We start from the raw sequence: 144,179 nt of genomic DNA, 5'->3' as shown, positions 1-144,179 counted from the left end.
CATACAGTGAGATCATAAGGTATTCTCTTTTTCTGTCTGCCTTATGTAACTCAGCATAATGCCCTTAAGGTCCATCCATGTTGTTGCAAATAATGAGATTTCACTCTTTTTTTCCGGGCTGAAAAGCCTGGAATCCTAAACACTAGGCCACCAGGGAATTCCCTGTAGGTCATTTCTATATCTTGGCTATTGTAAATAACGCTGCAATGAACATAGGGGTGCATATATCTTTTCAAATGAGTGTTTTCATTTTCTTTGGGTGAATACCCAGAAGTGGTATTGCTATCAATATAGTAGTTCTATTTTTAGTTTTTTTAATTAACTTCCAATATTTTCCATAATGGCTGCACCAATTTACATTCCTACCAGCAGTGCACAAGGGTTCCCTTTTCTCCACATTCTCACCAACACTTGTAATTTCTTGTCTTTTTGATAACAGCCATTCTAACAGGTGTGAGGTGACATCTCATTGTGATTTTGATTTGCATTTTCCTGATGCTTAGGGATGTTGAGCATCTTTTCATGTACCTGTTGGCCATCTGTATGTCTTTTGGGGGGAAAAGATGCCCATTTTTTAATCAAATTGTTTGTTTTTTGCAATTAGGTTGCATGAGTTCTTTATATATGTTGATTATTAACCCTTTATCTAATGTATGATTTGCAAATGTTTTCTCCCATTCCGTACGTTGCCTTTTCTTTTGTTGATGGTTTCCGCTGACGTGCAGAATTTTTTTTAGTTTGATGCAGTCCCGCTTATTTTTGTTTTTGTTGCCTTTGCTTTTGGTGTGAAATCCAAAAAGTCATCACTGAAACCAATGTCAAGGAGCTTACCACTTATGGGTTTTTTTTGTTTGTTTTTTAACATCTTTATTGGAGTATAATTGCTTTACAATGGTGTGTTAATTTCTGCTTTATAACAAAGTGAATCAGTTATACATATACATATGTTCCCATACCTCTTCCCTCTTGCATCTCCCTCCCTCCCACCCTCCCTATCCCACCCCTCTAGGTGGTCACAAAGCACTGAGCTGATCTCCCTGTGCCATGCAGCTGCTTCCCACTAGCTATCTATTTTACATTTGGTAGTGTATATATGTCCATGCCAACCACTTATGTTTTATTCTAGGAATTTTATGATTTAAGGTTTCATGTCCAAGTCTTTAATCCGTTTTGAGTTTATTTTTGTGTATGGTATAAGACAGTGGTCCAGTTTCATTCTTTTGCATGTTGCTGTCCAATTTTTCTAACACCATTTATTGAAGAGACTATCCTTTCCCCATAGTATTTTCTTGGCTCCTTTCTTGTAAACTAACTGACCATATATGCGTGGGTATATTTCTGGGTTCCCTATTCTGTTCCATTGATCTGTGTGTCTGATTTTTTGTTGTGTTTTTTTTTTGCCAATACCATGTAATATAGCTTGAAATCAGGAAGCATGATGACTCCAGCTTTGCTCTTTCTCAAGACTGTTTTGGCTATTTGGGGTCTTTGTGGCTCCGTACAACTTTTAGGATTACTTTTTCTATTTCTGTGAAAAACACCTTTGTAAGTTTGATAGAGATTGCATTGAATCTGTAGATTGCTTTGGGTAGTATGGACATTTTAACAATATTTATTTTTCCAATCCATAAGAATGGAATATGTTTCCATTGATGTGTATCTCCTTCAATTTCTTTCACCAATGTCATAGTGTTCAGTGAACAGATCTTTCACCTCCTTGGTTAAATTTATTCCTGGATATCTTATTCTTTTTGATGCAGTTGTAAATTGGATTGTGTTCTGAATTTCTCTGACAGTTTATTATTAGCATATAGAAACCCAACAGACTTTTGCATGTTGGCCTTTTATCCTGAAAATTTACTCAATTTGTTTATTAGTTCTAACAGTTTTTTTGGTGGAATCTTTTGAGTTTTTATATATAATATCATGTCATATGCAAATAATAACAGTTTTATTTCTTCCTTTTGAATTTGGATTCCTTTTATTTCTTTTTCTTGCCTGACTGCTCTGGCTAGGGCTTCTAATACAATATTGAATAAAAGTGGTGAGAGTGGGCATCCTTGTCTTGTTCCTTAGAGGGAAAAGTTTCAGGTTTTCACCATTGAGTATGATGTTAGCTGTGGGCTTGTCATATACAGCCTTTATTATGTTGGGGTACCTTCCCTCTATACTCACTTTGTTGAGAGTTTTTATCATAAATGGATGTTGAATTTTGTCAAAAGCTTTTTCTGCATCTATAGAGATGATAATATGATTTCTATCTTTCATTTTGTTAAAGTGGTGTATCACATCGACTGATTTGCAGATGTTGAACCATCCTTGCATCCCTGGGATAAGTCCCACTTAATGGTGGTATATGATCCTTTTAATGTATTGTTGAATTCAGTTCGCAAATTTTGTGTTGAAGATTTTTTTTTTTTTTTTTTTTTTTTTTGTGTGTGTGTGCTATGCGGGCCTCTCCCGTTGCGGAGCACAGGCTCCAGACGGGCAGGCTCAGCGGCCACTGCTCACGGGCCCAGCCGCTCCACGGCATATGGGATCTTCCCAGACCGGGGCACGAACCCATGTCCCCTGCATCAGCAGGCGGACTCCCAACCACTGCGCCACCAGGGAAGCCCTGTGTTGAAGATTTTTGAAGCTATGTTCATCAGGACATTAGACTGTAGTAGTCTTTTCTTATGGCAGCTTTGTCTGTTCTTGGTATCAGGGTGATGCTGCCCTCATAAAATTGGTTTTGAAGCATTCCCTCCTCTTTTATATTTTATATATTTTGAATGTTTGGTAGAATTAACCAGCGAAACCATCTGGTTCTGGACTTTTGTTTGATGAGACATTTTGACTACTGATTCAATCTCCTTACTAGTCATCAGTCTATTCTGATTTTCTACTTCTTCACGATTCGGTCATAGTAGGTTGTATGTTTTTAGAAATGTATCCATTTCTTCTACGTTGTCAAGTTTGTTGGTGTGTGATTGTTCACAGTATTCTCTTATGATTGCTTATATTTCTGTAGTATCTCGTGTAACATTTCCTCTTTCATTTCTGATTTTATGCGTGTTCTCTTTTTTTCTTGATGAGTCTAGCTGAAGGTTTGCTAATTTTACCTTTTCAAAGAATCAGCTCTTAGTTTTATTAATCTTTTCTACTGTCTTTTTAGCCTGTTTCATTTATTTTTGCTCTGATCTTTGTTATTTCCTTCCCACAGTAAAAGATATTATAAAGTTAACAGATCACTTGCAACTACAGTGCCTTATAACATGTTTCTATCCTTCCTTCCTCAGCAAGCATGTGGGATTACCAGAATTAGCATTTTAATAGTTTCAGATCCAAGAACTAGGCTGTCAATCTCTACATCACATCATTGACACAATCATTCATCTTCCTCTTTCGTTGAGAGCTGCTGACTTGTCAGTGTCTTCTCTGGGCATCTCCATCTAATCCACTTGCCTTAAAAACCCACACCCCTGTCAGATAATCTAGGATATAATATTACCCTACAACCTAAGCCCTGAATAAATGCCATTGTAAATTGTGCCCTTAACAGACTGTGATTGCTAAGATTTTTTATCACATTCTTCAAAATGACTTCCAAAGAATCATTTTATGAAATGAGTTTAACATTATCTATGAAGTTCTTATTGTGTTTCTGGAAACTGTGTACTTGTTCTAATTGTCCATTCTGTCAGGTGAACTCAGTTTGGTTAGTTTGTGCAAAAGCAGAAGCTTTGCAGGTTTCCTGCTCACTGTGCATCTCTGTGACTATGACTCCACAGGGACACCTTGATAACAGTCAACCAGCTCACACTCTTAGAGGCTTTGCACCTTCCAGAGCCTTCTCTCATAACCTACCTCATAGAATTTTCATAACACCCCCATGTGGCAGGCAGCATTGGCAATATTTCCCTCATTTTGCTGATACTGACCCTGAGCCTCAGAGAGTGACTTGTCCAATGCATCATGGCCATGAATAAGCAGGATCTTGACTCAAACCCCAACCCAAAGTTTTAAATTCCCAGTCTGGTGCCCTTTCTACTCTATAATAATGTTCCTCATAAAGTTTCTATAAACCACCACTAAATCAGTTGTACAGAAAACTCTCATTCTCTACTATATGCTTCCATGTAAATTAACCTGGATAGTAACACATGCAGGTTTCATCATTTTGAGATTTTTGTCCTGGGCAATTAACATTACAGTACTTCCCTTAGGAAATATAACAGTCCAGCACTGACATTTTTGTGGACCATGAAGGCTGCAACATCCAAAGCTCTGTGATGAGCATTTTCTTGGCTCAAAGATCCTCCCCTCCAGAACCCAGTCTTGGTGAAACAATAGGATGCACTTAAATATCCTATTCCAGAAGGTGGAAAGTCTAGGGAAAAAGTACAGGGTTTCTGGGAACTTCACCCTGGGAGTGTCAGAAAAGGCATATTAGATCCAACCATCCCACTCCTGGGCCTATACCCAGACAAAACCATAATTCAAAAAGATACATGCACCCCTATGTTCACAGCAGCAGTATTTACAATAGCCAAGACATGAAACAACCTAAATGTCCATCAACAGATGAATGGATAAAGAAGATGTGGTACATATATACAATGGAATATTACTCAGCCATAAAAAGAGAATGAAATAATTCCATTTGCAGTAACATGGAATATTAAGTGAAGTTAGTAATACTAAGTGACGTAAGTCAGAAAGAGAAAAACAAATACCATATGATATCACTTATATGTGGAATCTAAAATATGACACAAATCAACATGTCTACAAAAAAAAACAGACTCACAGATATAGAGAACAGACTTGTGGTTGCCAAGGGGGAGGGGAGTGGAGGAGGGAAGGATTGGGAGTTTGGGATTAGCAGATGCAAACTATTATATACAGGATGGATAAACAACAAGGTCCTACTGTATAGCACAGGGAAAACTATATTCAATATCCTGTGATAAACCATAATGGAAAAAAACATGAAAAAGACTATGAAAAAGAATATATATGTATAATTGAGTCACTTTGCTGTACAGCAGAAATTAATACAACGTTGTAAATCAACTATACTTCAACAAAATTAAAAGAATAAAAGAAAAAAAGGCATATTAGCTTCCTGGGCTGCCATAACAAATTACCACAAACTTGGGGACTGAAATTTACTCTCTCACAGTTCTGGAGGCCAAAAGGCTAACATTGGTATCAGCAGGGCTGTGCTCCCCTCTGAAGGCTCTAGAGGAGTATCCTTCCTTGCCTGTTCCAATTCCTGGTGGCTCCTGGCATTCCTTGGTTTGTGGCAGCATCACTCCAATCTCTGCCTCTATCTTCATGGCCTTTTCCCCTATGTGATTTCCTTTCAAAACCCTGAACTAATAACATCTGCAGAGACCCTATTTAATTACATCTGCCAAGACCCTACTAAGATTTTGACACCATCAATAGAGAGGAAAGCTACCCTAAGAGGATCCAGGAGCAAAGATATGGAAGAAGGCAAGTCCTGGACACCTAGGAGGAGAGGAGGACCCAAGGGGAGCTGTAACAAAGTTGAAAGGATGATGTGTCAGTCTGCTCAGGCTGCTGTAATAAACTGCCATGAACTAGTGGTTTAAACAACAGACATTTGGGACTTCCCTGGTGGTGCAGTGGTTAAGAATCCACCTTCCAATGCAGGGGACACGGGATCAATCCCTGGTCAGGGAACTAGATCCCACATGCATGCCACAACTAAGAGTTCGCATGCCACAACTAAGGAGGCTGTGAGTCACAACTAAGGAGCACATGTGTCACAACTAAGGAGCCTGTGAGCCACAACTAAGGAGCCTGCCTGCCGCAACTAAGACCTGGCACAACCAAAATAAATAATAAAACAAAAAAAACTTTTAAATTGTAAAAAAAAAAAAAAAACAAAAAAACAGACATTTGTTTTCTCATAGTTCTGAAGATTAGCTGTCATCAGGGTTGGTTTCTGGTGAGATTTCTCTTCCTGGTTTATAGACCACCACCCCCTCACTGTGTATCAGATGTGGCCTATCTTCTGTGTGTACACAGAGAGAGAGCTCTCCGGTGTCTCTTCCTCTTCTTATAAGGACATGAGTCCTATTGGATTAGGGCTCCACCCCCTATGACTTCATTTAACCTTAATTACCTCCCTAAAGGCCCTATCTCCAAAAACAGATGCATTGAGGGCTAGGGCTTTAATATATGAATTTGGGAGAACACGATTCAGTCCACAACAGATGATCTGAGGCCAAATCAAGATGAGTCAAGACTACCAACTAGCCCAAGGAGTTTGACCTCCATTCTGTCAATGGTGATGGTGGAAAGATGCTGGAAATCTTGAAAGTGGTTATGGAAATGTTTTCAAGAGAGGCACCATCCTTTTCATTTTCCTGGTCTATAAAATAAGAGCTATTTTCTAGGAGCCTTTCCAGACTAACAGACCATGATTACTGACTACATTTTAGAAGATTAATCTCTTAGAATTTGTTGCTCTCTCTAATATATAGCCTATGAAGCAATTATGTCACCAAAAGATAGATAATTTTTAAAGGCACTGTTTTTTGTTCTAAAAAGGTTAATGATGGAGTAGCTTCCACCAAAAGCACCAAGATCCTGCTGGTTCTTAGAGAGTGATGTCAAACAGACATTAAGACAGAATAAGATGTACTTGGGAGATTAAAAAAAAAAAAAAAAGACCAATAACTCTGGCATGGTTAGCTTGCACCACAAGAATATTTGTGAACATTTTTCCAAGGCCTTACTCTTATCCAGTTTCCAAAAGAAATCCTGGTCTTTTTAAACTCTCTGGTCGGTAAAATGTGAACTGATAAGGAGTACTGAATCCCAGAAGGCCAGAGCTGGCAGGATGCTTCTGAAATTACTCATTTCTGACTTTCACATCACAGATGAGAAAGCTGAAGGCCAGAGATGTACAGTGAGGGGCCTGGGATCCCACAGGTACTTATTAGAAAAGCTTGCTTGACACAGACAAGAAAGAAGTTTCAGAGGTCTGACTGGTCCAAAATTGGAACTGCTCCAAAACTGAACCAACGTCATGTAGTATTCAATATGTCCCAGTCACCAATTGAAGTCACTGTTTCTCAGACATTAGTGTATACAGAAAGACCTGGGGAGCTTGTGAGAATACAGATTCAGATTCGGCAGGTCTGGGCTGGGGCCTAGGAGTCTGCATTACTGACCAGCCCCCCCACCCCACCCCAGGGCTTGCTAATCATGCTGGTCTGAAGAAGACACGGGGCAGCAAGGTTCCAAGTGCTTTATAACCATGAACTCTCATTCTCCAGAACAATCCTGTTACCGTGACAGATCCAGGTACTGTACAGGCACTGTTACTATTGCCGTCTGACAGAGGAGGAAACTAAGGCTGAGTTCAGTGAATCGCCTAATGTCACACAGCTGGGAGGGGCCGGAGGCAGGATTCCACCCAGAGAGCCAAACTCGAACCAGTGCTCTTAACTGTTACCTTACCCGTTGGTTCTTAAAAGCAATCCAAGATCATCTCCATGCTTACATATGTCAGCTTTCAGGGCTGAGTCATCAGGACTGTATTTTAAATATGTAGCCATCCGAATAACATTCGTAAAAAAACAGAAGAGAAAAAAGTGGGGAAGTGCTCATGACATAACGTTAAGTAAAAACATCAGAATACAAACTACATCAGACCAGGCCAGGCCCTCTGGCCACCTGGCTCCATCACTCAAGTTGATACAAGCCAACTCATTACGGCACGAGCAGAAGAGGCGCTCCCTTCTCTTTTTCCTCCCTCTCCCAGAAACCATCCCCAGGGAGACTTCACTCCTGCCCCAGCCCGTACAACAAACACTTCAGAAAGTGGGGTCTTGAGGGAAAAAAAAGGCTTGAGAGAGAACAAGTCATAGTACCTGGGAGAAAGCCAGCCCGTGGCTCCCAGCATCCACAACTTTCTTTTATTCATTCACCACGTATCTACTGAGAACTTGTGCCACGTACCATACTAGATGTTAGGACATACAATTGACAAAAGTCCCTGCTCTCGTGAAGATTACCTTCTAGTTGGAGAAGCTAACAGTGAAAAATAATAAGCGTAATAAATAAGCATGTTATACAGTATGTTAATAGAGGATAAGTGTTATGGAAAAAGATAGAAAAGGGGGATGAGGAGTGCTGGGGGGTTGCAGACTGCAGTGGCCCTTAGGGTCATCAGGAAGGTGACATTGGAGAAAGGGCTTGAAATGAAGGAGTTAAGTACACACATGTCTGGGGAAGGACGTTCCAGGCAGATGGAACACAGGTGCAAAGGCCCTAAAATGGAAACAGATCACATCTGGAATAGTCAAGGAAAAGCAGAGGCCATTGTACCTGCAGTGAATGATTTATTAGGAGAGGAAGCCAGAGAGGCAATGGGTAGGGAAAAGGGCAGATCTAGGAGAGCCCTACAGGCCTTGAGAAGGACTGTGGCCTTTACTCTGAGAGAAATAGGGGGTCGCTCAGGGTTTGGAGCAGAGAAGTGACATCACCTGACTGGTGTATTGAAAAACCTAACAGGCTCTCTGAGCGGATTAAGGAGAACGTGGACAGAAGCCTGGAGATCAGTTACAAGGCAAGTGCAATCACCCACGCAAGGGGCTCTGGTGGGTCAGACTAAAAGGGGTAACAATGAGGTGGTGAGACGTGTAATAAGATCTGGATCTCATGATTTCTCGAAGGCTTAGATGTAGAATGTGAGGGAAAGAGAGGAGTCAGGGATGTTTCCCGCACTTGGAAGAATGAAGTTGTCCTTCATTGATATGCAACAGACTACAAGGGACGTTGACTTGAAGGACAGATCTAGGGTTCGGGTCTAGACACATGACGATGGAAGTGTAGAGACACAGAAGAGATGGTTGGCTGCATGAGTCTGGAATTCAGGGATGTGGGCCAGAGATGGCCGCGTGGTCGTGAGCCTGTAAAGCCAGGAGACCAGACGAGGTTCCCAAGGGAGGGAGTCAAGTCGAGAAGAACAAGCACTGTAGGGTTTGAGCCCTGGCCACGTCCACAGAGAGAGAACGAAGCAGCAAGTGTCTGGGAAGGAGTCGTCAGTGGAAAACCGGGGAGGTATGAGGTCTTGGAAGTCAAGAGAAGAAAGTGTTTGCTAGAAGAGAGAGTCATCAAGGGTGTCAACTCTGCTGAGAGGCCAATTTAGACAAAGGCGGAGAGCTGAGCTTTAGACTTAGCAAAGTGGAGGCCATGGCGACCTTCACGGGCAGTTTCAGGGGAGTGAGAAGAATTTTTTTTTTATCTACAGAAAGAATAGGAAAACCTCAATGATAAAAAGAGGAAAGGGGCTCAAGTGCCTGGCACTAAGCCTTTAGGGAGGGAAGAAGACGTGACACTGCCTTTGGCATTTAAGGGACAGACTTGTACGTAAGCCAAGCAGAGCTCTTCTGTGTGTGTGGAAGCCTTTATGTTCTCATGACTCAACAGATTATGCTACTAGCTTACTGACTCTTTGTTCTCTCTTCAACTCTGTTCTGAATACAGCTTAATCTTTTAAATGGAAGAAAAAATAATAAAAGGTCACCTACCAGCTATTAAGCCATCACACATATGAAACCTGGACTTAGTTCATGACATAAAAGGGAGCCTTACAACATTCTTCTTCAACTTCAAGTTCATTGTTCCAGCAATGGATTTTTGCTTTTGATATGTGGCCACACCTTTGGAGCAACAATACTGGGAAATGCACACTGTTCTTTCTCGGTATTTGGTCCAAAGGGGCCAGAGTTCTACATTCAAGGCCAAGCTTGCTCTTCCTATCACACACACTCCGTCTCCCATAAAATCATCTATCACCAGTATTCCTGCCAAGTCACCCATTTAGAACTGTGTCTTTCTTTTTCATACAAAGCCATGTGTGGAATGCAGAAGAGATGATATACTTAAACCCATCAGAATAATTTCTTTTCTATTTTAAAAATGGAAGTTCACCTCAAAAAATCCTGAATAGTACCAGCTCATTAGCAACTACCAATTGCTTATTTTTCCAGTTGAACCAGAAGATGATATATTTTTCTAGGAAAGTACCTAAGAGATTATATTTATACTGCTTTGTCCTCTTCTTTGTTTCGACTTGATGGAAAGAACTATCAACTTCGATGACTAAAAAATTAGAAAACTTTCAGTAAAACCCCATTATTTCAGACACAATTGCTTTGAAAATAATGGTAATTAAACCTTGATTGAAGGTTACTTTTGTAGCATGTTTGAAAGGGAGCACTGAAAAGAAAATTAATAACATAAACTGTGCAGGAAAGATATCTAACCCATTTATAATATGTTTCAAATATTATCTATTTGTTAAAGGAGACCTTTTACTCTGAGGGAAATAGGGAGTCGCTCAGGGTTTGGAGCAGAGAATTGACATCACCTGACTGGTGTACTGAAAAACCTAACAGGCTCTCTGAGCTGATTAAGGAGAACGTGGACAGAAGCCTGGAGATCAGTTACAAGGCAAGTGCAATCACTGTACTTTTAGTACAGAAAGGCAGTATATATGTTTACACATGATGGATGCGTGTCCATGAGTTCACGATGTCATTCTCACCATTTTTCTAAACTTAAGAGGTTTTATTGTAACTACTGATCTACACACACACACACACACACTCACACTCACCTACAGTCATGCAAGTATATACAAACAACTTACCAACCCACACACTTTATCTGCCAATGCCCACACCCACCAGCAAGTAGGTTTCCCAGATTAAAAAAATAAATAAAATCATTGATCTTTTTTTTTTGGTCCACAATAACAGCTCCCTCTACCACTGAGTCTTAAATGGACTACTACCCAAACTGCTTTTTCACAATTATATAATTGCAATTTTAGCAGTGTAAAATTAAAAGAAAACAAATGTTATTTCTTGGCTGACTAAGAAGTCTATAACCATAAAAGAGATCTGCCTCTTCCCCATGCCTGTAGATTTCCTCACAGGGCAGAAATGATCCGAATCCATGTTTAATACATCCAATACACCAAGATTCATTTACTAGACCTGAAATAAATAATATACTTTCTTAAAATATTATTTTTAGATGGGCTGTATACGTATCCTGCAGAAGATGAAAACTGAAGGCGGTCCCTCACAAGACGTTAAGTCTGAGAGGCGTGTATTAGGAATCTTCCCAGCCCAAGACCAGCAGATGATGAAATCTGACAGATTGGCTGGCATCATCTCCCCCATTCTGGGTGCTTGTCTCATGCAATCTGCTCCCACGGGGCTGAGCCACTGCCTTGTTCTAAAAACACCAACCACACACACCACCTCCGATCCTGGAAACTGAAGAGCTCTCCACTGCAGTAAACATTTGTTCTCTGAAGTTTTCTTCACTAAACTTTCAGGATTCATACCGACCGCATGTGAAGAATGTACCAAACACACAACATTCAGAAAATCTCCTCCACTGCTCTCCACAGTAGTTCAAAAATGTCTGTTCAACAAACATCTTCAGGGCACCTGCTATGATACCAGGCCCTGCGGCAGTTATTGAAGATGTGAAGCTGCATCAGAGATGAGTTCTCTCTTGGGACTTCCCTGGCGGTCCAGTGGTTAAGACTACGTGCTTCCACTGCAGGGGGCATGGGTCCGATCCCTGGTCAGGAAACTAAGATCCCGCATGCTGCACGCCAACCCGCCCCCCAAAAAAAAGAGAGAGAGAGACTGATTCTCTCAAAGGAGATGGATATGGATGTGAAAAACCACGTCGCAAATGTGATACCAACAGTACAATAGGAGACAAGAAGGCTACATGATTCGGTTTGAGAGAAACCACCCTAGAGAGGTTATATTTGAGCCGGGTCCATAAGGCCGAGAAGGAGGTCACTGAGCGGGGAGGGCAGAACAAGTGTTCCCGACAGCAAAGCCCTGAGACTGATCTGGGAAACTGAAGACCTTGAGTGACGAGTGACAAGGGAAAGAGCACGGAGGAGGTGGGGCTGGAGTGACGGGCTGGGCAGGATGGGATCTGAATGCTATGCTTCTATTTCATACTCAAACAATAAGGAACCGTGAATGCCTTTTAGTCAAGAGAGAACGATCAAATCAAGTTACATAAAGATAATCATGGCAGTCTGGAGGATGGCTTGAAGCAGGGTGAGGCAATCAGGACTTGAAGGGGAACTGGGGCCAGGCAAAGGGAGTGGAGGCGGCAAGAGCTATTCCCGAGATGAGATGCACGGGACTCAGGGACCTCTGGGTGTCAGAGGCGAAAGAGAGGGAGGAATGCAGGCTGAATCCAGTGATTGCAATGATAGCGACAGAGGAGACAGACTTTCATGACCCGCTCACGGGAGGCCAGGAGGAGGAGAGCAAGCTTGGGGGAAGACGTCTGCTCAGCACTGTGTCCAGTGGCCGCCTGAGAGCTGGAGGTGGGGGAGGGATGAACAGGTGGTCAAGGTCAAGCCACTCTAAGGCCAGGAGTCACTGATGCGGCAGAGAGAGGCAGCCAGGATGAAAACAGGCAACAGAGACAGGAAGGAAACGGTGGCCCAAGAGCAAATGGATGTGACAGAATGACCCGGATGTCGACATGTTACGGCAACTTGTACGGAACAGCATGATCTGACTGGAGAGAATGGCCTTTGGGGCAGATGTTCACAGCTGGCTACATCAGGAGCCGTTCCCAAAATTCTTCTTCCCAAAGCCAGGTACCCATCCCCCTGGTGTTGCTTTTAGTTAGAGATGGCGATGCAATGATACAGGAAGTCTGCTGAGCGCCTATGGGAAGACACACTTCTCTGATCAAAGAAACAGACGTAGCTGGTGCAGCCCCTTCTATCTGCCTTGAACGAGGACATGATGCCTAGAGGTTCTGGGAGCCAGCTTGTCACCCAGGAGATGGCACAAAGACAAAACATTAATGATGGGGAGGTGAAAAGATACAACACTGTCCAGCCCTGGACTACAGGAAACTTTTCAGCAAGAACCAAAGACAAGCAGTATTATGAAAGGAAAATCTGGCTACAAATGAGTCCAAGAGGAGGGAAATGTATTCTAAGGGAAGGTCAAGGATAGAAATTGTGTCCTGCTGTTTCCCCAGCACAATGCTTGGCATGTGGTAGGCTCACAGCACACATCTGCTGAATCTACTGCTGGGAGAGAAAGCAACCTGAGCCACTCTCTTGGCCTGAGCACTTTTTACAGGTCCTGGCAGAGGCAGTCCTGAAGGCCTTACATTTTGGGAGCTCTGCATCCTAATCCTGTGAAGAACAGAGTCTCATCCTCAGAGGCCCACAGCTCTACAACCACCCAGGGACTCTCTAGGGGACACGAGTCATCTTGTAGGGGGATGTTTACTCCTCCTGACTCAGAGAAAAGCCATGGATCCGCTGGAATCTTTCATCGTCTGATTCTTCAAGACTGTAAAGACAGGAATCTCAGAACGCCTAACTTCGGCCAGGTTTCATCTGGGATGACCAACTCCAATGGCAAGGAGGTGGGTATTGGACAAGACAGAACTAGCCAGCTTCACGGCTCCAGGGGAAGCAACCTTGCCAGGTGGTGCAGCTTCAGCAAGCTTTCTGGGTGGAGAAAGATGGCCTAGCGGCTGGAGAAGGGCCACAGCTGGAGGAAGCTTACCATCTGAAGAGTGCTCACAGACTGTCCCACAAAACCTCACAGCCTCCTAAATCTTACTGCAGCTTCATCTCCTCCTGATACCCCCTCCCTACGCCACCCCTTCCCGTACTTCCACCTCCCTGCACAAATTCAGTAAGGAAAATAAGTCTTATCATACCTTATGTGGTCTTTTCACAAATAGTCTTTTTACAAAAACCCCTCAAAAATATATATAGACACACATATATATACATACATACATATACCAGAATCACACAGAGAAGGAAATAAAATTAAACAGTCATCGATCAGTGAAGGCCTCTACAACACGTAGGCACTGCTGTATTTCCAATATTGAGACGAATTTTCTATCATTTAAATAATAATCTAAGTGTTCCATTAAGGAAGAATGACGTTTTCAAATGTTAGTTTTGTACATATAATTCCGAGAGAGCCTTACCATATTATTGAAGAAGCTAATCTAATTTTCTACAGACCAAGTATAAACTCCAGCTAAAGCTACGTTTAGGGACTTTTCCGGTGGCGCAGTGGTTAAGAATCCGCCTGTCAATGCAGGGGCCACGGGTTTGAGCCCTGGTCCGGGAAGATCCTACGTGCCGCGGAGCAGCTAAGCCCTGGCACAACTACCAAGCCTGCGCTCTAGAGCCCGTGAGCCACAACTACTGAAGCCCGCACGCCTAGAGCCCGTGCTCCACAACAAGAGAAGACACCAGAGTGAGAAGCCCGCCCACTGCAACGAAGAGTAGCCCCCGCTCGCCAAAACTAGAGAAAGCCTGCGCACAGCAACGAAGACCCAACGCAGCCAAGAAAATGTAAATGAAAAAAAAAAGCGATAAAACACTCTTTCAAAAAAAAGGAAGAAAAACTGCATTTAACACTGTGTAAGTGGCCTCATGCACGTGACCTAGTGGAGAGGAAGCCCTAACAAGAGACAGCACCACCTATGGATCACACACTAAAAGTACAGTCTTACTGTCCATTTTAGCGTATTTAGGCTGACGGGCTGTATGGCCTTGGGAGGAGTAATTTATTTCAGCTGAACTGACCTTTAACATTTTTGCAGATTTCATTGAAGCAAAATGGGGATAAAAAATTCTAAAACGCTGGCAAGGTATTCTGCCTCATTTCATTCTTCTAACGTTATTTCTCACATCTTATAAGAAATCGTGTTAATTTGTATTCACTCCTGGCTCATTAATACATATTTATTGGGCACCTACATGTGCCAGACCATGTGTCTGGCGACAGGATTACAGTGATAAACAAGACAGACCGGGACCCTTGTCCTTTTAAGATTACAATACTTCTAGAATCTGACCACTTCTCATCACCTCCACCAGGAGCAGCTTGGTCAAAGCCGTTTGGATTACTGCAAGAGCCTCTTCACTGGTCACCCAGTTTTCACTCTTCTGCACCCACAATCTCTTCTCAACAGAGTACAGAGGGAGCCCTTTAACCTAAGTCAGATGACGACCCTGCTCTGCTCTAAACACCCAAAGCTTCCATCTGATCCGGAGTAAAATCCAAAGTCCTCACTGTGTGAGATCTCGCCTCCCCTCTCCACTTCTACCCCTTCCAAACCCCCATCGACCCTGCCAGCCACACTGTTCTCCTACTCTCCCTCAAACTTGAGAGGCCCCAGGGCCTTTGCACTTGCTAGACCCTCTGCCTGAATGCTCACCCCTCAGATACCTGCATGACTCACTCCCTTACTCCCTCCAGGCCTTTACTCAAATAGCCCCTCTAGACCACCTCTCATAAAGTCGCAAGACGCCACCCCTCCACGTTGGCACCCCTCCATGGTACTTGTCACTATCTGACACACTATCTGCAGGTAATTTGCCTGTTTGTTAGCTGTTGTCTTCCCAGTTAGATTTCAAACCCCATGAGGGCAAGGATTTTGTTCTGTTTACTGCAGAATCTCGAGCTTAAAACAGTGTATGTCCTGTATGTGTCGAATTAAGTCTCACACACTCTCCCTGTGTATCTCTCTCCCTCTCCAGGACACTGGCTCCTAAGGACAGGGGAGAAATCAGATGTGGAGCCCTCACACTGAGCCCCTGGTCCAGGACAAGGAAGGGCTTTCCTACGTATGTTTGGAGCAGAGCTGGAATCGTAGGTGTACGACCTGCAGTCACACCGGGCTCCGGGCTCCTCAGAGGGGCCTTGTGCTTGGTTTAATCCTCTATAGTCAACGACTTGAAGTTCTTAATAGTTTTTGAACAAGTGGACCTACATTTTCATCTTACACTGGATCCCACAAATTACGTAGCTGGTCCAGTTTTGAGGATTTCAGGTAAGAGATGTCTCAGTAAAATAGCCCACTGAAAAAATATTGCAAGGAACAGTTCTCACAATGCATGACCCTTTGGGCAGTTCATGGACGCCAGCTTTTCTGTCACTACTAATTCAAGGATGGGAGCTTGGTCCCTGAGGCATATGGGATTTTCGCTCTCTTCAGACTAGGACACCAAAACCCTTTGGTGGGTCATGGGATGGTTCCCAGCAGATCTCTCCTCTGCACCTTTCTCTCCCCCAGGTCTCCCTCCCTCTAGGCCACAAGCTGGAATTCCCCCACACCGGGGTCAAGGTCAGCGAATGGCAAGAGAGAGGCCATAGCACGTTCACATGGATAAAACGGTAAAATTAACTACTGCAGAGCTTAAATTTAAAAGAGACAGAAAAGCTCCACTCCAGTGGGGAAAAGAGATGGTTTGTGGCGTTTGCTTAGATGTTGATGGGAGGGAAGAAAGGGTACTGAGCCCAGGGAAGAGTGAACGCTTAGGGGTATGATGTGGTGCAAAGCAGGGGGCAGTGCGAAAAGGTAGGGAAGGCACGTAAAACATCTCTGAAGACTCAGCAACTGCTCTGTCTCAGCTCAGGGAACCAACAAATGGCTCCTTGTGCTGTCCTGGTGTTGGCAAGACCAGTGGCCAGAGCAGCCGATGTTCCAGCTGACCCCTGCTGGCTCTCGAAGAAAATGTCTGTGCGCAGGGCTGGCAAGGCCTCGAAGGGTTTTTCCAGAGTGATGGATGCCCACACAACAAGCCAGATGCCTGGGAGTGGGGGAGGTGATAAGATAAGGCTAAGGAACACTTTCAAACCTAGTTCTCTTAACAGGATAATTACTTGGTGATCCATGTAGAAACAGAAAGGGGAAGAGAGCAGCTCATGTTTTTAGAGAGGGGCTAGAATGGTATCATAGCGTCCTCTCTTTGAGACCCTTAAGTACGGACTGGAAGGCTGCAGTCCGCAACACAGAACAGAAAAACATCAAACTTTTAAGATGCTTACTTTGTTTCTCAGTCTCCTTCTCTCCTACGTCCCTGACTGAAGGCAGTCATGAGAAGTTGCCAGACAAAAAGGCACGTCTTACATTCAAAGTAGTTGCCAGCAACACAACACTGTAAATCAACTATACGCCAATAAAAATTAATTTATAAAAAAGTAGTTACCAGTAACTCCTCTAGTCAGCCCTCAGCAACATTAAACATAAGGTGAAAATTAGATCTCATTTTCATTAGATCCAAAGAAATATATCTGGACAGAATTTTGCAGAGAACTGTTTAAACCTTTTTAGGATGGAACAAGAAAATGTATATAACCTTATTTATGAAACAGGAATTAATTTTCAGTTCCTTTCTTAAGTTTTCTAAAAAGCCCTGCTTCATTTATGCCTAAAAAACATACTTTTATAAATACACATTGGTATTGCCTCACTACTAAACTTGAGGAAATAAAGGCATAAAGATTTATGTTTCTAGGTAAGACCTGTTTTTAAACATATTAGGTAGACTAATAAGTCTACAGCTGCCAAAAAAATCAATCCTCCCATCAGTAGTATAAATATATACCAGAAACTTCGTAATGTTTCCTTGTGAATTTCCCTCCTTCATGAGCTCAACTCAGCTGGTCCCACCCCATTGTTCTGCAATGTTCACCTAACGATCCAATCAACCAACCAATCAACCTGCCCTTATCAGGTGTTTACCAAGTACTCAACAAAGGTACCTTCAAGCTCGTTGTCTTCAAATTTATACCACAGGAGAACACAATTAAGTCCTAAGCAATATGGTACAACAACTTCGGGAATTCAAGGGAGGAAAAAAGCCTGACTTAGATGGGAGTTTAGTGGACGAAGACAGACTTGAATTTGCTCTTGAAGGATCAAGACGGTTCAGAGCAGCAGGGGGAAAATAATAAAGAGAAATTAGTGGTCAGGGGAGAATCTTTCAGAGAAAGACCCATACAGACAAGAAGAAACAGGAGAGAGATGTCTGAGTCCAATTATTACTTTGAATATTAAACAATGTTTACATCTAGGTGAGGATAAACTATGCCTTTCCTCCGGTAAGAAATAGAAAGGCAGCATTTTGGGACTTCCCTGGCGGTCCAGTGGTTAAGACTCTGTGGTTCCACTGCAGGGGGCCTGGGTTCGATCCCTGGTCAGGGAACTAAGATCCTGCAAGTGGCTCAGCATGGCCAACATAATAATAATAATAATAATAAATAAATAAATAAATAAAATAAAGGCAGCATCTAAAAAAGCAAAGGAGGTTCTTGACAGGGGAGGCTTCTAGCAATGTTTGGAGACATCTTTTGTTGGTCAGGAAGTCTCACTTTTCACACCCCTGTGACATAGAAAGTAAGCAGGTCAGAAGCAAAAACCCTAGCATGAAATGGCATCGTGATCGAGGCGACTTACCTCAGGCTCCTCGGGATAAGTAGGTTGTGATAAAGTACAATCTCACTTCTAATGACAGTGGTTCTCAAACTTTAGGGAACGTAAGACACACCTGAGTACCTGTCAAAATGGGGCCCGCAAGCCCCATCCCCCAAGATGTTGATTCAGCAGCTCTGTGGTTTACTAATTGGCATTTAAACACCCCCTCCCCCTGCCAGGTGATTCTGATACAGGTGTATCTGCACTGCCCTGTGAACTGTCTCCTAAGCCACCGGTTAACTGAGCAAACCCATCAGCTTCCAATTTATTTTCATGGGCCATCAAGAGCTTTTGCCATCCAACTTTGGAAGAACGTCTGAGATGCTTCCATTTCTGTCATCATTTTCTTTCGCCTAGAGGCATTCAAGGTTCACATCAAGAAGGGAGAATTCGAGAGATGCTACCATGAGCTGAATGCTTGTATCCCCCCAACATTCATACGTTGAACGTGATAGTATTTGGAAGTGAGGTCTTTGAGGGGTAATCAGGCTTAGATGAGGTCATGAGGGTGGGACCCGCATGATGGGGTTACCTGCCTTGTAAGAAGAGGAAGAGAGTCCAGAGCTCCTTCTCTCACTCTCTGCCTTGTGAGGACACAGCAAGAAGACAGCTCCCACCAGGAACTGAATCTGCCAGAACCTTGATCTTGGACTTCTAGCCTCCAGAACTATGAGAAGTAAATGGCTGTTATTTAAGCCACAAGTCTAGGTATTTTGTTAGAGCAACCCAAGCCGAATAAGACAGATGCCACGTTTCAAAACTGAGGAGTGAGATGGATCTGCTATGAAACATGGCCTAAAAACATGCTCCCCTACCTCTTTCCTCTCCCCAGCACAATCTATGTCAGAGGAAACAGACTAGCTTGAGCAAACAGGTTTCAGTTAAAATATGAATCATCTTGGACCTCAGCCTAATTCATAACTGGAACTAAATCTGACCATTTTTGTTAAGCTTTGGGTATAAACACAAAAGGCAGAAACCTTTGACTTTCTAGATGGAAGCGTAGATCGTAACAGCTGCGGCAGTTCTGGTGATTAATTGGAACCAGTGGTGATGGATTTGGGCTGGTGAGGCCTCCACGTAGAAGGCAACGAGCAAAGGATGCCTGAACCGATTCATGTATTCAACAAAGGCTTTCTGAGTGCTTACCATGTGCCAGAGTCCCAGCCGTGGACAAAACTGGCCATGTTCCGCCTACATTCTGGTAGCCAAAGATGGAAGATACTTTCAAGTGGTAATAAGAGCTAGAAAAGACACTGAGAACTGGGAAAGAGAGGGTGATTGGGGGGTAGGGAGTGGCTTCTTTAGAGAGGATGGTCAGGGAAAGTGTCTCTGCAAGACTGACATTTAAGCTGAGACCTAAATGTCAAGGAGAAGCCGGGCATGTAAAGATCCAGGGAAAGAACAGTAGATGCAAATCCCTGAGACTGAAAGGAGGTTGGCGTGTTTGAGGAACAGGAGAAAGGCCACTGGGGCTGGCCCAAGTGAACAAGATGGAGGAGAAGCTGGAAAAGTAGACAGGATCCTGACGGGGCAGAGGTATCATCACTACTGCTGCAGAGGCAGAGAACCATTCCACAGTTAGCACTCCTGGGGGAAAATCTTTGGTTTTGTGGGTGATTGCCAGGCTCTGCCTTACACACTGACACAACGAATAACTTGGGTCTGTCAGGTTGATGATTTCAAGCTTGGGAAGCCCTTCTCTCCCTCATCCCCTTCTCCTCCTGTTCAAGATGCCTGAAATTGTATCGAAAAGGCAGATTCAATACTCCGGCTCTGTAGCCAGACAACCCAGGTTTTAGTTTCACCTCTGCCACTTTTTAGCTGAGCCTAAACAACCTGAGCCTTGTTCTTCACATCTGTAAAATGGGGGTAACATGAACACATTACAACATATGTAAGTCATTTACTAGAGCAGCTGACACAGAACAGTAAGTGCATACAAATGCTATTCTTATCCAGGAAGTTTCTTTTCATTTCTCTAAGACATTGATGCAAGTTCAACAGAAAATCTCTCTGAAATAGTCATACTATAAGTTGTTATTAGTCATTTGTACTTTAGTGTGAATGAGTCTGCAATTCTTTCTCCAAAGCTCCACAAAGTTGGGTGAAAGAGAGAGAATATGAATGAGAGAAATTCTAGATTTCAGAGTAACCAAAGGAAAGGAAAAACGAGAGGGGTGAGGAAGACTATAGCCTCTGAAATCTTCACAGTAGTTAAATTCATTAAAACCTATTAATAAAGGAAAAGAATCAAGCCTTTCCTTTCCTTTCCCATACAAAGTGCATTTCAGGGTAACCAAATGACAGAAGCTTCTCTTTATGAAAAGTATTCCAGCTAAGCCATAAGAAACGATGATAGAATTAAAATATTACCATTTAGCAACCTCTAACAAGCTAAATTGGGTCAAGGTAATAACCATGAAGGTCCACTCACATCACAAACAGAAGCGAGCATTCTGTGTCTCCAGATATAAGCGTACACACCACCACTTATGAGGCATTTCTACTCTAAACTCAAGCCTAAACCTTTAGCTCTAACTATCGGTTTTATGTAACTACACATAACAGAGGAACATATTAAAAATCAAGGGGAAGCAACTGGCAAAATCCAGGCTATGAAAAACCCTCTTGGATAAATTACTCAGTTTCTTCAACAAGTAAATTGCGGGGAAAAATAACATGAGGGGAAACCTGTAGATAAAAAAAGATTTAAGAGGAACCTCAACATATGGACTTATCAAAAGATCCCGAGTCAAACACACCAACCATGAAATTAAAAGCTGATGATAAAATCAGTGAAACCTGACTGGATATTTGACAACATTAAGGAATTGCTGCTACATTTTTCAGTGTAATAATGGTATTGTGGTTATTTTTTAAAGAGTCTTTAGCTTGTGACAAAGCGAGAGAGTGGCATGGACATATATACACTACCAAACGTAAAATAGATGGCTAGTGGGAAACAGCCGCATAGCACAGGGAGATCAGCTCGGCGCTTTGGGACCACCTAGATGGGTGGGATAGGGAGGGTGGGAGGGAGGGAGACGCCAGAGGGAAGAGATATGGGAACATATGTATATGTATAACTGATTCACTTTGTTATAAAGCAGAAACTAACACACCATTGTAAAGCAATTATACTCCAATAAAGATGTAAAAAAAAAAAGTCCTTAGCTTTTAGAAATACATACTGAAATATTTATATATATTTAAATATATCTACATTTATAAATATATATTTTCATGTGAAATATATATAATATCTGAGATTTGCTTCAAATTAATCCAGGAGGGGGGTTGTTTTTTAATAACACAAAAATAACAAAAACTAAAATAAAATCAGAAATATCTAAAAATAACTTTACAATTTTCCTTAAGGTTCCCGTTCCCTACACACATTTTACTGGTAACCAAGGACTCTGCGAGTTAGAGGCATTTAAAAGCTTTTGACATGTGGCACGATAATAATAATAACGACCACTAACATTTCTTGATAACCTATACAATTTGACTAGACCCAGTCCAGGAACATACTCAGCCAGAAAACTGATGCCATCGCCCTGAAAACAAACAAACAAACAAACGACAGAAAGAAGAGTCACTCACCATGAGTTGCATTTCTGTCTCCCCCAGCTCACTGTGAGCTGCTGAAACCAGGGAACCACGTTTTATTCATCTTCCTCTTGCCGGGTCCACTTACCAAGCCTGGCCCGTGCAGCGTCACTAAATGAGGAGGAAAGGAAAACGTGGAAACACAGAGTAAGAGAGGGATTCTGACACCTAAAGCTGGGAGAAAGAAGCTGAGGCCAGTCTGCTTGGACTTGCCCCAGGGAACAGCGAAGGGACAAGACTCTACTCAATCTACCTGAAGAAAACCACAGACCAAAACCGGACGAAAGTCAGTAACCAGAGGACGTGGTTTGTGACTTTAAACTGGTTCGGTCTCTCTCCTGCTCCGTTGAGTCCGGCATCCCCAGGTGAGACTGGGAACTAAAGGGCCTGGAGGGGAAAGAAACCTCCACCCACAGGGGGCAGCAAAGAGCTAATGTCTTAAGAGAAGCGGAAACCGCATCAGCAAGGTAGGGCGTCAGCACTTCCTGCTGGGAACTTCCAGCTTTGGCATCAGTGCCTACCTCTCTCACTGGGCAAGAAAAAGGAGCTTTTTTGGAGGAATGGTGGGAAGCAGGAAATCGGTAGCAGTGTGGGAGGGATAAACATTGCTGTGACAAAGTGAGAGCAGATCAGGTAGAGTATCGCGTAGAAAGTTTTTCATATAAACATCCTGAAAACTGACCCTTAGCGAAACCTCAGTTGCAAATCGTTCTGCAGGTTCCCTCTCAGCGCATGCGCATGACCATGTAACAGCATTTCAAAGCCTAATGCCCAGCACCACAGTGACTCAGCAAAATCATCTGAAAGCACTTTTAAGTGTCAGTTTATTACTGAAGGTCTCCTCCCTGGATTCCTTGATGCTTTCACCAACCAAGGCCATAAGCAAAAAAAAAAAAACTTCGGATGCGACACTGAGGCCTTGGTAATAAACCGTGTTGATTTGATCAGGTTAAACACGGAGCCACTTAGGCACAGACCTCGCAACTTGCTTCAGAGTCCTGGCGCCCGAGGTCGACCCAGAGCCGGCGCCCCGCCCCGCCCCCTCGCCCACTCGGGAAGAGCCTGTTTTTACACAGACCCCGGGGAGTTTGCGCAGTTCCGCTGTCATCTGGAGAAATGCACTTTCCCCCTCATTTCAGTTGCACAGCCTCCATCCCTTCTCCCTTCTCATTGCAAATGGCGTTGGCGTGGACTTGAAGGATTTCGCCCTCCTTGATTTTTCTTTCTCGTTGGCCCTACTGCATATCCCACACCTGGATGTAGGGAAGGATCGTCTCCTCCTCCTGACCTGTAACACACAGTTTCCAGGCTCTGTCCTAAGAATCCGCTGCCAGCTCTAAAATAACTCTCCCATGACCCTCTCCCAGAGTTGTTAGACAATCTTCATGGAAGACCAAAGGATATTGGTTTCAGGCAGACAACAAATCACAAAGGGCGTTACCTGAAGGTGGGCAGATGAGAGAACAAGAAACAGAAAAAGCTCCGGGGGAAGAGGGAAACCTCACAACTTCTGATTAGGATTCATAGTAGTATCTCTCTTCTCATCTAATTTTTCTAGTTTCGGGAAATAAGGCAGGAGGAATGTCATGAGCAGAGAGGGTGATGCCCGGCCTTTGGAAGGTCTGGGCAAGTGCCTGGTAGCCAAGGGAGGATGTGTACTTCCTGCATTTTCCAGAAGGGAGAATCTGCTGCCCCAGGGGTCCTGCTGAGACAGGAAGGAAGGGGGCAGGGCACAAGCATTAAACAAATGACGCAGCTGTTGAGGATACAACAAAACCTAGTTAGAACCAACTCGGCCCAAGATGGCAGAAGATTCGACTTCCTGTAGACCTTGAGCCTCATTATACGCGCATTGTAATATATTAGCATATGCTAAGTTACACGCCCACCAGCGCCAAAACAGTTCCGAGGCCAAAAAGTGGGTGATGGTCCAATTCCTGGAAACCCTTGCCCCTTCCCTCAAATTGTCGGAATAATCCTCCCACTCGTTAGCCTATGAAATTACCCCGCCCGTGAACACTAACCGCCCCCATACCCCAGGCCAGTGTATCTCTCTAAATAAATTCGCTTCCACTTCATTACGGCTCTTGAATTCTTTCCTGCACAAAGCCAAGGCCCCTCACCTGGCGACCCATCACGGGAGCTCACGCGAGACCTGAGGCATGACGGTTCTCTTGCTTGCACTCCTGCGGCATCTGCCAGACGCCTCAGGAGCCTGAGAAGTCACCCATTCCGAGCCCCAGTGGCCCAGCGCAAGGGCCTAGAAACCAGACACCACCCGACTTGGAATCCCAACTCCAGCCCTTGGATGAGCTCCCACATTTCTGAGTCTTAATATTCTAATTTGCAAAATGAGAATCATATCCTGGGAAAGCTTGAACAATAGCATGGGGTGATTACTGTGAGAATTAAATAAGATGAAGTGTGGAACGCCCCTAGTACTGTGGCTGGATGCTCTCAGAATTAAGTAGTTTTCTTTCTCCCTGCCTTACTGCCGTCCTATTATTTCAATCTTTCCTTTCCCAGTTATTCATTTGGCCTCACTCAGGGAAATCCTCAAATTCCACTGAAAGCTATGGGCTGACATTGCAGGATGCTTTGTTTCCTGAACAGTGCAGATGAACATGGTACTCAATTTTACTTCTTTCTGGATTCATGTCTAGCTCTAGAATATGAGACACCCAATAACATATGCCCACTCTATTTATTATAATTCTTTTACCAAGAGAAAAAGAATTTTATTATGCTTAAAATTTCAAATATATACATAGAATGCTATAAAATACCCCTGTGAACCCATCTCTAGCTTTAATGGTTATCAACAATTTAGCATTCTTGTTTCACCAGTAACCCTTCCACTTGTGTTGCTGTTACTGTTTTTCTAGACATCTTATTATACCACCATTAATACTTTAAGATATGTCATTAACAGATAAGGACATTTTCTATCATAACCACAATATCATTATCACAACCAATAAAATTAATAATAGATCCTAACTATCATTTGATACCCAGTCGATATTCCCCCATTGTCTCAAAAATGTCTTCTTATGGTTGTTTCTTGGAATCAGGAATCCCCTGCCTTTGGTTAATGTTCCTTAAGTCTTTTTTTTTTTTTTTTTTGCGGTACGCGGGCCTCTCACTGTTGTGGCCTCTCCCGTTGCAGAGCACGGGCTCCAGACGCGCAGGCCCAGCGGCCATGGCTCACGGGCCCAGACGCTCCGCGGCATGTGGGATCTTCCCGGACCGGGGCACGAACCCGCGTCCCCTGCATCGGCAGGCGCACTCTCAACCACTGCACCACCAGGGAAGCCCCCTTAAGTCTTTTTTAATCTGTAACATGTCTTGCAGCAGCCATGGAGGTGCACTACCCAGATCCCCTCAAGGAGAACCTGCAGCCCAGCTGCAGAGCATGAGGTTGATTCCAAAAGCCTCTTCACCCATGGTAAACACCTTCCCCAAGTAGCCCACAGTCAAGGCAGGGTAGAAAGGCCCAACTTCCTGGCCTGACACAGGACAGACAACATTTGCTCCAGAGAGACCCATTGGATTGACCAAGGCTTTGCTAGGCCTGCTACGTGGGCCCTCTCTCTCTGCCCCCTGTGTCCCAGCCCCTTCCTTTACAGGTGTCGACCCTTATTAATCACCTTGCACTCAAACTGTGTCCCAGTACCTGCTTCTAGAGAATGCAGTTTGCATAGCTCTTTTCCTTTTCCATATCACTGACTAGTTGGAAGAAACTAGGACTGACCTTATATTTAAAAATACTGTTCACTAGACTTACTGTGGTGATCATTTTGCAACATATACAAATATTGAAACAGTATGTTGTACACCTGAAACTAATGTTATATGTCAATTACATAAATCAATAAAATACTCTTTTCAGCATCCCCACATTCATTTTTCAAGAGTTGAAATAAGCCAAAGATTCTCATTTTCACTAAAAGAAATTTCTGATCAACTAAAATCAAAAGAAATCAAAGATAAATACAATATACCTTAACACTTCCACTCCATTTTCTTAAAAAGCTAACCTATTTCATATACATGTCTACTGAACTGCTGATGTTACCAAAATAATCCACAAAGAAGAAAAGGCCAAGATTTCTATTAAAAACTATTGTCATGTGTAAATTATATGTTCATCGATCTCTTTCTTATCCCTAATAGAGCAAGAGCCAACTTGAGCAACCAGATTGTAGGGAAACTGCAGGAATTAGAATTCAAAACCTGTCCTAGGGACTTCCCTGGCAGTCCTGCGGTTAAGACTCGGCACTTCCACTGCAGGGTTCATATGAGTGAAAACTGGCTGACCTAAAGCAGCCTCAACTCCATCTCTCCCTGGATAAATGAGCAAGCCACCTTCCTTCCAGAATCTCATTTGACTCACCTGTAAATTGGAAACAATTACACTTCCAACTTCACAGGACTGTTGTGAGGGCTGAATGGGGTAAGGAATGAGACAGTGTCTTTTATGCTGTTACATGCCCGCAGCTGTAAATCCTTGCCTGCACACGCACACATACAGGCACAGACGCACATACGTTGCTAATCTGCTGACTCACCTTGTTGTTGGGAACAGCAGCTGGACCTGCAAATACTCCACCTTCCCGTTCCCACCTTCAGGGTCTCTGACGCCTGAGCCAGGTGTGCGTGTTGAGGTCCTTGACAGATATCCTGGGCTTCCAAGGGAGGCCCACACCATTGAGGTGAGCGGCAACAAGAACTAACGTGGGTTCAGTTCTCACTCATGCTTGTGGGGCCCACCCTTCCCTCACTCTCCCCATCTTTCCATCCATCTTCAATTCCTGACCACCTGCCCCATGGACTGCAAGCTCCTACATCAGACAGACAAGTGACAACAGCCTTACAGAGACCGTGTAATCAGCTCCCATGATTGCATAAGGCCAAGTCTCTTTGTCTACGTCTGCCACTGGTTCTTCTCCTCCGGCTGGATCGGGTCTGATGCACAGTTACCTCCAAACTCATGCTCACTCCCCACCTTCCTCAGAAGAGCCACTGAGAGAATGGCCTCACTCCCTTTCAGCTTCTCCCAGGACCTCCCTATATCTTTAAGCTGACAGCAACTTTGTCAAAAGCCATAACACTGCTTAGATTTTTCAATCCTACCTCAAGAAACAAGAAAAAACTGAAACAAACAACCTAACCTCACACCTAAAGTTACTAGAGGAAGAAGAACAAACAAAACCCAAAGTCAGTAGAAGGAAAGAAATCATGAAGATCAGAGCAGAAATAAATGAAATAGAAATGAGAAAAACAATAGCAAAGATCAATAAAACTAAAAGCTGGTTCCTTGAGAAGATAAACAAAATTGATAAACGTTTAGCCAGACTCATCAAGAAAAAAAGCGAGAGGACTCAAATCTATAAAATTAGAAATGAAAAAGAAGTTACAACTGACACCACAGAAATACAAAGGATCATGAGAGATTACTACAAGCAACTCTATGCCAATAAAATGGACAACCTGGAAGAAATGGACAAATTCTTAGAAAGGTACAACCTTCCAAGACTGAACCAGGAAGAAATAGAAAATATGAACAGACCCATCACAAGTAATGAAATTGAAACTGTGATTAAAAATCTTCCAACAAACAAAAGTCCAAGACCAGATGGCTTCACAGGTGAATTCTATCACAGGTTTAAAAGACAAATCTCTCCACGTAGAGGGCCACCATTTCAGAAGGTAATTTGTCAGTATATACCAAAACCTTTTCAAAATGAGCATATCTGCCACCACAGCCTGCTCCACTTTTAAGATTTATTTGAAAGACATAATCTTGGATGTACACAAAGGATCATCATGTCAGTTTAATTTATAATGGCAAAATATTGGGAAAATATCAATCAGAGGACTGATTGAACTATATTTTAACCATATGGTGGATTATAACGTATCCATTAAAAATAGTCAAAAAAAATTGCAAGAAGCAGGCTTTTCACAGAAGAGGAAACATATATGGCCTATAAAAATATGAAAAAATGCTCATTTCATTAGGATTTATGGAAAAGCAAACCAGGATTTCAATCAGATGCAATTTTATACCTATGAGTTTAGCAGAATTTAGAAGTTTGACAAAATCACCTATTAGAGATATTGTGGATCAATGGCTGGTAAGGTGTAAACTGGTACAATCAATTCAGAAAATTGTTTGGCATTATCCTGCCAAGCTGAACACTCACATACCTTCCAACCCAGTAATTGCATTCCCGGCTGTACATCCCAGAGAAATGCTTGCACTTGGCACTTGTGTACCAGAGACGTATACAAGATCAGAGCAGTGTCTGCAATAGCAAAAAAACTGGCAACAACCCAACCGGTCACCAACAGAAAAATAGATCAATAAATTGTATATCCACACGATACAACATGATAGATATAGCAGAGAAAATGAACCACTGCTACACATAATATAGATAAATATTAGAAACACAAGGCTGAGGAGGGAAAGGCAAGTGACAGAAAACTATGTATCATTTATACAGTGCACCAAACAAGCAAAGGTGAGCAACAGGGTTCTTAAACAGACATACATGACAGCTAAGACCATATTTTACTTTCAAAGGTGGGCCTGGGCATTTGCGGCAACATGGATGCAGCTAGAGATTATCATACTAAGCGAAGTAACTCAGAAAGAGAAAGACAAATACCATATGATATCACTTATATGTGGAATCTAAAATATGACACCAATCAACCTATCTGTGAAACACAGTCTCACAGACCTGGAGAACAGACTTGTGGTTGCCAAGGCAGAGGGGGTGGGGGTGGGGATGGAGTAGCAGGTTGAGGTTAGCAGATGCAAACTATTATATATAGAATGGATAAACAACAAGACCCTACTGTATAGCACAGGGAACTAGATTCAATACCCTGTGATAAACCATAATGGAAAATATAAAAAAGAATGTCTATATGTGTATAACTGAGTCACTTTGCTGTACAGCAGAGATAGGCACAACACTGTTAATCAACTATACTTCAATAAAAAATAAATAACAGTAAAAAAAAAAAAGTGGGCCTGGTTATGAGAGGTAGGGGATTAGGATAGAGAAACATTGATATAAGTGTCTGGTAATATCCTAGTTCTTGGATTGGGTGGTGGGTACACAGTATTCATTGTATTGTTATGCTTAAGAACTAACATCAAATTACATGTAATCTTCTGTATATATCAATTTTTTAAAAATAATGACATTCTGGAGTCAGGTGCGTTCAGTTTTGAGAGTGACCAGAGGAGGATTGGTTGGAGTGTCACAACAGAAGGGTTAACTCTGTGGGCAGTATAAAATACTGAAAGAAGGAGGACTATTTAGGACGATTTTCCAATTCTACAGAAAAATCTTTATCTGTTTGTTCTAACCCTGTTTCTGCATATTTCGTAAGCTTTGCTTCTCAAAAAAAAAAAATGCTTGCAAGTCAATCGATGCCATGTAAATTACTTCCTGCCAAGCCTCCTGTGAGTAATACTTCTGAGCAGCTGGACAGCATCATAGCACGGTGGTAACAAGCCCATGTTCCCAAGTCCAACTGCCTCGCTCCAAAGACCACCCTGCCACTTAACCTGAGGTAAGCCACTTAGTCTCTCAGTCTCATTTTGTCATCTTTAAAATGAGCATGATAATAAGAGTTCCACCACATTTCACTGATGTGAGAATAGTTTGCGTAGTAAAATGCTTGACACTTTATTGCGTAGTAAAATGCTTGACACTTTATTGCGTAGTAAAATGCTTGACACATATTCAGTAACAAAATTTTCATTTCTGGCAATATGGTACACTAGTACCCAGAACAACACTCCTGCCAAAAACAAGCTCAAAAACAATATACAATATTGTATATAAAATATTTTTTACTTTTAAAAATGCATCCATAAACTGGCAAGAAAATAAAAACAACTTGTATCCTGATTTTGGTCTCTAGTACCATTTCCCATGAAGAGAAATGAGGACTCCTTAGAGAAAGAATTGATTCAGAGGGAGGACGGGAAGGATACAAAGGGAGCCTGTGACATTTTTGTAGTTCCTGAAACCAGGGAAACTTGCAAAGATTAATGGGATCATAACAAAAAGACACAGGAGTGGAACTTCCCTGGTGGCACAGTGGTTAAGAATCCGCCTGCCAATGCAGGGGACACAGGTTCGAGCCCTGGTCCAGGAAGATCCCACATGCTGCGGAGCAACTAAACCCACGTGCCGCAACTACTGAAGCCCGTGCGCCTACAGCCCGTGGTCTGCAACAAGAGAAGCCAGCACAGTGAGAAGCACACGCACCACAATGAAGAGTAGCTGCTGCTCACCACAGCTAGAGAAAGCCCATGTGCAGCAACGAAGACCCAACACAGCCAAAAGTAAATAAATAAAATAAAAAATAATAAAAAGCCAATTCTTTTTTTAAAAATAAAGACACAGGAGTAAGTTGAAGAGGATCTTAAGGGCTTATAAGCATCAAAAAAATGATTATAGTTGAATGACACACATTGACTATATTAAAACCAAAAATTCCATTGTATTGAAAAAAATAAAGCTGCGGGGGAGGAGGAACTCATTTGTCGCTCTCTAAAGAAGCTGTTAAACCAAATTCTTACTGAGAAAATTGGTAAAGGGAAGAAATTAAGCATTTACCTTGGCTTTCTAGTATAAAATGTATTTTAGGAGAGCCAAATGGCTCTATTTTACAGAAGAATGCCAGCTAGTAAATATAGAAGGAATAACAGGATTAATTAAAAATTTTCATTTCACAGCCCCTAATGAAATTATTGATTTGTTTTTCAATAAATGAATGAATTGACTGTTGACTGATAGATGTTAAAAGCATTAGGAGAATGGTTGATAAGGAAATGGACATACATATGATGCTAAAGGAACACCACATAGACTCTTCTTGGTCACAAGCAAGGAATGTCAATGCTCCCTGCTGATCAGGTTGCTGTCCCCCCAACAGCCAAATCCCTGATGATATGGATACACAGTTCACAACAACACTTATGACACATGCGAGCCAAAAAATGTCCACTTCATACCTTTAGTCTGAGATAAATCCCAGTCCAAAACCTAAAATTATAAGACTTCTAGAAGAAAACAGTGGAGAATATTTTCGTGACCTTGGGAAAGACAAAAGCCACAAACTATTTTTTTAAATAATAAATTTAATTTAATAAATTTTATTTTAATTTATTTATTATTTATTTTAATTTAATAAATTTAATAATTTTTTATTTTTATTTATTTATTTATTATTTATTTTAATTTGATAGATTTAATTTAATAAATTTTAAAATAATAAATTTAAAATAATAAACTTTATGCTCTTCAGAGGAGATCATTAAAAGAAAGAAAAGAGAAATCACATAGCAAAAATATTCACAGTATACTTCGGTGACAAAGAACTTGTATCCAGAATATCTAAAGAATTCTTAAAAATCAGTAACAAGAAAATAAACCACCCAATTTTTAAACAGGCAAAAGATTTGAACAGACTGTGCATTAAAGAAGATATATGAATGACCAAGGAGCACATGAAAAGATGCTCAACATCATTGCAAATTAAAACCATAATGAGAGGGCTTCCCTGGTGACGCAGTGGTTGAGAGTCCACCTGCCGATGCAAGGGACACGGGTTCGTGCCCCGGTCCGGGAAGATCCCACATGCCGCAGAGCGGCTGGGCCCGTGAGCCATGGCCGCTGAGCCTGCGCGTCCGGAGCCTGTGCTCCGCAACGGGAGAGGCCACAACAGTGAGAGGCCCGCGTACCGCAAAAAAAAAAAAAAAAAAAACCACAATGAGAAACCACTGCACACCCAGTAATGGCTAAAACCAAAGCCTGGCAATATCAAGTGTTAAAGAGAGGATGTGAAGTAACTGGACTTCTTACACACTGCTGGTGAGAATGTAAGGCACAACTAATTCAGAAAACATTTTGACAGTTTTTTCTTTTTTTAAGTTAAACGTATACTAATCATATGACCCAGTAACTCTACTCCTGGACATTTACTCAAGAGAAATGATTTGTTCACATAAAGACATGTACATGAATATTCATAGCAACTTTATGCATAATGGCATAAGCCTAAAACAATGCAAGCGTCTGTCAAAAGGTAAATGGTATAGGGGAGGAAACACACTTTTCCTCTATCTTCTTAGATTCGGTGGCTGGGACATGCAAATGAAACTAACAAACAACAGATTAGCAGGAGGGAAAAAAAAACAGTTTATTTATGTGTGTAATGCATATACATGCAGGAGAATTCAGTGATGACTAACTCAAAGGGGTGGTTAGAATTTGAGGTTTATATATACCACTCTTAAGAAAGAGTGATAAATTGTGAAGAAATGGCAAGACATAGGAAAGGGGCTTTGGGCTTCTAGGGGAGGTAAATTATGAGAAGGTAAACATACAGGAAACTAACAGAAAAGTTATTTTAGTAATATTTATTGTGAAGACCCATCTTGATGTCAACTTTCTGTCTCCAGTAATAAGGGGTTGTTTTTCCCTTCCTGATATGGGAGAGAGCAGGGAAGACACCTTCACAAAGGGAAATTTATGCCCTGCTTTTAGGCAGATAGAAGGGCAGAAAACTCTTTCCACATCTGCTGTTTCTCAATTGCCTTCAGATCAAAATAATCCTTATGCCAAAGTGGCATATTCTGAAGCGGCATAATCTGATCCCCTTCAATGAATAAAAAATTGTAGTACAGGCATGCCTCAGAGATATCATGGATTCAGTTCCAGACCACCACAACAAAACAAGTCACACAAATTCTTTGGTTTCCTAGCTTATATAAAAGTTATGTTTACACTATAGTAGAAGTAGTCTAGTAAATATTCAATAGCATTATGTCTAAAAAAGAAATGTACATCTTAATTTAAAAATGATTTATTGCTAAAAAGTGCTAACCATCCTCTGAGTCTTTAGCAAGTCATAATCTTTTGGTGGGGGAAGTGTCTGGCCTCAACGTTGACAGCTACTGACTGATCAGAATGGTGGTTGCTAAAGGTTGGCAGGGTAGCGGGGGCAATCTCTTAAAATAAGACAACAATGAAGTTTGCCACATCTTGACATCTCACAGATTGACTATTCCTTTCACTAACAACTTTTCTGTAGCATGCAATGCTGTTTGATAAGCATTTAACCCACAGTAGAACTTCTTTAAAAATTGCACTCAATTCTCTTAAACCCTGCCACTGCTTTATCAACTAAGTTTATGTCATATTCTAAACCGTTTGTTTTCATTTCAACAATTGTCACAGCGTCTTTACCAGGAGTAGATTCCATATCAAGAAACCATTTTCTTTCTCATCCACACGAAGCAACTCCTCATCTGTTAAACTTTTATCATGAGGTGGCAGCAACTCAGTCACATCTTCAGACTCCATCTCTAATTCTAGTTCTCTTGCTATTTCTATGATAGCTGCAATTACTTCCTCTGCTGAAGTCTTGAGCCCCTCAAAGTCATCCATGAAGGTGAGAACCAGTTCCTTCCAAACTCCTGTTGGTGTTGATATTTTGGCCTCCTCCCATGAATCACGAATATTCTTAATGGTATCTAAAATGGCAAATTCTTTCCAGAAGGTTTTCAATTTACTTTGCCCAGATCCACCAGAGGAGTCACTATGTACAGCAGCTGTAGATTTACAAAATGGATTTCTTAAATAAGAGTTGAAAGTCAAAAGTACTCCTTGATTCATGGGCTGCAGAATGGATGTTGTGTTAGCAGGCATGAAAACAACATGAACCTTGTACACTTCTATTAGAGCTCTTGGGTGACCAGGTACGTTGTCAATGAGCAGTAATATTTTAAAAGGAATCTTCTTTTCTGAGCTTAAAATATTCAAGTAAACCATGTTGTAAACAGGTGTGCTGTCATCCAGGCTTTGTTATTCCATTTATAGAGAGGCAGAGTAGATTGAGCATAATTCTTAAGGATTATGGATTTTCATAATGATAATGAGCATTGGTTTCACCTTAAAGTCACCAGCTGCGTTAGTCCCTAACAAGAGAGTCAGCCTGTCCTTTTAAGCTTTGAAGGCAGGCACTGACTTCTCCTCTCCAGCTATGAAAGTCCCACGTGACATCTTCTTCCAATATAAGGCTGTTTCATCTACACTGAATATCTGTTGTTTAATTTAGCCACCTTCATTAGTTATCTTAGCTAGATCTTCTGGATAACTTGCTGCTTCACCGTGCACTTTTAGGTCATGGAGATGGCTTCCTTCCTTAAACTTCATGAACCAACTTCTGCTAGTTTCAAACCTCTTCTGAAGCCTGCTCTCTTCTCTCAGCCTTCATAGAAATGAAGAGAGTTAGGGTCTTGCTCTGGATTAGGCTTTGGCTTAGGGGAATGTTGTAGCTGACTTGGCCTTCTTTCCAGACCACTAAGACTTTCTCCATATCAGCAATAATGCTGTTTCACTTTCCTATCATTCGTGTGTTCACCGGAGTAGCGCTTTTAATTTCCTTCAAGAACTTTCCCTTTGCATTCACAACTTGACTGTTTGGTGCAAGAAACATAGCTTTGGGCCTATCTTCGTTTGCAATATGCCTTCCTCACTAAAGCTTAATCACTTCTAGCTTTTGATTTAAAGTGAGAGACGTGCAACGATTCCTTTCACTTGAACACTTAGAGGCCACTGTAGGGTTATTAATTGGCCTCATTTCAATTTTGCTGTGTCACAAAGAATAGGGAGGCCTGAGGAGAGGGAGAGAGATGAGGGAACAGCTGGTCAGTGGAGCAGTCAGAACACATACAACATTTATCAGTTAAGTTCACTGTCTTATATCGCACAGTTCATGGCATTCCAAGCAATTCAAGGGTAACATCAAAGACCACTGATCACAGATCACCATAACAAATATAAATCATAATAAAAAAGATAGAAATACTGCAAGAATTACCAAAATGTGTCACAGAGACACAAAGTGAGCAAATGCTGTTGGGAAAATAGACTTGCCCTATGCAGGGTTGCTACAAAGCTTCAATTTGTGAAAAATGCAATATCTGCAAAGTGCAATAAAGTGAAGTACAATAGAACGAGGTATGCCTGTATATCTTTACGATGGAATACTACTCATCAAAAAAAGAAACAAACTCTTGATACACTCAACATGGATGACTCTTAAAAGAATTATACTGAGTAAAAGAGCACAGTCTACATAATTCCATTTATATGAGATCTAGAAAAGGAAAATCTCATTTATAATGACAGAAAACAGACCACTGGATTGCCAGACCCAAGGCTGCAGAACACTGACCAGAAGGAAAACAAGGAAACTTCTGGGGGGTAATGGAAATATTTTATATCTTGATTGCAGTATTGGTTGCACAAATATATATATTTAATTAAAACTCCTCAGACTATATACTTAAAATGGGTGTATTTTATGTAAATTATTTTTCAATAAAGTTGGTTTAAAAATATTGAAAATATTAGCAAACTGAATCCAGCGCTGCAAAAAACAAAAACTCATTGAAAACAAAACAAAAAGACTCTCATGGCCAAGTTAGTTGTAATATGTGAATAAAAATCAGTTTAGCATTAGTTGAACAATTAATATCATTTACCATATGAACAAATTAAAAGAGAAAAATATATGATTATCTAGAGATTGGTCATTTGGTAAAATTCAACAATCATTCATAATTTCTTTTTCTTTTTGGCCACGCTGCACAGCTTCCGGGATCTTGGTTTCCCCACCAGGGATCAAACCCAGGCTCCGGCAGTGAAAGCGCTGAGTCCTAACCACTGGGATGCCAAGGAATTCCCAACAATCATTCATAATTTTTTTAAGTTTGGTGCTCTAGGACAAAAGGGAATCCACAAAAGCCAGCAGGAAGTTTTTAGTTAGTATTAGCTATAAATATACATATAGGTGCTACCATTTTATAGCTAATGTGATTTGCTCTACAATTCAAGAAGCATTGTTCAACTTACCAAATTCCAGATCTGGGATGCAAGGAGATATAATTTATAGATCCTGACTTCAGGGATACAAAAAATCTGGTGATAAAGTTTTAAACATAGTCATTGAAGAAACATCCTCATTTGGAGTGAGATTTAAACCTATTCATTTGATTTTTTTAATTGAAGTAATATTGACTTACAATATTATATGTTTAATTGTACAACATAGTGATTTGATATTTTTATACATTAAAAATGACACCACGATAAGTCTAGTTACCATCTGTCACCACACAGTTATTATATTATTGACTATATTCCCTGTGCTGCACAATTACATCCCCATGACTTATTAAACATATTCATTTTAAATGCAAAGCAATATATGATTAATACCAAATGGGTGATATCTTTAATTCATTGACACATATTTATTGAGTGCAAGGCACAAGATTGGATCTGAGATACAACAATGAACGAGAGAGTTAGGAGACTTTTTTTTTAATGAAATCATGTCTAGGGATTTAATTTGTCATACATGAGAGGTCAAATTGTCTCCTTAATTATTTTTTATTTTCTACATTTTATGTTTATCATTCAAGAATTGTATTATTGAATAGGGTTTCCCCAATGCACAGTGTCATGAAAAATTCAGCAGTTCATTAAGGGCTGGGCAAAATTTCTGATTTAGGGTATAAAATACATTATTAATAAAGACACATAAAATTGTTTTCTCAGAAAAATATTGGGAAGGGGGAAACAAAGTTGATTTTGCAACAAAATGGGGGGAGACGGGCTAAACATGAGTCAGCCTCTCATGCCAGAGCACAACCTAAAACAAGTTAAAGGAAATTTTCAGCTGCCGTGCATTGTGAATAATCACATTGTTAATCACTCAGCGTCTCTGTGCTTTGAGTCTCTTCTCTGTTGATTCACTTTGTTACAAAGCAGAAACTAACACACCATTGTAACGCAATTATACTCCAATAAAGATGTTTAAAAAAAAAAGTTAAAAAGTAAATAAATAAAATAAAATCTAAATTAAAAAAAAGAAGAACACTGGGCCCCAAGCATTTTGCATTCATCTTTCCTTCTGACTTCTGCCCTGAAGCGCTTGGGGGAAACTGCTCTCTGTAAGGTCACCAGCGACACCCTAGCTAGCCCGTGGCCTCTTTTCAGCTTAACCTCTGGCTGATTTCATAGCTGGCACCCGTTTTGTTACCCCTCACCTCACTTAGGGATACTTATCTTCCCAGGTCTCCCTCTGCTTCTTCAAATACCCGTCTCAGGCTCCTCTCTCCCAGAGGAGATCTCAGGGACCCCATGGCTGCAGCCACATTAGACAATGATAGCTCCCCCCTGCCCCCCCGCAAACCCCACCTTTCTCCTGCTTCTGCTCCAGGAAATGCCACCTGAGCATGCCCAGAACTGAAGGTACTGTCCCTCTCTCACCAAACGCCTTCCTCAGCCTGTGCCTCGCCATTGTTAATATCATAGCTCGGGACTTCCCTCGTGGCGCAGTGGTTAGGAATCCGCCTGCCAATGCAGGGGACACGGGTTTGAGCCCTGGTCCGGGAAGATCCCACATGCCGCGGAGCAACTAAGTCCGCGCGCCACAACTACCGAGCCCGCATGCCACAACTACTGAAGCCCACATGCCAGAGCCCGTGCTCCGAACAAGAGAAGTCACCGCGATAAGAAGCCATGTACCGCAAGGAAGAGTGGCCCCCGGCTCGCTGTAACCAGAGAAAGCCTGCACGCAGCAACGAAGACCCAACGCAGCCAAAAATAAATAAATAAATAAATAAATAAATTTGTTAAAAAAAGTCATCATCGCTCACCTGCGTGCCAAGGCACCGGCCTCAGAATCCACCCAGTGCTTCCACCTCCCTCACCACCACTAGATCCAAATGGTCTCAAATTCTGCCAAGTCTGCCCCTGAGCATCAGCTAAGTCTGGGCACTCTTCACCTTCCACTGTTTCCATTAAGTCTCCAACCTCCTACCCAGACTGTTACCTAGACAGCTTGCCTAAACTGTAGCTGCTGGCCCACCCGCCCCCAGTTTCTCACCTTCACCCCATTCTGCCTCCAGGGGGATCTTTTAACACAATAATCTGTTCATGTTACTTCCCTGCTTTCCTTGAATCTCTCGATGCTTCTCCAATGGTAACAGGTTAAAGTATGAATTCCATAGTATAAGATATGAGGCTTTGGGACTTCCCTGGTGGTCCAGTGGTGGGGCTCCATGCTCCCAATGCAGGGGGCCCAGGTTAGATCCCTGCTTGGGGAACTAGATCCCACATGCATGCCACAACGAAGATCCCACGTGCCGCAGGTAAGACCCGGCGCAGCCAAAATAAATTAATTAATTTTTGAAAAAAGGTATGAGGCTTAAAAAACCCTGGATTCTACCTATTTTTCAGCTTTGCTTCATGCTTCTTTTCTCCACACTGCACCCGCACACGAAATACAAATGCACATCCACTTTCCCCATGCCCACATTATGCCAAGGCCATACTGAACTCTGTGATACTTCCCATAGTCACCTTTCTCTTTCATGCCTCAAGCGCCCTTCCCTCACATCCAGGTTTGCCAGATTTACCAAATAAAAACATAGGCGGCCCGGATAGATTTGAATTGTCCTATATGTCTAAGTATACCACGTTAACAATTTCACCTTTGTACTCACAAATAAAATTCAGGGCTGGCATTCAACTCCAAGAGCATCTCTCCATCACCAGAGCACAGAATGTGGCCTCTTGCTTTAAACGTCACAGAAATGCATGTCAAAGAAATGCAGAAATGCACTCTCAGCTATGAAGATTGTTTTAATAGCTACTGTTATTCAATGCTTCATAAGTGGTTCATATGGCCTTGTTTATCATCTCAATTCTCCTATAAGACAGGTAATGTTATCCACCTCACACCGGTCAGAATGGCCATCATTAAAAAGCCTACAGGGATGTCCCTGGTGGCACAGTGGTTAAGAATCCACCTGCCAATGCAGGGGACACAGGTTCAAGCCCTGATCAGGGAAGATCCCATGTGCCGCAGAGCAGCTAGGCCCGTGCTCCACAACTGCTGAAGCCCGCACGCCTAGAGCCCATGCTCCGCAACAAGAGAGGCCACCGCAATGAGAAGCCCGCACACCACAACAAAGAGTGGCCCTGGCTCGCCACAACTAGAGAAAGCCCACATGCAGGAACAAAGACCCAACGCAGCCAAAAATAAATAGATAAATTTAAAAAAAAAGTCTACAAATAACAAACGCTAGAGAGGGTGTGGAGAAAAGACAACCCTCCTACACTGTTTGTGGGAATATAAGTTGGTGCAGCCACTATGGACAATAGTATGGAGGTTACTCAGAAAACTAAAAATAGAACTACCGTATGATCAGTCAATTCCACTCCTGGGCATATACCCGGACAAAACTATAACTCAAAAAGATACATGCACCTCTATGTTCATAGCAGCACTGTTGACAATAGCCAAAACATGGAAACAACCTAAATGTCCACTGACAGATGAATGGATAAAGAAGATGTGGTACATATATACAATGGAATATTACTCAGCCATAAAAAAGAATGAAATAATGCCATCTGCAGCAACATGAATGCAAATAGAGATTGTCATTCTAAGTGAAGCAAGTCAGAAAGAGAAAGACAAATACCATGTGATATCACTTATATGTGGAATCTAAAATATGACATAAATGAACCTACTTACAAAACAGAAACAGACTCACAGACGTAGAGAACAGACTTGTGGTTGCCAAGGGGGAGGGGGGTGGGGGAGGGATGGATTGGGAGTTTGGGGCTAACTACTACATATAGAATGGATAAACAACAAGGTCCTACTGTATAGCACAGGGAACTATACCCAATCTCCTGGGATAAACCATAATGGAAAAGAATAAAAAAAAATGTATGTATGTGTATAACTGAGTCACTTTGCCATACAGCAGAGATGGGCACAACATTGTAAATCAACTATACTTCAATTTTTTAAAAACAGAGAAGAAAAAAATTAGGTAATGTTATTAAATTTCATTTTTATAGACAAGGAAACTAAGGCACAGAGAAGTTACAGAATTTGGCCAAGGTAATATAATAAGTGGGGGAGCACCAGAATTTGAAGCTAAATAGTCTCACAGCAGAGCCCACATGATTAAGCTTTGCGTTTTGACAGCTACTTCTGTCTGCATAGTACTTTGCAATTCTCTTTTCTTTCCCTCATGTGATGTCTTAGAAAAAGATAATATGACCAAGACTCATGTACCACCATCCACAAGAAATACAACACAAATAAAGCTGAAACCCCCAGTAGCATTCCCTTCACCTAGTAAACACCATGTTTAGTTGGTCCCAATCCTTCCAATTTGTGTATATGTGGCATACAAGGTATAATATTATTCCATATTTTAACATATTATCACATGGTATGTATTCATCAACAATTTGCATTTTCCCCTCCTATTGTATTTTTGAGACTTATCTATGTTGATACATGTAGTCTTATTTATTCATTTTCACTGCTGTATAACTCTTCATTGAATGACTATGTCACAGCTTATTCCTTCATTCCCTTGTTAATGGATATTGTTGACAATTCTGGATTTTTTCTCTTGTTTTGGCTTTCATTTTATGTTTTATTTATTTATTTATTTTTGTTTGGTTGGTTCTGTTTGCTTTGTTTTTTATTGGCTAGAAGCAAAAGCTACTTGTTATAGATGGCTCCTCAGGCAAGAATTTCTCTTCAGTAAGAACTTAAGAAAGGGATTTCTCTTAAGAGTGAGTATGTGCATTATTATATTGGAAGTCTAGCTAACAGAGCGAAACAAGAAAAAGAAAAGGCACAAGAGTTAGAAAGGAAGAAACTAAACTGCCAGTATTTACAGTCAATCTAGTTGACTATGGAGAAAATCCAAAATGTAATAAGAGAGTTCAACAAAAGTGGCTAGATATTAACTCAGTGTTTTCAAGTCTGTTATATTCTTATACTATAGACAAAAATAATTAGAAATATAAATTTTAAAAATAATTTGGAATAAATTTTACAAAAGATGTGTAGGGCCTTTAGTGAAGAAAATCATAAAAAATTATATGATGCATTATAGACCCAAATAAAGAGATATACTATATTCATGAATGGAAAGACTCAGTAATATAAGGATGTTAGTTTCCCTCAAAGTAATGTGTACATTCATTGCAATTCCAATCATAATCCCAACAGATCTCGGAGAAAATATTTGCAATGCATTTATCCGACAAAGAATGTGTATCTGGAATATATAAAGGATCATATAAGATGGACATAGTGTTGTAGGTAAATTATACTTTAAAATCAAATAAACAAGGAAAAAGAGATCAGATTTGTGGTTATCAGAGGTGAGGGGACAGGAAGAGAGGGAATTGAATGAAGGCAATCAAAAGGTACAAACTTCCAGGTATAAGGTAAATAAGTGCTAGGGATGTAATGTACAACATGATAAATATAACACTGCTGTATATTATATATGAAAGTTGTTAAGAGAGTAGAGTTCTCATCACAAGCAAAGAAATATTTGTATCTATTTGAAATGATGGATGTTCACTAAACTTCTTGTGGTCATCATTTCATGATGTATGTGAGTCAAATCATTATGCTGAACGTATTATAAAGTGCTATATGTCAATTATATCTCAATAAAATTGGGGGAAATTTTAATTAAAAAAAGAATCACAAAAGACAAAGTAAAAAAAAAAACAAATAAAACCGTAAGAATATAGGCAATATATTTGGTGGTTTAAAAATATGTCCACACTTCTCTGGTGGCACAGTGGTTAAGAATCTGCCTGCCAATGCAGGGGACACGGGTTCGAGCCCTGGTCCGGGAACATCCCACATGCCGTGGAGCAACTAAGCCCAAGCGCCACAACTACTGAGCCTGCGCTCTAGAACCCACGAGCCACAACTACTGAAGCCCACATGCCACAACTACTGAAGCCCACGTGCCTAGAGCCCGTGCTCCACAACAAGAGAAGCCACCTCAGTGAGAAGCCCGCACACTGCAAGGAAGAGTAACTCCCACTCTCTGCAACAAGAGAGAGCCCGTGCGCAGCAATGAAGACCCAAAGCAGCCAAAAAAAAAAAAGTCCACAAATTCTGTCCATACTCCCTTCAAAAGATAGAGCTAATTTCCTTCTCTTTGAGTGTGAGTTGAGTTTGGTAACTCACTTCCAACAAATAGAATAAGATGGGAATGATGGGAAGCGTGTGTGTGATTTCTATGACTATGTGTGACTTTTACGTCCTAAAAGGCATCATGACTTTCTCTTTGCTCTTTCTTGGATTACTTGATCTGGAAGATGCTAACCACCATGTTATGAGGACACTCAAGCAGCCCTAGGGAATGGTCCTTGTGGCAAGGAATGGAGGTCTCCATCCAATAGCCATATGGATGACCCATCTTGGAAGCAAATTCTCCAGCCCCAGTCAAATCTTCAGACGACCAAAGTCCCAGCTGACTTCCTGACTGCAACTTCATGAGAGATCCTGACAGAACAACCTAGCTAAGCCACTCCCAGATTTCTGACACTCAGAGATTATGAGTTAATAAATGCTTCCTGTTTTAAGCTGCTGTGTCTAGGAATTATCTATTATTATGCAATAATAGATAACTAGTAATTATGCAATAATAGATAACTAGTACATGAAGTTATACAGTAATAGCATAGTGACTACAAACCCAAATGCCAAGTCTGACTGTCTAGATTCCAATTCTGGCTTCACCATTAACTAACTATGTGACTATGGGAAGTGACTAGCCATGTAACGACCTCAGTTTACTCATCTGTAAAGTGGAGATAGTAACAGCATTCCACATAGGACCACTGTGAGGATTAAGTGAGTTGATACAGTAAAGCACTTAGAAGAATATCTGGCACACAGGAAGCATTCGGGAAGTGTTAGCTGCTGGTATCAATTTACAAAAGAGTAAATCTGAACGTAAATTGGATGATCAACCTCACCAGAAATTAGTGAAACAAAATAAAACCACAATGAGACTTATTTGTTCCCCATAAAATCAGCAAAAAGCATAAACCCTTAGCTTGAGTGATGCTAAAATGGGCATCCTCACTGCATGATAATTTACCAACATGTCTGTCTCTGATATGAGACATTTTTTGCAAACATGTTATACTTCAATTCAAAAATTTAAATAAATAACACAATACACACAAAAAGCCAATCCTCACCCTCACTCTACCCTTACCCCCAGAAAATGCTCTGTTAATATCAAATATCGGCAAAGATGTGGAACACAAAACTCTCATACCTTGCTGGTGAGAGTATAAATTGGTACAGCTATTTTAGAGAGCAATTTGGCAATACTAGAAAAGTTGAAAATTCACAAGTAAGGTTTTACCTGAGTAATAGGACACAGACTTTCACTATCCATTTTTTTGTACCTTCTTTAAACTTTCGTTCCTGTTAAGATGTCGAAGTGGGGGAGAAGGGAAGCATTCAACCCAGTCATAAAATTCTGTGACCCTGGACCCATTTATATTCTTAAGAAGTCTAACGTAACAGAGAGAAATGATCACTCTGCTTCCAGCCTCAGGGACAGCATGTAAAACATGCCTGGCATGCTGAGCACTCTGTTATGTGCCTCTGAAAAGGAGAATTCCTAGATAAACAGTAATCAGGGTTTTTTTTTAAAAAAGCAGAAGGACTCAAAACCTGAAAAGGAATTAAGAATGAGTTGTATTAGGAGTAGGAAAGAGAGTGGGAGAGGGGATTGTCTTACAAGTAATCCAGTACTTAAAAAAAATTTTTTTATTGTGGTAAAACATATATAATACAAAATTTGCCATTCTAACCATTTTTTAAGTATACAGTTCAGTGGCATTAAGTATACTCGCAATGCTGTGCAACCGTCACTACTATTTCCAAAATTTTTCATCACTCCAAACAGAAACTCTAAAACAATAACCATTAAATAATAACTCTTCCTCCTTACTCCCCTCTAGTAACCTCTGTTCTACTTTCTGTTTCTATGAATTTAATTACTCTAAGTACCTCATATAAGTAGAATCATACAATATTTGTCTTTCTAGGTCCAGCTTATTTCATTTAGCACTTTATTTCTAAGGTTCATCCATGTGTTCAAAGGCACACTCAGAACTTCATCCCTCTTTATGGGTGAATAATATTTCATTGTATGTGTATACCACATTTTGTTTATCCACTAATCTATTGATGGACACTTGAGTTGTTTCCACCTTTTGGCTATCATGAATAATGCTGCAGTTGACATTGGTGTACAAGTATCCGTTTGAGTCACCTGAAGTAAAGTTGGCTGTAAGTTCCAACATCCACCCCTAAGTTCGCAAAGTAAAGACAGATGTGAGCCTGGAAGGTGCTCAAGGGATTCGGATTTATTCATTCAGTTTGGTCTTTTTTTTGTTTTAAAGAAGATGCTGGGGGTAGGAGTTTTAGTAATTTATTTATTTATTTTTGCTGTGTTGGGTCTTCGTTTCTGTGCGAGGGCTTTCTCTAGTTGTGGCAAGCGGGGGCCACTCTTCATCGCGGTGCGCAGGCCTCTCACTGTCGTGGCCTCTCTTGTTGCGGAGCACAGGCTCCAGACGCGCAGGCTCAGTAGTTGTGGCTCACTGGCCTAGTTGCTCCGCGGCATATGGGATCCTCCCAGACCAGGGCTTGAACCCGTGTCCCCTGCATTGGCAGGCAGATTCTCAACCACTGCGCCACCAGGGAAGCCCCAGTTTGGTCAGTCTTGCAACAACTATTTGGAGCACCTCAGTGCAAGAAACAGTGATTCAAAAGTGGGAAGAAAAAACAAACAAACAAAAAGAAACACTGTTTCCTCCTCTCAAAGAGCTTACTCCCTAGGTGTTCAACAGCAAAGATGGTTTAACAGTGAAAAGTGTTGTGATATAACAACCAAATTGAGGGTCAGGATGTCCAGGGGTAGTGAATTTTAAGCCAAGACCTGAAGGCTGAGAAAAGACAAAGAGTAGCAAAGAGGAGGTAAAAATGTTTCAGACAATAGGAATAGGAATTGTCCAAGTAGAACAATAGACAATAGGAATACCATGTATGAACCAGAAGGTAGAGAGAGCTGGTTCTTCAGAAGACCATTCAAAGGCTCATTATGACTAAACACTTAGAACGAAGAGTAGTGGTGGAAGAGATTACAGGAACAGCAAATGTCAGATCAAAATTAATGGCTTAGGTGAACGGAAAAGCATTGCAGGGCTTGAAGGTAGGAGCACGAGAATCTGATTCATAATGTGGAGATGACTCTGAGAGCTTAGCACCAGGGGAAGATGTGGCTGCACACCTGTGGCAAGCAGGTCACAGTGATTTCATTCCCCTTTGTCAGGACTGGCCTGCAGTGGATGTGTGACCAAGTTCTGCCAAGGAGACATAAGGCCAAGTTTCATGAGGAGCTTCTGAGAAGTATTTCCTTCCTCTTGTGGGAGGCGGGGTGGGGACAAAGATATGTTCCTGCCGGAATTCCATCATGAAGAACATTGGAAAAGCCCAAATCAAGGGACATTATGGGAACAACTGACCTATATCCAGGGATCATCTGGGAACAAGCATGAAGATGAAAACTAACATGCTGAGGAAGGTGGAATGGAATGATGGAAATCATCTGGGCTCCTGACAACTGTGTTTTGCTTCTAATTAACCAATCCTGGATCTAACTTCAACCAGAACTTATGTGGTTTATGGTTAAGCCAGTCCCAAGCTTTTTTTATTTCATACCACATATTAAAAAGTGATGTTCATATGATACACTTGGGTAAGCAGATGAAGATGCTCATGGCTAGAGGTAACTGTCTCCAGGGGCTCCCGGCCACCTCAGGCTCTCACCTGGTTGCCCCAAGGACTAAGTGGGTCAATATCTCAGAGCACCTGGAACACACCTGCTGCACACTATGGTGCTAGGCACACTGGTTGGCGAACACTGGCTTAAGCCACTGTTAGTTGGGCTTTCGTTCCTTGCAGCTCAAAGCATCCTACTATCTAATGACTAATTCCAAGCATTATCCACTTAGCCACCCAACATAAAAACCCAGGAGTCATCCTGCACTCATTCCTGTCCTTCATCCCCACTTCCCTTATGTTTGTCCTGATGCCTCCTTGAAATCTCCATGTTCTGCCCCTCACTTCATCCCCGCTGCTGTGGCCTTCATTTGGGTTACCACAGTAGACTCAACCACCCGACCTCTAATCTCAATGGTCTTTCATCCATTCTAACATGGCCAATGACTGCTCTAAAATACAGGTTACCACTCTCCTTTAAATCATTGCTGGAGTTCATCAATCCCAGTCTTATGTCATGATCATTTGTGATGAGGGCAACAGATAATTTGTTAAGCTAAGAGGGGGAATATTAAAGTATGCTGCTGATTTGCTATTTAACATAAATTAGAATATAACCAAATTTGTCCCAATGATGGTATTTGTTTTACATTCTGAGTGTTAGGAGTTACTGGAAGAGCACTGAGAATTTCTGAAGCAACTATTTATCCTCCCATCTGGGGAGGATAAATGGAAGCGGGCATGGAGGGGAGATGAAGAGAATGATTTTAACCTTGAAAAAAGGAGCATTTCCTGTGGGATAGGAGTGAAAAAGAAAAAGGATGGATAAATATCCAAAGACTTGAAAGAATTGGAAACATCTAAACTTAGGAAGTCTTAATCTTTTCAGGAAAATAGAAGACATCTTTATTTGGGTCAAGAGAAGGTGTACTGGATATCTTGCCTGACCTTCAACCTTCTCTACCCTACTCTGAGCCTGGGAGGCTGAACTGTATGAGCTCTGTCAACGACACCCTTGCCTCCACATCAGGACGTGATCAGCCAATGGGAGACCTTGACAGGAGATGAAGGGATGGAGTAGACTGATGTTGGTTGTATTTCCCCCAGCTCCCTCCCTGCCAGTTACCATGAGTTGGCCATGTACCTGCACCTGAGGCCACAAATGTTCCCAGGCTGCTTCTCCATGTAACTGCCCTCCCAATGTTCTGATAACCATTCCCCCCTGTTGTACCTTCAGGACTAAGGTGGTAATAGCTCCCCTGCTGTCGCTACCTCTTGAGATACTGCACAATCCCCCACTGGTTTTCTTAAATCTTGCACATATCTTTATAAAAATCCTCTTATTAAACTCTCAAATTTGCTTTGAGAGTATTATCTGTTTTTGCTGGGACCCCAGTGATTTCAAATCACAGAATGGGATTTGGGTCGGGCTGGAGGAGAACAGAAAGTTTTGAAATAGTCATAATGAAGAATTTTATTGGCATCTACTAAGCAAACCTATGAGTGCATGACACATACGCACCCATGCTCCCCCATCTTTCGGGATGGAAAATATTTAAGAAACTAGTGATTTTTTGGACTGAAATTACCAATTACCCATAAAATTAATTTTTATAATTATTAATCAATATTATTATTCATGTAATCTTATTATATTAATGGCCACCAAATGATCAATCCTTTTCACTGTGCATCTACTGAAGTTAGCTGTGATGACACACTTGACTTCTCTGGTTTTGTTTCTTCATCTGTAAGTAGATAATCTCTAAGTTCCTTTAAGACTTCAGAATTCTGTGATGATACAATGACAATATTGAACCCAGGAATAAACAAAAACAGGAGAGAGAGAGGAAAAAGAAGTAGAGGTGGCAAGCAGAAGCCAAGAGCATATTCCTCTTGTACATCCATGAATGTGCTGACAGCCTCAACCATGAAGAGTTTCTCTTCTCTAAATGTGACAGCACGTGACATGCATCACTCCATCACATGATTTATGCTACTCTCTCATCTCTGAACGTAGTATAGATATCAGTTTACCCTTGCCTCTACGCCTCACCATCCAGCCACAAGCTCGTCAAAAGTTAGGACTATTGGGCTTCCCTGGTGGCGCAGTGGTTGGGAGTCCGCCTGCCGATGCGGGTGGCGCAGTGGTTGGGAGTCCGCCTGCCGATGCGGGGGACGTGGGTTCGTGCCCTGGTCCGGGAAGATCCCACATGCCGCGGAGCAGCTGGGCCCGTGAGCCATGGCCGCTGAGCCTGCGCGTCTGGAGCCTGTGCTCTGCAACGGGAGAGGCCACAACAGTGAGAGGCCCGCGTACCGAAAAAAAAAAAATAAACAAGAGGAAGAAGGAAGCTACAATGTATTTTATGTCCTAACTTCAGAAATCACACACTCTCATTTCTACCATCTTGTTGGTTAGAAGTGAGTAATCAGATCCAGCCCACACTCAACGGAGAGGAGTTAATCTCCACCTCTTGAAGCACAGAGTATCAAAGAATTTGTGGGCATATTTTTAAACACTGTATAGAGCCTCCCCAATTATTGATTCTATATGGGTGTCTATCTATTGACTAGGCTTTCTTTCAATTCTGTAGAATTAAAAGTTAAGATGTAATGAGGCATACGTTCTTGTCTGCAGCAATGCAAACGAATTTTGCCAATAGAGGTAAAATTGATTTCCATCCTATAAAAAGGATGAGCCCCAAATATTTCACTTTATTGCCCTATAGAATATTAGCCAGATTTGGATCCAGTAGTAAATTCATTTCAGCATTCCTCATTACCTATGCATGTCGGTTCTTCAAATTCCCTTTAAACTGGTTACAACATCTTACTTGTTCTCCCATTAATGAATGAGCTGAATAAAACCTCTGACATATTTATTTTACATTTGCATAAAATCCATGTCTCTTAACCTTTTGAAAATTATACTTTAGTATTATGATTCATGTATCTATACTGCTCTTCCTGTCAAAATTAGGTGTGGTGGGGCAGAGACTGGAACACTCTCAACACAGCGTTACACAGAACAATGTAAAATGAGGACATTACCCTGGCCAAGAGGTTACAAAAGTCCAAGTTCCTCTATTCCTAATCTTAATATCATGTGTAGCACCTATCCAGAGCCGTGCAAACTATCAGAGCTCATCAGATATTTGGGATGGTAGAAGTGGTGAGAAAGAAAATACAAGGAACTTCCCTGCTGGTCCAGTGGGTAAGACTCTGCGTTCCTAATGCAGGAGGCCCAGGTTCGATGCCTGGTTGGGGAACTAGATCCCACATGCATGCTGCAACTAAGAAGCCCTCATGCCGCAACCAAGAAGCCCTCATGACGCAACTAAATATCCCGTATGCCGCAACTAAACATGCCACAAGGAAGATCCCATGTGCCACAACTAAGACCCAGTGCAACCTAAATAAGTTAATTAATTTTAAAAAAAAGAAAATAAAATACGATACCCATTTCAGGGTCTCAAGTTCTGAGAGGAAAAATAACTTACCAACACTGTTGTTTTGTCTATAATTTATTTTCAAATGCTTCAGCATAAATGGGGTAAAGTACGAGTATTCATTTTCACTATACCCAAGAAGCAATGGATTGTCTTATTAGGCATATGAACTCAGGGTGGTAAGCTAACATGGCAGCAAAAGGATACGCTCTAATATAGAGACTATCAGAGCTTCTGCAATCGTTTTCTCTGATCAATTACAGAATGTGACTTACTAGCAAAGTGGGGTTATAAATGGTTTTTCAGTGGTGAAACTAGTGGTTCAAGAACTAGTTCACAGGCTTTTCCATCCATGTGTGACCAGGGCATAGAAATCCAGCAAGCCCTGGTATACATACCCTTAGAAATGGTGCATGATTCCTGAATGAATAGTCCCAAATTTAGCCACCAATTAAGAAGATTTTTGGTCATCTGACTTCAGTTAGCCAACGAGCTGGATCCTGTCCCTAGACGTTTGTCGCATTTACTGCAAGATGCTGTTGGAAGACCTAAAAGAACAGGGGCACAGAGCACAGAATGTATAAATGACTCTTTTGGGCCCACTTTTTTTTTTTTTTTTTTTTGCTGTACGCGGGCCTCTCAGTGTTGTGGCCTCTCCCGTTGCAGAGCACAGGCTCTGGACACGCAGGCTCAGCCGCTCCGTGGCATGTGGGATCTTCCCGGACCGGGTCACGAACCCATGTCCCCTGCATCGGCAGGCAGACTCTCAACCACTGCACCACCAGGGAAGCCCCGGGTCCACTTATTAATAAATATCTCTGTGTGACTGAAATTGGTCTAAAACTTGCTATCATTATAAACTGACAGAAAAGCTGAAAGGAGACATAGACCCATTACTATCAGTGATTTTTGGAAGCTACTGCTATTTATCCAAAAGAATCTACTTGACTTAGGTGAATTCACATCTGGTAAGTGGCAAAAACTAATCCAAATCATATTCGTCTGACATCAAAGTCTATGCTTGTTCCTCGACATTACACTGCCTCTCGGAATTATTGCTTTTAGCTGGTTTTATTATTGCTATTAACTTTTACTAGCTATTATTTGTGAACATTTCTGGATAACCAGATTTTCATTTTGTACAAGCTCAATATATGAAAATCTGGGGTTTTCCAAAAAAAAAATGGTATAGTGAGAATTTAAGATTTTTCATTTTGCAAAAGGTCTAACAAGTTGATTCCTTTCAAAAGGAAGCTTTTTGGGTTCATTTAAAATGTGATTTAACTTATGAAAAATTAATATAAAGAGAATATGAGCGAAGATAAAGAAGTGAGGGCAGGATGTTCAAGGAAGAATGAGTAATCCAATTTGGCCGGAATGGAATGTATATGCTGGGAAGTGCTAGAGATAAGCCTGCAAAGGTAATTTTATTATGATTACTTATATATAATATTCACATGTAACTGTGTCTTATTAGGCTACATCTGCTCAGTCTCAGAAGTATCTAATCAAAAACACAGACACAGATCCAATTAAGAATGTATCGATGGGCTTCCCTGGTGGCGCAGTGGTTGAGAGTCCGCCTGCTGGTGCAGGGGACACGGGTTCGTGCCCCAGTCCGGGAGGGTCCCGCATGCCGCGGAGCGGCTGGGCCCGTGGGCCATGGCTGCTGAGCCTGCGCGTCCGGAGCCTGTGCTCTGCAGCGGGAGAGGCCGCAGCAGTGAGAGGCCCGGGTACCACACACACACAAAAAAAGAATGTATCGATGAGTAATGTAGAATTTTTAAAAATGTTTTATTGCTATAACTTAGATATTATAAAAGGCACGTATCTTAATTGTACAGATCAAAGATTTTAAAATATGTTTACCTCATTTTCTTCTCTCCTCTACCACTACCCCTATTAAGGATGTGGCCAAAGAGGCAGGTAGCCCAGGCGTTGTCAGCGGCTGTCTTGTAATGCTAGCCTTAAGAGGAAGACATGACAACAGAAGCTGGAAAAAGAGGAATCTGGGTCCTTGGTGACATCACTGAGCCACTAGATCAGACCAACCCTGAAGCTTACCCTACTATTTGCATAGGTCAATAAACCTACTTTATTATTTAAGCCAGTTTGAATTGGGTTTTGTGTTACTTAGAACTGAACACATCCTGGTACAGAAAGGCAAGGGCATTCATCCTAGATAATAGGAGCAGTGAGAGCAAAGGTAGAGAGGAATGAAACAGCTCGACCCTTAGAGGAACTGCAGGCAGGTCAGCATCTGAGCATGAAACAGGAGGAGGAAGGTGTAAACAATGAAATTTGCCCAACATCAAGCCATCAGCCACTACAGTCTCCCACAGCTGCGTGTCCTGAGGGAAATTCAGGCCAGAGAACAGGACGCTGGCCCTAGATAGTTAAGATGCATATCAAAGGAATAATTTCAAGGAGCCCAACTCTTACATCTTCCCATACATGGAAAAGCACTAAAATCATTAACTTGAGGGCTTCCCTGGTGGCGCAGTGGTTGAGAGTCTGCCTGCCGATGCAGGGGACACTGACTCTACCCAACAGGTAGTAGGGAAGATGGAATTTTTTGCACAAAGCAATAACTTGCTTCAATTTTTTTATTTTAGATAGGTCACTAGAGGATTAGAAATGGTTGAGACTAGGGACTTCCCAGATGAGACTAGGGACTTCCCTGGTGTGTCCAGTGGGTAAGACTCCACGTTCCTTATGCCAGGGGCCCAGGTTCAATCCCTGGTCAGGGAACTAGAGCCCGCACGCATGCTGCAACTAAGAAGTCCGCGTGCTGCAACAAAGATCCTGCGTGCCACAACTAAGAGCCGGTGCAGCCAAAATAAAATTTTTTTTAAATCTTCATTTAAAAAAAGAAATGGATGAGACTAAAGGCTGAGAAATGGATTAGGCCAGGAAAGAAATTGTGAAAACCTAAACAAAGTCAGTGAGAGTAGGTTAGGGGACAAATATAAGTGAGATTTCAGAAGTTGAATCCACATAGCTAGGTCACCAGTTGGATGTAAGGAGTGAGGGGGAGGGAGGAATCAGGGCTGATGCCCATCTTTCTAGCTTGAGCTACTGGCAGTCAGTGAAAGCATTCACTGAAATGGGGAACAGAGACTAATGAGTTCCATTTTTGGCATATTGAGTTTCAGGGGCTGTGGGATGTGCACATGTGGTTTGGCAGGTACAGCAACGTCTGTCTCACATGGTACTTTTAAACTTTTAAAATCAATTGCCAACATTCTGTGATTAAATTTTTTGCATAAAAATTCAAATTTATACTTTCTCCTGAAATATCAGAAGATCTGAATAATTTGGGCCGGGATTCTCATATGATGATGTCGGGGAGGAAGAAATTTTCCTCTACTCTTCTAGGTTTTTCTGGCTGGTCTGAGAGTTACATTGACATGAAACAGATTAACAAGAGAAAAATCACACAAAAGTTTAACAACATGTATACATGTGAGAGACCCAGGAAAACTGAGTACCTCACCAAAATGGCTGAAACCTCACTTTAAATACTGTTTTCAGCTAAAGACAAAAGAGGATGTTGGGGATAGTGGTTTGGGAACTTGAAGGGGAGAAAGGCAACTGACATGGAGATGAAAAAGCAAATGCTTGGTAAACAAATGTTTTCCGGAATATGCAGGGACAGTGGGACACAGAGAGGAATTTTAACAAACAGACTTTGCTAGATTCCTCCCCGTCTACACACCTAGGTCATCTGTATAGTTATCTATGGTGATGGTTCCCTTCCTGGAACAGGTCCTCTATCCACATTTTTCAGGCAGTTAGGGGGAAGGTCAAAGTTTCTTCTTGAGTTCTTTGGAATTTGATTGTTTTCAGCCTGGAACAATCTGCATATCAAAGAGACATTTTGGGGTGGCAAATTTTGTTCCCCTACAGTAAATTTTTTTTTAATACAGCAGGTTCTTATTAGTTATCTATTTTATACCTATTAGCGTATACATATCAATCCCAATCTCCCAGTTCATCCCAGCACCACCCCCTCACTCACCCCCTTGGTGTCCATACGTTTGTTCTCTACATCTCCCTACAGTAAATTTACAATGTCCTCAAGTGCTTCTATTCGCCATAATCACACCCCTCCCCGTTATCTTACACGCAGCAGGCTCTATCTGGTCTGATCTGGGATCTGAATTTGCAACCCCTCTTATTGATGCAATTGATGTCAGAGAAGTAAGTATCCTATGAATGAAGTTCCCATCATTCCCAGGTGCCTCACTTTCTAGGTGCGTTTCTAGTAGCATCTGGAGCCCCTGCTACGACCAACCACTCTTTCCTTCTGTAGCTGGGCTTGAAGCTTCAACTATGTCCCCAAAGGGGTTCCTGGTTTCCAGGTGCCACTGCCTGTAAGTTCTGAGCATTTGCCCCTTCCTTTGTCTTTTTCGCCCTTGTCCCTTCCAATACCAGAGGGGTAGGCCTCCATCAGACCAGGAAAGGAAGGGTCAGAAATCCATCAGCCTAGTCAGGGCAAACTGGGCTAAATTGGAGGAAGCTAGTTACCGCCTTCCAGATACATCTGCCTATGCAGGGCTGCCACCAGTGCTTTTATAAAATTGTAATAGAGGCAGTTATGTCACAAGTCTACTTTCTTTTCTTAGCCCCTCTTATCTGCCCCCCCACACACACACTCACATGTACATGTTCACGTGGGATCCTCCAACTGGTCAAAATTGTCCTTCTACCCAAATCTCCTTCCCTGCTCTGAAATAATCTTCTCTCCCCAACTATATTACCAAGTCATTTTCTTTTTCTTTTTCTGCACATTCAGCCTCTCTAAACAGCTGTATGAGTAAATTTTACTCAGACAGTAGTTGAACTTGAAAAACTCAGGCATTTGAATTGAGAAGTGAGTAAAATTGAACCCTGCTGAAGATTTTGGCATTAAGAGGGAGAAGCTTCCTAAACTACATGACGAGCGGGAAATATGTGTGCACTGGGGCATCTATAGCCAAATGCGTTTCTGAGCAGTCACTGAAGAATTTTTTAAGAGGTCACTCTCAGTGGGGCTCAGGAGCAAAACTGCTGAGTTCCCGACTGCTGGAGTTGTGCTGGGTATCTGCACACAGAAGCTTGGCACGCATGCACGTACTTTATGTCTGAAAGCATGCTGTTCTCATTAGCAGTAATGTCCATGCCTGCTCATGAACACTAAGGAAATAGAAGCCCTTTACTTCCTTTCCCTGGAATTATTGCTTCCTCTCTTGGCTTTCAGAATTATAATTGAATCTTATACAGGAAAATGTGTCTTCCGCACACTGGCCACATTCATGCTTATATTTAGAACAGCCCCTCTCCTTTTCTCTATTACCCATAATATCTTATAGATCTTGTGTATTTTTTCTTTTTTGGCCGCACCACGTGGCCTGCGGGATCTCAGTTCCCCAGCCAGGGATTGAACCCGGGCCCCAGCAGTGAAAACGCCCAAGTCCCAACCACTGGACTGCCAGGGAATTCCCAGGTCTTGTGTATTTTTAAAAGGACATTGCTAACAGAACTGGTGGTGGTGATTATGTTTTGGAGATGGTGATGGTGCTGTGATTTAGCGTCATTAGCAACAATATTTAAAAAAATGTTAAAATAACGATAATAAAACCTAAATCCCACCACCATCACATATTTCCATTTTTTTCCTATAGCTTCATTCAGTGTGTCCATATTAAAGTCTTTCATATTTTTTATACTCTTATTATCTTTTTTTTTTTTTTGGATAGAAAATTCTTACTTTACTTCATCAACAAAGAAGGTGAGGGGACTTCCCTGGTGGCACAGTGGTTAAGAATCAGCCTGCCAATGCAGGGGACACAGGTTCGAGCCCTGGTCCTGGAAGATCCCACATGCCGCGTAGCTACTAAGCCCGTGTGCCACAACTACTGAGCCTGCGCTCTAGAGCCCGTGAGGCACAACTACTGAGCCCGTGTGCCACAACTACTGAGCCCGTGTGCCACAACTACTGAAGCCTGCACGCGTAGAGCCGGTGCTCCAAAACAAGAGAAGCCGCCGCAGTGAGACATCCACGCACCGCAACGAAGAGTAGCCCCCGCTCACCGCAACTAGAGAAAGCCCACACGCAGCAACTAAGACCCAACACAGCCAAAAATAAATAAATAAATTTATAAAAAAAGAAAAAAAACAAAGAACGTGAGGATGAAACCAAACACGTGGAACTTTGTGAATTTTCAATGTGACAGTATTCGTATCTATTTTACTAAGAAACAGGAAATCCATGTGCGTGATGTAACCACTGGAACACGTGTCCACAGGCAGCATCTCATATTTTTTGTGCTTTGTCACCACCACACTGGTGGGCGTACCTTTACTTCTTCACCGGAATGGAAATCAGGTTACCAGAAAGCTCTTAGGAGAAGCTTAAATTCTGTCTTGTTTAACAGAGGTGACTTGGAGACTCTCCAGGCTTGGTTTATTTATATGGAGATATGGAAGGGTCTAGAAAGTAGCATTCTCAACTTTGAAGGGACAAGGAGTCTGTTCCACTCTGCTGACATGAACTCCCGCCTCCCCCTAAGTGGTGAGATCACCCAGAGAGCTGGGAGAATCAGCGTCAGGCAAAAAGCCTGCTGACCACCGGAAGAGCCGACCTCCCCATTCCAGCTCCAAGCCGGCCTTCTCCTCTGTTTATTTTTGCGCTGCAGCGGCTGGTGGCTGTGGCCTGGAACTGACACAGCATCATGGCGGCCGCCCGCATACGGACTGCCGGAGACATGCAGACGCGAAGGCAGTCAGCACAGAGCTAGGGGTTTCAGCTCTTTCTTGTACTTGTCTTTTGTCTGTCTCCTTTGGTAATCACTGCTGCTGTGACCTGAATAGGTCCTCATGCCAAGTGCGAACTCGACCAGTGGCTGGATCTGCAGCCCTTTCGCGCTTCTCTCGTTTTCAAGGACAGTTTCCCTCTGGTGCTCTAATCCCACCCTTTCCAATCCCTGTGTGTCTATACTCCTATTGTCTCTTAAAAAAGGAAAATATCTGGTAGTCGGTGGTGTGCTTGGGTAATTGTGGGCGAGCTGGCCATCCTTCCCACCGTGCCTTAATCAGACTTATTCAGTTATCAATACAACATTAATCTTTACTGACTGCTGAAACTCATGGATATGACCTTAAAGAGCAATTTAAAACACCATCTCCAATGGGTGTGTTTTCTTCCACACCATCAGGAAATTAATTCTCAGAGGACACTTACCAGGTGTCCCACCGATTTAACTCAATTCTGACACTATCTACCTGGAGATAGCCTCAGATGCCACAGGTTAGTAGCCAAGTCCCACCAGACTCACCCGCTTCAGATGCCAGTCGTACGTCCAGCTTGTTATCTGTGCTTCTGATCAACTGGCTGTAAATTGGAAATTCCCACAAGCTCCACCTCAGGTTTGACTGATTTGCTAGAATGGCCCACGGAACTCAGGAAACCAGTCTACTTACTAGATTAACAGCTTTTAACAAAGGATATTAAAGGATACGAAGGAACAGCCAGATGAAGAGATACGTAGGGTGAGGTCCCCAGTGCAAGAGCGTCTGTCCCCGTGGAGTGTAAGGCCCGGAATGTAGCTACATTCACCAACCTGGAAGGTCTCTGAACACCTTCCTTCGGCGTTTTTATGGCGGCTACTTTATGCAGGCGTGATTGAGTAAATCATTGGCCATTGGCCAACCTCCAGCCCCTCTCCCCTCTCCCATCCCTGGAGGTCAGGGGGTGGGACTGAAATTTCCAACCCTCCAATCACATTCCCCTGGCAACAAGCCCCTAACCTTAGATCCTTTCCAAAAGTCACCTCATTAACATAAACTCAGGTGTGGTTGAAAGGGGTTTGTTATGCGTATCTATCAAGGCACCTTAATTGCTCTTAACACTTAGGAAATGCCAAGGATTTTAGGAGCTCTGTGCCAGAAAGGAGAGGAAGACCAAATACAGATTTCTTATTATAAATCACAACATCACGCCAACCTTCCAGGTTCTAAACAGGGAATGTAACCTTTGACTCTTTGCTTCTCAACTCTTGTGGAAAGCTCAGGTTTAAGAAAGAGCGTTCAGGTAGAATTGCACGAAAGCCCTAATCCAAGCATTATTATATTTTACTCCTCATTAAGCAGGTGCCTGAGTATGCTGCCTAACTTTGACTAAAATCTACTGTGTTAAGCTCTTAGTGTACTTCAAAGGATGTTGTTAGAATTGGTCATATCAAATCTCAAAACAAGAAGTATTAATGGAAATATGTGAAAAATGTGTGTAATCTCAAAATTCAAAGAAAGTTAAACAGTGAGGTGACTATTTTTGCTTTTCAGATTAGCAAAAAAAAAAAATTTTTTTTTTAATAGAGAATGAATTAAGGCAAGCACAAGTGGTTTGGTCTGGCTGGAGTGTCAAGTGTGACACCAGAAATAACAAGAGGTAGTCAGAGACCCAATCTCTTCATTCATGCATGCATTCAACAAATATTTATTAAGGTCGTACTCTGTGTCGGGCATGGGGATAGATGATGAGGACACAATGGTCAGCAAAAATAGATATGGTCCCTGCTCTTGTAGAGATTACAGTCTGGTGGGATAGATGGACATCAATCAAGTAATTACACTAATTAATGTAGTGTATACATTAACCCTGACTAATTAATGCAGTCAGGGTTGGGTGTTATGCCACAGGGACCACTAGGTGTCCCCATATCCATTCACTCCATCTATAGGAACAGATCTCCAGGTTCACTGCCAGGCATATGGCAACCAAAATAAAGGCTACTTTTCCCAGCTTCCCTTACAGCTAGGTGTGGCCACGTGACCAACTTCTGATCAGTAAGAGGTGAGTAAAAGTAATCATTGGAACTCCTGAGTCATACACTTAAAAGGAGTGATTGTGCCCTCCCTTCCCTCCTTCTCCCTTCCACCGGCTGGAATGCGAGATGGTGGTGAATCATCTTAGACCAGGCTGGTAAGCAACAATCTAGAGATGTCAACGCAACAAGGCAGAAGGATCCTGGGCTCCCGACAGAACAGAGCCTCCAGACAAGTGCTCAGCTCCTTAGGCACACGGTGTATTTTGAGCAAAAAATAAACTTCTATCACATTAATGTCACCAGAGTCTCTGTTGCACCAGCAGATCCATGACCTATCTAATACATATTCTAAAAGGAAGAGAGTTCTCCGAGGAGACACAGTAAAGGGTCATGACCTATGCTTATTTGAAGAGTTGAGGTGAGAGCTTAGATTGATGGATGGGTGGACTTAACCAGCTGGGGGGTGGGGTGGGTAGGAGTGGCCTGGGGGAGCCTTGTTTAAAAAACTGGAAGAAGACCGCTGTAGCTGTAGAGCATAGAGGAAAAATGTATAAGAATGATGGTGGGAGCTGGCACTGGGTTTGGAGGGCTTGAAAGCTGTATCAGAGATGTCAATCTTTAGTCTGAGAACAGTGGGAAACCATTAAAACGTTCTAAGCAGGAGAATAAGATGATCAGATTTGTGTTTCAAACACCCTGCTCTAGCTGGGATCAATGTTAAGCTCATGTCTGGATAATATTGCAGTAGTTGAGGGAATTCCCTGGCGGTCCAGTGGTTAGGACTCTGCACTTTCACTGCCATGGCCTGAGTTCAATCCCTGGTCAGGGAACTAAGATCCCCTCAAGCGGTGCGGGGCAGCCAAAAAAAGAAACAAAAAAAATGCAGTGGTTGAGAGAGAAATTATGGTGCCTTTTCCTAGTGTTGCAACCCCTGTGAGCCCAGGGCACTGGCACAAGACTGTTCATGGCAGCGTTGTTGTTTGTAGTAGACAACATGAACAAGCTACAACTGCCTGCAGTAACAGTGAAAGAGTCTCACAAGCATCCTGCTGATCCAAAAAAGAAACATGACAGAGGTCAAAGGACACGTGCAGTATAATTTCATTCATATGGTTCAAAAGCAAGCACAACTAGTCTACATCAGCTCTAAGGTGCCACTAATTGTAAAACACACCATTATTTTATATTATTGTATTTATATTTTATACTTCTTCTTCTAGGAAAGAAAAAACGTGCTGCCAATGAAACCTTGACAAGCCATCATCAGAAGCATGTCTCCACTGCAGATATGCTCCAATATAAAAAAAGAGAACTTCTTGGATTCACTAAAGTGAGATATATCGTCTAGTGATTCATCATACATAGGTGGTACAACTAAAAAGAAAAGCAAAACCGTTATCACAGAAATCAGGATAGTGGCTACTTCTTGGAGAGAGGGCTGGTTTTGTAACCAAGGAAGGGCACACAGGAGTGGAGAGGGTTCTGGAGAGCAACAGTGTTGTTGAGTAGTTTATGATCATTCCTTAAACTGTGTACAGAGTTTGTACATTTCTTTTTGCATGCCTGCTGTATCTCACAAGCAAGCAAGCAAGAAAAAGACCTAGAAGAGTGGTTTGAAAGATGGAGAAGTAGAACTAAACGGAGAGACGTGATAGGTGGGAAGGGGTGAGGACAAAGAATCTGAGGCTGCAGAGTGACGGAAAGGTAAGAGGGGACAAGCCTAGAAGCAGGAAGACCAGTTAAGCAGAGAGAGAGATCTAAGCCTGGCCTGGGTAGCAGCCTGAGAATAGAAGCAAGAGAGCAAATGGGAAACATGCCTGAGATTTAAAATAACCTGGACTTGGATCTGACTCGATACTTTGGTTGATTGAATTATCTTGATTATCATCCTCATAGCCATCATTTGTGGAGAGATTGCTGCACCTCAGGCACTGGCACCTTACATGCATTGGCTGGTAATCCTCACCATCACCTGAGCTGGTAAATGTTATTATCAGCCGTATTTTAGAGTGGAAAATGGACGCATAAATCACACAGTTCGCGGTGAGCCAGGATGCAAAGCCAGGCCTGACCAGTACACCCGGCATTTATTTACCAGTTGCCTGTCACTGGACTCAGGTAGCAGAATAGCTTTTCTCTTGTGTCTTGTGCACAAAGATTGTGTTACTGGGCACCATGCTTTACCCAACTTTCAAAATGAGGCAACCTGATCCACTGAGATCTTCTTCCATCCTTCAGTCACTCCGTGCTGAGTCTTTCTACTGTTTCCAGTGGAGAAAGACTCCTGGGTCGGCCTCTGGGCTCACCCATAAGTCATGGGGCCAGAAGCACAGTGTGAGGGGCAGGGTCCACCATGCCTCTTTGGCTGTGTAAAGAGGTCAAATGGTAAATTACAACTAATCGAAATTTAGTTTAAGCCATGATATATAAGCAATAGTGGGTGTTTTAGAATGCGTGGTCAAAATCAAAACTACAGTGAGGTACCACACCACACCAGTCAGAATGGCCATCATTAAAAAGTCTACAAATAACAAATGCTGGAGAGGGTATGGAGAAAAGGGAACCCTCCTACACTGTTGATGGGAATGTATATCGGTACAGCCACTATGAAAAACAGTATGGAGGTTCCTCAGAAAACTACAAATAGAACTACCATATGATCTAGCAATCCCACTCCTGGGCATATACCCAGACAAAATTATAATTCAAAATACATGCACTCCTGTGTTCATAGCAGCACTGTTTACAATAGCCAAGACATGGAAACAACCTAAATGTCCATTAACAGATGAATGGATAAAGATGTGGTACATATATACAATGGAATATTACTCAACCATCAAAAAGAATGAAATAATGCCATTTGCATCAACAAGGATGGACCTAGAGATGAGCATACTACGCGAAGTAAGTCAGAAAGAGAAAGACAAAGACCATATATCGCTTTTATGTGGAACCTAAGATACAACACAAATCAACATATCTACAAAGCAAAAACAGATTCACGTATATAGAGAACAGACTTGTGGTTGCTAAGGGGGAGGGAGGCAGAGAGGAGGGGAGGATTGGAGTTTGAAATTAGCAGAGGCAAACTATATATGTAGGACAGATTAACAACGAGGTGTCCTACTGTATATATAGCACAGGGAACTATATTCAATATCCTGTGACAAACCATAATGGAAAAGAATACGAAAAAGAATATATATATGTATAACTGAGTCACTTTGTTCTGCAGAAGAAATTAATACAACATTGTAAATCAACTATACTTTGATAAAATTTTAAAAGTAAAATAAAAATAGAATGCATGGTTATAGACAGTGGATACTCCTTAAAATGGGAAAAATAACAGTGCTTATCTCAAAAAAAAAAAAAAGAAGTCAAATGATGTTGTTTGAACCCTCTGATTCTGTGCTGTTGTTCCTGGGGGCTTATTAAGGATGGGAACTGGTTCAGGAAACTGGTTCTTCCATTAAATTAGAACAAAATCTTTTCCTGTAGAAAATCCCCAAAGGATGAGTGGATCAGGAAACATGCTCACCTTCCGCAAAAGGCCATGAAGATAAAAAGTTCTGATAAACAACAAACACACAAACAGCCATGTAGGAAAGGAGATGGGGGATTGCTGAAAGAAAGGGGGAAGGATGACAAAGGCAAATTCATCATTTGCCCTTCACGATTTAGCAGAGCCTGCTCCAAGAATAGGCTGACTTTCTTAGTAAGGCTTTCCTGGTCTTTGTTATTGATCACACAATACCAAAAAATATTCAGGACAGCTTCCTGCTTATGGTTAGTAAGGAAGTGGTTTTTCTCACATGCAGAACACCCTTTTTGTTTAGATTACACTGCCTTACTAATTTGGAAAAGGTGTCCCTAATACATGGCAAAATTTTTGATGGAACTCACCCCTCCCTTCTCTGCCCTGCTCTGTGCCCTGGGGGCTGACCTGTAAGGATAAAGCTTGCTTCCATGCCTTCTGGTTCCACTGGGTTCAGCCAGCGGGGACCCCAGCAGGAGATCTGAGGGAGGAAGCAGAGTGAAGTCCCTCCCTGTGGGGTTACTCCTGGCTAGTCTAGCTGCATAAAGGATGTAGGGGATGTCCGCTTCCGTCAGACAGACCCTCTACCTCCCAGTTCCTGTACATGGTCCCCTACCCTTGACCTAAAGCAATAATGGAGTTCCTCTGCTCCTAGCCCTGGGGTCCTGCACTAATCTTCATGGTTTCCCCACACCCGGGCCTCAGTAAACTCTTTCTTTACTAAAGGCTCCTTAAATTATCCTAATTTAAATGTGCCATGTTTTCTGCTGGGACCCTGACTGACAGTAATAATAACTTACAGGTAAGAGCTTTTAAAGTTTCTCATTAATTTATTTGTACTTGGTTTACTCTTTCTGAAGTTGTTTTTTTTAAAAAAAACAATAGACCATGGACACCATGCAAATGTCCATGTTTGATTTTGAGTCACCATGCTGCAAGTGGAAATGAACAATCTCTTTATTCTTGTCACTGGCATTTTTTTTGTACCCTTTGTGTTTTTGTTTTCATTTTCACCTGTTGTTCTTTGAGAGATTTTTATTGTTAGGTAGTGTTAGGGCATGAAGCCACTCTTTCCCATTTGATCTTTGCTTGATTCACTTTTTAGCCTCTAATTTCTGGACTGACAAGCCTGTGAAGGCCCTGCAGCCAGGGAAGTGTTTTCTATTTGTATCCTCCATGCACAGCACCTGGCACAGAATAGAACTCAGGGCAGATATTTTGAATGAAAGGAGAATCATATCTATTCTTGCGCACAGTTATTAGGGAACAAAGATCATCAGACAGTACTCTTCTCAGAGAGATGAAGAGGTGTGTCTGGGTAGAAGGCAAAGCATGTAAGAGCTTGATCAGGGACAGTCAGAAGCTGAGATGCTCACAGACTTACATTGCCTTACAATTTCCCTTTAAAAATTCAAAGATGACCACGTTTTCTTCCCTCTGAGCAAATTATCCCTCTTAAACAGTCATGAGTTAACCACATTAACTTACTTTTAACAAAAAGGAGAAGAAATGGCTTCTGTCTCATACATTTCAGCCGTCTTGTCCCCAGTGGGTTGTCAACTTGAAGGATTTCTTTTACATTCCTAATATCCCACTATTCTCTGTGAACAAAAATTTAATTTAAAATGGAAAGTGAGGGTTTGGGTTCATGTCTAATTTTTGACTCACATTATTTAAACTCTCTATGCTCTAAGAACATAAAACACCCAAGATAAAATTAGAAAGTAATAGAATTCTTTAAGAGGGTGAATCATGTTTTAGGTTTTCCTGTTTCCTCAAGCCATGGCCTTTAGAGATGATCCAGTCCAAACCTGTCACTTGACAGGTGAGGATGATAAAGCCTGAGGTCAGATGCGTGATAGATCCAGGTCTGGGATCAATGTTTCCTGGCTTCCATCAGCAAACCAACTAGAGCCAGGGCTCTGTGCACCTGGACTAGACCAGTGACAGAGAACTCTGCCCACCTGGTCATGACCCAGTCATGATCTGAAGCCCACCCAGTGGCTGACAGGCACTGGCCAGACCCTGGTGCTGGCACAGCAGTACAAGCAGTAGTGACTGGTGACAGACAAAGGCCACTGATATAAAAAAGAGGCCTGAAAAACAAACAATCCGATTGAAAAATGGGCAGAAGATCTGAATAGACATTTTTCTATAGAAGACATACAGATTGCCAACAGGTACATGAAAAGATGCTCAACACCACCAATCAAAGGGAAAAGCAAATCAAACCCACAATGAGATGTCACCTCAGATCTGTTAGAAGGGCTATTACCACAATGACAAAAAATAGCAAGTATGTTGGAGAGAATGTAGAAAAAAGGGAAATCTTGTACCCTGTTGATGGGAATGTAAATTGGTGCAGCTTCTATAGAAAACAGTATGGAGGGTCCTCAAAAAATTAAAAATAGAACTACTGTATGATCCAGCAATTTCACTTCTGGGTATTTATCTGAAGAAAACAAAAATGCTAACTTGAAAAGATATATGATCCCCAATGTTCATGGCAGCACTATTTACAATAAATACTCAAGACATGGAAACAGTCTAAGTGTCTGTCAATGAACGAATGGATAAAGAAGATGTAAGATATATATTTGTACACACACACACACATATATGTAAACAATGGAATATTATTTTTCTATAACAAAGAAGGAAATCTTGCCATTTGTGAAAATATGGATGGACTTGGAGGGCATTATGCTAAGTGAAATAAGTCAGACAGAGACAGACAAATATGATAGATATGATCTCTTTTATATGTGGAATCTAAACAAAAACAAAAACCAAGCTTATAGATACATTGAGCAGATTGGTAGTTACCAGAGGCCGGGTGTGGAAGGTAAGAGAAATAGGTGAAGGGGGTCAAAGTTAAAAAAAATTTTTTAAATTTTAAATTTAAAAAGTTAAAAAAGTTAAAAAAAGTTAAAAAAATTTTAAAAATATATGTATATATATGAAAATGAAGATTAAAAAAAAAGCAGCCTAGAGGCTCTGATTTCCACTCTAAAGCACTGGAAATTTCCATCTTTGAGTAGTTTATAAAAGAAAACATGGGACTTCCCTGGTCGTCCAGTCGTTAAGAATCCGTCTTCCAATGCAAGGCACATGGGTTCGATCCCTGGTCAGGGAACAAAAATCCCACATGCTGCGGGGCAACTAAGCCCACATGCCGCAACTACTGAGCCTGCACGCTCTGGACCCCACACGTCACAACTAGAGAGCCCACCCACCGCAACCACTGGGCCCGCACTCTCTGGAGCCTGGGCACCACAACGAGAGCCCGTGCACCACAACAAAAACATCCCACACACCACAATGAAGATCCCACATGCTGCAACTAAGACCCAACACAGCCAAATAAATAAATAAATATAAAATTATTAAAAAAAGAAAAAACTGTCAATATAGTGTGATTACTATAATATATTATATAAAAAAAGAAAACATGGAAGTGGGACGTTAAGGGAGACAAATAATATTTATGGTAAACCTACCATGTTCCAAGTTCTCTCATCTTACCTGAGTACTATACTCTTTTTGGAACACACTGGGGCTCTTGCGTAAAGGAGCAGAATTCTGAGTGAGTCCACATCTCAACTTCTGTTAGTTTAACTAAATAAGTATAACGCCAATGCCCGTTTATTTCTTTTTTTCAAATTAATTTTAAAATTTTTATTTACAGATCATTTAAAATAAATTTTTAATTTCAGAATTTAGTTTTAAATTTACAGAAAATTTGCAGGAATGGTTAAATTCTTGTATACCTAGATTAACCAATTTTTAATATTTTACTAATTTGCTTTATAATTCTCTCTGTATATGTGTGTGTATGTGTACATATATAAAATATGTTTGTGCATATATATTTTTTCTTCTAAACCACTCAAGAGTAGATTATATACACCATGCCCCTTTACCCTTTATAAACAAGGATATTCTCTTACATAAACATAGTATAATTATTAAAATCAAGAAATTTAATAAGGAATTTGAATTTAGTATGTAGTCCACATTTCATCTCAATTGTCCTAATAATTTCCTTTATAAACAATTTTTGTCTGGGCTAGGATCCAATGAAGGATTACTTATTTCATTTAGTTGCCATGTCTCAGCCTTTCTTTGTCTTTCATGACATGGCATTTGGCAAGAAAACAGTTATTTTATACAATAATCTTCAATTTGTGTTTCTTTAATGTGTCCTCATGATAAGTTCAGTGCATTTTGCCTGCAATGCTAGATGAATGGCATTGTGTTCTTTTCAAGGAATCCTATCGGGAGACACATGATATCCACTTACACTTTATTGGTGATGTTAACTGTGACTGCTTTGTGAAGGTGTTTTCTCATTTCTCCACTCGATAGTTATTACTTTTCCTGTTGTAATTAATAAGTAACGGTGGAGGATACTTTGGGTAAACACTTCCTTTCTCTTCAGACTTTCCCTCCCTAGATGTAGCATCCATTGATGATGCTTTTTTTTTTTTTCATTGATGATTCTTGCCTGAATAAAACTTCACTGTGATGGTTAAAATCTGGTCATTTTGTAACTCCATTATTCCTTCTAACTTCATTACTAGTTGGTATTCTACTGTAAGAAAGAATACTCCCTTCTCTCCTGTTTCTTTATTCTTTTATTTACTTACTTGTACACCTCTGAAGACTCTTCATATTTTAATAGATAATAATCTATTACTGTTCTTATATATTTTGATGCACTAAATGACCTGGTTTTGGACAGTGAACATTTCAAGCCAGCTTTTGAGTGTTTTTTTCTTTGTTTGTTTTTGGGTTTTTTTGTGGTACGCGGGCCTCTCACTGTTGTGACCTCTTCCGTTGCAGGGCACAGGCTCTGGACGCTCAGGCTCAGCAGCCATGGCTCACGGGCCCAGCCGCTCCGCGGCATGTGGGATCTTCCCGGACCGGGGCACGAACCCGTGTCCCCTGGATCGGCAGGCGGACTCTCAACCACTGCGCCACCAGGGAAGCCCGTGGGTTCTATTTTATATAGACTGACCAGGGAAGGACTCTCTGAAGAAGTTATATTTGAGCAGAAAATTTAATGGAAAGAATGAATAAATTATGTAAATATCTGGAAGACGTTTCATGCTCAGGGAAGGATGATTGCAAAGATCAGAGATAAAAATGTGTTAAACATTTTGGAGGAAAAGTAAGGAGATAGTGTGGCCAGAAGCAAATGAAAGGTGCCAACAGAAGTAGGCCATGAAGTTGGAAGGGTGGACTTTGGGGACCAGAAGATGCCAGGTCTTATGGGCCAAATGGTAGGATTTCATTCTAAGGATGATTAGATGGGCCATTGGAGGGTTTGGGGAATGAGAGACAAGAGTAGAAGAGTAGATGTCAATTGTAGGGGCTTCCCTGGTGGCGCAGTAGTTGAGTCCGCCTGCCGATGCAGGGAACACGGGTTCGTGCCCCGGTCCGGAAAGATCCCACATGACGCGGAGCGGCTTGGCCCGTGAGCCATGGCCGCTGGGCCTGCACGTCCGGAGCCTGTGCTCTGCAACGGAAGAAGCCGCAACAGTGAGAGGCCCGCGTACTGCAAAAAAAAAAAAAAGAGGTCAAAGGACAGCCCAGCAATGCAGCGCTGTCCCCTGCCTCACCTCCGACAACTCTCTCTCTCTCACTTTTTAACTCCCAGCTATACCTGAAAAGAAGAGGAGAAACCTAAGCCTGGAGCCAGGCTGTCAGGATCCAACCCCAGCTCTGCCACTTACTAGGTGCATAACCTTGAATAAGTTACTTTAATCTTCTGTGCTTCTTCTCTATCTTCCTCACCTGTAAAATGGTGATAATACTAGTACATATCTCTTAGATTGCTGTGAGGATTAAATGCTTTATTACTTGCAAAATGCCTAGAAAAGTGGCCACCATCTGGCATGATAAGTATCAGTAACTATTAGGCGTTCTCAACATCTTGAATATGCTGTATCTCTCTCACCTCTCTACCTGGCACCTGCTCTTTCCTATGCCTGGAATATAGCACTTGGATTAATTTCAAACTCATCCTCCAACTCTCAGCCTCCATGTCACTGCCTCCAGGAGATCTTTTCCCATCCCCTAGACTAGATTCAATTCTCCTCTTGTCTCTTGCCCCACCACTCTATTCTTCCCCTCCAACAATGACCCCCCATCATATTTTCCAATAATCACTTGTTTTGTTGTTCGATTTTCTTACTAGATCAAAAATTCTGTGAAGGGAGGAGCTATTCTTGTTTGTCTTGTTTACCTCCACATCTTCAAGGCCTAGCACAGTGCCTGGAAAAAAATAGGCATTAAATAAACACTGAAGAAGTCTATTCATCTAGCAACCTTCTAATATTAGCAAAAGTCCCCAAAGCAGAGAGTGTAGTAACCAAGCATCAGAGCCATGTTACGACTTTCTTGGGTCCTAGTGCTTTTGCTTTCATGGGCCCCCTTTCTGCTTCAAAAATACATATATTAAAAAGTATATTTTAGGGACTTCCTGGTGGTCCAGTGGTTACAACTCCGCGCTCCCAATGCAGGAGGCCCGGGTTAAATGCCTGGTCAGGGAACTAGATCCCACGTGCTGCAACTAAGAGTTTGCATGTCACAACCAAAGATCCCACGTGCCACAACTAAAGGAGGCTGCATGCCACAACTAAAGATCCCATATGTCACAATTAAAAGGATCCAGCATGCCGCAACTGAAGATCCCACACGAGGCAACGAAGATCCCATGTACCACAACTAAGACCCAGAGCAGCCAAATAGATAAACAAATAAAACTTTTTTTAAAGTATATTTTAGGGGGCTTCCCTGGTGGCGCAGTGGTTGAGAGTCCGCCTGCCGATGTAGGGGACATGGGTTCGTGCCCCAGTCCGGGAGGATCCCACATGCTGTGGAGCGACTAGGCCCATGAGCCATGGCCACTGAGCCTGCACGTCCGGAGCCTGTGCTCCACAACGGGAGAGGCCACAGCAGTGAGAGGCCCGCGTATCGCAAAAAACAAAACAAAACAAAAAAAAACCAGTAAAGTATATTTTATAATTGACTTGGCATAAAGATGAATATAACCCAGACTAGATTCATTATTATATATTCATTGTTATTATATTTGTTTTTTAAATTCTGATTTTAAGAGAAATTAAAAATTTTAAACATTTGCTTCTATTTTTATAACATTTTATATAACAAAAAACAGTGCTTGTAAAAAAATTCACACAAAGTTGCTAGAGAGCATACAATTTCTAAAAATGTCCTGGGTTTTTGCTACATTCAGTTTTCTAAGGATGTACGCAAATCAGTGGTAAAATGCAGACATTATGTGATATTTTATGATCTTTGGTAAAACTACTCTCATTATTTTGTCTCCTCACAGTATTAACTCTGATATCCACTTGGTGTAGGGTCTGCTATCACTAGGATGTGAGAAAAACATTAAGGCTTGATCTACGTGAGGCAAGTGTCTCCAACTGACAGTCAGAGCCCCTTAGCCCCCCATCCCCACTTCATATCATGTATCTACACAGCAAGGCAGGGTAAGAGCTCAATGGCCTCCAATCTGGGGTCTTGAAACCCTCCTCCTCAATCAGGCAAGAAGTAAACATTTGGGGGCAAAGGTGGAAACTGAGGCCATCTCTGCAGGAACCTGAGTGGCCTTGCTGTGGTGTGGTCAGGCCAGTGACCTTTAGCATTTAAACAGCTAATCCACTTACCACTAAGTAGATCCCACTGGTTGGTTGATGATGGGTGCTGATGTGGTGGCTCCTCCCCCAAAACATAAAAAGAAAAGAGGGTTCGGGGTCAACACTGAAGGGGGAGGGGCAATTTTAAAACATTTTTGAGGGCCTTAAGCACTGTGCCCACTATGCCTAATAGATAAGTTGCCCCACAAGTATCAGCAATGGAAGGGTTAAAGCAACGGAAAAAACAAACACAAACTGTAGATACGGAGAACAGAGTAGTGGCTACCAGAGGTGGGTGAGAAGAGGGTGAAATGGTAAAGGGGATCAACCATATGGGGACAGATGGAAACTAAATCTTTGGTGGTGAGCCTGCTGCAGGGTACACAGAAGTAGACATATAATGATGTACACATGAAATATACAACATTATAAATCAATGCCACCTCAATTTTTTAAAATTAAATTTTAAAAAAAAGCAATGGAAAAAGTGAGAAGGGAACAAAGGGAGTTACAGAATCTGAAATTAACCGGACTTCTGTGACGAGTCAGACCCTGTAGTTGTAAATCAACGAGAATGGTTTCAGCTGCAAGTAATAGAGTCCTGACCCCAACTCACTAAACAAATAACAGGACTGTCCAGAGGTACGGCAGGGTCTGGCTTAGTTAACTCAGTGACTCAACAGTGTCTGCAGAGTTGCAGGTTCTTTCTAATTCTCTATTCTTCTGTCCACAGCATTGGCTTCATCTAAAGTCTGGTTCCCCTTTGGTCATCAGATGATTGTCAGCAGAGATGGAGGCAATATCCTCCTTGTTTATATCCAGTGAGCCGGCCAAGGAATTTTAGTATGTTTTTGCCGTCTGACTGAGCCAATTTCAGTCATGTGCCCAACTGGACCAATAATTCCCTGGAGAATACCCCACACTGGCTGATCTAGCAAATCAGGATCCATTCCTGGAGCTAGGGCTGTGGCTATAGCAGAACAACATCAAGGAATAGGGAATGTCTGATAACCCATTCCCCAGCTCTGGAACCCCCTCAAGAGTTCAAAAGTTACAGAATGAGCTATCATACATGAAGTATATAAAAAATATTTACATCAAGTAATAAAAGGATTTCCATCAAGTATAAAAAAGCGTCAAGGGATCTTTTATGCAAGGGAGGATCTTAAAGGAGATTTGTGGAAATGTTTTTAGAGAAAGCTGTTGTGACCCTCAACCCAAACCCCTCCTCTTAAAGGATGAAATGGAGGTGGGTAAGGACCTGCCCTCCTACCTCAAACCTTAGTGAGTGGGGATTGCACAGAGCATTGCAGAGAGCTTAATAAATGACCCCTACATTTGGGCGGCACATGGTTGGAACTGATGCTTAGAAAATTCAGGGGACTCTCTATTGGTGACATTATCAAATCACAGACCTCCACAATGCAAAATCCAAGTCAACACTCAGTCTTCATCTTATTTAACAGATCAGCAGATCAAAATTGTGGAAAGAGTTTCTTCACCTGACTTCCAATAGGCCAGCGTTCCAGGTTTTTCCTCTTACCTCCATGGCCACTCCCTCTCTTTTGCTGGCTCCTCCTAAACCTCCCACTCCCCGATGAGGGAGAACCCCAGGGCTCAATCCTTGGACCTCTTACTTTCTCTCTCAACACCCCTCTCTACGTGTTGGCAACTTCCAAGTGTCGATCTCCGGCCCAGGAGACCTCTCCTCATTTATCCAGTGCCTTTAGGAAGTCTCCACTTGGATGTCTAATGATATCTCAACATGTCCAGAACGAAGTTCTTGGTTTCCCCCCCTAAAACGTGCTCCTCCCTGACTTCACCATCTCAAGTAATGGCAACTCCATCCTTCCATTTGCTCAAGCAAAAAAGTTGGAATCATCCCTGACTCCACTCTCTGTCTCATATCCTACATACAACCCATGGACAAAAGTATTTTTGGAGTTGTCTCTACTCACAGAATATATCCACTGTAGGTCACTTCTCACCACCTCCTCCATCATCTTTTACCTGGATTACTTCAAAAGTCTCCCAACTTCCTCCTTCCTTTCCTACTTAGATGATCACAAAAAGCTCCCTAGTTTTTTCCCATGTCTAAGCAGATGGCTGCCAGAATAAGACTTTTTTAAATGAGAGCTGACATCATTCTCCCACATAGACCCCTCCAGGAGCTTTCCATCTCATTCAGAGCAACGGCCAAAGCCTTACCAATGGCCTATCAAACTCTACCGCAAGTGCCTACCCACCGCCAACGCGTACACCTCTCTGACCTCATCTCCCCTCACTCACTTCATCTGAACAGCTTCCTGTTCTTCCTTGACCCCTGGGTCTTTTCATCAGCTGTTCTCTCAGCTACAATGCCTTTACTCCCAGAAAGCCACATGGCCTGCTCCCTCAACTCTTTCAAATATCATCTGCTCAGTGGGGCCTTTCCTGACCACTCTCTCTGAAAGCACAACCATCACTACCTCCCCACCCGGGTCCCTACACCCTGCCCTGCTTTATTGTTCTTCATGGCACTTACAAAGCATGCTCACTTCTAAAGTAATTTAGTTGTCAGTCTCTTCCCACAAAAATATAAACTCAATGAGGGCAGGGATATGTCTTGCCTGGGTTGTTAAATGCTGTATCCCCAGCATCTAGAACAGGGCCTGACATATAGCAGGAGCTCAATAAATACTAGTTGAATGATTGCAGGAATATTGCTTTCTATAGTTAACCTATTATTTGAATATTTTCTAAGAAGAAAATGTTTGTTTATCCATTCAACAAATATGGATTCAGAGCAAATTCAAGCCTAAGTACTATGCTAGGTGCTGGGTCAAGAGTGCTGAGCAAAACTGAGCTGACTACCCTGCCTGGGATCATGGAGTTGAGTCTTGTGACAGATGATTGATATAATGACAAAAGGAGTGTCAAGAACTGGAAGGAAGGGACACAGGTAGACAAAAGCATATCACAAAGAAAGCTGGCCCTGCCTGGATGAGGTAAAGGTGGGTGGAGGAAAGGGATCTGGGGGACCAAGAAAGCCACAGGAGACTGGAAGCCTGGCTCCATGTTATATAGTTTCTGCAGAATTTTACTCAGGACTGCCTCTGTCCAGTATCAAAAGTGTAAGAGGGGCTTCCCTGGTGGCGCAGTGGTTGAGAGTCCGCCTGCCGATGCGGGGGACACGGGTTCGTGCCCCGGTCTGGGAAGATCCCACATGCCGCGGAGCGGCTGGGCCCGTGAGCCATGGCCGCTGAGCCTGTGTGTCTGGAGCCTGTGCTCCGCAACGGAAGAGGCCACAGCAGTGAGAGGCCCGCGTACCGCAAAAAAAAAAAGTGTAAGAGGTGTGCTTCATGCTACCTGATGATAATTCCCTGGGAAAGTAGCACCTGAGCCAGTGAAGATCCACACCTGTTACTGATAAGGGGTAAAGGTCGGGTAATGTGGAGGCATGGGGCTGAGGTAGAGGGAACCGTGTGGGTGAAGGTCCTGGAGTAGGAGGGAGTATGGCACATTCCGGAACACAGAGAGCAAGGGGAGGGTGGTGGGAAAAGGGGCTGGAGAGGGAAAGGGTGGGCAGGGCCTGGCATACTCTCCAAAAGATTCCAGCTTTATCCCGAAAGGCATCAAAAGCCACAGGAAGGGCCTTGTTTGTTTTTGTTTTGTTTTGTTCCATTTGCACTGCAGTGACGTGACAGGACCTGTATTTTGAAAGTATTATTGAAACTACCTTTGTGGAGGATAACTTACCTGAGGTACCTGACCAGGTGCAGGACAATCAGTCAGGAGGCAGCAGAGGAGTCCAGGGGAGAAATGCTGGCAACTTGTCCCAGAGTAGAGGCAGGAAATGGAGAGAAGTCGACCGATTGAAGAGGCTGTATTATGGGCTATGTGTCTATGTGTGCTCTGGGCTGAATTGTGAACGTTCAAAATTCACATGCTGAAGCTCTAACCCCCAGTACTCCTGAATGCAACTGGATTTGGAGACAAGGTCTTTAAACAGGTAATTAAGGTAAAATAATGTCACTCAGGGGGGCCCTAAACCAATATGACTGGTGTCCTTATAAGAAGAGGAGACTAGGACACACGCACAGAGGGAAGATAATGTGAAGATACAGGGAGGAGAAGGCCATCTACAAGCCAAGGAGAGAGGCCTCAAAAGGAACCAAATCTGCTGACACTTTGATCTCAGATTTCTAGCCTCCAGAACTGTGAAAAATAAATTTGTTGTTTAGGCCACCCAGTCTGTGGTATTTGCTATGGGAGTCCTAGCAAACTAATACACTGTGCAAAAAAAAATTTAAGTGAAAAGACTTCCCTGATGGAGCAGTGGTTAAGAATCTGCCTGCCAATGCAGGGGACACGGGTTTGAGCCCTGGTCCGGGAGAATCCCACATGCCGCAGAGCAACTAAGCCCGTGAGCCACAACTACTGAGCCTGTGCTCTAGAGCCCACGAGCCACAACTACTGAGCCCACGTGCTACAACTACTGAAGCCCGCACGCCTAGAGCCAGTACTCTACAACAAGAGAAGCCACTGCAATGAGAAGCCTGTGCACTGCAACGAAGAGTAGCCCCCGCTCGCCGCAACTAGAGAAAGCCTGCGCGCAGCAAAGAAGACCCAACACAGCCAAAAATAAACAAATAAAATAAATAAATTAAAAAAAAAGATTTTAAATGAAGAATGAAACCTTTGAAAAATAAAAACATATACTCGATTTATTCTAACTGAAATCAGGGTGGTATATGATGGTAAAGTTCAAGCAAAGGAGCCTTTCTTCAGTGTTCCCAGCAATGGCTTCTGTAATACAATCGTATCGTCCCTAAAACGAGTAGTAAGAAATACAAGTGATATAAAATGTTAGATGCTCCTATTTTGTAAGACTTTTATAAGAATTTTATCTTACTAGGAGAAAGCCATTTAAATTGAATTGGTTTTTACTTTCTCAGTTTTCTAGCCTAGCCTATGAAATCTTCAAACATTAGATATAATTTGTAACAAAATAGGTAAAGAATATGCATTATTAATGTTTATCTTAAAATAGTTACCAGAAGTGAAACATGTGCAAAATTTCATTGCATTTCTAATGCAAATATCTAAAATTACATCATTATTATCCATGGAGGCAGTCACTGAGTTATACACAATGGTCCTACAGTGCTTTCACCCAAAGATCATTCAACATATTAACAATGAGCATTACTTTTAGCAAGGTATGTTGGAAGGAAAAAATAAAATTTAAAAAGGGCTTTCTTTGGTGTAAGTTTTCTATTTTTTCCATATTCCACAGAAAGAAGAAAGAGCAAAATATCGAAAACCAAAAAGAAGTGAAAAAAAGCCTTGAACATCTTAATCTTGAATCGATATTTTTAGAAGCTGTGAATCGCTTGTTTCAAATTCTTAACACATCTGTTACTGCAAAAGGTTAAGGAAGTACAAAATGACTTGAACAATACCTTAGAAAATCGTATTTCCTTGAAGGAGAATGATATTGTTGTATTCACAGTCTCTACAACCAAAATACAAAATACAAAAAGTTATTGGCTAACATCAGGTGATTTTTTTTGTTTGTAGTCCACAGTGCACCTCTTACAATTTTACTACTGGCAGAAGCAATCCCAAGCAAAATCGTAGAGAAATAATGAATCTTATACCCTGGCTACGATTCTCCTGTGGCTTCCTCTGCCACACTGAGCCCCACTCAGTATCAGCCTATATCTCATCCCTTAGCGGATACAAACTTGTAAGGCCCACTGGTCTCAATAATGAATGAATGATGAACAAGCTAGTGCTAATATGCTTCATCCCAAGTTAGGTATGTACATATTTATTGTTGCTGCCTCTTAGCAGGGAATGATAAAGAAAAATCTTCCTAAAGGTGGAGGAGAGATTTGGGAGGGCAGCCAGGATACCAAATCTCCTTCCAATCCCACCACCGAGAAGCCTAGCTATGTAGTCACTTGAAATGCACAGCCATGGGCCTGGCCCTGAGGAAGCTGTGGGACAGAGTCAGAAATGCAGGAAAAACCACACTCCACTGACCCAGTCAGAAACAACAAAGGAGTGAACTTACAGGGTAGGGATAGAAAGAGAAATGTTCTGAACCTCTAACAAAAGCAGTATTGACCAAAAATCTTTCTTAAAGTAATATAAATAGTCAAGTGCAAACTGTATTGATTATTTTTCTCCAAGTTGGCTAAAGACAATCCTTAGCAAATGAATAGATTATGTCTACATCTATACCTTCATTTCTCACAAATAAGCATTTATTTATTTGCTTCTGGGAGTATTGTTATTAGGGGTACTAATACATTAAGATGTTGGTTCTTGAACTTAGTAAAGTGATCATATCTTCATGATCTTATGATCCTTCATTCAAGGCTAATCCAATTCAAATTTAATAGTTCAACCAATATTTATCGAAAGCCTACTATGTACCAGGGACTGGGGATACAAGGGTTAGTACAATACCATCCTTTCCCTCAAAGAGTTAAAGTCTTTTGGGGACACAGACATGCAAAGAAACCATTCCAAATACAATGTGCAATGAAAAGATGCAGTAAGGATAAAGGCAGGATAGCATTTTTGTTAAGAGTGATGGCTCTGGGACCTGAACTGCTTGGATTTGAATCCCAGCTCCTCTACTTACTCAGTGTGTGACCCTGGACAAGTCACTTAACTTCTCTGTGCCTCAGTGAAATGAGGCAGTGGATAATAACACCTACCTCATAGGATTATTCTGAGAGTGTCAACTGAAAAAAATGCACAGCCTATAGTTAAGAATTATGCTTTATTCGGTGGACGTACTGAGGACTTAAGCCTGGGAGACAGTCTCTCAGATAGTTCTGAGGCACTGCTCCAAAGGGGTAAGCGAGGAGCCAGAATATATAGAAGTTTTTCCAAAAAAAACTGAGGCAGTCGGAACATCAAAAGATTACTGTAAATTAAAGAAAAACCAGACCTCTCAAGTTCATGAATTTAGCACTTTTCCATGTATGGGAAGATGCAAGAGTCTGGGCTCACTGAATCATTCCTTTGATGTGCACCTTAACTATCTAGGGCCGGTATCCTGTGTTCTCCATCCTGAAACCCCTCAGAGTCTACCATGGTGGGGGGGAAAGGGAGGGAAGGGAGGGGGCGGCTACAGTGGCTGAAGCCTTGATGGCCACAACATTCTTTGTTTACTGATATGGCAGGTGACATTCTCTGTCCACAAGGGCTATATAAGTTAATACATGTAAGTGCTCAGAACAAGGCCTGGAACATAGCACTCATTAAATGTTATTAACATTCAAATGTCATTTATTATAACACTAAATGTTACTCCTTTCTAGACCCCCCTCCCATGACATCTTGCAAATAATAATGATAATGTTATGAATATTATAGTTGATGTTAATATTATTGTTATTGTGACAGTAGGTCCATCACAAAAGATGGGAAGGAAGGCAGGGGGTACATTCCAGGTGGCTGGAAAAAGAGGAGCAAAGGCAGGAAGGTGAAAATCAGTATAGCTTACACGTATGCCTGCAAGGGGCTCAATGTTATTAAAGCAAAGAAGCAGCAGGGGGCTTCCCTGGTGGCGCAGTGGTTGAGAGTCCGCCTGCCGATGCAGGGGACGCGGGTTCGTGCCCCGGTCCAGGAGGTCCGCAGAGCGGCTGGGCCCGTGAGCCATGGCCGCTGAACCTGCGCGTCCGTAGCCTGTGCTCCGCAACGGGAGAGGCCACAACAGTGAGAGGCCCGCGTACCGCAAAAAAAAAAAAAAAAAAAATAGAAGCAGCAGGAGTGCTAAGAAGTAAACCTGAAGAAGTAAGCGTGAATGCACTCAGGTTCCACACTAAGAGAATGGAGGTGATAGGGAAACACCCAAGGATGTGAAATGGCCAGAGTCTGTTTAGAGAGATGAGTCATATGACTGTACAGTAGCTGGATTTAAGGGGAGCACTGAAAGTCAGGGATATCCGTGAGAGCCCAGGAGGCAGTGACAGTGGTGAAGAGAAAAGGAGGTAAATGCCTCCCGTGACCTCCATCTCAGGTAACCTCCCTCATCATGCTCTGTCTCGTCATCCTGCTGCTTTCCTTGAGAGCACTTATCGTAAACTGAATCTTATTTCACTTTCATCTTTACCTTCTTTCGTGACCTAGTTACCATCCTGTTTCCTCCACTGGCCTACAAGCTCTATGAGGACAGGGGCTTTGCTTTGGCCACTTCTGAATTTCCAGCTCTTGGTACTACCTGGTCCCTGCATACCTGGCTCCGAGATCAGCTACATAATTTGCAAGGCTAAGCACAAAATGAAAATGGGAGGGCACTTATTCAGAAGGCACGGGAAACATCCATTAAAGGTACTAAAATATAAAGTCTTTTCCTTTCTTCCATAGTCTCTCTCCCCCTCTCTCTAGACTTGTCATGAGTTTTAAACTTTTTTTCTTTCAACTTTATTGAGATATAATTGACATATAGCACAGAAATTTAAGGTGTACAGCATAATTAACTTGACCTACATACACTGCCAAATGATTATCACAGTAATCCATCACCTCATAAAACCAAAAAAAGAAAAAGAAAGAAAGAAAAAAATGGTTTTTTTCCTTGTGATAAGAGCTTTTAGGATCTACTCTCTTAGCAACTTACAGATACACCACACAGCAGCGCTAACTACAGTCACTGCCATATTTTTTGTTTCCTATTTAATGTATTCAAAATAAAACAAAAATTTTAATCATTAGCATGAATTTTACTACTCCCCTTTATATTGTACAATGCCGACTGTAAACACAAATATCAGAGCATTTAACTCTGAGGCAGAATCACTGAAGTTTCACAATTTATATTTCGTGGCTCATTCCCAGAAGGTGCCTGAAGCTGATGAGGAGAAAGGGACCTAAGCCAGGCTCAGGAGGTTTGGAAGGAGGAAGAGAAGGTACCCCAGGCATGAAAGAATCTGAGGGAATGTTCCCTGGCACAGGGCGCAAGGTAAGCGTAGAAGCTCACAGGCACCCAGGGGCTGCTCCACAATGACCTGGGGGGGGGGGGGTACACCTGTGCAAAGCCTTGGCCTGACAGGTTCGCCCTCCCACATGCTGCCAGATGCCTCATACCCCAGAGCGGGGCAAGGAAGCCAAATCGGGCATCTTTCTTTACCACGGGCCTACAGATCCACAAGTGACCCTCAAAGGTTTTGCAACCTCTGTGCAATAACTCCACGAGCTGCCTGCCGCGGGGGAGACCGTCTGGCCCCCACCTAGTCACCCACTAAACAGTGTCGCGGTGCTGCCAGCCCAGGTGGGGCGGCCACTGCCATACCCCAGCCCAGACACTGCAGGATATACCATGCCTGACCCTGACCCTCCCTGCTCCAGGCCTCCACCAGGGGCACAGGGTGGCAGGCGTCACTGGATGGGATGAGAGGGGAGATGCCAGACAGGGCCCAGGGCACCAGCAGGTAGTGAGCAGCAGGGAGCCAAAACCTGTCCAGGGGAGGTGGGCACATACACCACTGTCCCATCACACTTTGTGTACAAAACACATGCTCAAAGATAAAATGACTAAGCATCTCAAGACTGATCCCAGAATAGTACACCCCAAATGTGAAGCCCTTCTAAGTATAGGGCCCTGGTTGTGAAGCAAACCCTGTCAGCTTTGTAGGAGGGAGGGAGGGAGGGAGGGAGGGAGATGGATGGGACTTGAGTTTGAGGAAGAAATCAAGAATAACTCCCAAGGGACTTCCCTGGTGGTCCAGTGGTTAAGACTCGGAGCTTCCATGGCAGGGGGCACGGGTTCAATCCCTGGTCAGGGAACTAAGATCCCGCACGCCACACTGTGCAGCCAAAAAAAAAAAAAAGTAACTCCCAAATTTCTATCTGGGGGAACTGCCCAAATGTTTACCACACGGGAAGGAGCTCTAACCTCTTCTGTGGAGTAGCCCTCTTTTTTCAACTGTTTTGTCTTCTTTCTGAGAAAGACATATCTCCCACTCTCCTCTTATGGGAAGTTAGCTTGAAGCCTCTTGAAGGAGCCAAGAGAGAACCCAGGTAGAGTCAGAGAAAAGGAAGACAGAACCTCAGCTTAGGCCCTTCTCTGCTCTTCCCGAAAGGGATCCACGCAGCTCACCAGTGGTCCAGTCCAGGTCTCCTGGCAACTATGCAGGACGCAGGACCCAAGCCTGGGATGGTGTTATGGGGTTGCACAGTGTCCCCCCAAAAGCTATATTCAAGTCCTAACCCCCAGTACCTGTGAATATGGCCTTATTTGAAAATAGGATATTTGCAGACAGTCAAATTAAGATGAAGTCATTAAGGTGGGCCCTAATTGAATATGACTGTGTCCTTATGAAAAGGGGAAATTTGGACATGCAGACTGACGTGCATAAAGGGGAGACCACATGAAGGCACAGGAAGAAGAAGGTCATCTACAAGGCAAGGGTCTCCTAGGGCGGTCAGATCCTAGGAGAGAGGCCTGGAGCAGATCCTTCCCGAGAACCTTCAGAGGGAGCACAGCCCTACAAGCACCTTGATCTCAGACTTCTAGCTTACAGAACTGTTAGATGATAAATCTCTGTTGTTCTAAGCCACCCAGTTTGTGGTACCTTGTTACAGCAACCCTTGCAAAATCCTGAAAATAAGGCTAACAGACTTATTAAGTTTAAAACACTTTTGAAATATCCATTTATTTATTCATAAATGTATTTTTGAAAGAAATGAAGGGGTGTGTGTGTGTGTGTGTATAAGAAGTGGAGGGACTTCCTTCGTGGTCCAGTGGGTAAGACTCTGTGCTCCCAATTCAGGCGGCCCAGGTTCGATCCCTTGTCAGGGAACTAGATCCCACATGCATGCCGCAGCTAAGGAGTCCACATGCCGCAATGAAGATCCCACGTACTGCAACTAAGACCCGGCGCAGCCAAAATAAATTAATTAAATAAATATTTTTTAAAAATAAAAGAAGTGGAATGATTATGTGTAATTTTTATTTTATGTTCACTTGCCCATATTTTCTAAATATCATATCCTAAAAATGTATGACCTTTGTAACAACCCAAAAAAGGAAAGTTATTTTAAAAGTTGGTGAGTATGTTCCTTACTCATTTGATTCCCAAATTTTCAAGGGACGGTTAACAGCATCAATGCTTCTTAAATCAGAATGTCCTGAGCTCTAAGCCCATATATTCGGCTGCCAGATGGACATGTTTATTTGAATGTTCCCAAATGGCCTTGAGCCCAACGTGCCAAACCAGAACTCGCTATCCTTCTCTTTAAAAATCTGCCCCTTCCTTTTGCACACATCATTGCTGATAAAGGCACTTCCGTCCACCCAGTCAACGGCCCTGGAGCAGTTGTTGATTGATCTAATGTTTGCCTGCCACATGAGATCAGTCAGCACTTCCCGCCTGTCCTGTTCCTCAATACGCTCTCTTTCATCTCTTCCTCTTTACTCCCAGGGCCGCCCTTGTGGTCCCTCAACAGCCTCCCAGCTGTGTTTCCTTCCATCCAAGTTTCTTGCCTCAGCCAACCCCACCTCCTTTTGAGACAGGCTGGGACCTGGGACCCTTTGCTGCAGTGCTTGCACCTGGACTAACGTCTCCTCCAGCAGCAAAGCATAGAGAAACTGTAAGGGAGGAAAAATAACTGCATGCAGGCCCAGTTGGGGCAAATTATGTACAACAAGATACAAAAAGGCCAAAAAAAACCCCAACTGCCACTTCTGAAGAGCCGGAAGCAAAAACTGGGTGTCAGGAGCAAAAGCAGGGTACTGCGCATGCCCCCTGCACACACCACCACCTAAGGGGTGGGCAGACCACCTAAGCCACGCCTTTGGCCGACCCCTGGCCAGCTCGCCCCACCTCGGGAAGGGAGCGAGCAAGGGAATCTGTTACGAGCAGGGGCTACTCATTGTTGCGGTGCGCAGGCTTCTCACTGCGGTGGCTTCCCTTGTTGCGGATCACAGGCTCTAGGCGCACGGGCTTCAGCAGCTGTGGCACGTGGGCTCTAGAGCGCAGGCTCAGTAGTTGTGGCGCACGGGCTTAGTTGCTCCGTGGCATGTGGGATCTTCCCGGACCAGGGCTCGAACCCGTGTCCCCTGCATTGGCAGGCAGATTCTTAACCAGTGCATCACCAGGGAAGTCCCTCTTATCAATTTCTATCGATCAGGGAAGGCTAAGAACCCTGGTCGGTAACACTTCCATAAGGACCTTAGTTATGTGCAAAAATGGAAATCTCAGTGGGTCATCCCCACCCACTAACAACAAGATGCAGGCCAATATTTTATGCATGACTTACATGTTGGCTCCTTCCCCCTTTTCTAGGCTCACCTCCAGCAATTCCCCACAAACACATTCTGCTCCAGCTACAAAAAAGATACTCCCCAAATAAAACATATTCCTTCGTGGCTAGATACGTTTGCATATGCTGTTTCCTCTCAGGGAATGTCCTTTTTCCTCACTCTCTGATGTTCTCAGACTCAAGATTCTAATAAAAGACTCTCTGAAGCCTTATCTGAGTTCTCCTGTCACAGTAAGTTGGTAACTATGCAGTTAAGACTAAGAGCATATAATCTATTAGCATTTATGACATTTCCTTGTAACATTTGTTCCCATGACTATTTTTCCCAGAACAGAGTGACCTTCTGAAGAGGGAGAACCTATCATTCAACTTTGTATCACCACAATCTAAATCATGACTCGCTCAAATTAGGTTCAACAGATGTTTGTGGAAGGCAGGGAGGGGAGGTGGGAAGAAGCAGGCAGGCTGGGTTGAGTCTGATACATCTTTGATCTCAAGAAAGTGAAACCTTGAAAAGTCACATAAATGTCAACATAATCCCACAGAGATTAAGTGAAATAATTGTAAAGCTGTCGTATGAGAGAAATGGACACTTTTTAAACAACAGTAATCTACCAAGAGGATTTCTTTCATTTTTTTTGTTTTTGTTGTTTTGGTTTTTTTTTTTTTTTTTAGGCCACAGTGCAGGCTTGCAGGATCTTAGGTCCCTGACCAGGGATTGAACCCATGTCCCCTGCAGTGGAAGCGTGGAGTCCTAACCACTGGACCGCCAGGGAAGTCCCGAGGATTTCTTTCAAAGGGAAAGAGAGCATGGCCAGTGGAAGAGTAGTTCTTAAGAGTTAGGAGGCTACTCCATTACCAGATCTCCAAATGACCAAGGGCACGTTACTGAACCACTGCAGACATTGGTTTCCTCACTTATAAAAATGACAGGACTATAAATAAAGTCAGGAACAAAACAAGGATCCTATTATGCACATGAATATTTAATCACCATAATTCTAGAATTCTCACGCTGAGCACTGTACTAAGCTTTTTAACACACATTCTCTAATTTAATCCTTAAAACCATGTAAAATAGGTTTCATCGTCCCCATTTCCCAGATGAGGAAAACGAGGTTGATAGAGCTAACCTCTATCAATAACACCCAAGGTCACATTGCTGATAGGTGGAAAAGCTGGGACACAGACTCAGGTGTTTATGGCTCTGAGCCCAGACTCATAAGCAATGCCAGCTCCACAATGTGTATGTGGCTTGGGGGTGGCAGACAAGTTAGAGATGAGGAGAGTTGGTTGGCTGGGAGACATATCTTGAAGCTTCATTTGCATAGCAAGCAGATTGGTTTACTTAGAAATTTTTTCTTTTGGCCACACTGCACAGCTTGTGGGATCTTAGTTCCCCAAGCAGGGATCGAATGTGGGCCCTCGGCAATGAAAGCGCAGAGTTCCAACCACTGGACCGCCAGGGAACTCCCAGAAACTTTTTTTTTTATTGACTGCTAAAAAATGTATAATCCAGTTGATGTCCCTGTCAAAGCAAGTATAAGCCTTTCTGTCAAGAATTTTTATATTACTCTCATTCCATTAATTCTCTACCCTTATTTTCCATTTTTGTCCCAACTAATTTTTGTCTATCTAATTTATGTTATGTTGCTCAAATTAACGTATGCATGTAAACTGCCTGAAATCTGTTTTTAAACAAGAGACGGCACTGGTTACTTGTAAATAATTATAGGGGAAAACATTCAACTGCAATAGTAATTTTTTAAATGTTAATAAAAAACAATTAGGCTTGGGGGCTTCCCTGGTGGTGCAGTGGTTGAGAATCTGCCTGCCAATGCAGGGGACACGGGTTCGAGCCCTGGTCTGGGAAGATCCCACATGCTGCGGAGCAACTAGGCCTGTTAGCCACAACTACTGAGCCCGCACATCTGGAGCCTGTGCTCCACAACAAGAGAGGCCGCGATAGTGAGAGGTCCGTGCACCGCGATGAAGAGTGGCCCCCGCTCGCCGCAACTAGAGAAAGCCCTCGCACAGAAATGAAGACCCAACACACCCAAAAATAAATAAATAAATTTATTAAAAACAAATTAAAAAAAAAACAATTAGGCTTAAGTTTTTTAACCTAATAAAGTTTTTTTAAAACTTCTTTTTTAAAATGATAATGCCCTATACCCTGAGATAACCATAATTCAGAAAGAGTCATGTACCACAATGTTCACTGCAGCTCTACTTACAATAGCCAGGACATGGAAGCAACCTAAATGTCCATCAACAGATGAATGGATAAAGAAGATGTGGCACATATATACAATGGACTATTACTCAGCCATAAAAAGAAACGAAATTGAGTTATTTGTAGTGAGGTGGATGGACCTAGAGTCTGTCATACAGAGTGAAGTAAGTCAGAAAGAGAAAAACAAATACCATATGCTAACACATATATATGGAACCTAAAAAAAAAAAAAAGGTTCTGAAGACATAGAGAATGGACTTGCGGACACAGGGAGGGGAAAGGGTAAGCTGGGACAAAGTGAGAGACTGGCATGGACATATATACACTACCAAATGTAAAATAGATAGCTAGTGGGAAGCAGCCGCATAGCACAGGGAGATCAGCTCGGTGCTTTGTGACCACCTACAGGGGTGGGATTGGGAGGGTGGGAGGGAGATGCCAGAGGGAGGGATATGGGGATATATGTATATGTATAGCTGATTCACTTTATTATAAAGTAGAAACTAATACACCATTGTAAAGTAATTATACCCCAATAAAAATTTTTTTTTTTTATTTTTTTTTTTTTTGCGGTACGCGGGCCTCTCACTGTTGTGGCCTCTCCCGTTGCGGAGCACAGGCTCCAGACGCGCAGGCTCAGCGGCCATAGCTCACGGGCCCAGCCGCTCCACGGCATGTGGGATCTTCCCAGACCGGGGCACGAACCCGTGTCCTCTGTATCGGCAGGCGGACTCTCAGCCACTGCGCCACCAGGGAAGCCCCCCCAATAAAAATTTTAAAAAATAAAATGATAATGCCCAATGTTAACAAGACAGAGATTAAACTACTATACGTATACATTGCCAGTGGTACAATGTATAAACTGATACAATCTTTCAGAAAAGTAATTCAGCCTTATGTAAACAAAACCACATAGATTCAAACCATTTAAGCTCAGGAATCTCCCTTGGAGTTATGTGTTAACTCCTTCTTCCAAACATGAGAATATTCAAATCTAAAATATGAGAATATTTATATATGCATTATAATATTATTTATAATAGTAAAAATATCAGAAGAAGACTAAATGTCTAATAGGAAAATAGTTAAGTAAACCAGGGCACACCCACTAAGGGAGATGTTTCATTATGTAACATTTATACTCTGATTTTTAAACCACATGGATTATCTGGTCAAATAATTAAATAAATTAATTTTTAAAAAGAAAATAATTAGGGCTTCCCTGGTGGCGCAGTGGTTGAGAGTCCGCCTCCTGATGCAGGGGACACGGGTTCGTGCCCCGGTCCAGGAAGATCCCACATGCCGCGGAGGGGCTAGGCCCATGAGTCATGGCCACTGAGCCTGCACGTCCGGAGCCTGTGCTCCGCAATGGGAGAGGCCACAACAGTGAGAGGCCCACGTACCGCAAGAAAAAAAAAAGAGAAAATAATTATAGTACAGTATACTTACAACTGCATAACAATATGCATGAATTAAAAAATGAGAACAAAATGTTCTTAGAAATATGATTCTGTGACTTTTTGATTGTTTTCATTTTCTAATTTTTGGTAATGTGACAATATGATACATAGAATTTTTTAAACTATTTAAAATGCTAGTTTAAAAATTATTAAGGAAAAATTCATGGGTTTGCAATAAGTGACCTCTAAGTTCCTAAAGTTTGAAATTTTATGATTCTGTGAATAAGTCCAGGGTGGAAAAAAGGGGAGAAAAGACACTGAGGGAACGAATGTAAGTGCATAGAAAAATCCATTGTGTTTTTATGAAAAATAATAAATGTAATATTTAGAAACAGAGAACCATAACCAAGGGTGAATATACAGTATTAATCTGAACAAGGTAAAAATTTTAATATCCTTCAAACACACCAAACAAGTGTCATCTTAATAACAATCCAGTAACATAATTGTAAAATATTGTTTAAACTGCTAAAAGAAAAACTTTGGATGGAAATAAAGAATTATTATCAGAAAAGGAACTTCACATTTTTAATGTATTTAATTTTCATAGCGTTCTCATAAGGTATTATACTCTATTCTGAGGGTAATATGAATTGAATGCTTACCTCCCTTCAGAGCTCTGCAAAAAGAATAATCATCATCAGATCCTCGGCAAATAACTTGTTTGCGCACTGGGAAATTCACGGACTTAAAAGATACATAGATATTGAAATATAAGCTTTTTATGTCTCTTCCTTAAAAAGAAAAAAATTTCATTAGCCACTCAAATAAGGTATTTTTTAATAAATATTTAAAAACCAACATTTACTGTATACTTAAAATATGCCCTGTGCTTTTCCTACATTATTTCATTTAATTATGACAACTACCTATAATGTGGATATTATTATCCTGTTTTGTAGACGAGAAAACTGAAGTTCTGAGAGGGCCACTAGTTGATTGTAATCAAAGAGAATGTTCCACAGTGAGAATTATGTGGGCTATGCCTAAAAATAGAATAACCTATATTTTTGAGAAAACTATCAAATGAAAATATAAAATTTCCAGTTGTAGTCATAGTTCCACTAGGAAATTCAAAAGAGCGGGAAGGGAAAGGAAGGTTTTTTTTTTTTTCTATATATTTATTTATTTATTTTTGGCTGTGTTGGGTCTTCGTTTCTGTGGGAGGGCTTTCTCTAGTTGCGGCAAGCAGGGGCCTCTCTTTATCGCGGTGCGCGGGCCTTTCACTGTCGTGGCCTCTCTTGTTGTGGGGCACAGGCTCCAGACGCGCAGGCTCAGTAGTTGTGGCTCACGGGCCTAGTTGCTCCACAGTATGTGGGATCTTCCCAGACCAGGGCTCGAACCCGTGTCCCCTGCATTGGCAGGCGGATTCTCAACCACTGCGCCACCAGGGAAGACCAGGAAGGTTGTTTTGATGAAAGATTTCTTGGAGAACAAAATTGAACCTTTTGATTAAAAATTAAATAGATGAGCTATTTATTATTTCCTCAGGATCTCTTTATTACCAATGAAGATGGAAAATTCCAGGAAGAAATGCATTTTGCTCAACTCTTCTAAGTTACTCAGTTGGCCCAACTGGACAAGATGCACAATTTTTTTATAATGAAAACAATTATTGTAACCACTACCTCATGGAAAGTATTTTCCTAATAAGGTCACCATGACTCATTGTAGCCATAATAAAAATTAAAAAAAAGTTTTTCCATCTTTACCTTGAACTTGGCTATGCAGAACAGAACTGCTAGCTCCTTCCTCAAAACCTGTCCTTCCTTTGGTGTTGGCGCTACCACTCTCTTCTTGCTGTCCTCCAACCGTTCTGCGTTCTGACTCCTCTCCCCAGTCTAGCTCACTGACTCATCTCTCTTAGGATTCTAATCTCAGTGCTTCTCAATTTTCACACTGCACACTCTCCCCAGCTTTAAATACCACATCGGGTAATAACTCCCAAATCTTCATCTTTAGTCTCAACCTTTCTTTTAAGCATCTGTCCCCTGTGTGCATTCAATATCTCTACTCAAATGTCACTTATTACCACACCCAAAAGATCCAAAATTGATTTCCTTATCTTCATCACCAAATCAGCACTAGAATTCCTAATCCCGGTCGATCCTACTGGTGTCCCTTTTATCCCCATTACCACTATCTTAATGCAGCCTCTCGTTACTCTGAGCCTAAAGTACCACCAAGCTTCCTTACTTGTCTCCACTTCTCTACTTTCAGGGTAAAGTGTAGAGAAGAAGAACGTTATACAGTCTGTTTCACACAGTGGCCCCGTGGCCCACGCCATGGACATGGACCTGAACCTTTCTCAAAGCAGGGATGTGTATAGAAGTTGAAGAGCTGTTTTCACAAGGGATGCCTTGAGATACAAGCACATGGTAGCGTGGCATCCAATGATAATGCAGAACAAAGAATCTTCTTCCATTTCTGTGTGGAACACACTATGATTCCAGTCTTCAATGATTCCAAGAAAGGAAGTGCTGCTTTGACATCTCAACCCTTTACATCTTGAGAAGCTTCTTGCCCTTAGATATCACTGTGGTCATGTTAGGCACGTGAACAGTGGTTGAAGTGAGGTACCACTTGCATGGCTCAGCAGGCCAGAGATATCAGTGTGGGTGTTGGAGTGAGAGACAAGAAACATGGTGGCTCTCGGGGGTTTAGCAAAGAAGACTGTTTTTGAGCTCACCTAACACAACTTTGGGAACTTCTGAAAATAACGTTGAGGAAGGCTTATGAACCAGCTGTATATGTCAATTAGCTAATAGTGACATATAATTTATTAGCAAGGCTATGAAGTCTCAAATCATTTCCATTCCCAACCTATTTTTGGTACAAGATTGCTCTTATAGCTCTTACTGAATTTAAGTAGCGATAGGGCCACAAAAAAAAGGTTGATTTCTATGAATGTGGCCCACATTTTATACAGATGTTCTAGTATATTCTAGGGAAACTCAGGTCATAACTACAAAGCATCATAAAAAAACATGATTCGGGGCTTCCCTGGTGGCGCAGTGGTTGGGAGTCTGCCTGCCGATGCAGGGGACACGGGTTCGTGCCCCGGTCCGGGAAGATCCCACATGCCGCGGAGCAGCTGGGCCCGTGAGCCATGGCCGCTGAGCCTGCGCGTCCGGAGCCTGTGCTCCGGAACGGGAGAGGCCACAGCAGTGAGAGGCCCGCGAACCGCAAAAAAAAAAAACAACCATGACTGAATCATTCTTTCATTACTGAATTAATATCATGTTATATAAATGTCATATTTAGTAAGTGATTAGGGTATTTGTGGTGGCCATGGAGGTGTGCTGCTTAAAACTCCCTTCCAAAGAATCTGTGCAGAGGAGGGCAGTGGGCAGACAGCCACCAGCTACTGCACTTTTAGATATATCTTAGCACTCATCCGGAGGCCAGACTCGAACAGTCTGCTCCTATAATGACCGAGCACAACAAGGACACTAGAGCCAGCCTACGCCTGCCTATCATGGGACACGTGTGACAGGCAATCATTGCTCTAAGACTCCCCACTGACCTGGCTGAGGATGTCTCAGGGATGCATTTTGGTCTGATGACCATCCTACCAAATTCTCCTTCCTTCTCTCTCATTTCAAAGGTATCGGACCAACACTTCAATCTGCCTCCTCTCCTTGCCTGCTCTAGCTTCCTCTTTCCTTTATTGTTCACAAACATTTCCCCCCCCAAAATCCTTTGTATGTCTAATTCCTTCTTCGTATCTGCTTTTCAGAGAACCCTAAGTGAAACTGTGTTGTATTATTATTACTTGGGTCTGGAAGGCCTGTTTCCTGTGTGTTAAGGGGAAGGGGCTCACTTGAAAATGAGGTCATTCATTATGTAAATAATCACTTTTGCAAACACCTAGAGGTAAAGCACCCCACATAGACCAGAAAACAAAACCTGAGAAAAGAGGAAGAAATTGTAGAGCCTTTGTTGGGCAAAAATTTAGATTATTTTAGGGGATTAAGAGATACAAACTACTATGTATAAAATAAGCAACAAGGATATATCATATAGAACAGGGAAATATAGCCATTATTTTGTAATAACTTTAAATGGAGTATAATCTGTAAAAGTACTGAAACACTATGTTGTACACCTGAACTCAATATAGTATTGTAAATCAACTATACTTCAGTAAAAAAAAAAAAAAAGTTTAGATTATTTATTTCCCCCTTGGCCAAGAAAGTGGAGCAAGTAGCTCATTGTTCTTTCCTCTGTGCTACCACTAAGCCTTATTGCTATCATTTCACTTATCGTACTATATTATCTACACATCTGCCTCTTCTATTGCACTGAGAGATTCTTGAAGGTCAAGAGAATGTCTTTTTTATCAATGAATTCACAGCACCTAGCATAATACTTGAAATAAACTATACATTTACTAAGTATTTTTTAATGAATAAATGAATGCAGAAACAAAGTATCAAGATACAGGTTTTCAGGAAAATTAAAGCACAAGTTTATCGTCTATCATTTCTAGATTCTCAACTACCCTTTTTCCTGTAAGCTGGAGAACTAAAATCAGGGGGATATGTTTCTTTAGTTTATTTATGGAAAAGCACATTTTAAAGTATAAGCTCCAAATATAAGCTAGGATGTAAATGATAATAGTGATAATGAAAACAATGATGATAATGATGATGATTACAACTGAATTTCCTGGGATCCTTACAGGCAACAGCTGACCGGTAGGAGAGGATGAAACTTTTGTGCATTTTCACAAACACTCAGATCCAGCCCAATGCTATCACCATCACCCAATTAACTTTTATAAGATGATGGCAAGTAAAATCATAGAGAGGAAGAAGAAGAAATAACACAAAACAAAACAAAAATCATTGCCTTTTTTCATATCATCAACATATTTTTTTCTAGAAAGGTCACCTTTAGGAAAAAAAGTCCTTGCTTGCTCATACACAAATCTTTGACTCATGGAAACCCAAGTTTACTTATCAGCTGAATATCTAATGATTGACAATGGATATACCTAGTAGATGGTTAGAAGTTTCAAATTATTTCAATTTTTACCATGCCATTATGTAATCCCTCCTCATGAGTATGAGCTAGCCTAGTGACTTGCTTCTAACAAACAGAATACAGCAAAGGTGATAGGGTGGCACTTTTATCATTAGGCTACATAAGACTGTGACTTCTATCTTGTTAGTTAACTGTCCCCCTTGCTAACTTCAGGGAAACAAGAAGCCATGATGAAAAGGCCCACATGACAAAGAACTGAGGGCTGGCCAACAGTCAGACAGAAACTGAACACTGTCAACGACCACATAAGCTTAGAATTGGGTCCTTCCCTAGTTGAGCCTTCAGAAGAAACCCTGGCCAACACCTTAATTGCAGCCTTGTGGGAGACCTCCTGAAGCTGACACAGGTAAGCCATGCCCAGACTACTGACATACAAAGACTATGAGATAAAGAATATGTCCTGTTTTAAGCCATTAAGATTGTAGTAATTTGTTACATAGCAAGAGAAAACTAATACACATACATTTAGAACACCATCATTTTTCATTGATATTTCTGGAACCCTTTTAACTGTAATCTACAAAAACAAAACTTTGGACTTACTTGGAATGTAGTAAAGATACAGATTTCCACGGCCTCCCTTCAATGTTATACAGGGCTCGGCATTTATTGAAATAGGGAATTTCAAGTTATCTAAATGGAATAAAGAAAATGTCAATAAAATTACTATAAATCATTTACAATAAGTATTCTGAATATCAGCCCCCCAAAACTACCTTTAGTATTAAAATTTTATGAGAAAAATTAAGGGTAGTTAAAAATATCTCCCTCCCCAGAGGAGTAAAGTCAGCCAGATGGTAGAGTAAAAAGTCCTCCTTCTCTTGACAAACACACCAGTTCAGCAACAATTTACGGACAATTTCCCTTTGTGAGAAATCAGAAACCAACCGAAAGTCTCCTGCACCCAGGAGAATGTAAAAACAGACACACCAATTCAGTACTGAGGTTCGGGACACCTCTCACAAGAGACACTGCTCCTGGCATAGCATAATTAGGAAGAGCTAACCTACCCCTCAATTTCACTCAGAGCGAAGAGATTGGTTCATGCGTTCAGAGCCCCAACTTTTCCAAGGAGATCCCCAGAGGACTAAAGAAAGAAAGTCTGAACAGTGTTATAACTAGTAAGGAGATTGATTCAGTAATCAAAAATTTCCCAAAGAAAAGTCCAGGACCAGATGGCTTTACAGGAGAATTCTAGTAAACATTTAAGTCAGAATTAACACCAAACATTCTCAAACTCTTCCAAAAAAATGAAGAGGAGGGCACACTTCCAAACTCATTTTATGAGGCTAGCATTACCGTGATAGTAAAGCAAGACAAAGACACTACATGAAAACTATAAGCCAATATCCCTGATGAGTTTAGATGCAAAAATCCTCACAAAATATTAGCAAACTGAATTCAACAGCACATTAAGAGGATCATATACCTTGATTAAGAGGCATTTAGATGCAAGGATGGTCTAACACACAAAAATCAATTAAAGTGATATGCCACATTAATAGAATGAAGAATAAAAATCACATGACCATCTCAATAGATGACAAAATTCAACATCCTTTCATGATAAAAACTCTCAACAAACTAGAATTAGAGGAAATGGCCTCAACATAATTAAGGCCATATATGAAAAGTCCATAGTTAACATCATACCCAATAGTGAAAAACTAAAAGATTTTCCTCTAAGATCAGAAGCAAGGCAAGGATACCCACTCTCAACATAGTACTGGAAGTCCTAGCCAGATGAATTAGATAAGAAAAATAAATAAAAGGCATCCAAATCAGAAAAGAAGAAGTAAAATTTTCTGCTTGCAGATGACATAATTTATATCTAGAAAACCCTAAAAACTCCATTAAAAATTGTCAGAACTAATCAAAAAATTCAGTAAAGTTACAGGATACAAAATCAAAATACAAAAAAATCAGTTGCATTTCTGTACACTAACAATGAACTATACAAAAAGGAAATTAGGAAAACAATCTCATTTACAATAGCACCAAAAGAATAAAATATCTAGGATTAAACTTACCTAAGGAGGTGAAAGACTTGTATGCTTAAAACTACAAAACATTGATGAAAGAAATTAAACAAGACACAAACAAATGGAAAAATATCTTATGTTCATTGACTGGAAGATTAATGTTATTAAAATGTCCATATTACCCAAAGCAATCTATAGAATCAATACATTTCTATCAAAATCTCAATGGCATTTTTTACAGAAATAGAAAAAACAACTCTAAAATTCATATGGAACCACAAAAGATGACAAATAGGCAAGAAAATCTTGAGAAAGAGGAAGCATCACATTTCCTGATTTCAAACTATACTGCAAAGCTACAGTAATCAAAACAGTATGGTAGTGGCAAAAAGACAGCCATATAGACCAATGGAACTGAACAGAGAGCCCAGAAGTAAATCCATGTGTATTTTGTCAACTAATCTTTGACAAGGATGCCAAGAATGCACAATGGGGAAAGGACAGTGTCTTCAACAAATGGTGCTGGCAAAACATGCAAAAGAAAGAACTGGACCTTTATCTTATACCACAAATGAAAACCAATCCAAAATGGATTAAAGACTTAAACATAAGATTTAAGACTGTAAAAACCCTAGAAGAAAATACAGGGGAAAAGCTTCATGACATTGATCTTGACAATGACTTCATGGATATGACATGGAAAGCAAAGGCAGCAAAAACATCAATAAATAAGTGGGACTATATCAAACTAAAAAGCTTCTGTACTGCAAAGGAAACAATCAACAGAGTGAAAAGGCAGCCTATGGAATGGGAGAAAATACTTACAGACCATATATCTGATAAGGTGTGAATCTCCAAAATATATAAGGAATTCCAACAATTCAATTATAATAAAACTAATAACCTGATTTTAAAATGAGCTAAGGACTTGCATTTGTTGAGACGTGGATGGATCTAGAGACTGTCATGCAGAGTGAAGTAAGTCAGAAAGAAAAAAACAAATATCGTATATTAACGCATGTATGTGGAACCTAGAAAAATGGTACAGATGAACCAGTCTGCAGGGCAGAAGTTGAGACACAGATGTAGAGAACAAACATATGGACACCAAGGGGGGAAAACCGCGGTGGGGTGGGGATGGTGGTGTGCTGAATTGGGTGATTGGGATTGACATGTATACACTGATGTGTATAAAATTGATGACTAATAAGAACCTGCAGTATAAACAAACAAACAAACAAACAAAAAACTAATACTAAACTTTCTTTGGGTTATTTGTATGGAAATATGTTAATATAAATGTTTCAGACATTACATGAAATTTCTAAAAATCTTATATGTTCTGCTATAAAGTTATAAGTCATAATTCTAGTTATTACTTTAAAATGTGTATCTCAGAAATAACTAAATTTCCTTGTCAATTGCATTATTATGAACTTTCATCAAATCTTTAACCGTGGTCATTTTTAAGTCTTTTGTCATTTACAGACAGTTCTGGGTGTACTCTGATGCTTTTGCAAAAATGTTCCTATAAAAGGGTTTCGGGCTTCCCTGGTGGCGCAGTGGTTGAAAGTCTGCCTGCCGATTCAGGGGACACAGGTTCGTGCCCCAGTCCGGGAAGATCCCACATGCCACAGAGCAGCTGGGCCTGTGAGCCATGGCCGCTGAGCCTGAGCGTCCGGAGCCTGTGCTCCGCAACGGGAGAGACCACAACAGCGAGAGGCCCGCGTACCGCAAAAAAAAAAAAAAGGGTTTCATCTTCAAGGAATTCATGGAAAAGACTCTGACAAGTACAGGTTTCTGGTAACTGACTATACTGCTGAACTGAACGAATAAACATTTTCAGAACTCTAATGGAAAACTGATGAATTCATAAAAGTGCTAACAAAAGATCAAGATAAAAAAAATTAATTACATGGGACTGAGTGAACTGATGAGGATGATTATAATTTTTGTGACTTTCTGTTTGAATAAAAATAAAAAATCCCACAAGGACTCAGAGGCAAAAAATATACAAATCAATTTTCACTGCAAAGTAAAGGAGCGGTTACAATGGAGGATTACTGGACTGAATGTCAATATTATGACATAGTATGAGTGTGTTTCATGTTTGGTAATTGCAATCCTTGTTGCTTTTGTTGTGGTCATCCATTTACAATGCTTGGTGTCAGTTTATTTATCTCTTGTAAAAATAAAATACAGTGTGTGTGAAAAAATAAATTAATTAATTAATTAAATAAAATGAGCTAAGGACTTGAATAGACATTTCTCCAAAGAAAACATGCAAATGGCCAACAGGTATATAAAAACATGCTCAATGTCACTAAGCATCAGGAAAATGCAAATCAAAACCACAATGAGATATCACCTCACACCAGTCAGATTGGCTATTATCAAAAAAAGAAAAGAAGGACAAGAGTTGGCAAGGATGTGAAGAAACTGGAATGCTTGCACACTGCTGGTAGGAATGCAAAATGGTACAACTGCTCTAAAAAACAATACAGAGATTCCTCAAGAAATTAAAAATATGGGCTTCCCTGGTAGCGCAGTGGTTGAGAATCTGCCTGCTAATGCAGGGGACACGGGTTCAAGCCCTGGTCTGGGAAGATCCCACATGCCGCGGAGCAGCTAGGCCCACGAACCACAACTACTGAGCCTGCGCGTCTGGAGCCTGTGCTCCGCAACAAGAGAGGCCGCGACAGTGAGAGGCCCACGCACCGCAATGAAGAGTGGCCCCCGCTTGCCACAATGAGAGAAAGCCCTCGCACAGAAATGAAGACCCAACACAGCCAAAAATAAATAAATAAATAAATAAAATAAAGGGCCACCCTGGCTACTCTTTAAAAAAAATTAAAAAAAAATTAAAAATATTACTACCATATGATCCAGCAATCCCACTTCTGGGTACTTATCCAAAACAATTGAAATCAGGATCTCGAAGAGATATTAGCATTCCTAAATTCATTGCAGCACTATTCACAATAGCCAAGATGTGGGAACAACCTAAATGTCCATCAACAGATACATGCATAAAGAAAATGTGGTCTATACATACAACGGAATACTATTTAGTCCTAAAAAAAAAGGAAATTTTGCAATATGCTACAATATGGATGAACCTTGAGGACATTATGCTAAAGGAAATAAGCCAGTCATATAAGGACAAATACTGCCTGAGCCCACATATCTAAAATAGTCAAATTCATAGAATCAAAGAGTGGATGGTGGTTGCCAGTGGCTGAGGGGAGAGGGAAACGGGGAGATACTAATCAATGGGCATAGAGTTTCAGTCAAGCAAGTGAATAAGCTGTAGAGATCTGCTGTACAATTTCATGCCTGTGGTCAACAATGATGTACTGTACACTCAAAAATTTAAGAGGGTAGATCCCATGTAAAATGTTCTTACCACAGTAAAATAAAATTTAAAATACTGTATGAATACCAAAAAAACTCCCTATAATGTAAACAGATTAGTATTTTAATGCCCTTACATTGTTAAGGTGGAGGTTGAAGGTAGTGAATTACTTTAAACTGTGGGGAAGGGGGTGAACTCCCCAAAACATATTTTCATAAAATTACTTGTTCCATTTTCATACTTTTTAACCTGTTCTTTTCCACATTGCTCTTCTTTTCTATACTCTCCTCACCTCTCTGTATGTTCCATTGGTTAAAAATAGAAAATACACATCAAGTACTTAGAATTCTAGTAAATGGTAAGTGACTGAATACATGAATGAATGAGTTAATAAACAAATCTTCCTAAATAAGAAGTTTCAAGAAGGATGTAGAAGAGCTTATAAAAGCACTGAGGAGGAGGGGAAAGAGACTAAACCAGTTTTATTTAATTTGCCCCTGAATGCAACCCTTAAAATTAATGTTAACATCTCTCATTCAATGAATTGAGTTTGCCTGCAATAAAAGTCTCACAGAATGAGCTATATTAACAGTCATTTCATCGAATCATGGATGTTCACAAACATCTGATGCAAAGATGTTTATTCCTGTGTGGATTATGACCAAAGGAAAACCTGCCCAATTTGCAATAACATGGATGAAACCTGAGGGCACTGTGCTAAGTGAAATTAGTCAGACAAAGAAAGACAGGGAATTACCTGGCGGTCCAGTGGTTAGAACTCCGAGCTCTCACTGCCGAGGGCCCGGGTTGGGGAGCTAAAATCCTATCAGCCGTGTGGCACAGCCAAAAAAAAAATACAAATACTGTATGACTTCACTTATATGTGGAATCTAAAAAACAAACACACTCAAAAGACAAAAAATAAACTCACAGACACACAGGCTGCTAGAGGGAGGGGGTGGAAGATTGGAGAAATGAGTGAAGTGGGTCAAAAGGTACAAACTTCCAGTTATAAAATAAATAAGTCATGGGGAAGTAATGTACAGCATGGTGACTATGGTTAATAATATTGTTTTACATATTTGCGGTATGCGGGCCTCTCACTGTTGTGGCCTCTCACGTTGCAGAGCACAGGCTCCGGACGCGCAGGCTCAGCGGCCATGGCTCACGGGCCCAGCCGTTCCACGGCATGTGGGATCTTCCCGGACCGGGGCACGAACCCGCGTCCCCTGCATCGGCAGGCGGACTCTCGACCACTGCGCCACCAGGGAAGCCCCCTGTTTTACATATTTGAAAGTTGCTAAGAAAGTGGATCTTAAAAGTTTTCACCAAAAGAAGAAAAAAATTGTAACTATGTGAGGTGATGGATGCTAACTAGCTTTATCGTGGTGATCACTTCACAATATATACAAATATCGAATCATGTTGTATACCTGAAACTAATATAATGCTATATATCAATTATATCTCAAGTAAAAAAATGTTCAGAGGTGACTGAATAAATAAATATTGTGCATCTTTTTACTGAATTAATAAACAGTCATTAACATGAATTTTTATGATATTTAATGTTATAGACGTTTATGGTATACTATCAAGTTTAAAAAATGCTGGTTACCCAACAGTATATACAATATGGTTCTACTTTTACTGTTTTCAACATATATCATTATATATCTAAAAGAATATTTACCAAAATATCAGAATGTTCATAGTGGTTAACTCTTAACTGTGATAGGCTTATGGTGCCTTCTTTTCTTTTTTATTCACCTATATTTTTGAAGGTTTGCATAATTAATATACTTATTAACTTTCTTACCATGAAAGGTTGACATGGTATTGAAACGTGGGCACTTCCATATGCATTACCGAGGACAGTGCAATGTGTCTCTTCTTTCTCAGTGATAAGCTTGTAGAAGACCCTCAGAGCAAGACAACCAAGACTATGGAGCAAAGCCGGGAACAAGTTAAAAGCAGTGAATCACCAGGGCCATGCTGTATGTCATAAGGGCAATTCTCTATTTTCAGTTAAGTTTCCCACATGTCTGAAGTTGGTCTGATTATGATGAAACCATCGACAAGTCAATGCAATCAGACAAATGTTCAGAATACCCCTGTGGGTGCTCAGTGTTAAGCCAGCACCAGAGCAAGGCAGAGTGGGGTAGGGTGGAGTGAGGGCGGAGAATAAAAGTGTAACCTTAATCTTTATGTCAGGAAGCCTAAGATTTTTCTAGGAAGATGAGACCACCATACATTAAAAAAATTAGATGTAAGGATCAAAAGATCACATAACAGTACATAGCATGTGACTTTTAATTTATTTGCAAAGGTTGGGGAACTAACAGAAAATAGCTTTATTACTTTAAAGTCACCATGTTTATGGTAAAATTCTACATTTGGTTTATTAAATACCAAAGAAAGCAGTGGCCAGGTTCAGCAAAAGCACAGTACAAGAGCCTCCGGTTTCCCCTGCAACCACAAATGTCAGCATTGTGAATCCATCATAGCACTTTTTCCCACTGAGCTCTGCCTCAGAATCCTTCTTAACCCAACAGTCCAGGCAACTGCAGTTGGCACAGGAAATGAAACCAGTGCCACCCTGAGTGTTGGTATTAAGTACTATTGGAGATCAAGGGAGGAAGCATTAGCTGGAGTTGAGCCATCACAGCACTTCATTTTACCTCTTTAGCAGAATTTCCATTACATAAATATGCAGTTCCTTCTGACAGGAATGCCCTGTCCTCATCGGTCTAGAAACTCCTTGTCTGCCTTCAAAATGTATTCAAGTATCAACAACGCTGTTAAGCCTTCCTTGACTCCTCCACACCTCCCCAGCCCGACAGCCACAAACACACTATCATTCACAGTACTTGATCATCCTTCAATGGTCATTTAAAATGTTTACTACAGGGCCTTCCCTGGTGGCACAGTGGTTGGGAGTCCGCCTGCCGATGCAGGGGACACGCGTTCGTGCCCCGGTCCGGGAAGATCCCACATGCCGCGGAACGGCTGGGCCCGTGAGCCACGGCTGCTGAGCCTGCGCGTCCAGAGCCTGTGCTCCGCAACGGGAGAGGCCACAACAGTGAGAGGCCTGCATAGCGCAAAAAAAAAAAAAATGTTTACTACAATTATTTGCTTGCATGTCAGTCTTCATCATAAAAATAGCACAAACCTTGAGGGCAGGAAGCATGTCTCATTCATTTTTCATGTCTCTTGCGCACAGCACACTGTAGATAATAAATGTGTGTTTATTCACTTCTGCTTAGCACCAAATATTGCTTTAGGCACTAGAGAAACAATGAACAAGACAGGCAAGGGCCCACCTCTTGATAAATGGACACTCTAGTATAGAAATCAAACAGGGCCATGAGAGAAAGACTGAGTGTACGGTGGGGACAGAGGAGTTGGGGGTGGCAGTGGGTAGCGATACCTCAACTACAGTATCCAGTAAGTGAGTGACAGAAAGCAACCAACCCTGTGGACATTGTAATCAGGAGTACAGACTCATAGGTGACAATGACTTTGACATGTTCAAGCAACAAAAACAAACACACACACACATATATACACCAAGACCATTACATGAGATACATATAATAGACAAAGTCACAGAGACAGAGAGTAGAGGTTACCAGGGACTAGGGGGGAGGCAGAAATGGGGAGTTATTGTTTAATGGGTACAGAGTCTCTGTTTGGGATGATGAAAAATTCCGAAAATGGATAATGGTGATAGTTGCAAAGTGATGTGAATGTACTTAATATCATTGAATTGTACACTTAAAAATCATTAAAAGGTAAATTTTATGCTTGTTATATTGGTAATACAAACAATAACCGTAATAACAATATAGGTCAGTGTAAATGGAAAATAATGAAGGAGGGTGGGAATCATGGGAATCATAGGAATCAGACAGGTAGGCAAGGGCCACCTCGAGGGGTCTTGGACGCCTTGGTACAAAGTTGGGATTTCACTCTAATTGTAGTGAAAAGCCACTGGGGGGCTTTAAGCAACTGAAATAACATTATATAACATATTTACATTTTTAAAAGATCTCTCTGGTCTCTATGCTAAGAACTGATTGTATGGAGGCAAGAATTAAAGTGGAGAAAGGACAATTTAAGAGGATGTTGCAGAGGCCAGAGAAGAGACGAAGGTGACATGAGTGGTGAGCAAAGGACAGTGAAAAGTAGTTGGCTTTAACTATTTACAACAGCCAAGACATGGAAGCAACATAAACGTCCATCGACAGAGGAATGGATAAAGAAGATGTGGAATATATAATGGAATATTACTCGGCCATAAAAAAGAATGAAATAGGGCTTCCCTGGTGGCACAGTGGTTGAGAGTCCACCTGCCGATGCAGGGGACACGGGTTCGTGCCCCGGTCCAGGAAGATCCCACATGCCGCAGAGCGGCTGGGCCCGTAAGCCATGGCCGCTGAGCCTGCACGTCCGGAGACTGTGCTCCACAACAGGAGAAGCCACAACAGTGAGAGGCCCACGTACCGCAAAAAAAAAAAAAAAAAAAAAAAAAGAATGAAATAATGCCATTGTGGCAACATGGATGGACCTAGATATTAGCATACTAAGTGAAGTAAGTCAGACAGAGAAAGACAAATACCATATATCACTTATATGTGGAATCTAAAAAACTGATACAAAGGAACTTATTTACAAAACAGAAGCAGACTCACAGACATAGAAAACAAACTTATGGTTACCAAAGGGGAAAGGTAGGGAGGAGGGATAAATTAGGAGTGTGGGATTAACATATACACACTACTATATATAAAATAGATAATCAACTGGACCTACTGTATAGCACAGGGGACTCTACTTAATATTCTGTAATAACCTATATGGGAAAAGAATCTGAAAAAGAATGGATATTTGTAGATGTATAACTGAATCACTTTGCTGTACACCTGAAACTAATACAACATTGTAAATCAACTGTACTCCAATATAAAATAAAAATTAAATTAAAAAAAAAAAGTAGTTGGGGAATTCCCTGGCAGTCCAGTGGTTCAGACTTGGTGCTTTCACTGTGATGGCCTGGGCTCAATCCCTAGTGAGGGAACTAAGATCCCACAAGCAACACAGTGTGGTCAGGAAAAAAAAAAAAAGTAGTTGGCTTTAGAATATATTCTGGGGATATTAAAAACGGAATCATCGATAAATACGATGTGAAAAATAAGGGAGATAATTAAGGATACCCCTGGTTGGGGGGTAAGGAATTAGGTGGATGATGAGATAGGGAAGATTTAGGAAGAAACAGATTTGGAAAGGAGTATAAGAGTCCTAGTTCCAAATGGCCCTTAGACTTCCCAGTGGCCATGTTGAATTTGTAGAATAAACAAATGAATCCTGGTGATATGTTTAGTTATCCTTCCTACTACACATAAGTAAGACAAAAGCCAGAAGTTCCTTGAAGATACCAGCTACACCTTATCATAACCTTTGCATTCTCAGTATTCCTCAGCATAATAAGGAAACCTAATGCCTATTAAAGACGTAGTAAACAGGATTAAATTCAACTGACTTGACTAGGCTCTGTACAGGAGGCAGGACTTTTGATGGACCTCAGAGGTTTCCATGAAACAGAAAGATGGACACGAATATTTCAGGTTAGAGAATAGTACACATATATATCAATGCAAGTATAAATAAAGGCTAGTAAAGAGGCTGGCCTGCTTGGAGTTGGGGGGACACTCCAAATGTCAAGATACACTCACTTAGCTGAGAGGACCATGCTGGAATACTTCCAGAACCAGACCCCCCCTCATCGCCTCCAATGCTCCCCCTCTGGTCCGAGTCACCATTCTCTCGCTCACCTGGATTATTGCAACAGCTTCCCAACAGGTTGCCTGCTTCCACTTTTGCCGCCTTACAGATTATTATCAACCCAGGAGCCAGACCAGGTTTTACTCGTAGTAAGAGATAAAGTCATTCCCTGACCTACATGGCCCTCACCCTCTCCCCATTCCCTTCTATGTCATCTTCTGCTACTTCCCCCATGCTCATTCCATCGCAGCCACACTGGCCTCCTTGCTATCCCTCCATCACCAGCCACGTTCCCACCTCAAGGCCATTGTGCTTGCTCTTCCCTCCACCCCTTCCACTGGATATGGGCGTGGCTCACTCCCTCAACTATTCCTGTCCTTGCTAAACAGTCACCTTCTCAGTAAGGCCTTCCTTGCCTGTCCTAATTTAAAATGCAACCCCCATCCCCATCTCTGTACTCTCTATCCCCTCCCCTGCTTTATTTTTCTCTCACAGCAATCACCACCATTTGACATGCTGAATATTTCACTGATTGAAACTCCAGGAGGGCCGTGACTTTTTTTTTTTTTTTTTTTTTTTTTTTTTCGGTATGTGGGCCTCTCACTGTTGTGGCCTCCTCCCGCTGCGGAGCACAGGCTCCGGACGCGCAGGCTCAGCGGCCATGGCTCACGGGCCCAGCCGCTCTGCAGCATGTGGGATCCTCCCGGACCAGGGCACGAACCCACATCCCCTGCATCGGCAGGCGGACTCTCAACCACTGCGCCACCAGGGAAGCCCCGTGACTTTTGTCTTGTTGTTCACTGCTAGATAATATCCTCAGTGTCTAGAACAGGCACATGCCAGATTCTCAGTGAATATTGGTTTAATTAAATAATCCATGAATTCCTTGAGTTTCAGGACTATCCATAGCCCAAAAAAAGGTTAGAGCTGAGTCTCACAACTCTAGGTTACAGGACGGTGTATGTCCAGGGCTCTGTGGACTGACCCAGACAGCCACATTTTCTGCCTTTTCCAAAGGTGGAGGATAAAACAGCCAATTCTTGCCATTTCTGTATGTTATGCGCTGAACTGTGTTCTCCTTAAATTCATATGTTGAAGTTCTAACCCCCAGTACGTCAGAATGTAACTGTCTTTGGAGACAGGGCCTTTAAGAGGTGATTAAGTTAAAATGAGGTCATATGGGTAGGCCCTAATCCAATACCGTTGGTGTCTTAGAAGAAGAGGAGATTTAGACCTACAGGGAGTCACCAGGAATGAGTGCATACAGAGAAAAAGCCATTTGAAGACATGGCAAGAAGACAGCCATCTGCAAGCCAAGGAGAGAGGCCTCAGAAGGAAATCAAACCAACTGACCCTTGATCTTGGATTTCCTGGCTCCAGAACTGTGAGAAATAAATTTCTGCTGTTTAAGCCACCCAGTCTGTGATGTTTTTTATGGCAGCCCTAGCAAACAGGTATACCGTGTATGCCCAGGAGCTTGGCCAAATGGGAATCATCCTCACAGAAAGGACTGAATTGTCGTCACCAACTTCCTGACAATAATACCCAGAGGGATCAGTGCTTCCCACAAATGACGCGTTTCCATCTCAGTCAGGATGGATTCTCTAAGGCAGGGAAAGGTTGACGTGGCAGGGGCAGGGGAGAGGGGCATGGCAGCAAGCAGGGTCTCGCTTAGCTGTATATCCCACCTGCTCTCCACGGTCCCTATATCCATGGGGCAGCAGGAAAGGACCACAGAATTTCTCAGCATTGGAGAGAAACATAAAATCTCTCCTCAAAAATCAAATCAGAAGACAAATTGAGTTAGTGTTACTGGAAGATTAAAAGCTAAATAATAATATGAAGTGTTATATAAATAAAGGCCATAGGAAATACAGCACAGAGAAGGTGGCATAATCAGTGCATGGAGCAGAAGCGCCAAAGGAGTGGAGAGAAGGGGGCCGAGTGCACTGAAGAGGGCCTGGAACAGGGCAGTGTAAACTGACCTTGCGGGGTGGGGAATTTTCAGGGAATGCAGCATAATCACAAACAGAAAAAAAAGCCACCAGCCTGAGACTAGTCATACACTTAGGTCTTGTTCCTACATCTGGCAATTACCATAATTCCCAAGAAGTAACTTTTTTCTTTTTTCTTTTTTTTTTGCGGTACGCGGGCCTCTCACCGTTGTGGCCGCTCCCGTTGCGGAGCACAGGCTCCGGACGCGCAGGCTCAGCGGCCATGGCTCACGGGCCCAGCCGCTCCGCGGCATGTGGGATCCTCCCGGACCAGGGCACCAACCCGTGTCCCCTGCATCGGCAGGCGGACTCTCAACCACTGCGCCACCAGGGAAGCCCCCCAGAAGTAACTTTATATTAATATTTGCCAGAGTGTATTTGCAGGATTGTAAACACACACTCAAAAAATAAAACAAAATAAAACTGAAAATTGGGGGATTAAATAGGTTTCTTTATTGCAGAACTTCTCAGAACTCAAAGTACATTTGTAAATCTCCCCCAAATGATTAGACCATAAATCCTTTTTTCCCATGAGGATTTCAGCTAGCAAGTATTTTCGGGAGCATCCCCTTAAACCTTCCTGATACCACTAGTGGGTAGAAAAGGTCAACCAACCTATAGTGAGCAACACAATGCAAAGCACCAAACCAAAACAGTAGTCAAGCCCCGAAGCTGTGCTTTCAGACCAGCAGATATTTGTAGAGAAAGAGGGAAAACTAAACAAAACAAGATAAAACAAAACAACAGTGATCCAACCAGTAAATAGCATTAGAGTGTGGCTGATTTTTTTTTTAAGTAATCAATATTATTGTTTCTATGTGGCTCTGTGCTAAAAATTTTACCTCAAAACAATCCTTGTAAAATGGGTTCGAAAATCACTTTCACTTTACAGATAAAAAAGCTGAGGCACAGAGAGGCTAAGACTTTGCTCAAGGTCACACAATAACGGACAGAATCAGCCTTACATCCAATTAGGGAGGTAATTCCAAGAGCCTTCAAAAACCACAGCCTGAAACACAGAGCACCTGTTATACACCCAACATAACGTTGAAAACAAAAAATCATGGCCTGGGCTTCCCTGGTGGCGCAGTGGTTGGGAGTCCGCCTGCCGATGCAGGAGATGCGGATTTGAGCCCTAGTCCGGGAAGATCCCACATGCCGCGGAGAAGCTGGGCCCGTGAGCCACGGCCGCTGAGCCTAAACGTCCGGAGCCTGTGCTCCGCAACGGGAGAGGCCACAACAGTGAGAGGCCTGCGTACCGCAAAAAAAAAAAAAAAAAAAAAAAAAAAATTATGGCCTGGAGTTATAATCAATTCCAAGCAGTATTTAGGACTGTTCTACCTTCTCAAGAAGACCCGGTCAGTCTTGGGGCTGAGGCAAGATCTCAGAAGCAGATAGTTCTGCCCAAACTGGGAAGAATCTGAAACTGGGTTCAAGGTAGAGATAGCTGACCACAGGAAAGGACAGAAGCACTTGGAGGTCAAGTGCAACACAGTTCAGAGACCTGTGAGGCCAGTGACGGATCGAGAAAATCCACCCAGGGCAGGAACCAGACATCACTTTTGCTGCCAGCAGCCTCCCCAGCAGCCGGAACATACGGTCATTTCCTGCATCCCGGCGACAGCAGAAAAAGGTTCCTGTGAAAACTTGCCCTTGGAACAGTTCACATTATGAGTACCTGCTTTTGCCCTCGTACTTACCACAGTAGGAGTACCAAACACTTGTGTCAGAGGAGTTACAGATCCAGCGTTTCTCTCCAGGTTCAGTAAATGTGGAAGAAAACAGGGCGGAAAAAAGCATAAATGGGAACATGATTCAGTATCTTCAAAACTTTAAAAATGCAAGGACAGTCAGTAGCTAATCATCAGACTCTTCCTTTTTAATAAGTAGAAAAAATTTAACTTAGTCATCAGTCACATGATTTCTGAGTTCCTATCCGACTGTTTCCTCTTTTGAATGTGTGTGTGTGTGTTTAATATCTGAGCACTTGCTGCAAGAGGAAAGGAAAATGATTCAGAATGTACTCTTTGCGAACACGTGATACAAATGAGAGCACAGAGCTTTAAAAACAAAATCAGGTATTTCCCAATCAATAGTAAAGAAACCAGCCTGTAGGTCTTCTTTAAAAGATCAAAAGACTAGCACTCTTTATCCCTCTGCATTGCTATTCTCTCGCCCACAAGTTTTTTTTTTTTTAAACCCTAAGCACGCCCTCCTATTCCTTCTTTCTTTCTTTATGGCCGTGCCGCTGGGCTTGGAAGCGTGGGGTCCTAACCACTAGACCGCCAGGGAATTCCCTCCCACAAGTTCTTTATACAACAATTCTCACGGCCAGAAAGCAGAACCTAAAGCTCTGAACTGAACAGGCTCACACAAAGTGTTTCTGCTCGGCAACAGGTTCAGCCAGAGGGTAGAGCCCAGCTGGATGAGACCCCAGACACAGGACATTAGCTGTAGTTCTGCATGGTGGGCGGGGGGGGGGGGGTCTCACCAGGCTTGAGAATGCATTCACTTTAGCAAATTACAGGTCCAGGGAATACCTTAAAATGGTCATTATTTTGTGTGTGGAATGTATTTCATTCCAAAACTCTCACTTTGTTCTAGAAAAACAGCCACCCCTTTAGATGCTTTGCTACCTGAAATTCTTTAAAGGACATGGTCTGGGATTAGTAGCCAAAAAATAGCATGGAATTGGGGCCTTAAAAACCTACAGGTTTAGAGGAAAATAATCATATTTGTAAAAGGTTTTACTAAAAACTGTACTACTTTCCCATTTTTTTAAAGGTAAATATCCATGGGGTGGGGCGTAGTCTGGGGAAATGGGGAGTTGCTCAATGGGTATTGTTTCAGGTTGGCAAGGTGAAAAAGTTCTAGAGATCTGTTGCACAGCAATGTGAATACAGTTAACACTAATGAACTGTACACTTAAAATTGGTTAAGATGGAGAATTCCCTGGAGGTCCAGCGGTTAGGACTCCACGCTTCCACTGCAGGGCACATGGGTTTGATCCCTGGTCAGGAAACTAAGATCCCACAAGCTGCCCAGTGCAGCCAAAAAAAGAAAAATTTTGTTAAGATGGTAAATTTTATGTTATATGTATTTTACATATTTTTTAAGTGGGGGAAAAAAAGAGGACAAATCCATGAATGCTTCTAGTAGTCTCAAAATACCATTTCCCACTAAAAGGAACAAATACTCTAGAGAAATTACTGTTTCCAGGTCTGAGGCAGAAAACGTTCAAGATGAGCCTAAAACATCTTATCATATTAGACACCCAATTTGATGACAGTCCCATTGACCAAAGATGGGTTTCCTATGGAGTTGTAACAAATAACCACAAACTTAGTGCCTTAAAAACAATACAAATGGGGAATTCCCTGGCAGTCCGGTGGTTAGGACTCTGAATTTTCACTGCCAAGGGCCCAGGTTCGATCCCTGGTTGGGGAACTAAGATCCCACAAGCCATGCTATGCGGAAAACACACACATATGCACAATCCAAATGAATTCTCTTACAGTTCTGGAGGTCAGAAGTCCGAAATCAGTTTCAATGGGCTAAGAGCAAGGAGTCAGCATACCTAGTTCTTCTGGAGACTCCAGGGGAAGACTCTGTTTACTTGCGTTTTTCAGTTTGAGAGCTGCAATCCTTCCATTCCTCCATCTTCAAAGTTCAGCACTGTCATCTCTGCTTCCATCGTCACATCGCCTCTCCCCTGATATCCTGCGTCCCTGTTATAAGGGCTCTATGATTACAGTAGAACCATTTGGATAATCCACGATAATCTCCCCAACTCAAGATCCACCTATAAAATCCCTTTTGCCATTTAACATAACATTCACAGCTTCCAGACATGAACATTCAGCCTACCTGTAGACTATTACGATCAATAAGATAGTAACTGCGATGAATTGAAATACATCAAATATATTCAAATCAATCAGCTCATAATAATTTTTTTAAAGTCTAATCAGCAGATGATGCGAGGAAACCAACTCTATTTTGAAACCTGATAAAGGGAAAGAGTCAAGCATTTATCCTGACTTTTCTATAGAAACTGAACTACCGGTAACCAAATAGTACAGAGAGGCAAGTTTCCCTTGCCTTCTCATACTCTTTTCTCTACTTTTAGAAGTATTTCAGCTAATATATGAAAAAGGAATGATAGAATATAACCATTTTGCAACACCTAATGAATTAGTAAACTTGGGCACTGAGCATTAGTAGTTGCTAACGTCACAGAGAGAGAGACAGAAGGACATTGTATTCTTCTTGATGGGTGAACATGGTGGTAGCCAACCTCCAAGATGGCTCCCAATGACCCTTACCTTCTTGGTATGCAAATCCTTGTGTAGTCCCCTCCAACAATGTATAAGGGTGACTGTGTAACTAAGAAAATATTGCACAATGATCATGTGCAACTTCCAAAGTAGATCATAAAAGACATTTTGCCCTCTACCTTGCTCTCCTGGATCAATTGCTCTGGGGGAAACAAGTAGCTCTAAAGAGAGATCCATGTGGTAAGAAACCAAGGCCTCCTCCCAAAAGGCCAGCACCAATTTGTCAGTCACGTGAGTGAGCCACCTTGGAAGCAGTTCCTCCTGCCCCAGCCCAGCCTTCAAATGACAGGAGTACCGGCTGATATCTTGACTGCAACCCCATGAGAGAACCTGAGCCACACCCCCTCAACTAAGCCATTCCCAAATACCTGACCAACAGACACTGTGCAATATCATAAACGTCTGTTGATGTTTTAAACCTCTAAGTTTTAGGGGCAATTTGTTATGCAACAATAGAAAAATAATACAAACAACATCAGCTACGAATCAGTCTTGTCCAAAAAAATCAAACCTCAACCTGATGAAGCCTCAATTTATAACAAATACAGTAGACAGACAAACATGTTAAACTACACCTTGGGGATATAATCAGAAAATCTAGACCATGAAAACATATATAGGACAAACACTCAGTTTCTTCAACAGATGATTTGCAAGGGGTGGGGGGTGGGGGGGGAAACAAAGTGAAAGAGGGAATTCCCTGGCAATCCAGTGGTCAGGATTCCGTGCTTCTGCGGCCGCGGGCCGGGTTTGATCCCTGGTTGGGGAACTAAGATCTCACATGCCACGTGGCAGGGCCTAAAAAAACAAAAACAAAGTGAAAAATATAGAAGTCCATAGATTAGAAGTCTTAAAAGAGACTTAGAAAATAGGTGTGAATAAGGTGGGAACTTTAATTAGATCTTAATCCAAACAAAATGGGGGTGAAAATTATGAAACAATTGGAAATTTGAGTAGACTGGATATTTGATAACACTGGGGTCAAGGGCAGCTTAGGTATTATGATGGTATTGTTATTTTTTTAAGTCTTTATCTTGTAGAGTTACAAAATTAAATATTTAAGAAAGAGATCTGGGCTTCCCTGGTGGCACAGTGGTTGGGAGTTTGCCTGCCAATGCAGGGGACACGGGTTCGAGCCCTGGTCTGGGAGGATCCCACATGCCGCAGAGCAACTAAGCCCGTGTGCCACAATTGCTGAGCCTGCGCTCTAGAGCCTGTGAGCCACAACTACTGAGCCCACATGCCACAACTGCTGAAGCCTGTGCACCTAGAGCCCATGCTCCACAACAAGAGAGGCCACCAGAGTGAGAGGCCCATGCACCGCAACGAAGAGTGGCCCCTGCTCGCCACAACTGGAGAAAGCCCACGCACAACAACAAAGATCCAATGCAGCCAAAAATAAATAAATAAATTTATATTAAAAAAAAAAAGTTTAAGAAAGAAATCTTATGATGTCTGGGATTTGGTTCCAAATAAAAGTAGACGGCAAGTGGTCTAGATGAAACAATGAATCTGGATGACGAGTCACTTTTTCTGAAAAAAATCAGAGTACAATTTTAACGAATGTGTCCAAGCTAAGGCTGTCATTCATACCTAATGACCGTTTTGTTACTTTTGCTTCCAAAAGCTGAAGTCTTTCAGTATGACATAATCTACGTTGAGGAAAAGGATTATATCTTATAATCAAAGGGTACACTATCTGATGTAACCCAGAGGTCCAAGGGGATCACCCTGCCTTTTGGGACTCAAATAAAACTGACTCAATATCCTTCCCATAGGTAGAGGGAGACTCACCACCTTCCTAATCTTTCCAAGATTACTCAGCCTGGGGAGAAGGTGGTAAAGTGGCATGGAAGGACGTGCGTATATTTCTTACCTTGGCCTGAGCTGTTTCTGCGGACTTATTTCAGTGATGAACCATTAGGGTATCCTACGCATGCTGATCCTTTTCTACATCTTGGTCTCACTCCAAATCGTGCCCTTGAGAAGTCATCTTTCTCATGTAGTATTTTAAGCCTTTTTTCTTTTCTCTAAACAATTGAGGAATTATTGATACTCATAAAAATAGGATTTTCACTCCACTCCACAGGTGACAAAATGGTTGCATGGATATAGGACATTTAAAGAAAGAGGATGTACTAAAAACAAGTTATGAGAAAACTGACCCTTGAGAGAAAACTTTGAAATGTTAACAACACTGTTTTCTTCTAATATTTATCTAACATTTGATAATGAGTATTTGATTATGGAATAATCTTTTTTGTGTGTGGTACGCGGGCCTCTCACTGTTGTGGCCTCTCCCGTTGCGGAGCACAGGCTCCGGACGCGCAGGCTCAGCGGCCATGGCTCACAGGCCCAGCCGCTCCGCAGCATGTGGGATCTTCCCGGACCGGGGCACGAACCCGTGTCCCCTGCATCGACAGGCGGACTCTCAACCACTGCGCCACCAGGGAAGCCCTGGAATAATCTTTTTACAGAAAGATATAAATCACATTAACTGCTAAGATAGCAACAGGTCCACATCTAGGTGACAAAGGACGGAAAAGCAGACAGGCAGAGGCCCAAACTGAGGACAGAGGTGGTGGCAGCTTGTTCATCTAAGAATAGAGCCCGCCCTCTACCAAGGCCACAAGCTGGCTGATCCTAGCAGAGGGCAGGCTCTAAGTCTCAGAAAGATGAGCACTGTTCTACCTTAAGCTGTCTCCTATAACCTTCTAGCAGCTTCGGACTTGATCTTTCCCCTAAGAACTAGTGATGTCCCTGCTTTCTCCATCCACCTCCCTCATACCACAGGCAAGCCAGAAAGATTAGATTTATCATCCTGACAGGTGATAGACGTTAGGCAGCTCTCTACAGACTGGGTGTTTTGTTCTCAACTGTGACTCTGGCAACTAGCCCAGTACCTGACACCCTCTAGGCACTTAATCAGTATCTACTAGTCTAAATAGCATGATTTGAGGCCCTTTGTTCCTGGCTGAAAATCCTTCACAAGAACCAACTTAACATTAGCATGGAGACTTTTATTTTATAAAAGGTACTATCCATCTGTGTAGTACATACAATTTTCCCACTGTGTCAGGGTGTAACAAAGGAGAGTGTACATGGAGGGACAAATGGAACCACTGAAGACGATACTACTTAGGTCACCACTTCCCCAAGAGCTAACCACACCCTACTGGACATGGATATCTTTAACGTGGGCAGCCATGCCAGAGATGATAGGCAAAAACCTGTGCTCTGAGCCAAAGGAAGCAGATTAACAGTCTCCCATAATCCGTGAATTTTTAAAGAGTTTTCAATGTGGGAAAAGGTAATATCTATATCCTTAGAAAAATCCAAACACAAAGGAAAAATAACTTTCCCATTTGCTTCTGACATCCAATCCCCAGCTGAGAGGCAATCACACTTATTATATAGAAGTAACCATGCATATGTCAGCATATACCTGTATTTTCACACCCTTTTAACACAAATGATAGAGTATTGTATGTTTTGTTTTTCAAATGTAACTTTTTTTTATTATAAAGGAACATAATTCTCTGGAAATGAAAAGTTCTGTGATACAATTTCAAATTATTTTTTTAACAGTCACTAACAAAAATCATAAGTAAAGGCAATTATTATACACTGGAACATAAATCACATTTAAGCACAAACATAAAAACGACAGACTCATTTCTCTTCTTTAAGCTGTTTCTTTTCACTGGCTTCTTCCACATCAAAAGTGAATGGTTTGTCATAACCCATTAGATGGTTATAGTCTTCAGGGTTTGGAAAGAGTGCTGGATTAACTAACAGTGATTTTGTTTTAGCATAAAATGTGGTAAACACATGTGTGCTATTTGGAATCGTCACGTCATTCTGGTGGAACACTGTACTCGTTTCCAAAAGCACAACATTATAAGTAATGGCTTTATAAGTGTCTGTTGTGGCCTCATGGTACAACCGAACAACATAGCCTTTTGTAAGAAAGTGAAGCAGTGTTGGAGTGATCACTGTAAAGCTTCCTATGATGCCATAAAATAAGATTTGCAAAGGCAGACTTCCAAATATAATATTATTTTGTGCAAAAATGTATGGTAGAAATGCAAGGCTGATCAGACTTGTAGAGTAAGAAAAACATTTCACACCTAAATAAGAAAAAAAATGGGAGAAGATTAACATTTTTAACTTTTATAAAAGAATCAACCTATCCAATTAATTCTTCCACCTTTCTCCCTACAATATCATCATCAAAACAACAAAACCAAAACACCTATATAGTGCTTATTATATTCCAGGCTCTATTTTAAGCACTTTACATATTTCATTCATGAAATCTAGAAAAAAACCCTATGAGACTGATGTATAATTATCATCATCAGCACTCCCATTTAAAAGATGAGAAAATATGAGGTACTTGCTCAATGTCACATAGCTACCAAGTAGCTGTGTTGGGATTTAAACCCAGGCAATCTGACTCTAGGGTCCAGGCTGTTGGCCATTACAATGCGCTGCCTCTCCAGCTGGGAAGTCCGCTTTAGGGTTAACTGGCTTCTATCTCAGCTCCCAATAAAAGGTTTAATATTACTCAAAAATCTTTATGAATACTATAAAAGTTAATTCAGTCAGCAGATAATCAAATAAAGCTCTCTATTAACAAGCACTTCCACAGATCTAACATAAAACGTTGAAATATGGGGCTTTTTCAGGCTAAGTCCCCAGCATTAAAACAGCAAATTGAAAAACAAGCAAACAAAAAAACACCACCAGTGGTTAAGAAACATATGGGAAAGGTAATCAACTTCTTTACCAAGGAAAAACATTCAAGTTAAAATAGTGAGATATTTTTACTTATCACGTTAGAAAGATTAAAAAACCAGTGACTTCTGAACTGTATACTTAAAAATGGTCAAAATGGTAACTTTTACTTTATGTCTATTTTACCACAGTAAATAAATAAATAACTTAAAATGTAAACTTTCTTAGTTTGAATGTACAATTTTAACATGATCAAATACCATCTGTTTGGAAAACAGGCAAGTTGAGATCCTAGAAGGGATGATTATAAAGTTATTTTGGAAAAACAAAGGAAGAAAAAAAGGGGGGAGGGTTAGATACTAAAACATAAGATTGTATAATTAAAACAGTGTGGTAGTGGCTCAGTACGTAAACAGAACAATGGAAAAAAACGGGAAATCTAGACACAAACTTAACTGCATAGAGAAATTTAGTATAGAACAAAGAGACAATCTAAAATAAGTGGTGCTGGGACAACCAGATTCAGAGAAAATTCAATCGATCCCTCATACCATATACCAGGAAAACTCCAAATAATCCAGAGATTTAAGTGTATAAAATAAGAGAGGTATAAGAAGAAAATACCCATGAAGTCCTTTATAGTCTGAGAATAGGTAAACTTTCCTAATTATGACTGAAAATACAGAGGCAATCAAGGGGAAAGTTGATAAATCTGATCATCTTTTTAAAATGTACATGGACATAAATACCGTAAACAAAGAGACAAATGAGAAAAATATTTGCAGCTTATATGACAAAGGGTTAATATCCCCAATACACAAAAGGTTTCTAGTATATGAGAAGAAAAGATCAACAACCCAATAAACAAACATGCCAGAAATATAAGCAGACAGTTCAATGAAACAAAAATGCACACGGCCTTTCAACAGATGAAATGATGCTAAGCCTCAATCATAAGAAACATTCAATTAAAACCACAGTGAAGGCTGGGAGGGAGGGAGACGCAAGAGGGAAGAGATATGGGAACATATGTATATGTATAACTGATTCACTTTGTTATAAAGCAGAAACTAACACACCATTGTAAAGCAATTATACTCCAATAAAGATGTTAAAAAAATAAAAAAATAAAAACACAGTGAGATACCGTTTTTCCCCCAAACTGGCAAAAACTGAAAATATGACATCATACTCTGTTGGTGAGGCTATAACAAAGCAGACACTCTCATACATCACTCTTGCTTGAAGGCTTAATTATCTTGCATTAGTAATTTTAAAATAATTCCTTCCCCCCACAGTGACACTGGTACACATGGGATTCAATGGGGACCAGGTTGCCTTCTATATAAAAGCCTCCTTAGCCCTTCCAACTACCTGTTTTCCCCATTACTCTTTCACACTATAGTAGGTTGAACAGTGTCCCCTCAAAATTCACATCCACTTAGAACTTTAGAACATGACCTTATTTGAAAATAGGGTCTTTGCAGACAATTAAAAGTTGAGATGAGATCATACTGGATTACGGTGGGCCCTACATCCAATGAGAGTATCCTTAAAAGGACAGAACAAGACAAGCAGAGACACAGAGAACGCCGTGCGAAGCAGGAGGCAGAGACTGGAGTTATGCAGCTACAAGCCAAGGAAACATGAAGGATTGCTGGGAGCCACCAGAAGCTGCAAGAGACAAGGACAAGCTCTTTCCTAGAGCCTTCAGACAGCACGGAATGCCAACACCTTGATTTCAGACTTCTAGCCTTCAGAACTGTGAGAATAAATTTTTTTGTTTTAATCCACCAAGCCTGTGGAAATGTATTGTAAGAGCCCTAGGAAACTAATACATACATATACTTTATTATGCCTGGATTGAAGCAATTGCTATTTTCTAAACATATTCTCATGCCTTTGCTCATACTACTTCCGTGCCTGGGATGCCCTTCTTTCACAACATCTTCATGTTCAAATTCTACTCATCTTAAAAAGAGAATACTATGACATCCGTAATTATCTGTTGCTGAATTAACAAGAACCATCAACTAAAAGTCCCTTCAAATATCTTTAAATTAGGACCCAATTTGGTAGTTTAAATGGTACCGCTATGTTAATGTCTCTCACTCAGTTTTACAAAGAAAAAATATTAATCCCTGATAAGTATAGTGACTTTCTATTACTATAATATTGAAGGAACTCAAACATTAAATTCTTCTACAGGTTACAGTTCTAGAACTTTGAATATCATGTGTAGCTCTGCTCTTCCACAAATATTATATTGTACCCACACTAAAATTAATTCCTATTTATATTCTCTTCTCTTCAGAATTGAGTCAAGTGGGAACATGAAAAAAATGGATTAAGCCTTCCCTTCATTTGAAGGAACGGTGTCTGTATTCAGAAAGAAGGGTACCACGGGGGTCACGGTGAACACATCTCAAGGGCATCAGTCTAGGGATCCCAGGCTCAATCCAGAGATGAGACACAGGCTCAGTGGCCCACTCATGTTGTGACTTCTGAAGAAATTTCTACCATCCAAAACTGATTATTCCAGTAACTTCAGAACTCCACTCAATAGTGATTATAATCACTCCTTATTCCCAGAAAGTTTTAAATAGCTAAAATTGTATTTTAAACATACTCTATTTTAATGTCACACTCTTGAGAACTTACAGGCTTCCAGATTAAATTTCAGACAACTGGTTAACACCAGCATGATCAAAAACACACATGCAAATGGGGCACAGAAATCTTGTGGCCAACTTGGCTATAAAATAATCCTCCAGATATTTCAGGTTACACTTTTTTTTTTAAGATTAATAAAATGAAATACAACCTCAGGAACTTGAACAAATCACAAACCTAAGTTCTTCTGACTTTCCCTACTAAAATATTCCATACTAAATACTGAATTATGACCTAAGGAAAGAGCTTTAAACTTGTAGCTATCTAATACACTGCCCTTTCCTTCTCCACGATAACTCCCTACTACCTAGAAAACCACTAAGTAAATATGTTTGCTGAAAATTCTAAGATGACCTAAAAAATGTAAAATTAATATCTTTGAATTATAAAAGTATTACTGCTCATTTTAACTGCAAAATCTAAAAACATATACTGTAAATGTCTACTTACCCAAAATAACTACTCCTAAGAGGTATTCGCCCATATTTTTTTCCTTTGCATATTCAAACATTACATACACTTTTTTTTTTTTTACATACACTTTTTGTTCTGTTTTATTTTGTTGCTAAACATCCCAAGAGGTGACCAAAGGATGGAATCTTCAGTGCCCAGCCGTAAGATCACAAAATCATAAGAGTCTACAAAAACCTTTTAAAAATCTCCTAAAAATGCGAAGGTCTTAACCTCTAAATCTTTTATCAACAGACCACAAGAAAAAAATTATAATTTTTCCTTCTGTCTTGCAATTACGAAGTGCTAAAATAATAAGTTATCATATGCTAAGAACCTTTTTTTATAAGTAAAAGGGGGGGGAAAAAAGGAAATATCCTCACTTCTGATTACCCACCAAATACTGCTCGGGCCAGATTCCCAGTATAAATCAGCCTTCCATCTTCTGATTTTTCAAGCTGTGTATGTAAACATCGAACACATCTTTCCCAAGAAACAGGTATCTATTGAAAGAGACCATTATAATGTGAGTACATGATAAACTTTTAAATTTTTTAAGTTTATTTTGAAAAATATAATAAAAAGAAAACTTAACACATGGGGTGATGTAAGGAATTCTTCCAAATCATCTACAAAGCTAAAGAAAGCAAACTGAGTAACACAATGGCTTTCCTTAATTCCACTCACAAGTAGACACTGAATTGGGAGTTTGAAGACCTAAGTTTGCATCCCAGCTAGAAGCATTTTCAAGTGTGACCTTAAACAAGTAAAAAGTTAGTGGAATAGTTTCTCCTACTCCACATCACTTTCGGCCAACTGTCAAAGATTTAAATGCATTAGCTTTTTTAAAAAATTAAGTTTAATTATGTAAGTAAAATACTGCAAATTCAGAAAGTTTAAAGTCCAGACTGCTTTTAATACTTCTAAAATATTTATACTATAGCTAGTATTTAAAAAAATAATAATAATAACTCTTTCCCCAAGGGTCTCGTATCCATCCCTTGCTCCTCGCAAGGAAAATATTTCACTTGAACTCCTACATCAAATTTCACAGGAACAAAAGAGTTGCCCGAAACTCTGAAAATGACTTTCACAACACACACTCTTCAAGATGTAAAAGGCATGCCTAATCCCTTTATGCTGAAATTTAATGAGATTCCAATTTCCGCGTTGGCCTTTCCTCCCAAATTTCAACCATGTTTGCTAATCCTAATATTTTACAGGGCAGGATTAGGAGACAATTTATTCAGATTAAAATGACAAGGATTAACGTCTCCATCCCATTTTTCCAGGGAGCAAAGGAATTCCTAAAAATAGAGCCACCTAATAAAAAGCAGAACAAACTCAAAATCAGGTTTCCCGAGTTCTTTCAGTTCGGTCTCCACGTGGAGCATCTAAATTTCGCTGCCAATTAACCCTTCCGAGCTTGCGCTCAAGGACAGAAAAAAAAAATAAGAGTCCTCACAAGCCCAATGGATTTGCAACCATCTCTGTAAAGTGACTGGAACCGCCCAGAAAATAGGCACTTTCCAAGGGACACTGCTGGACTCGCGGGAGCTGCGAACCCCGGGAGCACCGGCCTGTTGCCCAGGCCGAGGCCGGCCACTCCTACCAGCCCCATAGCACGGGGCTCCTTCAGCACCAGAGCCGCCGTGCAGGCCGGGGAGAAGCTATGGGAGAGCCGGGCTCCCCAGGCCCGGTGCTACTCCCACCCCCACCCTTACTCGGGTCCGCGAGCCCTCTGACCGCCGACCTGCGCTCGCACCCGACACGGCAGAAGCGTCGCGGCTGCCGACAGCCCCGCGCCCCCGCCCCGCCCCGAGGAGCCTCTGCAGGAGGCCGCCCGGCAGACGGCCGCCCTAGGGCCTCGGAGCGCAGTGGCTGCCCACGGTGCCGTCCTCTTCCCACCAAGCCGCAGTCCGGCCGCCCACGGGCCGCCCAACGCCAGAAGCAGCATCCCGCGCGTGACCAGAAACGGCGACTGCACTGCGGCGGCAGCCGAGCACGCCGAGGCGCAGCTCCTCACCAGACCGCGGCAGAAACGAGCCGCGCACTCGGCGCCGCCGCCAGGTCCGCGGGCCGCACTGGCCGCCTGCGCGTGCGCAGAATGGACGGCCCGCCGGCAACCTGCCCAGGCACACGCGTTCCTTGTGGGCTGAGATCTGAATCCGACCTGACCCTCGCTGCCAGGACCAGCAAACGGCCATCCTGAGCGCTGCTTCCCCTCGTCGGAGTCTGGCGCTCTTTACAACCGTGTGGAAGGACAGAGGGGAGAGACACGCGCGAAGGACAAAGCCTGGAAGCAGGGTTAAATCTTTCATTCTCGTGGGCATCATTTTCTGTGCCCAAAACACCATTTTCTCTGCGGAAAATGTTTCTAACCTGTTGGCACAGAGGAATAATACAGTGCACGCTTGAACAAAAATGAATAGTAATTTAATCCAACCAATAGGTTGGTAGAAAATGAGTGGAACTCGTTCATATAATGTTGATACTTGTCAAATTTGTCTTCGGAAATCACTCTCATCCGTTTACACAATCGTTCATTATTTGTTAGAGATCTTGAGCGCCTCGCCAACTACCAGGACTAAGTTGGAAGCAGAGGATACAAAGATACTGAAGAAAATTGGAAATCCACAATGCTTACATAGTGAGGGAAACACCTGAAAATAAACTAAAATATAATGCTGAAATATAATTGACATATACCAATTTACAAAATGCTGCAGAGGCCCGAGAGACAGAATGATTAATTTGGCCTCTGAATGTCCAAAGGCTTCAGGTTCAGCCGAGTACTGAGGGATGAGCATCCAACTAGTAAAGGACGCTTTTGTTTGCTATTTCAGAACCATGTTTTTCACTCAATATGGTACTGGCAGGCTTCCCTGGTGGCACAGTGGTTGAGAGTCTGCCTACCAATGCAGGGGACACGAGTTGGAGGCCTGGTCCAGGAAGATCCTACATGCCGCCAAGCAACTAAGCCCGTGCGCCACAACTACTGAGCCTGTGCTCCAGAGCCGCGAGCCACAACTACTGAGCCCGCGTGCCACAACTACTGAAGCCCATGTGCCTAGAGCCCATGCTCTGCAATAAGAGGAGCCACCACAGTGAGAACCCCGCACACCGCAACCAAGAGTAGTTGCTCACAGCAACTAGAGAAAGCCCACTCAAAGCAATGAAGACCCAGTGCAGCCAAAAATAAAATAAATTTATAAAATAAAATAAAATATATATGTTATTGGCATAGGGGAGGAACAAACTAATAGTCAAAAATAGTATCACCTTCGCAACTCCAAATCCTGTCTACTTTTTTCTGGGTATCCAGAAGGATAAAATTATACTATTTCTTCATGGATAACTTCACTTTCTTTCTTTTGTTTGTTCATTGAAGTATAGTTGATTTACAATGTTGTGCTAATTTCTGCACATTATATATTATAGCAAAGTGACTCAGTTACACACATATATACGTTCTTTTGTCATATTCTTTTCCATTATCGTTTATCCCAGGAGATTGGATACAGTTCCCTGTGCTATACAGTAGGACATTGTTGTTTATCCATTCTAAATGTAATAGCTTGCATCTACTAACCCCAAACTCCCAGTCCATCCCTCCCCCTCCCTCTGCCCCTTGGCAACCACACCTGTTCTCTGTGAGTCTGTTTCTGTTTTGTAGATAGGTTCATTTGTGCCATATTTTAGATTGCACATATAAGTGATATCATATGTCTTTTTCTGACTCATTTGCTTAGTATGATAATCTCTAGTTGCATCCATGTTGCTGCAAATGACATTATTTCATTCTTTTTTATGGCTGAGTAATATTTCACTGTATATATACATATATATATACACATATATATACACACACACACACACATATATATATATATACACATATATATATATACCACATCTTTATCCATTCATCTGTCGATGGACATTTAGATTGTTTCCATGTCTTTGCTTTGTAACTTCCCTTTTTTAAAGTTATCTTCCACTTACCTTTCAAAAACTCTTGTTTTAGTGTAATTCATATTACAAACAATATCAATTAGCCATTATTGTACTGATATGTATGTAAATTTTTCTGTTCATACAGTGTTTTTCTTTAATAGCTTTAAAAAGATAAACTGAGGCATGCTAAAATTTTTGAGTTTATTTGAGCAAAAATTTATTCAAATCGGACAGCACCAAATCTGGAAATGGTCAGGAGCATTCCACTGACAGGAGCTAGGGGCAAGGTTTTTATGGAGAAGATGCACATGCAAAGCAAGGAAATTATTTGATTGGTTATAGCTTATGCCACACTGTGAGGCATGTAGGATCTTAGTTCCGCAACCAGGGATCTAACCCATGCCCCCAGCAGTGGAAGCGTGGAGTATTAACCACTAGACCGCCAGGGAAGTCCCTGCTTATAGCTTATGCTGTTGCATTATTTGAGAAAATCTAGTTGGCTGTTTGTGATTGGTTGTAAATACCTTGAGGTATTTATAAGAATTGAATCTGGCTTAGCTTTTGGGTTGCTCACTAAACTACCAAGGCATCAGCGCCATCTCAGTCTAATGGCCTCTTTGTATGATTACTTCAACAATACATTGAGGGACTTCCCTGGTGGCACAGTGGTTAAGAATCTGCCTGCCAATGCAGGGGACACGGGTTTCGAGCCCAGGTCCGGGAGGATCCCACATGCCGTGGAGTAACTGAGCCCGTGCAGCACAACTACTGAGCCTGTGCTGTAGAGCCCGCGAGCTACAACTACTGAGCCCGCACGTCTACAGCCCCTGCTCCACAACAAGAGAAGCCACCGCAGTGAGAAGCCCACGCACCGCCCCCGATCTCAGTAACTAGAGAAAGCCTGCACAGCAACAAAGACCCAACGCAGTCAAAAATTAATTAAATAATTAATTTAGAAATATATATTGAGAGAACCTGAATTTTTATCTTCTGTTAAGCTTAGTTTCTTCCTACAGAAACTGTAAGCAAATGGAAATAATAATATTTGGTCTACTCAAGGTTTCTAAGTAGCTAAAATGAGATGATATTCTGAAAATTCTGTGCTATAGAATTATATGAAAGTGTCATTCATGGTTAAAAAGATTTCCCAATTCTTCGGCTTCCCTGGTGGCGCAGTGGTTGAGAATCTGCCTGCTAATGCAGGGGACACGGGTTCGAGCCCTGGTCTGGGAGGATCCCACATGCCGCGGAGCAACTAGCTCCGTGAGCCACAACTACCGAGCCTGCGCGTCTGGAGCCTGTGCTCCGCAACAAGAGAGGACGCAATAGTGAGAGGCCCGCACCGCGATGAAAAGTGGCCCCCGCTTGCCACAACTAGAGAAAGCCCTCGCACAGAAACGAAGACCCAACACAGCAAAAATAAATTAATAAACTTCTACCCCCAACATCTTTAAAAAAAAAAAAAAGAAAGATTTCCCGATTCTAGTAGTTTAGAGACAATTTTTGAATATATACTATTTGAGTGGGATTTTAGAATGATACTAAGGCTGTTTACAAAATAAGCCTTGATTCCCCATTCATATCATCTGAGAGGGTCCCTTTAAAGATGGAGGGTGATGGAAAAATTGAAAATGGCTATCACTTGTAGAATGTATGACCACCATTATTGTATGTATTTTTTGTTTGTTTTTTGGCTGTCTTTCCTCCCCATCCACCAGCCCCCTTCCCCTCCTTTAACATGAGCTAAAGGGCAGAATGGTGTGATGGAAAAAAGAAAAGAAAAATTGTGGTAAAGCTAGTATTTTGATAAGGACCCTAAATGCTTCTTTATGCATTACTAGTTTCGAAAATAAATTACGAGAATCTTCGGGGAAAAGAATTTGTCAACAGATTATCAAGATCTTTTAAAATGTTCATATTCTAAAGAAATAGAAACATGGTCAAAGATTTCTGCAGATACTGAACACAGTATTACATGAAGTGATTTAAAAATGGAAATATGGTCAATGTCCAACATTTAAGGAAATAAGTGAGTCATGGTACATTTAGACAATGTTAGTATATACTGACAATAAAAATGATGCTTGTTGAAATTTTGGTTACAGAAGTGTGGGTTATTGAGGTTTGTTAAGTTGGAAAATAAATAGTATAAATAACCATATATATACACTGTATAATCTATGTAAAAGTGTATTAAACCAAATTTATCTGCAATTTCTGCATTTTTATAAGCATATATTATATTGATTATTTCTGCATTTTATAAGCATATATTATATTGATTACATAATAAATAAAATTTTTAAGTAAAATTTTGTGTTTTTTAAAAAACAGTCCTAGACTAGATTAGCCCTAAATCTGGCTTTAGCTGGCCTCAGTTTCCTCACCTGGAAAATTCTATCATTCTCTAGGTAACTAACAGAGTGACCCTTATAGAATGTGATAATGCAATGAGGAAAAGGGAAAGTTTTGGAGAAAACAACACTTCTGAAGTAGAGGAGGAAAAGTATAATTGAAAATGGAAAAAAAAAAAAAAAAGAAAATGGGCCCACATCCTTCTCTTCTCACCCCATTGCCTCTCCTCCCCACCAAATTCTACTCTGACCTATTATAACCAAAAAACTTTGTTTAATAATTTTTGCAAAGGCTTTGAAAAATTTACCCAGAACGGTCTGTCCGGTATTGCTTTTGCAACACCTTTTATCTGCCAAATGAACTAAAAAAGTCTTGCAGGCAAAAGTCACTAATTAGGTCAACAAACTTTGGATCGCCTGTATCTGTTTTCCCTTTGCGGACATCATTACACAACAGTAGGAGTTGAGCAACTTGCAATGGTGAGAGTCTTGGCCCTACATTCCTTTCATGCCACAGTCCGGTAAACAGAGGGTGAACTTTATTTAGCTGTTTCACCCTTCCTGGAAGGGTGCCTAAATTTCACCAAGGGAAAGAGAGCAAAGACGGCTCTGATTTACAATAGATCGACTTACAATTTCTTGACTATACGATGGTGTCAAAGCTATATGCATTCAGTAGAAACCATACACAATTTGAAATTTTAATCTTTTCCTGGGCTACCAATATGCAGTATGAAACTCTCTCCCCGGTGTTGAAGCTCCTAATCAGCCAACCAAACAGGAGGGTAAACAACCAATACACTTATACAACCATTGTGTCTTTCACTTTTAGTACAAGTAATCAATAAATTACCTAAGATAATCAACACTTTATTATAAAATAAGCTTTCCATTGGACGATTTCTGCCCAACTGCAGGCTAATGTAAGCATTCTGAGCACATTCTAAGATAAGCTAGGCTAAATTATGTTAGGTCTATTAAATGCATTTTCGACTTACGACATTTTCAAATTCCACTGGGCTTATCAGGACATAACCCCATCTTAAGTGGAGGTAAGATTTGTAAAAATGATAGGTGGATGGGGGTTGGGGGAAAGCGCGCCGGGGAGAGACCGGGAGAGAGAGGAGAGGAAGGAGGGGCAAAGGGGGCGTGGAGTGACAAAGATGGTGTCAGAACTGACTACTGGTGGCAGGACTTTCGGTGAGTGATTTCAGAATCCAGAAGCTGAGCAACCCTGTGGCTGGGAGGGGGCAGGAGGTGGGGGAAAGGCCTCAGAGTGGGGGTGGGGGGCGTGGTTAGTTTTCAGTAAACACTGAAAGGTACCGGGAAGAGAGGAAATGAGGCCAGCGATTTCGCGAGCTGTTGGGATGCTCTTCAACAAGCTCTGCAACTTTTCACAAAAGACAAGCTGCTTCATAAAGAGCACGATCTTGTTAGCATAGCAACCGCACTCCCACTATCCAATCTTTCCTCTGCAGATAGTCTCCGACCTCTACGCGTACCCCCAAACGAGCGGCAGGAACAACCTCCAAAATTACAAGGTTCTTAACATTCAGCGTGAGAAACTACAAGTCCCAGGTTGCAGTGCTGCCTCAACCAAACACGACACTACCCGCCAGATAAACTACAAATCCCAGGATGCAATGCTGCCTCGGCCCCCACCCCCCAGCCCCCCGACCCCCAGCACCTCTTTGAGGATGCAGTCCCCGCGGAAATCAGATCAGGATTGGCGCTGCATGCTGGGAGTCAAAAGACCCAGAATAGGATTGGTTGAGACTTTCCAGGGACTACCGTCCTTTTAGGCTTGGCCTGTGGGAGAAGGGAGGGGACGCTGCGCACTTCCTGTAGACGCTGGCGGGCGACGGACTCAGGGAGTCCCCGCCTCACTAGGTACTAATCTCCCGCGCGTAGAAAGCGTCCGTGACCCAGCGGAAGTGATTCCTCCAACTGCCCCGGAACCCACGGCGGCAAGCAGCTGGGGGTGGGGGGGCAGCCCTGGTGTAGGGGCTGTGGCGGTGCGCGTGGACCCGGTGCGGTGGCTGTGGTTGCTGCGTGGCTGACGAGTGAGTCTCGGTCTGGGGTGGGAACGGAGCTCCGGGCCTGCGTGGGGGACGGGGGAGGCTCCTAGTGGGCGCGCTCGCCATCCCACTTCCCACCCCTTCCCATTTGGGTGGGGAAGGAACGGAAGCTCTTAACCTTCCCTGGCCTCTTCGGCTCTTGGTTTGGGGGAGGGGAGAGGAGGGCGGCGGGACCTTTCCTGGCGCCGCTCGGTGGGCTTGGAAAAGGGTGGAAGGAGGGGCGGCGGCCGGCGAGACTGGGCCTCCTCGGGGTTAAACGCGGGCAGGGTGGAGTTAGGAGCATGGCAGCCCTGTCTCTTTCCCTTTTTGCTTTCCCCGGGTGCACTCAGATTCGTTCTTTCCTTGGGGTCAGCCCCTAGTTATAGAAGAGGGCCTTCGCTCTTCCCAGTTGCGGGACCCCGAGAAGTTTACCAACTTGTTGGGTGATCTCTGCCCGACTTGGTGTTTTGGGGCTGCCGTGCATCTGCCTCCCAGTCTCATCTGAAAGGAGGTATCTAGTGTCAAGTACAGTGGCCATTAAGTTTCTCTTATGGAACCTCTTTAATACAGCTATGGAGTTTGAATTATTAGTGCGAGCATTTCTACTCTGCATCGCCTTCAGTGTGGAAAACAACCGCAATCCTTTAGAGTTTTAAAACCTCATTTTCAAACTGCCAGATTTGCTTTCTGATCCCCAACTAGTTTCCTTTTTTGCTTAGTGGACTAAAATGATACGTCTCGGATCTCGTTGACATTATAATTGTGGTATAATTCATGATGTTGAAATATCACTGTTCACACGTGGATTCATTCATTTTGGAGATACAGTGGCAAGGAGACAACTATGGTCCCTGTCATCGTGGGTATTAAGTGCTTATTGCCAGTGATGATTTTGGCTTCATACTTAATTTTTAAATGACTGTCCTTTTTTTTCTTAAGTGTGAGATTTACCTAATAACTATCTACCATTCCAAAAAATATATATGGATATAAATTTATTTCAAATGGAAGATACTAGTTTCATTACATTATGGTAATTCTGTAATATAGTCAGTAGTTTGTAGTCAGAAGTTATAGTCAGTTCTATATATCAAGTTCCAAAGTAATATTTATATCTTATAAATTGCTTGTTTGGGTTTTTTGGGTAGATTTTTTTCAGTACTAGAAAATAATCTGGAAAATCTTTGTATTTACACTGGTATGTGTTAATGCATTTCAGCTAACCTGTCCTAAATGTTTACTGTTCCATTATTAAATAAGATCAGAAAAAGCTCACCCAGTGATGCTCAAAATTTCAAGCCTTGGTGATTAAGAAAACAGTAGTGCCATTCACTCAACTCTTTATTGAGCATCTTTTGTATGCTAGGTACTAAATGAGGCCTGCCCTCACCGAGCTTGAGGAAAGAGGCTATACATTATGTAAGCAAATACAGTTTCAGGTGGTGATAAACGTGAAGAGACTGTATCTAGATTAGAGTTAGATTAAGTTAGAGGACTAGGGTGTGGTGTCTGCTTTTGAAAGGAAGTGATCAAGGAAGACCTACCTCTCTGAGGCGTTAATGCTTTGCCTGGAGACTAAAATAATAAAGATCTGAAGGAAGAGTTTTTCAGACAGCAGTAACTGTAAATGCATAGACCTTAAGGGAGGAATGAACTTGACCTATTAAAATACTTAGAAGGCCAGTATGGCTGGACGTTAATGAAGGAAGAGTGATGGGAGATGAGATCAGAGTGGTTAGCAAGGAGTAAATAAGATGGAACTTTACAGTCCTTGTTCTGTCTGTAATGAGAAGCCATTAGAGGATTTTGTGCAGGGGAGTGATACCTGGCTTATGCTTTTGATGACTGATTGCTGAGTGGCAAACTGAGAGTTGGAGGAAAGTGGAAAAACCAGCTCCTAAGGAGGCTGGTAGTTCAGTTGCCATGTGGTAGCTTGAACTAGAGATGTAGAGTTGGAAGTTAGTGAGAAGTGGTCTGATTTGGAATGTAATTTGAAGGTGGAGCCAAATGGTTCTTACCTTCGCCCCAGGACGAAAAACAATTTGGAGGAGTCACCTGTTTTGCCCGAGCATATGGGTGAACAGTAGCACCATTTACTGGAATGAGGAAGACTGGGGCAGGTGAACTGGTTTCTGAGCAATAAAGCAGGAGTTCTGTATAGAGTGTACTCAGGTGGATGACTTTATACCGCTCAGAATATGTGCAGTAGGCAAGTAGGATATCCACTGCTGTTGCTCAGGGGAGAAGTCAGGCTAGGGAGGTAATCTTGGAGTCATATTTTACATGCGATATTTAAAACTATGGACCAGAGGACATCAAGTAAAGAGTATTAATGGAGAAGAGGGCAGATGTCTGGGAGCACTCGGGTCAGAGGAAGAGCAAACAGTGACAGAAGCAGAAAGGCCAGGAGGGTGTGGCATCCGTAATGCTAAGGGAAGAAAATGTTTCAGAAAAGAGGGCGGACTCAACTGTAAAACCCTAAGAGTAAGATGATGATGAAAAATTGACCCAGAGGGGACTTCCCTGGCAGTCCAGTGGTCAAGACTCCGCGCTTCCAATGCAGGGGGCCCGGGTTCGATCCCTGGTCCAGAGCTAGATCCCACATGCATGCCGCAACTAAGACCCCCGTGCAGCCAAATAAATAAATATTTTTAAATGAATAAATAAAATAATAAAAAAAATTGACCCAGTGACCAAGTAGTTGAAATTTGACAAGAGCACTTTGGATGGACTAGAGGTATAAAAAGTCTGATCAGTATGGGTTATAGAGAAGTGTATGGTAGTGATGATGTTACAGCATTTTGATATGTTGAATTGTGGCAGGACAAAGTCCTTGGATCACTGTGCTTAGCTGGAAAGGTTGGCCTTGCATAGGAAGGATCATTTTTACTCAACTTTTGAAACAGGAAGTATATGGTATACAGATGCAGGTAGGATGAAGGTGGAAAGATAAGGCAGTTGAAGTGACTTGTTTCTGTTTTGCTGGTGAAATAAGTGAAGTTGTCAGGGTAGGGAGGAGAGGTATGTTGGAGGTTTAGGGGATGCCGTGACTTTTCTCAGAGTAGGAAAGCCAGTTGACTAGGTAGGAGGATCAGTCCGACACCAAGTATCTGTTTAAAGTGTGTGGCCATAAATTTAAAATTGAGACCAGTCACAATGGTTGTGACTTTTCTTCAGCCAATTCAGTCTTTGGTTGAGGCCTGAGCTCGGTGGAGAATCGGGTTTGGCCAGGGTTGGGATTTGGGTGGGTAGCTACGTCAGAGGAGAGGGCAGGGAGTTAAGGGTGTAAGGGCTGCGAGGCACGCATGGTGCCAGTCTTCGTGAACTCTTCACAGTGGGATGAAGCAAGGTCAGGGTTGGGTTTATATTTGTTTACTTTCAGCCCATCATTTAAAAGTTCTTTTTAATTATTTTATTGTGTGTAGAATCTATAATTAGGTACACACTATATAGTGAAGTACTTGTTCATACTTTTTAGACCAAAACAAAGGAGTTCAGAGATCATTGTCTAAGAGGGAGATTAGGTAGGTTACAGGGTAAGGCAGACAAGACAGCCTCAGTGGGAACACACAGCACTCTAGAGCTCTTGAGTTGTGTGCTGTGTGGGAGTGACTCTTGCTTAATAAAGTGGGAAATTGGGAGTTACGGGCAGTTTGTTGTAGAGGGAGGGTGAATTTCACATGGGTTCAGTCATGAAATGGTAGAGCTGGAAGGGACTTTAGGCACAGTTGAGTCCAATTTCCTCATTTGGGACATGAAGAAACAGAAGTCTTATCATTTAACCTATCTGGGTCTCAAGATAGAAATGCGCAGAGTAGAAATTCAAATATGGACTTCTAACGACACTGAGTTACTTTGCCAAAAGTATTAAAACTGCCTGCACAAGAGTTAAGTACTATAGGAGCATTGTTATAAGTTGAATAAGCCAGAATGAGAATTTTATCTCATCCTGAGATAAATAAATTCAGCGACACTATAAGCACATTCTAGGCAAGATATTCTGATGTCTTGTTACAAACTGGAATTGTGTAACTTCTGTCAATTTGTATTAATGGCCAAAGCCGCTCTTCTTGCCTCTTCAAATAGGCCTAAACATTAGATAATTTTTGGTTAATGTAATTTACTTTGTTTTCCAAATTAATCATATTCTTACATATTGTTAAGAATAAGTCATCAGGCTGACTGACGATTGTTTCCTTCATGAGTGGCTTAGTTCCGCATACTTGTTTCTTTTTAAAAATCAGTTTTAAATCATAGTTTCCTAGTTATTTGTACTTTCAAACACGTATTTTTATTATTTTTTTTTAAAAATTGAAGTATAATTGACGCACAGCACTACATTAGTTCCAGGTGCACAGCATAGTGATTCTATATTTCTATACATTACAAAATGATCACCACAATAAGTCTGGTGCCATCTGTCACTATACAGAGATATTACAATATTATTGACTATATTCCTCACGCTGTAGATTTCATCCCCATGACTCAGGACTCCTAACTGGCAGTTTGTACCTCTTAATCTCCCTTGCCTACTTCACTCATTCCCCCACCCCCTCCCCCGTGGCAGTCACTGGTTTGTTCTCCTGTATCTGTGAGTCTGTGGTTCTCTTTTGTTGTGTCTGTTCATTCATTTTGGTTTTTAGATTCCACATATAAGTGAAATCATGCAGTTTTTGTCTTTCACTGTCTGACTTATTTCACTTAGTATAATACCCATGTTGTCACAAATGGCAAGATTTCATTCTTTTTTACGGCTGAGTAATATTCCATTATATGAGTAATCTTGTAGCATGTATGTGTGTGTCTATCATATCCGTATCTGTTCATCTATCGATGGGCACTTAGGTTGCTTCCATATCTTGACTATTGTAAATAATGCTACAGTGAATGTAGGGGTGTGTGTATCTTTTTGAATTAGTGTTCTTGTTGTCTTTAGAAAGAATACACAGAAGTGGAATGCTGGATCCATGGTAGTGCTTCCATGCTGTTTTCCATAGTGGCTGCACCTATTTACAGTCCCACCAGCACTGCGTGAGGGTTCCCTTTTCTCCACATCCTTGCCAAAAATGATGATAGCCATTCTGACAGGTCTGAGGTGGCATCTCGTTGTGGTTTCAATTTGCATTTCCCTGGTGATTAATGATGTTGAGTATCTTTTCATGTATTTGTTGGCTGTCTGTGTGTTGTGTGTCTTCTTTGGAAAAATGTCTATTTAGGTCCTCTGCACTTTTTTTTTTTTGCGATACGCGGGCCTCTCACTGCTGTGGCCTCTCCCATTGCGGAGCACAGGCACCGGATGCGCAGGCTCAGCGGCCATGGCTCACGGACCCAGCCGCTCCGCGGCATGTGGGATCTTCCCGGACCCGGGCACGAACCCGTGTCCCCTGCATCGGCAGGCGGACTCTCAACCACTGCGCCACCAGGGAAGCCCATCTGCTCATTTTTTAATTGGGGTTGTTTGGGGTTTTTTTGATATTGAGTTGCATGAGTTCTTTATATATTTTGGGTATTAACCCCTTATCAGACAGATTGTTTGCAAACATCTTCTCCCATTCAGTAGGTGGCATTTTAATTATGTTGATGGTTTTGTTTGCTGTGCAGAAGTTTTTTACTTAGTTTGATGTAGTCCCATTTGTTCATCTTTGCTTTTGTTTCCCTTGCCTGAGGAGGCATATCCCAAAAAATACTGCTAAGACCAATGTCAGAGAACGCACTATGTTTTCTTCTAGGAGTTTTATGATTTCAGGTCTTACATTTAAGTATTTGAGTTTATTTTTATATATAGTATGAGACAGTAGTTCAGTTTGATTCTTTTGCAGTAGCTGTCCAGTTTTCCCAACACCATTTATTGAAGAGGCTGTCTTTTTTCCCACTGAATATTCTTGGCTCTTTTGTCATAGATTAATTGATCATATAAGTGTGGGCTTATTTCTGGGCTCTCTGTTCTGTTCTATTGATCTATGTGACTGTTTTTTACATACTGTCTTGATTACTGTAGCTTGTAGTAGTGATTTGAAATCAGGGAGCATGGTACCTTCAGCTCTGTTCTTCTTTCTCAAAATTGTTTTGGCTATTCAGGGTTATTTTTATATTTTTTTTTTCCAGCAGAAAACATGAGGTTAATAGGTGAGAAATCCCTCATTTTACTTAAATGACATCAACCTGTACCTATCATTCTAATCTGCTTTTTAAAAAATTAACAGTTTATCTTGGTATTTCCATGTTATTATATATATAGGTTTAACTTTTCCTTTTCACTGCCCCATAATATTTCAAAAGTATAAATATACTATTTTTGTTTAGTATCACCTATTTCCCCTTCCCTCCAAAACTTGGTTCTTAGCAAGTTTTAATGTTTTAGTTTTCTTATTACCATTGGGGTCAAACATTTTTATACAGGTCTATGAGCTATTTGTATTTTTTCTTCTGCTATTTTTCTAGAGTTCAGTGGGGTTTTTTTACATTTGGTTCTTTAAACTGTAGTGTGTTTTTGTGAGTGATGTCGGTTAGACATCTAACCTTATTTTTTCCAGGTAAATAACCAATGTAAAAAAGCAAAAAGATACAAAGAATAGATTTGCAGCTGTTGCTCTCATCTACTTAGCTAATCCAAGCAAGTCAGCTGAAAAACTATTAGAACTAATAAGAGTTTGTGAAGATCATGGAATACAAGCTCAACTTACCGAATTTAAAAGGTTTTCTTTAAAACACCAGCAATAACCTTTCAGAAAGTATAATCGAGAAAACAGATCCCATTCATAATGGGAACTGTAAAGTACCTAAAAGTAGACCTAATGAGAAATGTGTAATAACAAAATGTGGACTTGCCCAACTCCTTAGCAAAAACATGTTTATCACACTATTGTAATTAAAACAGTGGGGATATTGGTCAGGTATAAACAGATTGATGGAACAGAATACAGTCTAGAAATCCATGTAGTAATATAGTATATGATAAGGGTAACATTTCAAATCAGAAAAGGGATGGGCTGTTTAAAGATCTTTTCGGTGTTCAAAGATACTAGGATAAAAACTGATTTCAGTGTAGGCCCTAGGCTAGAATTTCTAAGTATTTGTTAGATAATAAAAATCTAAAAAATAGAAAACTATAAAAAAGTAATGTTTCTGTATAACACTCTAAAAGCACAATGACATCAAGCCTTTGTTCATGTCTTCTGCCTGGAACTATTCTCAACCCACTGTTCAACCACTTCCTCTTACCTACCTAATTCATATATACCTAATTCGGTTGTGGAGTAGATGTTCAGATGTTCACACTGAGATTTTGTAGCCCCAAACTTAGATTTGTATAGGTTATTTGTGGGTTAAGTCCAAATTTAATCATATTTCAAATATTTTTAACTTCCACGTAGGAATCAGTGTTTACTCCTAATTGTTAGTGTTGATTTACTCTTTCTTTGTTAGTGATGGGGAGCTCCCTCCTCCCGCAACCTTGACCCTTGTGTAAATGATGGAATTGATTTACTATGTTAAGAAGTCTGTAGAAAAACTGTTGCTACCCAAAGGGCTTCTCAGGTGTGACTTTTCATGGTTGCTTAGCTACTGCTGGTTAAGTAAACAACCTGGATGTTTTGCTCTGGAGATTTTCCAGAGAAAAGTTGGCACTTGAAATTCTTCTTCTTCTAGCTTTTCTAGCATGTTTTCCTTTTTTTGTGTTTTAGAAGGAGTACAAAGCAGTATGAACAGAAGAAAATAATAATGACTGATAAATTTTTTAATTGCTTACTACTTTGACCAAAAAATGACAGAGTACTGTTTTTAAATTTTAGCTAACTATCTAAGGATTTATATCAGCACCTCTCAGCAGTAGTGGAAAAGAAGTTTTAACAGGAGCCAGAATTTGTTACCATGGTGGTATGGAATAATGGAAGGGAGCGTGGGCTCTAAAGCAAAGCTACCCAGGTTTAAATTCTCATGTTGCCACTTAAGCTGTAGAAGCCTTGAGCAGGTAGCAGCCTCCTCGTGTTTTCTCATCTCTAAAATGGGAATGATAATTCCCCTGTGGAAGTGTTGTTTTAAAAGAAGACAATGTATGCAAGGCATTTAATGCAACGTTTACACTCATTAGGCCCTCAAATGGTTGGTAAAAACGTTACATTGCCCCTGCTGCCTTTCTCTCACATTAGACATGGTACTTTAAATACCTCCCTACATGCTTGGGGAGTGTTCTAGACTAACATTTAATTTTTCCCCTGACTCTGTCAACACCTGGAGCATTCAGCTTCTCTATACATCAATGATGTTTTTTAAGGTGAGGGATTACATAGGTTTATTGGTCAGGAATTTCTTAGAGAACAGGATAATTAGGATACACTGTTTTTCTGATAATGACATAAAAAATAATATTCGGATGAAAAAATCCTCCTTTGAAGAAATGCTGTTAAAATACAAATTACTGAAAACATGAGCTCTTTTCCTTTGGTAGTCATTTCTTTCGTGAAATTTAAGATTTCTCAAAAATTAAATTTTTTTTAACACTTCGTTGTTAAATCTCAGAACTTTGGTAGCCTCTGTGCAGAAGGGATGGAACAGTAAAATGTATTATAGATGTGCACACTTACATAAGAAGAGGGCAAGCCTTACCTTTTTTATTCACAGGAAAGCTACTTCACGTCCTTGGATTTATCATGTTGTCATTCATTTAGCAGATACTTGCTTTAATGTTTACCAGTATCTAGTAGCTATAGTATACAAAGATGATTAAGGCCAAGGGTGTCTCCTTCAAGTTCAGTTCAGCTCCTAAGGAACAACATATGTGTTTTTAAACTGTTGTCAGAAAAGTTACCTTAAAAAGGCGGGGGGAAAATCTGTATTTAGACTTTACTGTCCTGGAGGTGATCATCTTCTCTCAGATGTTCAGAAACTTGATACTGTTCCATATTGTGGTGGCTGGGAAACTTACATAGCAGAGAGAGTCCTTGCACTTGTAACACCAAGGACGTATTAAAAAATAATGGGAAAACATGTTATTCTGGCATTAATCTCAATATAGTATTGTTATATTTCAGGAAACTACTAAAGTTCCTGTGGACTCAAAGTAGAATTTCATAAGAACATAATGGGTAAGTTATATAAAAGTCATTTTGTAGTTCAATTAGTTGAAGCTTTCTTCTCAAAGATAGGCCTTTGAAGTCAGTGAATGCAAGTAAGAAAGTAGAGTAGACTGAAATTAGTTGTTTAAATCAGCAGCTTATGTTTATTATATATTTCTGAAAAGCAGATCAGTAACATTATTATGCCAAATTTAATTTGTGATTGCTAGTTATTGTACCTTAGGAAATTAGAAACTCTCCCAACATACATAGAAAGTGGTTTCTCTTGCCAAAAAAAAAAAAAAAATACTGGAAGTATAAATTTAAATAATTGATAATTTTTATTTTTGTTCTCAGAGGTTGGCAAAAACTGCTAAAAATCTGTACTCTTGAATAGTCTATAATTAGAAGTTACATGCATCTTTATGAGTCCCCCAGCTTTTTATTATGAAAAATTGCAAGAATAATACACTATAGCCTTCACTAGTTAACGTTTTGTCATATTTGCTTTTCCTGCGTGTATACGTTTGTATGTGTTTATATACCCACATATACACACAAAAACACACATAAGCTTTTTTTTTTCTGTTCTGTTTATTAATTGTACATGTAATACTCCACACCTAAATGCTTAAGCATGCATCTCGTAATTCAGTCCATATTCAGAATTTCAGCTTTTTCAATAGTGTTCTTTACAGTGGGTTTATTATTTTTAAATCCAGGGTCCAATCAAGAATTTACTTATTCCATTAATTTATCTCTTTTGTGTTCTTTAAACAGTTCCCTACTTTTGGGATTGGGTGAGGAGTGAGGTCTTTCATGACTCTTTTAAATTTAGATTTGTCTGAGTATTTCCTCCTCATTAGATTCAGGTTAAACATTTTTGGCAGTGGTAGTACATAAGTGACTTTGATATTTGTTAATCTCAGTTTTAGGGATTTCTAAATTAATAACAAATGAATGAGTAAATGGATGTTTGTAACTGAACAGTACTTCAGCTTCATCCTCTGTACTTCTCCTCGCTAAGTCTTCCTAAGTTTTTAGAATAAGCCTTAAGGTATTTTCTTTCAGATATTGGTACCATAAAAATTAAAATTCTGTCAGTACAAAATTGTAAAGTTATACGTGTGAGAAAAGATCTTAAAGGGTTGTATAAAAATACATACTCGCTCAGAAAGTTACGTTGAGCCAGTTCCTGTGGCTGAAGCCGGCATGGTGGCATTGAGGATAGCTGGTAGCTACCTCACCTCTACTTTGAATTTTAAAGATTGATTATTTGTCTGTAGTCATTGTTTCAATATTCATGCAATAATTTAAACTGGGCAGTAAAATTTTTTGATCGTTTTTTTATGGATCAAGAGTAAAATGCTGAGTAAAGAAGGCCCTAAATTTTAGAATACGGGGCTTGTCAGAAGTTGCGCTCACATGGCATATGAACATTTATTCATAAACACGCTATGCATCTTACTTTAAAAATGAGTATTTCAGGTCATAGAATTAAAGTTTTACTATTTGAATATTTTCTTTTAGTCTTCAAATTTAAATGTGCTGCTGTGTTCACAAATTGTTAATACTTCCATGAAAAATACTGGTAAATTTTCATCTAAAGTAAACATCCTTGGGAGTTCCCTGGTGGTCCAGTGGTTAGGAATTGGCGCTTTCTCTGCTGTGGCCCATTTTCAATCCCTGGTTGGGGAATTAACATCCCAGAAGCCATGTGGCCAAAAATTAAAAATAAAAATAAATAAAGTAAACATCCTTGAATGTAAAGTTTATTCTGATATTGGAAAATATTTAGAGAATAATAAAATAAGGAGTTAAAAAGTTTAAAATCTTGGTGGCTATTACTCTCCAGAAATGTTTCTGCTCTGAGTTATTCATATACTAACCTTGGTAAACCTGTTTATTTTTAATAAATTTTGTGATTCAAAAATTATCTTACTACATACTTTAGATGGAGAAGAGAAAACCTATGGTGGCTGTGAGGGCCCTGATGCCATGTATGTCAAATTGATATCTTCGGATGGTCATGAATTTATTGTAAAAAGAGAACACGCGCTAACATCAGGAACAATAAAAGCCATGTTGAGTGGCCCAGGTAGGTACATTTCTTTATTTCCTCTTAATATATCCTCACTTTTTTAATGTTTGATGAATGTGTTTTCAAGTTGAATTAAATGACTCATAACATTAAAAGAAAGATAGTAACTGTTCTAACATTAATTACTGCATGGTTATGTTGCATTGGGAAAAAAGTGGCTTCTGCTATTTCCTGTTTTCAGTTATTTACCATAGTTTCAATAAAACCTAATTGATTCTTTTGTAATAGGAAGGATCATTTTCCTATGTTTCCATGGTCAGTTCACCACAGAAGGACTCTGGTGATTTTTGCTCCTGGTTACATGTAAAGTTTACCTATAGAAGTTATTGCTTCCCACATATCTACTGTTCCCATTTTACCTCAAGAAAATTTTTCTTGAGGGTTGGAATTTCCGGAGCATAGGGTAATTCTGTGTTTAACTCTTGGAGGAAACGCTGAACTGTCTGCACAGTGGCTGAACCATTTTACGTTCCTGCCAGCCGTGTACGAGGCTTCCAGTTTCTCCACATCCTCCCTGACATTTGTTATTTTCCATTTTTCTGATTGTAACCATCTTAGTGGGTGTGAAGTGGTATCTCATTGTAATTTTGCTTAGCAATTCCCTAATGACTGATGAAGTTAAATATATCTGCTTGTGCTTGCTGGTCATTTGTATATTTTCTTTTGACGCATATCTATTCAATTTTGTTGCCCATTTTTTAATTGACTTGTCTTTTTGTTGTTGAGTTTAAGAGTTCTTTATAAATTCTGGACACTTTATAAGTTCTTTATAAATTCTGAACTTTATTAAGAGTTCTTTATAAATTCTTTATACCTTATGAGATAAATGATTTGCAAATACTTTCTTCATTCTGTAGGCTGTTTTTTCTTGATAGTATCTTTTGATGCACAGAAGTTTTTTATTTTGATGAAGTCCAATTTATTTTCCCTTTTGTTGTTTCTGATTTTTGGAGTCCTGTCTAAAAATGCATTGCCAAATTCAATGTCATGAAGATTTACCTTATGTTTTCTTACAAGAGTTGTGTTTTAAGCACTTACATTTAGGTTCTTGATTTTAAGTTAATTTTTGCATATAGTGTGAATCGGCTTCATTCTTTTGCATGTGGACATCCCATTACTGTTTGTCAGAGAGACCATACTGAATGGTCTTGGCATCCCTGTTGATAATCAGTTGACCATAGGTATGTAGGTTTATTTTTGGGCTCTTGATTTTCCATTGATCTATGTATCTGTGGTTATACCAGTATCACGCTGTTTTGATTTCTGTAGCTTTGTAGTAAGTTTTGAAATTGGGAAGTGTGAGGCCCCCAACTTTGTTTTTCTTTTTCAAAATTGTTTTGGCTATTTCGGATCCTTTGCAATCCCTTTTCTATATTTTACTATGGAGATTTTAGAACATACACAGACTTGGAGAGAATAGCATAACACACCTTCCTGTACCCATCAACTAGCTTCAATAGTTGTCAACAGTTTGCCAGTTTTGTTTTGTCTATTATCCTAACTTTTTTTAAAAGAGTATTTCAAGCAAATTCCTGACATTAGGTTATTTCACTTGCAAAATCTATGATAGTCCCCCTGCAACCTCCCCCCTGCTTTTTTTTCCAGACTATCAATTTTACTAGAAACAAAGTTATTTGTATAATGTCCACATCCAGGTTATACTTAATCATGTTTCATCTTGTAAATTCATAATTAGAACTCTAGAGCCTTGAACAGAATCCAGTTTATCTTTCTAGCAAGAATACTTTATAGGTGGAACTCTTGTAGTCCTATTGTATCACGTCTTTTAGCAATGTCAAGACTGATCAGTGGGTTCCAGAGTTATCAAGCTGATTTGTCCATGAGCAATTCCCCAGTCAGACTTTCATATAATATTTAGTTTTAGCATTCACTGTGATTATTGCTGAGATTTACTTCATTTGGAATTATAAAACAGAGATTTTCTAATTCTGTAATTTCTTCTGCATTTATTAGTTAGAACTCTCCTATAAAGAAGAACTATTTGGTTACGCTGAAATATAGTCTGTACGGGAAAGAAAAGATAAATGCTTGATTTTTTTTTTTTCCCCTTTACGTGCAATTTTTCAGAGTAAAGAATTGGTTCTCCAGCATCCTCCAACAGTAAAGAGTGTTTGTTTTGTTTGTTTTTTTGCATATATACTTTTTATTGGATATTTTTCAGTTAGGTGCAGTCATTCTTACTGATGCTCAAACGGCTCCGTTTTTATGCCAGAAGGAGCACATCAGGTTGGCTCCTGTGTCCTTTTGACACAGTTTTATTAGCCTTGAATAGCTATACTACTTTCTGTAATAAAAAAATTTCTCAGGTTCATTTTGTACATTATTCCTCAATCCTAAAAACAGCCATTCATTAAAGAGCCCTGGGGTTTGGGGGGGGGTGGGTTTTTTCAGTTTGATTTTTTAATGGAAAATGGTACTTAGATACCCCACTGTGGATGCTAGCAATACTCATTGCTCCTGGGTTGAAGTGCTTTTAGACTTTTCTACTGGACAGAACTAGGATGTACTTTAGGGGAAAAATCCCGATGCCAACAAAATTTTAACTAAAAATTGAGATTAAAGGACTTTTACAAAGTCTGATCTCCTTTAATTTAAAAACAAGAGTTTTATCTTTGAAGCTTCAAACTTTCGGCACCAAACTAATGTTTGCATGACTGATGCATGCTGCAAGGTGGATGCACCTTAAAACATTATGCTGAGTGAAAGAAGCCAGACACACATTGTTGTATACTTCCATTTGTATGAAATATCCAGAATAGATAAATCCATAGAGACAGAAAGTAGAGGGGAGTTCCCTGGTGGTCTAGTGATTAAGGATTCGGTGCTTTCACCACTGTGGCCTGGGTTCAGTTCCTGGTCAGGGAACTGAGATCATGCAAGCCGCGCAATGTGGCAAAAAAAAACCCCAAAAACATAGAGAAAGAAAGTAGGTTGGTGTTTTCCAGGGGCTGCGGTGTGGGTTTTATTTGGGGTGGTGAAGATGTTTTGGAACCAGATGGCGAGGATGGTTGCTCGGCATTGTGAATGTACACTGAATTGCACATCTTAAGTTGGTGACTTTTATATGAATTTCTTTTTTCTATTATTATTAATTTTTATTGGAGCACAGTTGCTTTACAATGTTGTGTTAGTTTCTTGCTGTACAGCAAAGTGAGTCAGTCATACGTATACATATATCCACTCTTTTTTAGTTTCCTTCCCATTTAGGTCACCACAGAGCATTGAGTAGAGTTCCCTGTGCTCTACAGTAGGTTCTCATTAGTTACCTATTTTATACATAGCAGTGTATATATGTCAGTCCCAATCTCCCAATTCATTCCACCCCCCCTTTCCCACCCAGTAACCATAAGTTTGTTTTCTACATCCGTGACTCTACTTGTTTTGTAAATAAGTTCACTTGTACCCTTTTTTTTAGATTCCACTTGTAAGCGGTATCATCTGATATTTGTCTTTATGTGTCTGATGTCACTCAGTATGACAGTGTCTCAGTCCATCCATGTTGCTGCAAATGGCATTATTTTCTTTTCTTTTGGCTGAGTAGTAGTCCAATATATATATATGTACCACATCTTCTTTATCCATTCATCTGTCAGTGGACGTTTAGGTTGCTTCCATGTCTTGGCTATTGTAAGTAGTGCTGCTGTGAACATAAGGGTGCATGTATGTTTTCGAATTAGAGTTTTCGTCTTTTCTGGATATACGCCCAGGAGTGGGACTGCTAGATCATATGCTAACTCTATTTTTAGTTTTTTAAGGAACCTCCATACTGTTCTCCATAGTGGCTATACCAATTTATATTCCCACCTGTTATACGAATTTCACCTAAAGAAAACACTAATGTTTGTCTAGTGTCAAAGGCTTAATAAGTGCCTATTGGTAATATTTCATACATACATTTAAGAAAGAGAGTTTTCGTTATTGGCAAACAAAAATTTACCTCATTGCTATGAATTATCTGCTGAATCCTTCTTTCCTTTCTCCGCATCCCATCCTACCCCCAACCAATAGACAATTACTAGAAAACTTTTAAAATACTACATTCTCAGAAAGTACATTTTTCTGCCTTTTATATTCAGTGCACAGTGCTAGTGCTAGACTGCCAAGAAAATATTTTATCCCAATAGTAAAGAAATCATAGAGCTAAAGAAATTGAGAGATCACTAAAAACAGTGTATGAACTGTTATTAAACAAAGGGAGGAAGTAGCTTATGAGAGCTCATTAACATGACCGTATTTTTAAAAACTAAAGGGGAAAACAATGCATTTACTCTCTTGAAAAGATTCTTTAAGGATAGTGTTTTCACTTATCATTTATATTTACATGACAACATAGCACAGAGCTCTTGCTGGTCTATAAGTACTTAATTCCCTAGACTGAGTCGTTTTAATAAAGATTTTTTTTATGTTTCTACTCAGAAATCTACATATTTCATTTGATGCTAGTTGGGTTTATCCTTTTTGCATTATATTAGTTTTGCTAGGGCTGCCATAACAAAGTACCATTGACTGGATGGTTTAAACAGAAATTTATTTTCTCACAGTTTTGGAGGGTGGAAATTAGAGATCAAGGTGTTGACAGAGTTGGTTTCTTCTGAGGTCTCTCTCCTTGCCTTGTAGATGACTGTCTTCTTCCTGTGTCTTCCCACTGTTGTCTTACCTCTGTGTGTCTGCAGCCTCATCTCCTATTCTGATAGGGATGCCAGTCATATTGGATTAGGGCCTTAATTACCTATCTCCAAACATAGTCACATTCAAGTATTGGGGGTTAGGACTTAAACATATGAATTTTGGAGGAACACAGGTCAGCCCATGTATCATGAACAAATTCCTTTTCTTTTCCAGGTCAATTTGCTGAGAACGAAACTAATGAAGTCAATTTTAGAGAGATCCCTTCACATGTGCTATCAAAAGTATGCATGTATTTTACCTACAAGGTTCGCTACACTAACAGCTCCACGGAGATTCCTGAATTTCCAATTGCACCTGAAATTGCACTGGAACTGCTGATGGCTGCAAACTTCCTAGATTGTTAAATAAAATAAATTATAATAAACTGTTAACTTTTTTCAGTATTTAATACCTGTAGTTCAGTTAGTAATTTTTTCATATATAGCATGTTGCCTGTGTGCAATTGAACTTTAAAGTTCATTGCAAAGCAGATTATCTTGTTCTTTTGCATAGCAATCAGAGTTGAAATTTGTTTGCTACATCAACAAATTAAGGACATTTTCACAAATTGAGAAATAAACAAATATGCCAATTCGTAGGTGGTTTTGCCTTATCCTTTGGATGTGATTTTTAAAATTAGAGCAGTGGTGATATAGTAAATGCTGAAATTTAGGCATAAATTCAACACGTTCTACAGGTAAATAATGGGGCTACATATTTTTATGTTTTTAGTGTTTTTTTAAAAACCTATTCTGATCTTATAGCTGTCATTAGCATTACTAGGGTTATGCAATTGCATATAATTGCATTATAAACATGTTTATAACTTAGCCAAAATATTGATTTTTATAACTGTCAAAGACATGAGAGTTGAAATTTCTTATGTGTCTTTTGATAAACTGCAGTATTGTTTAAGTGTATCTTGTCTTTTTGTTTATTGCTACAATTTAAGAACTTTATTTAAAATCAATTTTGGAAGATTACTAGGTACAGCTTTTGGAGCAGAGACTTTTTGAACTTTAGCCACATGGTCAACAAGTAAACTACATGACTTCAGTTTCATGTGCATTGTGCATTTTGGCCAATCCATTGTATAAAGTTTCCTTTGCAGTATTCATTCTTACATAGTCCCTTGTTGTGATTACACTTCTCATTATTTAAATATGTTTTAAAAGACTCACTATGAACTTTTTCATCTAGATCCTAAGAGCAAGACTTCTCTGACAATTCCAGTCTTCCTCCATTCAACTGAAATATTATAAAATAAGAAAAACGTGGAGAGATGCAGTGCAAATCTAATAATGCACTTTGATATAGTATATTAATTATCTTCTATTAATTAAAGTATGTCCCACTAGATATGATATCCATAATCTGGGTCTTCTACTGAACTCAAACTTATAGAAGAGGTCATTCAACTTTTACACTAAGACAAAAAAAGTTTGAAGAACTATAATAGAGCGTCTCTGCTTAGTCGTGGAAAAAGAAGCACTAGAGTTGGGTTTATTATTGTCTCTATCTTAGTAGTAAAACAAAGCTGTTATTATAGGGTCTACAAATTTAAGTCTTCAGCTTACTTAAGACTGGTTCAATATGGACCAGTTTTTCTGGAACCTGCAAAGACCATAAACAAGATCAATAAAAGTAATTTTTCCTCTTAGAAGACCTAACATTGTTATTGAAAGCAATTAAATATAAATGTTAGTTGCATATATTTTAGTAACATCTTAAGACATACTGTTACATATTTTAGTATAGAATTACCAAGTACTAGAATTATATTCTGCTACTTGGTGACAAATAATGCCAATTATAAACCTAAGTGGTGATCTTAAAGGTCAAGGTGATAGCTAGAATACAGTTTAACTTTGACCCATTTTAGTAGGTTACTTTATATGTTAGGTCCAGAAGTTACCTTAAGTTCAAAATATTGAAATAGAACTGAAAGATTAGGAAAAACTGTATAGCTTGCAGCAAATGATACTTGCATGTTAATAAAGACTATTGACTGAAAGGTTTGATGAACACTTGGTGTTTGATCTTTTTAGCCTTAATTTTCTCTTTTTCTGAGGATGTATGAAACTATTGGCTTCAGGACATCTTGCCATATGATTGAATAGCAGGAATTTTTATTTGGTTCAATTTAAGAGATGATTTTATATAGTATTGAGACCTTAAATAGTTTTCTGACACTTGGTGATTAGTTTACTTTTTGAATTATGTGCAAATCTACCCAATACTTTTTCTGCACAGAAAATAGTACCACAAAATCAGTTACTATTTCATTTTTGTATTGTCTAGATTATTTTATGCTTTTTTAGACTGCTTATCTTTCATGCAATTATTATTGGCAGATAAGTCTCCTTTTCAAGAGCTGTTAATATTGAGGAATACAATCTACTATAAGTAAATTCAGCTCATGTTAAAAGAGAAGTACATTTAGAGACATCTTGCTATATATGGAGCTGTCATCTTAGCTGTGGGTCGTTTTGCTAAACTTATCAATTCTTTCAAAATGGTACAGGTATTCTGAGAAATTATATAAAGTTGCTGTTAAAGATTGAAGAGTGTTTAAAGCTAGTAATTCCTATCTGTGTAGAGGAAAATTCATACAAATTAACAAAGCTTGGTTGTATTTAGACTTAGCAGTGCTAAGTTGAGCTTCTGCTTAGTTATATCTAAGTTTGGTAAAACACATAAGATCTGGAAATCAATAGATGCAGTTGATTTTATATATGGTGTTTTATTTGCAATATATAAATCTCATTTAATTCCAGGCTAGTCATATTTGTGCTAAGTCTTTATATTCCTATTAGGCTATAATAAGAAACTCTTAAATATTATATATCACACCTAATGGTTTGTTGGTTTAAACAAATATTTATTAGTCTAGAAGTATTTTGGTATATCACAGCACCAAACTAAGAGTTAAAAAGTATAAAATCTTGTGCTAGTAAGCCAAGTTATCTTGAACAGGGGACTGGTTCTTCATTTCACTTCTAGGAAATTAAGGAGACTACACATCAATAGGGTGATGTTTACCACATTTTTTAATGAACGAACAAGATTGTGGATATTGCTTAAATCTAAGATTGTAACATTACAGATGATCAGATTAGAAGAATTATAAATGAGAAAAAATGCCTTTCTTGCTGCATCTTTTAAGTAACAGTCTATAAATTTCAGCTTTTGCTACTTTTGATTAAGCATTAAATATTACACAGCAGTACTAAATACATTAACTAGATTAATTTAGATACTTGTTTTCTATTGCCTGCTATATAAAGAAAATTCAATTTTAGTGATGGTCATCATTAACTTTATGATACAAAGGGAAATTTATGTGCAGTTTTCGTACCAGTATATGCAATGCCAGGTCAACCCTAAACTCAGTTTTCATTTATGCTCTAATATAATATTTATCCTGAATTAGGTACATATGTATTTTCTTTATTTACTCCATATTTCTTTATCTGAAAACAGAAGACTTTTGTTTTAATGCCCTATAGAATCTTCAGTTTCCTTTCTCCACATTCCCTTAGTGGCCCACCGGCCCCCCTCCCTATACACACACACTGTATGTTTCTTAAACTGGGAAAATTATTTTTTTCTTACATCTTTATTGGAGTATAATTGCTTTACAATGGTATGTTACTTTCTGCTTTATAACAAAGTGAATCAGTTATACGTATGTTCCCATATCTCTTCCCTCTTGCGTCTCCCTCCCTCCCACCCTCCCTATCCCACCCCTCTAGGTGGTCACAAAGCACCAAGCTGATCTCCCTGTGCTATGCGGCTGCTTCCCACTAGCTATCTACCTTAGGTTTGGTAGTGTATATATGTCCATGCCTCTCTCTTGCTTTGTCACAGCTTACCCTTCCCCCTTCCCATATCCTCAAGTCCATTCTCTAGTAGGTCTGTGTCTTTATTCCTGTCTTACCCCTAGGTTCTTCATGACATTTTTTTCTTAAATTCCATATATATGTGTTAGCATACGGTATTTGTCTTTCTCTTTCTGACTTACTTCACACTGTATGACAGACTCTAGGTCCATCCACCTCATTACAAATAGCTCAATTTCGTTTCTTTTTATGGCTGAGTAATATTCCATTGTATATATGTGCCACATCTTCTTTATCCATTCATCCGACGATGGACACTTAGGTTGTTTCCACCTCCAGGCTATTGTAAATAGAGCTGCAATGAACATTTTGGTACATGACTCTTTGAATTATGGGTTTCTCAGGGTATATGCCCAGTAGTGGGATTGCTGGGTCATATGGTAGTTCTATTTGTAGTTTTTTAAGGAACCTCCATACTGTTCTCCATAGTGGCTGTACCAATTCACATTCCCACCAGCAGTGCAAGAGTGTTCCCTTTTCTCCACACCCTCTCCAGCATTTATTGTTTCTAGATTTTTTGATGATGGCCATTCTGACCGGTGTGAGATG

General features: G+C 41.0%; 3 protein-coding genes across 7 annotated transcripts; 1 reads left to right on the top strand and 2 right to left on the bottom strand.

Moving 5' to 3' along the window:
• Positions 1-73,866: 73,866 nt before the first annotated feature.
• LY96 (lymphocyte antigen 96) lies at positions 73,867-105,155 on the bottom strand. 2 transcript variants are annotated; one of them, XM_004280562.4, is made up of 5 exons: positions 105,015-105,155; positions 90,743-90,832; positions 85,756-85,884; positions 74,632-74,684; positions 73,867-73,997 (listed from the first exon to the last, which is right to left on the bottom strand). In XM_004280562.4, exons 1-5 carry the CDS (start codon positions 105,124-105,126, stop codon positions 73,899-73,901), a joined length of 483 nt encoding a protein of 160 aa, XP_004280610.1. In that variant the 5' UTR covers positions 105,127-105,155; the 3' UTR covers positions 73,867-73,898. The 2 variants fall into 2 exon arrangements, with proteins under 2 accessions (XP_004280610.1, XP_049556340.1); XM_049700383.1 differs by lacking the exons at positions 73,867-73,997; positions 74,632-74,684 and adding an exon at positions 84,865-85,046.
• Positions 105,156-109,646: 4,491 nt separating this feature from the next.
• On the bottom strand, positions 109,647-117,610 carry TMEM70 (transmembrane protein 70). 3 transcript variants are annotated; one of them, XM_049700378.1, is made up of 3 exons: positions 117,268-117,588; positions 115,912-116,017; positions 109,647-109,681 (listed from the first exon to the last, which is right to left on the bottom strand). In XM_049700378.1, exons 1-3 carry the CDS (start codon positions 117,469-117,471, stop codon positions 109,662-109,664), a joined length of 330 nt encoding a protein of 109 aa, XP_049556335.1. In that variant the 5' UTR covers positions 117,472-117,588; the 3' UTR covers positions 109,647-109,661. The 3 variants fall into 3 exon arrangements, with proteins under 3 accessions (XP_049556335.1, XP_004280611.1, XP_033262987.1); XM_004280563.3 differs by lacking the exon at positions 109,647-109,681 and adding an exon at positions 111,237-111,781 and having other exon boundaries at positions 117,268-117,610; XM_033407096.2 differs by lacking the exon at positions 109,647-109,681 and adding an exon at positions 111,237-111,781 and having other exon boundaries at positions 117,280-117,608.
• A 6,103-nt stretch (positions 117,611-123,713) lies between these two features.
• Positions 123,714-140,648, top strand: ELOC (elongin C). 2 transcript variants are annotated; one of them, XM_004280564.3, is made up of 4 exons: positions 123,714-123,888; positions 132,915-132,968; positions 134,893-135,036; positions 139,903-140,648. In XM_004280564.3, the coding sequence occupies exons 2-4, from the start codon at positions 132,965-132,967 to the stop codon at positions 140,091-140,093; spliced, it is 339 nt and encodes a 112-aa protein (XP_004280612.1). In that variant the 5' UTR covers positions 123,714-123,888; positions 132,915-132,964; the 3' UTR covers positions 140,094-140,648. The 2 variants fall into 2 exon arrangements, with proteins under 2 accessions (XP_004280612.1, XP_033262989.1); XM_033407098.2 differs by lacking the exon at positions 123,714-123,888 and having other exon boundaries at positions 132,899-132,968.
• Positions 140,649-144,179: the final 3,531 nt, after the last annotated feature.

Source organism: Orcinus orca, chromosome 17, assembly GCF_937001465.1.
Source record: "Orcinus orca chromosome 17, mOrcOrc1.1, whole genome shotgun sequence".
NCBI classification, from domain to species: Eukaryota; Metazoa; Chordata; class Mammalia; order Artiodactyla; family Delphinidae; genus Orcinus; species Orcinus orca.
Note: the sequence above shows the minus strand (reverse complement) of the source record. Positions and strands in the feature narration are given on the sequence as shown.

Bases quoted from the DNA above. Each gene is read 5' to 3' on its own strand.
- LY96 (XM_049700383.1), bottom strand. From the start codon at position 105,126: ATGTTCCCATTTATGCTTTTTTCCGCCCTGTTTTCTTCCACATTTACT. The intron at 90,833-105,014 runs GTAAGTACGAGG...TATTCCATTTAG, and splicing joins TGTTTGGTACTCCTACTGTG to ATAACTTGAAATTCCCTATT. The intron at 85,047-85,755 runs GTAAGCATTCAA...TGCGGAGCACAG, and splicing joins TTGCAGAGCTCTGAAGGGAG to GCTCCGGACGTGCAGGCTCA.
- TMEM70 (XM_004280563.3), bottom strand. From the start codon at position 117,471: ATGCTGCTTCTGGCGTTGGGCGGCCCGTGGGCGGCCGGACTGCGGCTT. The intron at 116,018-117,267 runs GTCGGCGGTCAG...CTCTTTCAATAG, and splicing joins CGTGTCGGGTGCGAGCGCAG to ATACCTGTTTCTTGGGAAAG. The intron at 111,782-115,911 runs GTGGGTAATCAG...TTTCTTATTTAG, and splicing joins TCTGGCCCGAGCAGTATTTG to GTGTGAAATGTTTTTCTTAC.
- ELOC (XM_004280564.3), top strand. The intron at 135,037-139,902 runs GTAGGTACATTT...TTTCTTTTCCAG, and splicing joins AGCCATGTTGAGTGGCCCAG to GTCAATTTGCTGAGAACGAA.